This window comes from Physella acuta, unplaced genomic scaffold, assembly GCF_028476545.2.
Source record: "Physella acuta isolate Inbredline_101_S28 unplaced genomic scaffold, ASM2847654v3 ptg000176l, whole genome shotgun sequence".
NCBI classification, from domain to species: Eukaryota; Metazoa; Mollusca; class Gastropoda; family Physidae; genus Physella; species Physella acuta.
In genome coordinates this window covers 295,001-418,182 of record NW_026731695.1, presented here as the reverse complement: position 1 = coordinate 418,182, position 123,182 = coordinate 295,001, and the positions used below count along the sequence as shown (strand labels likewise).

Sequence of the window (123,182 nt, the reverse complement as noted above, 5' to 3'; positions counted from 1 at the left end):
CAAACTTTCGATTTGACCCCTCCCCCCCCCCCCCACCTTAAACTTACGATTTCCACCCCCCACCCCCCGCAAAATTTTTTCAAACCCACTTTGGTGCCCCCTAAGGGTCGGCACCCGGGGACATATGCTCCCCTCGCTACGCCTCTCCTATAAAACCCCCAGCTTGTCCGCAAACCGAAAGATAGAATAATAATAAATAATATACAATAAATAATAGGCAGTAATTTAAAAATATCCGTGTTTTACCTACCATAAAGATTCTATCACTTTATCAATTCACGTATTTTTTTCCCCAGTACTTAAAATTTTAAAAATTAATACTAATAGTTTCGCTGTCTGTCTATGTATCTATCTATGTATCTATGTATCTATGTATCTATCCATCCATCCATCCATCCATCCATCCACCCACCCACCCAGAATTTCTTCATCGATACTCTATAATAAAAATTACCGCCTAATTAATGTGTCTAATCTTAAAAGTGGTTTGCTTGCAGTTTCTTTCATGCAATTCTTCGGTAGTGGCTAAGCGCGACACAAGTGTTTCTTTCAGACTTTTTCCTCCCCAGAGGGGGGGAACTTTTTTCTAATCTAAAAAGTGTTTAGCGTGCACAGTTTTTAGCGCAATTTCCATTCTGGAGAATTGCGTTTTATTAACTCGTCATTTCTGGGAATGGATGGATGAATGAATGAATGTATGGATGTATGTGTGTCCGCAGCTTTAAGTCGTATCACTTTTTTTTCAAAAAACAAATAAAATTTGAAATAAAAATGATACTGCGGGTAACGGTCAATAACTGCTGCTAATAGGGCTGGTAAGTAGGTCACCAACCAGTTCTATGGCTCATGCAGGTTTTATTGAGCCGTAGAACTTGTTGAAAGACACACTATGATTATAAAAAAATGATATATCACTTTATATTATTTTAGTATATGTGATCAGCCCACTATACATTGGCAGAACTGACAAAGTAAGCCTAGCCTGATGTATGTATACTTAATGTATAAGCAAGATCAATCAGAAACACATTATTATTTTAGGCAGAGCTCACGTTAAATAAACGGTTGACATAAAGCGATGACAGCTAAAGTTTAAACTATATAACATGGGGGGTGATGTCCGACTAAGTGACATACGTATATTTCATGAGAGAAAAAAAACATCATTCTTTCGCATTTGTAAATTTAGAAGAAAATAGCTTATAAGAAAATCGAAAGGAGAATTATTTTTCGGGTGTCTCCTGTTCAACTCCATAATCTGCCATTGCTAATGAAGCTATTGCCTTACAACAACATTTTCTGTACTCTTGAGATAAACCTTGCCATATCCTTTGTAACTCCCACCTGCCGTCTAGTTTCTGTTTTAATTATAATTTAATCGGCAAATAAAGCAACAACCTACCTTTCACTTCAAATAACCAATATTCAAAACAGGTTACTTCCTGCCTTTTAAAAAAGTTTGGATTAAAGCGCCATTTGTAAGCTATTAGACGGATCACTCATAAAATCACATGTTCAAGTAAAGCATTTTCTAGTCTGTTAAGATTCAGTGTTTTTTACAAGCTTTCATTTAACTCACTTCCTCGTCTGTCGGTCTGTCTAGATCGAAACACCCGAGCAAAATTACAGGCACTTCTAACTGGCAGATACGGTTCGTAATTGGTACGTGGGTCAAGGCATGAAGACAATGCAATCTGACATTCAATTTGACTTAATTGGTCGCCTGATTAATTTTTTACGAATTAATTAAAATTTTGTCCAAATTAGTAGGCAGTCTTATCCAACTACTCCGCACTATTATACAAGCGTCATCACGTCTAAAAGGGTGTCATGACGTTCAATAGGTGCGCAATGGTTTTTAGTTGTAACATATTGGGATTTGTGAGGTCAGGGGAACTCACTCTTCTTGTATTAGTTATATTTATAATGTTGTTATTGAGTGATGTCCCTTGTATTTATCTATCATTGTTCCTCTTCCGTTTACCAAATAAAGATGGCTACATGCCGATGGCTTCTGTCTCCGTTGTGTATTCCTAACCTATTATATCTGGCGACGAGGATAAATAATCTACTAGAAAGAGCACCTACTTACGCAAAAAAGAGGTTTGCTAGAGCATATTGGCTAAGTATTTCAGGAATAATGGCGCTGTATGGCCAAATAAAAGAATTTGATTCGAATGATGAAATCATTCAAGATTACCTAGATAGGTTAAGCTTTTACCTTGAAGCAAACAACGTGACGATAGAAGCCAAAAAGAGAGCTGTTTTGTTAACAGTCATAGGGCCTCAACAATTTAGGCTACTAAAGGACTTATGCGCACCAGCTAGTCTAACTACCAAGAGCTTTAACGAGCTGAGCAAATTGCTAACAGACCACCATGCGCCTACCCCATCAAAGTTTCTATGTCGAGCCAGATTTGACGGTAGGACTCGTCAACCAAACGAGTCAATATCAGAATATGTTGCTGCTTTACGTCATTTAAGTAGATTCTGTGAATTCGGAGACACGCTGTCTGACAGACTATGTGAAAAGTTTGTGACAGGTGTAAACAGCCCTGATGTTCAAAGAAAGTTGCTGCTCGAGTCAGATCTAACATTAGAAAAAGCAATACAACTTGCAACTTCATTCCAGCAGTCATCCGATGCGGCGAGATCTCTAGCACCTTCAGAGATCCATGCAGTAAACAGCAGGTTAGTCAATAAACATCAACCCCATCAGAGCATTCCAACTTATGCTAAACAGCCTGCTCGTTTAAAGCCTAGATCTAAATCTAGTAATAATTATCAAAAATGTCATCGATGCAAAGGTCCCCATGCATCTCATCGGTGCAAGTTCAAGTCTGCAACTTGTTATAAGTGCAGTAAGCAAGGTCACATTGCCAAGGCCTGCTTTGCAAAGTCTTCGTCTGTTGCTAAATCTAGCCAGTCAAGACAGTACCGCAACCAAAAGCAGCACTATGTTAACTCTCACCAAGACTACCTAACCCAACCAATGAACCACTCTACCTGTGAAAATGCTCAAACTGATTCGCAGCCGGATTTCAACCTATTCTCTGTGAAATCAATAAGTCATGCTCCCATCAATGTACTAGTTAATATCAACGGTAAGAGCATCAGCTTCCAACTTGACACTGGAGCATCTCTAACAGTCATCACAAAGAAGGACTTTGACGCTGTCACAGGAGGATCAGTGCCTCTACAGCCATGTCACAAGTGTCTAACAACATACACTGGTGACAATGTTCCGGTAATAGGAGAGTGTATGGTTCATGTAAGTTATAATGGTCAAAGTGTTAAACTTCCTCTTCTTGTGGTTGAAGGAAATGGACCACCATTACTAGGTAGGAACTGGTTAAGTGATCTTAAGTTAAATTGGGAGAGTATATGTTCATTGAACAATACAAGAAAATCTAGTCTTACTTCAATAGATAAAGTAATATCTGAAAATAAAAGTGTTTTTGGCAATTCATGTTTACTAAATGATAGAACAGTGAAGATAAGCATTAAAGACACAAATCCAAGATACTGCAAAGCTAGAGTTCCACCTTATGCAATGAGGAATAAAATTGAACATGAGCTAAGTAGATTGGAATCTAATGGCATCATAAAGAAGGTAGACTATTCCGATTGGGCAACGCCCATTGTGCCAGTGTTAAAGAAGGATGGTTCTATAAGAATTTGTGGAGACTATAAAACTACACTGAATAAGCAAATAGAGCTAAATAGGTACCCTATTCCTAACATTGAGGAAATTTCTTTGAATTTGGCAGGAGGAGACAAATTCACTGAATTAGACTTTAGTCATGCTTACACTCAACTAGAACTGCATCCAGATTCAAAAGTCTATACGACAATAAACACTTATAAAGGACTCTACCAATATGAAAGACTATGTTTTGGCATATCATCTAGCCCTGGAATTTTCCAGGCTGTCATGGACAGAATTTTTAAGGATATTCCAAATGTTTGTGTTTACTTTGACAATGTGTACATAACTGGTAAGAATGACACTGAACATCTTAAAACACTTGATAAAGTATTGAAAATAATTGGTGAAAAAGGTTTAAAGATAAACAAAGATAAATGTCAATTCATGCTGACAGAAATTAGTTTTCTTGGTTATATATTAAGCAAGCAAGGTCTCAGACCTCAACCTGAGAAAACAAAAGCCATTAAAGAAGCACCCAAACCTGAAAATACCCAACAACTAAGAGCTTTTTTGGGCTTGATAAATTACTATGCAAAGTTCATAGGGAATCTGTCTGGTAAACTATCATTACTGTACAAGCTGCTACAGAAAAATGCAACTTGGCACTGGGGTAAACAACAAGATACTGCTTTTAATACAGCAAAAGAGGCTATGTCTTCTGACACCTTGCTAACTCACTATGACCCAGGGAAAAGACTTATATTAACATGTGATGCTTCACCAGATGGTGTAGGAGCAGTCTTGTCCCACATGGATGAGAAGGGTGACAGACCCATTGCTTTTGCCAGTAGATCTTTGAACCAGGCTGAGAAAAATTATTCTCAGTTAGATAGGGAAGGCTTAGGCATCATTTTTGGTGTTAAGAAATTTCATAAGTTTCTGTTTGGTAGGAAGTTCACCATCTTTACAGATCATAAACCATTGCTAGGTTTATTTGGAGAAAACAAAACCCTACCTGAGCATGCCTCACCAAGAATTCAAAGATGGGCTATCACACTAACTGCATACAATTATGAATTGAAATACAAACCTGGATCTGAGAATAGTGCAGATAGTCTTAGTAGATTACCTTTAAAAAACCAAAGCCTTAGCTATGTACCAGAAGATGTATTTGTTCTCTTCACGATCATGGATAACTCCAATATAGATGTGAATGATATTAAAAGAGAAACACAAAAAGATGAGTGCTTAATAAAAGTATATGAGTACTGTAAGAATGGTTGGCCTGAAGAGTCTGTGAATGATGACTTAAGGCCATATAAATAAGAAATAAAAACCTTTGTGAAGATAATATAAAAGATGGAGAAGATGCAGTCCATTACCAGTCAGAGTTGCCTAAACAAAGTATTTGTAACTTAATAAATGATTATGGTGATATGGCAATTTCAAATGCTTTTAAAGAGAATACATTAGTAAGAAGGAATGTGATCAATCAAAGAAATCTATGTCAGTCAAGGATCTGAATAACAGCATAATACTTTCAGATGCCAATTCAAAAATAGTTCCATTAAATCATGACAAAACATTCATTGAAAGAGAATTTGGTGTTAATGAGAATGTGTATCTAAGAAATTATAGGAGAAAGGAAAAATGGATACCAGGTCAAATTGTTCAATGTACAGGACCTGTGTCTTATAAAGTAAAAACAAATGATGGACTTATTGTCCGTAGACATGCAGACCAGTTAAAAATAACTTGTGCAGATAATAAGTGTGAATCTGTCAATCCCACCAAATCTGAACAGTTCACACCAACTCAGTTTGTTCCACAACCAAGTTCTGTTGATATGAGTGAACCAAGTTGTCTAGAGTCAGAAAATGTAAATTCTGGAGTTAATGATTTAAATCCTAGACCTCCTGAGATAGAGAATCCAAATGGTCAGAATATTGAGTCACCAAATCAAAAGCCACTGAGAAGGTCAAACAGGACAATCAAAGTCCCAAATAAGTTAGACCTATGATTTTAAAGGTCAAAAGGACTTTGACATCATTGTGTTGTATCTTAATTATGTTGTAACATATTGTGCATTGTTTGTAAGGATGTAATCGACCATAATGTTCATGTTGCAATATAATTGGTGATTTTAGGATACTGTAAATTGTTCTATTGAGAGATGTGTTGTGTTTACTAAGTGTAAAGGGATGTAACATATTGGGATTTGTGAGGTCAGGGGAACTCACTCTTCTTGTATTAGTTATATTTATAATGTTGTTATTGAGTGATGTCCCTTGTATTTATCTATCATTGTTCCTCTTCCGTTTACCAAATAAAGATGGCTACATGCTGATGGCTTCTGTCTCCGTTGTGTATTCCTAATCTATTATATTAGTCATGCATCTCTAGTGTAAATAAAACATGTAAAGTACTGAAAAAATTCATAAAAAACGTTTTAATAACAAGCTTTTATGTAATAATGCACTGAAGAGTAGAAAATAAATTATAGACTACTATTTAAGTAACTATAATGAAAAGCGTGGTTCTCTTCCTAAACATTAGTAAAGGTATCCAATAGATTTAAAGTTGCCCACGCTTTTCTTTATAGTAGTGTATAATTTATTTTCTACTCTTTAGTGCATTATTACATAAAAGCTTGTTATTAAAACGTTTTTTATGAATTTTTTTATTTCCTAAAATTAGTTAATCAACCAAATTGTGTGCCAGAAAAAAATGTATAGGCCCTAATATGCTAGGGAGCATCGCTTTATGTAAACATTTTGCGAGCAGAAAGCGACGACAGCTGATGACGGGCGGGGCATTTTGAAGTTTTTTTTTTCATGGGGAACAACTCATTTTTGTGGCCTTTGTTTGGTAAATAAAATTCCTTGTAATTTTAACACAATATAAAGAAAGTTTGGCGCCGGGAAGGGTAGCTACGCCTCTGTCCTAGACCAGTTTTGTAGGTGAATGGACTCGAGCGAGAAAGTATTCGAAAGGCCCATTAAATTATTTAAAAATCATGCACGTTGTGTTCAGTCAATTTGTATTCTTTGTGTCAAATGCACTTTTATATCAATTTAGTTTCCTTACTTTAAACTTTCATTATGGCTTTATTCTAGATCTATAATTAAATAAAACAGAAAGACACAATCAAGTATTAGATACTATACTTTATACTATACAGAGGCGTAGCGACCCCTCACGGCGCCCGGGGACAAACTTACGATTTGCGCCCCCCCACCACCCCCCCTCGAACTTTTCATTTGCACCCTCCCCCCTAAAACTTTCAATTTGCACCCCCCGTCATATAGGCTCCCGACAAATAGGCTCCTGTCATTTAGGCTACCGACAAATAGGCTCCCGTTATATAGGCTCCCGACAAAAGGGCTCCAGTCAATAAGGCTCCTGACAAATAGGCTCCCGTCATTTTGGCTCCCGACATATAGGCTCCCGTCATTTAGTTTTTTCCACAAAACGGCCCCCGTCATTACGACTCCCGACAAATAGGCTCCCGCCATTTTGGCTCACGACAAAAAGGCTCCTGTCAATTTGGCTCCAGACAAAAGGACCTCTAACAATACCGTTTCTGTAGAGTCCAAGTCTCCTGGCAAAGCGGTCTCATTGAATATGACACCTGCCAGTAGGACCCCTTTATCAATATTCTTTAGAGTTAGCTTATCCAACACTCTTATGTAATACAACGTATGCATCTCTTGTTCGGCAGGCCTTATTTTTATATTAGTTTATCTATTATAAAATATAGTATGTTTTAATTTAAGGGTCATCTATCTATGACATTCATAATTGAGTCGGTTATAGGCTGTTCCAACTCAGTGTGTGGGGAGAAGGGTCCACGCTGTACCTTCCTACCTGCAGTATGCTTGTAGGTTATCAAAACAAAATGCTGTTATCATGAAAACATCATGTATATCATACATTTACACTTTTGTGCTCGCTTTTAAGCAACAGATCTTTTCTGTTGTAAATTAAACATTATCAAAACTTAAGAATTGGTGGAATTTAGCTGTTAAGGGCTCGATTTGTTTTTGAATTAATGTTTGTTCATGAAAAACGATTTCATTCGGGCATTTAAAACAGTTTATAGTGGTATTGGAGGTAGGACAAAATGGTTACTTTTATGCCAATAGTGGTCATGCCATTCATTGGTCTGGAGCCAATATGTCGGGAGTCATTTTGTCAAAAGCCAATATGTCGGGAGCCCAATTACCGGGAGCCCATTTGTCGATAGCCAAAAATCGGTAACGTAAAATCGTCCGCGGCTAGTATTGTACGAAAACGTTACCTTATTGTCAAGGCTTTAATAGAAGTATATTGTGATATATTTGTGTCAAATATTATAGATACATGAATAATAAACCTAAATCAATGGCTAAATATATCAATATAGGCAAGAAATTAACTTTAAACAGCAGTGTTTGCGAGCAGGATTTGCTATATAAAAAGCGGCCATCTGTAAGTTAGAGTGGCTTCTCCTGAATCTTGCGTTATAAACAAGATGGCTGCTATAGTAAATGAGCATGGTTGCATCTTTTGGAAACATAGCTAGTCTTCATTTATCACTGAAAAGTTTTAATTCAGTTGTTTAAAAACAGGTATATAAATGAAACAAGGAAATATTTTTGTATTTTTCAAAACATAAATCCTCCTCAAAATGTGAAATAATTATTAAAATTATTAAAATTTAAGGAGTCACCTGATTTTCACATTGCTAGTCGCGGGCGATTTTACGTACCTGAAACGATAGATTACCATATATATATATATATATATATATATATATATATATATATATATATATATATATATATATATATATATATACAACCCCCCTAACCCCCCCCCCCCCCGCTGCCTACGCCACTGAGGTAGATGAAATTTCATATATAAATACTAGCTGCATCCCGTGCTCCGCCACGGTAAATCTTTTTTAAATGTACCAACTTGGGAAAAGAACAAAACTAAAAACAACACAAACGAACGAAAAAAAAACACAAACGAAAAAACAAACACAACACTCATAACATAAACACATCTTAAATTAAATGCAATCATAAAGGCATATTGCTCACAGTCTAGCCCGTAGCGCCCTTTCCGAGCGCCGGCGGACGCGCCTGACTCAGTGAATGACTATAAAACAGAGGCGTAGCGACCTTTCCCGACGCACGGGGACAAACTTTCGATTTGCATCCCTCCCCCCCCCCCCCCCACAAACTTTCGATTTGCACCCCTCCCCCCCCCCCCCGCAAATTTTCAATTTGTTTTTCCAACCCATTTTGGCGCCCCCTAAGGTCGGTACCCGGGGACATATGCTCCCCTCCCCTCGCTACGCCTCTCCTATAAAACCCCCAGCTTCTCCGCAAACCGAAAGATAGAATAATAATTAGTAAACAATACGTATAGTGTATAAAATAAATTAAAGGCAGTATTTAGAATATCCGTGTTTTACCGACCATATAGATTCTATCACTTATCAATTAACGCATTTTTTTCCCCCCAATACTTAAAATTTTGAAAATTTACATTAGAGTTTCACAACTAAAACCATTGCGCACCCAATGAACGTGATGACGCGTCTATAATAGTGCGGAATAGTTGATTAAAAATAATAAGTAGTAAACAGTACATTCAGTGAATAAAATAAAATAAACCGGGAGTGATCTCCCCTAAACTTTCTCGAATATTCTAATATAACACTACAGGGGATGGCAACTCGGGATATAGACTTCTAGACATGATTTTTAATCCATTTTAAATACTCACATTTCTTAAAATAGAATATAATCTCGTAGAAAAAAGAAATGCACACCAAGTGAACGCCATATAAAAAAGCGCATAATAGTGCGCAATATTATCAGTACTTTATAAATTTACATGCGTTTTTTGAGAAATCGGAAATAGCGTAAATAAGTACTTCCGGTCAACGGAAATTACTCAAAATTTGACAGAAGGTAGAGAATTAGCTGTTTTACTTACATATCAAATTTCATTATCTATCTGAAATAGTACTCAAGTTATAGGCTTTTGAAAAATTCAAAGTAGAAAAAGTACCACTTCCGGTTATCGGAATTCGCTCAAAAGTTGATACGGATCTACGATTTTGGTAAAATACTTATATATGAAATTTCTTCAACCTAGCTGTAACGGTACTCAAGTAATCGTGTTTACACACGGACACACAGACACACAGACACACACACACACAGACATACGGACAAGATTGCAAAATTATGTTTTTCCGTATCAGTGAGGTGTAAAACGTCGAGATTTGTAAAAATCTCGATTTTTTTTTGCACGATTACAATACTTTCTCTATACTACGTATATACGAGAAAGTAAAAAAGATTGCCTTTTATCAATCCATGCTAATTATATAATTTTCTAACAATAATTTTCTCTAACACCTCCGCATAATTTGCATTCACATTTTACTAATTATATTATTGCAACACTAATTCCTTCTAAGACGTCCGTAGATTTGCATTCACATTTTTTTTATTAGCGTGAGTTTAATTTATTTTTAAATTACCTCCTTTGTTAAAATTAGAAAAAATTCATAAAAAACGTTTTAATAACAAGCTTTTATGTAATGATGCACTAAAAAGTAGAAAATAAATTATACACTACTATTTAAATTACTATAAAGAAAATCGTGGGTCACTTTAGTACTTTAGTACCTATAGGATACCTTTACTAATATTTGAGAAGAGACCCACGCTTTACTTTATAGTTATTTAAATATTAGTCTATAATTTATTTTCTACTTTTTAGTGCATTAGTACAGAAAAGCTTGTTATTAAAACGTTTTTTTATGAATTTTTTTCAGTACTTTACATGTTTTATTTACAACGAGCCGACCCGCTGCGTATCATACGCCGCTATTTAGTTGTTTTTTTTCTACTTTTCAGTAATTTATAATTTGTGAATTCGACAGTACCAATGCTGCCACTGAAAATATTTGCTTAAAAACACTAAATCCCCCCTCCCCCCCCCCCCCACGTGAAAGCAGCCTCCTCTTAGTTACCTCCTGTAAGTTTAAAATCGTTTCAAACTAAATTATCTGCCCCCTAATAGCCGTCACCAAACCCGTCTCTATGATTGTAAAATGTAAACATCGTGACCACAGCTCACCAGACAATGTGGGGGTGGGGTGGGGGTGGTAGTGATAGTGATAGAAAGAAAGAGAGGGGACTGCAAGGAGGCGCTTGCAGCTTGTTTTCTAACGGCTCCCAGAAGAGAATTATATATATAGATATTGTTACATGACTAAAAGCCATTGCGCGTCTATTGAACGTGATGGCATAGCTATTCAACCTGATGGCGCAGCTATGGAACGTGATGACGCGTGTGGTGTGGTTGGATAGACATGCCTACTAATTCGGTCCAAATTTTAATTAATTCATAAAAAAATAATTAGGCATCCAATTAAGTCAAATTTAGTTTCAGATTGCATTGTCTTCATGTCTTGACCCACGTGCCAAATGTGAATCGTATCTGTCAAGTAGAAGTTTCCGAATTTTCACTCCTGCGTTTCGATCTAGACTGACGACAGACAGAGGAAGTGAGTTAAATAACAGCTTGTAATAAATTATAGACTACTATTTAAATAACTATAAAGAAAAGCGTGGGTCACTTCAGTATCTATTGGATACCTTTACTAATGTTAAGGAAGACCCCTTCGCTTTTCTATATAGTAATTTAAATAGTAGTCTATAATTATTTTTTTTCTACTTTTTAGTGCATTATTACATAAAAGCTTGTTATTAAAACGTTTTTTATGAATTTTTTTCCAGTACTTTACATGTTTTATTTACTATAGAGTTACATGACTAAAAACAATTGCGCGCCTACTGAACGTGATGGCGCAGCTATTGAACGTACCGTGATGGCGCAGCTATTGAACATGATGACGCGTGTGGTGTGGTTGGTTAGACATGCCTAATAATTCGGTCCAAATTTTAATTAATTCATAAAAATTAATTAGGCATCCAATTAAATCAAATTTAGTTTCAGATTGCATTGTCTTCATGTCTTGACCCACGTGCCAACTTTGAATCGTATCGGTCAAGTAGAACTGTCCGAATTTTCACTCCTGCGTTTCGGTCTAGACAGACTGACGATAGACAGAGGAAGTGAGTTAAATAAAAGCTTGTAAAAAGAGTTAAATTAATTTGATTTTTCTACCCTACTGTTATTATGTTATTAAAATGTATCCACTTTTTCTGAGAATCTAAACGAAAATGATATTTGACATAAATCTTTTTAATATGTTTTAGCAGTGTGCGTGTATTTAATATTTTCTTGACGTTATGCGAAAGAGTAATAATAATCATTAAAAAAGTTTTAAAAACCCCACGTTTTCTGAATGAACTAAAAAGTAGAAAATAAATGCTATACATCACAATAATGCAAGCGATCACTCTACTATAAGCGATAAAAAACGTGGGGCGCCGAAGTAAAAGTTACATTACTATTGATTAGATAATACTATTGACTTTTATTATGGGGGCTTGTAGAGAGTCAACAGTATTAGAAACTGTAAGAAAATCACGGCGCCCCACGTTTTTGATCGCTTATAGTAGAGTGATCGCTTGCATTATTGTCATGTATAGCATTTATTTTCTACTTTTTAGTTCAATCAGAAAACGTGGGTTTTTTAAAACTTTTTTAATTATTATTATTTTCTACTTTTTAGTCTTTGTCTGTTTGTTTGCATTAAAATCTTGCTATCGATTTTATCTTTTCACTTTTTTTTGGGTAAACGAAGACAACTCGTAAAAAGACAACTCGTAAAAAACACGTTGTGTGAATACGTTACTGACTAGAACACATAAATTTGAACCCGTGTCGAGTGGGATAGCAATCGTGTGCCCAACCACTCGACCATATCGTCTCCCCCATACTGGCCACCAGTTGTACACAAATTACAGTTACTGGGTTATGTCCCTTTTTCCCCACGTTTTTACTACAACGAGCCGACCCGCGGCGTATCATACGCCGCTATTTAGTTGATTTATTTTCTACTTTCAGTAATTCATAATTTGTGAATTCGACAGTACCAATGCTGCCACTGAAAATATTTGCTTTAAAACACTAACCCCCCTCCTTTCCCCTAACCCCGACCATACACCCCCCCCCCCCCCCGTGAAAGCAGCCTTCTCTTAGTTACCTCATGTAAGTTTAAAGTCGGTTCAAACTTAATTATCTGCCCCTAATAGCCGTCACTAAACCTGGCTGTACGGTTTGTAAACATTAACGTGACCACAGCTCAGCAGACCATGTGGGGTGGGGTAGGGTGGTAGTGATAGAGAGAAAGAGAGGGGACTGTAAGGAGGCGCTTGCAGCTTGTTTTCTAACGGCTCGCAGAGGAGAATTATATATATAGATTATATAGCGGTCTAAAATGCTCAATAAAATGTTTCCATGGATCAATTTAGTAATAATAACAATTGTCATCCAAAACAAAGCTTCCCTGAAAATTTCAGCGCGCTAGCTAACTGGGAAGTGCCAGAAATTTCGATCGCAAGATTTGATTGGAAAGACAGAGACGAAAGCAAGTTAAAGAAAACGTGGGAAAAAAGTCTAAAACATCCAATTCTCTGCCTTCTTTCAAATTTTGAGCACTTTTATTTGACCGGAAGTACTACTTAACGCCATTTCCGATTTCTCGAGAAACGCATATCCTAACCATGTGCGCACTTCTCTCTCTCTCTCTCTCTCTCTCTCTCTCTCCAGCCGATCAAACACTATTTTCTATGAAAGACTCAATGAAATTATCAATGACAGAGTCAATGATAACTACCGCTCTCCTGTATTTTTCTCTTAAGAAACTCAATGATAAAGCGTTAGTAGTTATAAAGAGAGAGAGAGTTTTTCAAAACGGAAATAATTCAACTCGTTTAATTAATAAAGCGTTAAACGTAATTATTAATTCTTAATTTCTCAGCGATTGATACAATTGTTTAGGGACAGTTAAACTATTTTTTTTAAAAATATAGATCCTCGATCTTCATTTATAATTTATTAATTAAAATAAGATTTTTAAAAAATAAATAAAACAGGTCTTTGTACTATATTATTAAAAAAAAACAACTAATGAATATAATAAATAATTTTGACTATTTCTCATTCTAAACCTATCGAATATATATTTTTTTTAAATGCAAGGTAATCTTTTATAGAACCTACATGATTAACTTTTCTTCTAATAATAAAAAAAAACTCTAAATAAAAACTATTATTCCTACAAATATTAGAGTAGTCTCCCTTGACAGTTTCTATTCGAATGTATTTTGTGTTAATTTTCGTTATGAAATACAGTTGACTTTTTAAATAAATTATATAAGAAAACAATCTATCTCTGTGTATATTTATTTTAAAAAAAAATATTATTACAATAATTAGAATAGGTGTTACTGGTTAAGGGGGCAGGTACACCCAGAATCATAGAAAAATCGTTTTTTTTCAAATATTGTTGTATGGTGAATGTTATTTTATTCAGAATCCATTTCTCTATCCGTCTGTATGCATTAATTTGACCTGAGTGAAGTAGTTTTTTAGTTATTAGCTTCCAAAGTGGGTAGGGGTAGTCCGTCAGAATGTAAAAAAATGGGGAAAATGTCGGACGGCAAGCCTTTTACAACACTCGGAAACGAACGATATAATAATAAATATAAACAATAAACACTCCCTTTACTATTAGAATAATTAGCTACTCCCTGTTTCAAAATAGATCTACTTCCTATTTAATATTTTTATTATTTTATACTTGGAATAATGACACATTTCACGGTTGAGGTATTAAAATTTACTAAAACTAAACTAATATAGAAAGTGAGTTTTCTAAGTATAAAAGATTGTTATATGCAATCTACAGCTAGTGAAACTAGAAAAAGACATAGATTATGTTTATTTAAAATAAAACAGACTACCTTGCTGAGTAATAAAAATACATAAATAAAAATAAAAGTTTGTTTACATTTGGTAACCAGGTGGACACACCCACAAAGTCAAAACAAAAAAAATAATATACATTGATGCAGACTCAAGATTCTACTAAATAGAATGATACATAGGAAAAGTACTTCTCAATGGTGATTCTGAATAAAACAAAGCTAAATATTAAAGTCAACCATCTGGAAAATTATGTTGATAATGTGATAATAAATTAGTATAGACAGCAATTCTCTGAGAAACTATTTCATCACACTTGTGTGTCTTTGATGTAACTGTTTCTTAGAAATGAAAGAAAGGGGCTAGCCAGTTCATGCATATTTAATTGTAATAATACAAAATGAAACAGATAATCTGGTTGTTTCTAAGCTTATCCTCTCAGCTGTTGGTATTTTTTTTTTAAATATTGTGAACAGATGAACTGCATTTGTGATGCAAAGCTGAGGCGCGGAAAGGTCAGATTAGTTTTTTGCCTTAAAATGGACTTGCATAAAGTAAAAACACCAATGCCAATGGTCATACCATATAGAACACATTATTACCTCCTTACAGAAGTCATTGAAGCTATAAGACCAGTCTGCAGAAGTCCTTGCTAAGACATAGGAGGTAACAAAGTGACTCAATAGCTACACCCAAACCCAGAATGAGTCACTCAGCAAACATGATAGGGAAGTAATTCCAAAAGAAAAGGAATCATTCTGTAATAATAGGAGACTTCTATAGCAATGGCAGAAGCTATATTTAGTTATGGAACACTATTCTGATGGTTTGCTGAGGGTGATAGACAAACATCCAGGATAACTCTGTTGGAATTCTGCAAAACCGCAGATGTGTCATATGTTACAAAAAAACAAAAAAACAGGCATTTTGGGCTTTCAAGACTCTTTGTCAGGTCAGAAAGCACTAGGAATTATGTGCTGAGGAGAAAGAATCTGAAAAACAGTGCCATCCTTACTAAGCTGGAGTGTATTGGCTGTTTTCATGGAAGAAAATCAACTTTTTTTAGTATACGAAAAGTTTGCGAAAAACGACATGTTTGCAAATTGTCTTCCAGTTATTTTCCACAATTATTGTTCGATTGTGATAAAACTTTGCACACACATTCCCTGATGTAGTGGCTATGGTATGAACCAAAATCTTTTACCTAGGTGTTATACTTTTTTAGATATGTAGGGCTATGTTCTGCTGTTTTCTCAAAATTTTAGCACATTTTTCAAATTTGTGTCCTGGACAAACCATAATGGTTAGTAACATGAGACTGGTTCATACCATAGCCATACATGTCTTTTAGATGCATGGAAAGTGTTACAGCTGTGTACTTGATACTTTGGTTTAAATTAGTTCTACAGTTGGGGTCATTTTTTTTATATCGCGGATGACTTACATTTTAAAATTATTAAAAAAAAAATCTTTACTTCATACATAAACTTATTTCCTTACATTTGCCATATAATAGATTATGTAAGCTATACTGGTACCAAATTTGGCAACTGTAAGTCTAATAGTTTTTTTTTGGTAAATTTTTTAGTAAGGTAACCATGTTCTGGGTGTATCTGCCCCCTTAAATAGCAATTATTCTCATTCTAAATCTTTGGCTATCGAGTTTCATGGGTTTTTAAATTTAAGATTATGAACACATTGGCTTGACGAAAATGATTATATACACTTAAATACATACTAAAATTTACTTTTGTTAATAACCCTACACTATTTTATGCACACATACAAAAAAGAATATTTTAGCGGCAGTTACAACGTCAAAAAAAAAAAGGAAACTCCTTTATACTGAATAGTTCTACGTAACAACAAAAATGTAAAAATACATAGTCCTAGAGCACACTAACACATACATACGAAGATATGTGTGTGTGTAAGTAGGGTGTGAGGTGTGTAGACAGGCGGGGAAGGAAAGCAGTTTGGCAGGAATAACGGTAGGTAGGAAAGTAGGTAGGCAGGCAGCAGCGCAGGCAGGTTAGTAGATAGGTAGGTACATAGGCAGGGAGTTAGGTATGTAGGTAGGTGGGCGTAGGTAGGAAGGCGCCTCACTCGGTATAGTGAGCGATTATAGTAGCCCATCATATTCATAGCGTTTCGCAATTATTAAAACGAACAAAGGTACCATAGTACTCACGGAAAAAACCCGGGGAGCTAAATGGAACCCTGCCAGGGCGCCACCAAATCGAATTTTTTTTCGTAGAAACCACCACAGGGGTATTAGCATTAACTTCTCAAATTTGAATGACAAACGAATGAAATCTTTGATAATGCTTAAACAAACAAACCCACATATTCGTTTTTGGGGCGCGGGTTTGACCACACTGCCGCCTAGACGCACCAAGGCTCACTGTATGAAAGCCTTGAGTGTACGTTAATCAACCTCTGTAATAGTGAGGTAGAACACACATTGGCGACCGCCCATGTGTTAGAGACGCGTCCCTTGGCGCTCCAGGGAGCCACTGGTTATATTTCCGCAGGGGCGCCCCTAATTCGGTTTAATTATAAAATGTCGTGTGCCACCGTGTCCCTATTGTAGGGTGCTCTTTAAGGAGGCACTCTCTGTAGAGCCCGGGGCGCTAGCTGTCGCCATCTGCCAGGGCGCCGGCGGGCGCTCATTATTCTACTTAGTGAACATTTATAGTAGCCCATCTAAACCGTAGTGTCGCCCGAGGTGGGTCTTGGCCGCTCTGGGCCACTCAACCGCCGGGGAGCTGGCGGATGAACCTGGTGTAGTTTTATCACTGAATCTCAGAGGCGTAGCACCATTCCTGGCGCCTGGGGACAAATTTTCAATTTGGCGCCCCCCCCCTCCCACCGGAGACAAACTTTCAATTTGGCGCCCCCCCCCCCCCGTATTTTTTAAATATTTATAATGCAAAACTATTGCTAAAATGAGCTTTTAATTTTTTTCAACCATTTTGGCGCCCCTAGGGTTGGCGCCCGGGGACATATGTACCCCCCGCCCCCCTCGCTGTGCCTCTGCTGAATCTAGTATTACCTATGACCGCAATTGATGAGATAGCCCCTCTGGATTCCCCTCTAGATTCTGAGCTCATAATCGTATAATTAGAAAAATCGAACCCTCCCAGGGTGCCACACTTAAGAATTTTTTTCTTTCTCGAAACCCTTTTCACCAACTACCCAAAATTTTATGACTCTCGTACGAACAGTGTCAAATTGCATCTGGCTTTTATTTTTATGGAGAAAAATTGCATTGCTTCCTGTCAGAGACCCCAGATCGAATGGGGCGCCAAAAGGGGTAGACAATTTTTTAAAAAATCCTCATTCTTCAGTAAAATTTAAGAAAACAGATTTATACATGGCTGATATCCTCAATTATTTTATATAGGGGAGTGTATGTAGGGATGGGCGCCTTTTTGCCAGCGTTTGGATAGGGTTGGCACATAATTGATAGTTCGCCCCGGGCGCCGGAATAGGTTTCTACGCTTCTGCTTCCTGCTAGGGTGCCGCCCTGGCGAAATCTTTCCGGGGGGGGGGGGCGTGCGAACACTGTTAAAAGTATTTTTTTCTATATAAATTCCGTTTCGTTCGGGGGTGGGGGGGGGGTCGATAGACTTTCTTCGGGGGGTGGGGGGGCTCTGCGTCCCCCCCCCCCCCCCCCTCCGAATAGATTCCTGGAAAAAACTCTGTTCACAAAGTTTTATGGCGATCCGATGAAAAAGATGTAGTAATTCATATAGGACAAACAGATAAACATACTTTCATTTCTATACATATAAATAGATATATAGGGCCTACTTTAACTAGTGTCCGCATACTCGCACCCGGAAACTTAGTCACAATTTTCTTTGTTACATTTGAACCCTTTAGGTTAATCAATATTAACAAAATTGAACAAGATGCAACAAATACAATTAACCAAGAAATTGAACAAATAAAATTCACGTTATCTTTTTATTGTTTTTAGATATAGAGTAGTAACAGACTACCTACAGGTCCTAACTCGCGACGAGGTACACATTTGTATTAAAACACACATCTAAGACATTTTCCATTTAGGTGGGTTTTGCAGTACAGTGGTTTCTTAAGTCGTGGACAAGTGATTGCGCTTATCTCTGTTGAGTAGCTATGTATTCTGTCCTATATTAGACACTTTTGTAAATATCTGTCACAATATGGGCAAAGAGATGATATAACGATAGCTTATCTTTGCGGACGACGCTAAACTTTGGCATCGACACCACGGCCTACAAGTTCAAATTCGGTCCTTCAGAAATGTTTGAAGTCTCTAGATTAAAACTACTTTTCTCTTTTATGTGCCTACGGACCACATCACATGCATTTGTTCTGAAAGTCTAAAAACAGAGGCACAAATATATCGTCTAGACTTGTGAGGTCTACAGATTAGGTATTTTGGCAGTTATCTAAGCCCTTGCCTGTTCTGACTCAAAGCCCTATTCTTTCTCTATCGACGCCTTGCGTAACATGGGATTGGGTTTTTAAGGCGGCATAAAGCTTTATGTTGTTCCTTTTTGAGTACACTAGATTAAAAACTAACGTTTTCAGATGCCTAAAGATGTTTAACCACTAATTAATCAGAATAATGGGTCAAGATTTCAATTCTTGGTTTTGGGACACGTTAGTTGCCGGGGTTGAGCTAATGTCGATAGCATAAGGACTGTACCTTGATGCGGGCGTTTTATTTGTTGCCCATCGTAATAATTGAATGGTTGATGGGGCTTCTTCAAGGGTATGATTTGCCGTAATGTTAATGATATCATGCATGTGCGGCTTTTCTAAGAAGAAAATGCGTTTAAACACTTTTTAGTTATGCTTTTTTTAAATAGGCCTATATTTTACGACATCATAATCGTAATGAACAATAAAATGAATTTAAACAACTTTAGAATACGCCTGTTTCGGCTAACATGAATGTTATTCTTCAAACTAGTAATGTTAAACGTGTCTTTTTCGCATTTTCGACTTATAAGCAATACAGTAAATTCCGATAACGTCCATATGCATACAAGCAATGGCGTAGGCGAGGAGGGGTTTAATAGTGATTTAATAATGATACTTTCTTAACCCTCTACTGGACATCATGTTTGGTACCTTGCCCCCGGCAACTGGGTGGATTTGGATTACACCCAAGTTTTACTTCATAGTAAATGGCTTCAGTTTTAATTATTGGAGTTGGTAGCAACATTGACACAGTTGAAGGTATTCAGAACAAGGTGGCCAGGAGAAATCACATTAATTAGTATATAATTTACCATTACTAACAATAGGCCCTACTTAATTGTTTAATGTTGCTGGATATTAAGCCTGGTAGGTATTTATGTTTATTAATTTGTACAGAAACAAAAAAAGGATTCCCAAACAAAGTTTTATTTTTCAGAAATAAAGAAAATGATACAAATCAATAAAGAACAGTTTTCAAAAGAATTTGTATAAAAGTAATTATTATAAAATAAGAATATAGCATTGCATAGATAAAAATAAAATACTTGACACAAACAATATGAGGAATATTTTTTATCAGAGAAGAGAAAAATATATGATGTAGTTTGAAAATAATAATGTACAGAATGTAGCTTTTGCAGATTTAAATGAAAATTCTCATGCCTATATAATTTATTGAGTAAATGAAGCAAGGCCCAAAACCATAGGCTAAATAATATGCATGGGACAGGAATTGAAAACTACAAATTGCATATAGTGAAGGTTACCCTATTTATTGGCTATATCCACAGTAAAGATTTATGGCTTTACTACCTGCTTGTAAAATTGTTAAGGAAAAAGTAAAGTATTGTTAACTTTTTATGGCAGACCAACTACGGGCTGTGTTCTGGGAACATGTCATCTGTAAGGGGCATTGTTCTCGGCACATGTTGTCATTTTTTGTGTTCTCGGCACATGTTGCCATTTTGTGTGTTCTGGGAACATGTTGCCATTTTGTGTGTTCTGTGCACATAATGACATTTTGTGTGTTCTGGGAACATGTTGCCATTTTGTGAGTTCATGGAAGATGTTGACATTATTTGGCTGTGTTCTGGGAACATGTTGCCATTTTGTGAGTTCATGGAACATGTTGACATTATTTGGCTGTGTTCTGGGAACATGTTGCCATTTTGTGTGTTCTGGGAACATGTTGCCATTTTGTGTGTTCTGGGAACATGTTGACATTATGTGGCTGTGTTCTGGGAACATGTTTGTTTCATTTTTAAATATTATAATAAAACATTTTTAGAAATTCTATATTAGGAATTGTGTATATATATAAATTTATATATTTAATAAGACAATTTGATGAATTATAATAAAGAGCAAAAATGATTCAAATAAGTTTAGAAGTATTTGGCTTGCTGTCCTAACAGTGAACTGTATTGCGAGCTTGTTTCCCTAGTGATAACCCATGTTTTTTGTGCAACCCTTCCAATCAAGTATCCAGCTTTTTCTTGGCCTGTATCAAAATGCTGGTCAGACTTGCTTGACTTGTGTATCACAATATGATTTTGAATGTTTTTCTGTAAATGAAATAAAGGCAAAATATTTTGATACTTTCTTTTGTGGAACTTGCAAGAAAAATAAATTACAAATTTATATTACTATCTCTAATATTTCTTTACTATAACTAATTACTTTGAAAAGATAAAGCACTGAACATGATGAATAACAAGAAACAAACATTATCAGCAAAGATTATAGATTTAAAATTGTGTTCATTCATATTGAAGATTAATGAAGTAGACTATCAATATTTACCCTCTTGATGGCTGATACTTTGATTTGATGTCTTTACTTTAAGCTTACACATCAGTCTCTGTGTGGTAAAATATGAAATAATATGCTTCAATAAAACTGTTTCACTATATTAATTATATTAGATAAGTACATAGTTTTGAGCTCTATAACAATATGTGTTTCAATTATCATTCAAATATAATACCCTCTATGTTGTACAACTCACTGATTTATTAGAATTTAAAAAAAAGACAATAATTAATAAAATATTTTGGATTAAAATCCATTATATTTATTATAACATACAATGCTATCTCTTGCTATAATAATTACTTTAAAAAATGGGTTATGCCTATAGTACAGTTACCTGAGGATGAAACTAGGCACAGTGTATAGTCCACGGAGACTGATTAATATCCCTTGTAATTGAACATCAGTTGTAGTTATGAAATCAGGATGGCCAAACACACACTCATAGTCCTGAAAAGCAATTTACACATAGATTAGCAAGAATATTTCACAAATTATTAAATTAAAGCTAACCCCTATTTAGTGCAATCCATCAAAGTAGTAGCATTTTTGTTAAGTTGTAGACACAATACAAAGTAATGTTTGGTCTGTGATTTACATACTTTTATAAAATAGCAATCAAATTATATATATATATATATATATATATATATATATATATATATATATATATATATATATATATATATATTATATATATGTATATATATATTCATTGTAAATTTTAGCTATGTCTTGCTATTAAATTTATTTACTCGACTGATCTAAACTCACTTTATTTAAACATAATATAGTGGATAAGTATAGTGATTTTATTATTCAGCAATAAATAGCAGGCCTAAAAAAATTTAAATAGTAACGTTTGCGAATGAACACATTAAATTCTATGTATTTCCATTTCTATGTCTTTCCCAACTTGATGCATATTACTAACCAAGCATTAAACTATAGTCCTAAACCTGACTCTAATTACCATTTATTGGACAACCTGAACCTTTGCGATACCATGTTATAATATATTATTTTAAAAAAGAGCTTACCACTAATTAGTAAAATCAATTGTTTTTAGTATTAACTGAGCCGCATACTATCTGCTGCTATTGTCATCACCAGAAATCCAGTATGTTGGCAAAGATTAGTCTCTAAGTTCCCTGCAACCTCTTTCCTCTCGAGTGCGGAAAACACTGAAATCATTAATCATTATTTCATTATGCCTAATAGTTTAAAGGTACTATTAAAGTAGTACTAAATAGTACGAGTCTTAGTTACTATAGGTCTAATGATAATTATCATTGTGTATGCTTACATGCTTTAAGTTTTATGCACAATATTGGTATATAATATATAGTCTATAGTATATAGCCTAAGCTATAGAGTATTAAGGTCTATAAGCCTAAATATAACAGCAGCTTGAATAATGCTCATTATCATGCATTCACTATAAACTATAAAGATACTCAAATATTTCAATTTAATTAAATTATAACTAATAGGCCTAATAGTAAATAGGCTTTTTTCTTGTGGCAACAAATTTAAAGTATAGGGCAGTACAGTTATAGTATAGGCCTACTAGATTCTATATTTAAGTATGTGGGCTTTTCATTCCAATGCACCACAATAGATACCCCACATGATCAAGCTGGACCTCTGATCTAAAGATTTAATAATTGGGCCTAACAAACAGTGAAACTACAATAAAAATCATGTAAATTACTAATTTAACCTTCTTACCTCCGCTTCTCTAGAACTAGATTCCTATTCTATTTCCTTCAAACTTTCTTTTTATGCAGCCGTATGATTAGATTCTAGACTATAATCTAATAAACATGAAATAACTACTAACCAGAACACTAGATCTAAATTTCTATATTCTATGCAATATGTATTAAACCTATAGGCCTAATATTTATTTTAAATTCCTATGCGATGTGTCGTGAACTGTAGGTTTCATGTTACTTTTTTTAATGGCGGAAATCAGGTTAAAATTTCGTTTCCTTCCTTTTGTTATTCTATTTATAGATTCAAACTGCTTAGAGACGGAGCAATTATCATTGAGTTAGTTGGCTGATCCATACAGGAAGTGCGGGTATATCTATTTGTTACTCAGTGATCCGATCATTGACAGATACAGAGATAGCCATTCGCATGGGGTGCTCTCTCTCTCTCTCTCTCTCTCTCTCTCTCTCTCTCTCTCTCTCTCTCCGCAACCACCCCATGCGAATGGCTATCTCTGATTCTGTCATTGATCGGATCACTGAGTGACTCATTGATATAATAGCACTTCCTGTGTAGATCACATGACTAATTCAATGATCATAAGCCTATATAATTCGACTCCGACTCGGGGTATTTTAAATCTATAATCAGGAGCAACGAACGAAATTTCATCCTAATTTCCGCCATTTTGAAAAAAACAATTTAGCCTACATCTCACTACAAATCGCACAGGAATTAAAAACTTTTCTTTGATTTAACACAGATCCACTAGGCTACTCTGTGTAGTAATTACCGCATTTACATTAGTAGTAGCCTGTCTAATAAAATATAGCCTAATCCAAATAATGCCGCCTAAAAGAATGTTTGAAAAATATAGGGCATAGGGCCCTACAGAAGAGGAGGTAGGACATTTTAATTAATTAGAATATTTAGGCCCTTAAGAATACTATTGCAATTTAATTGATTAGTTACTAGAGAGTAGAGGAAAGTTTACTTGCTTTATATTTGCAAAGTGACTACTTGGAAGAAGATTTTTACTCCCCCCCACCGCTATCTCGCCAGCAGAATGATGCAAAATGCAATTAGTCTACCTAAATTTGGCTAAATAGTTGGGCTATGGACTTGATTTATTCTATTGTAGCAGCACCATGGGATCAAAATACGCTTTTAGCCTTATTACTCTGACAAAACTATCTGTACAGTCTGGTCGAGCAGTTGCACTTTAGAAGCGTAGTTAAAGTATAGTAGGCCTATACTATAACTGCCCTATAGGCCCTACTTTAAATTTGTTACCGCAAGAAAAAGGCCTATTTTACTATTTACTTAATTTACTATTACTAGTTAGAATTAAATTGAATTGAAATATTTGTTTATCTTTAAAGTTTATAGTGAATGCATGATAATGAGCATTATTCAAGCTGCTGTTATATTTAGGCTTATAGACCTTAATAGTATACTCTATACTCTATAGCTTAGACTATATACTATAGACTATATATTATATACCAATATTGTGGATAAAACTTAAAGCATGTAAGCATACACAATAATAATATTCATTAGACCTATAGTAACTAAGACTCGTACTATTTAGTACTACTTTAATACTACCTTTAAACTATTAGGCATAATGAAATAATGATTAGGCCTAATAATTTCAGTGTTTTCCGCACTCAAGAGGAAAGAGGCTGTAGGGAACTTAGAGACTAAACCTTACCAACATACTGGATTTCTGGTGATGATAATAGCAACAGATAGTATGCTGCTCAGTTAATACTAAAAACAATTGATTTTAATAATTAGTGGTAACCTCTTTTTTTAAATAATATATTATAACATGGTATCGCAAAGGTTCAGGTTTTCCAATAAATGGTAATTAGAGTCAGGGTTAGAAAGACATAGAAATTGAAATAAATAGAATTTAATGTGTTCATTCCCAAAGTTACTATTTAAAATTTTTTAGTCCTGCTTTTTACAGCTGAATAATAAAATCACTATACTTATCCACTATATTATGTTTAAATAAAGTGAGTTTAGATCAGTCGAGTAAATAAAATAAATTTAATAACAAGACATAGGCCTAACTAAAATTTACAATGAATATATATATATATATATATTTATATATATATATATATATATATATATATATATATATATATATATATATATATATATTTATTTATTTATTTATTTATTTATTTATTTATTTATTTAATTTGATTGCTATTTTATTAAAGTATATAAATCACAGAACAAACATTACTTTGTGTTGTGTCTACAACTTAACAAAAATACTACTACTTTGATGGATTGCACTAAATAGGGGTTAGCTTTAATAATTGGTGAGATATTCTTGCTAATCTATGTGTAAATTGCTTTTCAGGACTATGAGTGTGTGTTTGGCCATCCAGATTTCATAACTACAACTGATGTTCAATTACAATGGATATTAATCAGTCTCTGTGGACTATACACTGTGCCTAGCTTCATCCCCAGGTAACTGTACTGTAGGCATAATCCATTTTTAAAACGTTTTTCTTAACTCAGCTTCGCGTTTGTTTGTTTGTTTGGATGTTTGTTGTTAAAATTGACATCGAAAATTAGCCCACTTCTGATTGCTCTAGAGACCTGAAATTTGGCATGCATGCTACTTTCGCCTAACAATTTCAGATGCAATCATAAAAACTAGCAATTAGTGACCGTAATTAGCTTAATTTAATTACGCCCCAAGGACCATAAAATCGAGGACATGATTTCTAAAGATACCGACAAGACTGCAGTCCTATTGACACAGTTACTTTGGCCCCAATCGATGTGAGCGCGCTGGCCGTGATCGTATAGTGGTTAGTACTTCGCGTTGTGGCCGCGACAACCTAGGTTCGAATCCTGGTCGCTCAAGATTTTTAGTCCGTGTATTTATAAACACTTTTTTAAAAACCACGTTTTTCATGTGTAGCAACGGACTAAAAAGGAGAAAATAAAATACTTAAAAAAAAACTTTTTTAAAAACCACGTTTTTCTTGTGGACTAAAAAGTAGAAAATAACTATTTACATACATTTGATGACAAAAAACGTGGGTCGGGCAGATGGGTCGGGAAATTTGATGGTGAACGTACCCACGTTTTTTGTCACAAGAAAAACGTGGTTTTTTAAAAAGTTTTTTTTTAAGTATTTTATTTAAAGTAATTATTATAGCAAGAGATAACATTATATTTTTGTAATAAATATAATGGATTTTAAACCAAAATATTGTATTAATTATTGTCTTTTCTTAAATTCTAATAAATCAGTGAGTTGTACAACATAGCGGGTATTATATTTAAATGATAATTGAAACACATATTGTTGTAGACCTCAAAACTATGTACTTATCTAATGTAATTAATATACTTAAACAGTTTTATTGAAGCATATTATTTCATATTTTACCACACAGAGACTGATGTGTAAGCTTAAAGTAAAGACATCAAATCAAAGTATCAGCAATCAAGAGGGTAAATATTGATAGTCTACTTCATTAATCTTTTAATATGAATGAACAAAATTTTAAATCTATAATTATCTTTGCTGATCAATTTTGTTTCTTGTTATTCATCATGTTCAGTGCTTTATCTTTTGAAAGTAATTAGTTATAGTAAAGAAATAGTAGAGATAGTAATATTAATTTGTAATTTATTTCTCTTGTTAGTTCCACAAAAGAATGTATCATAATATTTTGCCTTTATTTCATTTACAGAAAAACATTCAAAATCATATTGTGATACACAAGTCAAGGAAGTCTATGACACAGGCTTATGATACAGGCCAAGAAAAAGCTGGATACTTGATTGGAAGGGTGGCACAAAAAAGATGGGTTATCACTAGGGAAACAAGCTCGGAATACAGTTCACTGTTGGGACATCAAGCCAAATACTTCTAAACTTATTTGAATCATTTTTGCTGTTTATTATAATTCATCCAATTGTCTTATAAAATATATAAATTTATATATATACACAATTCCTAATATAGAATTTCTAAAAATGTTTTATTATAATATTTAAAAATGAAACAAACATGTTCCCAGAACACAGCCACATAATGGCAACATGTTCCCAGAACACAGCCAAAATAATGTCAACATGTTCCCAGAACACACAAAATGTCATTATGTGCCCAGAAAACACAAAATGGCAACATGTTCCCAGAACACACAAAATGGCAACATGTGACGAGAAAACAAGAAATGACAACATGTGCCGAGAACAATTATCTTTACTGTGGTGGATATAGCCAATAAAATAGGGTAACCTTCATTATATGCAATTTGTAGTTTTCAATGCCTGTCCCATGCATATTATTTAGCCTAGTGTTTTGGGCCTTGCTTCATTTACTCAATAAATTATATAGGCATGAGAATTTTCATTTTAATCTGCAAAAGCTACATTCTGTACATTATTATTTTCAAACTACATCATGTATTTTTCTCTTCTCTGATAAAAAATATTCCTCATATTGTTTGTGTCAAGTATTTTATTTTTATCTATGCAATGCTATATTCTTATTTTATAATAATTACTTTTATACAAATTCTTTTGAAAACTGTTCTTTATTGATTTGTATTATTTTCTTTATTTCTGAAAAATAAAACTTTGTTTGGGAATCCTTTTTTTGTTTCTGTACAAATTAATAAACATAAATACCTACCAGGCTTAATATCCAGCAACATTAAACAGAGGCGTAGCGACCCTTCCCGGCGCCCGGTTACATACTTTCAATTTGGCGCCCCCTTGGGAGCAAATTTTCGATTTGCACCCCCCCTCGAACTTTTCATTAGCACCCCCCCCTCGAACTTTTCATTTGCACCCCCCTCAAACTTTCGATTTGCACCCCCCCTCGAACTTTTCATTTGCACCCCCCCCCCCCTCGAACTTTTCATTTGCACCCCCCCCCCCCCTCAAACTTTCGATTTGCACCCCCCCTCGAACTTTTCATTTGCACCCCCCCCCTCAAACTTTCAATTTTCCGTCTCCCCCCTAAGGTCGGCGCCCGGGGACATATGTCCCCCCCCCCCTCGCTACGCTACTGACATTAAACAATTAAGTAGGGCCTATTGTTAGTAATGGTAAATTTTATACTAATTAATGTGATTTCTATTGGCCACCTTGTTTTGAATACCTTCAACTGTGTCAATGTTGCTACCAACTCCAATTATTAAAACTGAAGCCATTTACTATGAAGTAAAACTTGGGTGTAATCCAAATCCACCCAGTTGTCGGGGGCAAGGTACCAAACATGATGTCCAGTAGAGGGTTAAGAAAGTATCATTATTAAATCACTATTAAACCCCTCCTCGCCTACGCCATTGCTTGTATGCATATGGACGTTATCGGAATTTACTGTATTGCTTATATTAAGTCGAACATGCGAAAAAGACACGTTTAACATTACTAGTTTGAAGAATAACATTCATGTTAGCCGAAACAGGTGTATTCTAAAGTTGTTTAAATTCTTTTTATAGTTCATTACGATTATGTTGTCGTAAAATATAGGCCTATTTTAAAAAAGCATAACTAAAAAGTGTTTTAACGCATTTTCTTCTTAGAAAAGCCTCACATGCATGATATCATTAACATTACGGCAAATCAAACCCTTGAAGAAGCCCCATCAACCATTCAATTATTTCGATGGGCAACAAATAAAACGCCCGCATCAAGGTACAGTCCTTATGCTATCGACATTAGCTCAACCCCGGCAACTAACGTGTCCCAAAACCAAGAAGTGAAATCTTGACCCATTATTCTGATTAAGTAGTGGTTAAACATCTGAAAACGTTAGTTTTTAATCTAGTGTACTCAAAAAGGAACAACATAAAGCTTTATGCCGCCTTAAAAACCCAATCCCATGTTACGCAAGGCGTCGATAGAGAAAGAATAAGGCTTTGAGTCAGAACAGGCAAAGGCTTAGATAACTGTGAAAATACATAATCTGTAGACCTCACAAGTCTAGACGATATATTTGTGCCTCTGTTTTTAGACTTTCAGAACAAATACATGTGATGTGGTCAGTAGGCACGTAAAAGAGAAAAGTAGTTTTAATCTAGAGACTTCACACATTTCTGAAGGACCGAATTTGAACTTGTAGGCCGTGGTGTCGATGCCAAAGTTTAGCGTCGTCCGCAAAGATAAGCTATCGTTACATCATCTCTATGCCCATATTGTGACAGATATTTACAAATGTGTCTAATATAGGACAGAATACATAGCTACTCAACAGCGATAAGCGCAATCACTTGTCCACGACTTAAGAAACCACTGTACTGCAAAACCCACCTAAATGGAAAATGTCTTAGATGTGTGTTTTAATACAAATGTGTACCTCGTCGCGAGTTAGGACCTGTAGGTAGTCTGTTACTACTCTATATCTAAAAACAATAAAAAGATAACGTGAATTTTACTTGTTCAATTTCTTGGTTAACTTTATTTGTTGCATCTTGTTCAATTTTGTTAATATTGATTAACCTAAAGGGTTCAAATGTAACAAAGAAAATTGTGACTAAGTTTCCGGGTGCGGGTATGCGGACACTAGTTAAAGTAGGCCCTATATATCTATTTATATTTATAGAAATGAAAGTGTTTATCTGTTTGTCCTATATGAATTACTACATCTTTTTCATCGGATCGCCATAAAACTTTGTGAACAGAGTTTTTTCCAGGAATCTATTCGGAGGGGGGGGGGGGGGGGGGGGGGAAGCAGAGCCCCCCACCCCCCGAAGAAAGTCTATTGACCCCCCACCCCCGAACGAAACGGAATTTATATAGAAAAAAAATATACTTTTTACAGTGTCCGCACGCTCCCCCCCCCCCGGAAAGATTTCGCCAGGGCGGATCCCTAGCAGGAAGCAGAGACGTAGCAACCTATTCCGGCGCCCGGGGCGAACTATCAATTATGTGCCAACCCTATACAAACGCTGGCAAAAAGGCGCCCCTCCCTACATACACTCCCCTATATAAAATAATTGAGGATATCAGTCATGTATAAATCTGTTTTCTTAAATTTTACTGATGAATGAGGATTTAAAAAAAATTGTCTAGACTACCCCTTTTGGCGCCCCAATCGATCTGGGGTCTCTGACAGGAAGCAATGCAATTTTTCTCCATAAAAATAAAAGCCAGATGCAATTTGACACTGTTCGTACGAGAGTCATAAAATATTGGGGAGTTGTTGAAAAGGGTTTCGAGAAAAAAAAAATTCTTAAGTGTGGCACCCTGGGAGGGTTCGATTTTTCTCATTATACGATTATGAGCTCAGAATCCAGAGGGGAATCCAGAGGGGCTATCTCATCAATTGCGGTCATAGGTAATACTAGATTCAGCAGAGGCGCAGCGAGGGGGGCGGGGGTACATATATCCCCGGGCGCCAACCCTAGGGGCGCCAAAATGGTTGGAAAAATGTAAAAGCTCATTTTAGCTATAGTTTTGCATTATAAATATTTAAAAAATACGGGGAGGGGGCGCCAAATTGAAAGTTTGTCTCCGGCGGGAGGGGGGGGGGCGCCAAATTGAAAATTTGTCCCCAGGCGCCAGGAATGGTGCTACGCCTCTGAGATTCAGTGATAAAACTACACCAGGTTCATCCGCCAGCTCCCCGGCGGTTGAGTGGCCCAGAGCGGCCAAGACCCATCTCGGGCGACACTACGGTTTAGATGGGCTACTATAAATGTTCACTAAGTAGAATAATGAGCGCCCGCCGGCGCCCTGGCAGTTGGTGACAGCGAGCGCCCCGGGCTCTACAGAGAGTGCCTCCTTAAAGAGCACCCTACAATAGGGACACGGTGGCACACGACATTTTATAATTAAACCGAATTAGGGGCGCCCCTGCGGAAATATAACCAGTGGCTCCCTGAAGCGCCAAGGGACGCGTCTCTAACACATGGGCGGTCGCCAATGTGTGTTCTACCTCACTATTACAGAGGTTGATTAACGTACACTCAAGGCTTTCATACAGTGAGCCTTGGTGCGTCTAGGCGGCAGTGTGGACAAACCCGCGCCCCAAAAACGAATATGTGGGTTTGTTTGTTTAAGCATTATCAAAGATTTCATTCGTTTGTCATTCAAATTTGAGAAGTTAATGCTAATACCCCTGTGGTGGTTTCTACGAAAAAAAATTCGATTTGGTGGCGCCCTGGCAGGGTTCCATTTAGCTCCCCGGGTTTTCCCGTGAGTACTATGGTACCTTTGTTCGTTTTAATAATTGCGAAACGCTATGAATATGATGGGCTACTATAATCGCTCACTATACCGAGTGAGGCGCCTTCCTACCTACGCCCACCTACCTACATACCTAACTCCCTGCCTACGTACCTACCTATCTACTAACCTGCCTGCGCTGCTGCCTGCCTACCTACTTTCCTACCTACCGTTATTCCTGCCAAACTGCTTTCCTTCTACCCCGCCTGTCTACACACCTCACATCCTACTTACACACACATATCTTCGTATGTATATATGTGTGTGTTAGTGTGCTCTAGGACTATGTATTTTTACATTTTTGTTGTTACGTAGAACTATTCAATATAAAGGAGTTTCCTTTTTTTTTAACGTTGTAACTGCCGCTAAAATATTCTTTTTTGTATGTGTGCATAAAATAGTGTAGGTTTATTAACAAAAGTAAATTTTAGTATGTATTTAAGTGTATATAATCATTTTCGTCAAGCCAATGTGTTCATAATCTTAAATTTAAAAACCCATGAAACTCGATAGCCAAAGATTTAGAATGAGAATAATTGCTATTTAACCAGTAACACCTATTCTAATTATTGTAATAATATTTTTTTTAAATAAATATACACAAAGATAGATTGTTTTCTTATATAATTTATGTAAAAAGTCAACTGTATTTCATAACGAAAATTAACACAAAATACATTCGAATAGAAACTGTCAAGGGAGACTACTCTAATATTTGTAGGGATAATAGTTTTTATTTAGAGTTTTTTTTATTATTAGAAGAAAAGTTAATCATGTAGGTTCTATAAAAGATTACCTTGCATTTAAAAAAAGATATTCGATAGGTTTAGAATGAAAAATAGTCAAAATTATTTATTATATTCATTAGTTGTTGTTTTTTAATAATATAGTACAAAGACCTGTTTTAATTATTTTTTAAAAATCTTATTTTAATTAATAAATTATAAATGAAGATCGAGGATCTATATTTAAAAAAAAATAGTTTAACTGTCCCTAAACAATTGTATCAATCGCTGAGAAATTAAGAATTAATAATTACGTTTAACGCTTTATTAATTAAACGAGTTGAATTATTTCCGTTTTGATAAACTCTCTCTCTCTTTATAACTACTAACGCTTTATCATTGAGTTTCTTAAGAGAAAAATACAGGAGAGCGGTAGTTATCATTGACTCTGTCATTGATAATTTCATTGAGTCTTTCATAGAAAATAGTGTTTGATCGGCTGCCGCAACATATCGATTGGATCAGAATGTTCAGCGATATACGGAGAACTAATTATAATTAAAGATACGGACTATTGTAGAAAATAATATGCTTGATGTTTTAAATCTGTAAACTAAATTTTATGTAAAGAAGGAGAATAAGAATAAAGGTTAGTGTTAACAATAGTTTAGCTATTCTGTCTGACTGTCCGTCGGGAACGCTCTAGAGAAAACACAAGTAAGATAAACTTCCCACGACCGTGACCAGTGTTTCTTCCAGACTTTTTTCTCCGGGGGGGGGGGGGAGGGAGGGAGAACGACACACACTGTTAAAAGTATATATTTTCTATATAAATTATATAAATTTCATTTCGTTCGGGTAGATCAGGGGTCTCCAAACTTTTCAGCCCGAGGCCGCATTAACTATAAAAAAAATCAGCTCAAGGGCCAGAGTTTTTTCAGTCATCTCTTCGGGGTGGTAGAGCGCCCCCCCCCCCCCCCCTCGAAGAATATCTACTCCCCCCCCCCCACGAAATATATAAATATATAAAATATAGAAATATATACAAATATAGAAATATATACAAATATATAATACAAAGTGTCGCCGTCAACTCCCGCACTCGGAGGAAAAAAATCTGAAAGAAACACTCTCGGGGGCCGACAACACACTCCAGGTCCAAGTTTGTTCTCAAATTGTTCTTCACGTATTTATTCTTGAAAATGTACGTTCACACAGGTATGTTGTCCCGAAATTTGAAGGTACTTTGATGCAAAAGTTTTAGGAAAGTCCTCCTGGGCCAAAAACGCATATAAAGCCGCCCGTCCTTCTTTGAGCTAGTCTCTACGGAGGTCGTTTGCTTGCAATGCAATGACCTCCACCTGCAGTTCATCTGGCCAACTGGCCACATTTGCTTCAAATGGGTTTTGAAACAGTCTCACTTCTTCTGCCTTTGAATCCAAGTCAGAAAACCGCTACTGGAACGGCAGCTGGGTTTTTTTTGATGATCTTGCATGCAAATGACTTGGGGGGGGGGGGGGGAGCTGTAGCTTCAGCCATGAAGACCTTGCAGTGCTGCAAGTGCGTCAAGTTGTTGGCATGTACTTGTTCCAAAAACTTGACAAGTTTGGATCTGAAGGCCTTTAGGTGGGTGTATAGATCAGAAACTAAATTTACCTCTCTTGTTTTTTTAGGTTCAGAAAATTTATATGTCGTGTTATGTCTGCAGCATAGGCCAATTTCTATACTTTTCTTCAGACATTAATGGCAGTGGCTTGCTTTCTTTTCTAGAAAGTCACCTATTTCCTTTCTTAACTTAAATACTCTGCTCAGAACAGAGGCGTATCCAGGTTTTCGTTGTAGGGGGAGCGAAAAGAGCAAAAAAAGCGCCGAATTTTTAACACGTTCTATATACGTGTATTTTATATATATATATATATATATATATATATATATATATATATATATATATATATATATATATATATATATATATATATATATATATATATTAGCTGTATGTTGTTGCTTCGCTATGATGTAAAATAAATTGAAAGTAGCACTCTGAAGAAATTTAAAAAACATACACATTGTAGGCCGAGAAAACAAAAAAATGTAGGCTGGCAAAACAAAAAAAATCACTCTAAACAAAAGACAAATATACACACACTACAACCAAAAACAATGAACGCAACATAATCTGTTTTGTAATCCTTGTAAAACAAATTACATAATAATTCTTGGGACATCAAGACTAGCGAAAAGGGGAAATAATCACTCTTTTAATATAAATATGTATATGTCTACACATTTAATTATAAATATCAAAACAACTCAATAATTACTTAATAATCTAATAAAGTAGCTTAACGCTATTCGGTTTTACAAAAATATTTTGTCTACAATCAGAATTAAATATATTGTTATTATAAATGCTAAAGTATTACAGCATAATGAAAGTTTTTTTTTAATAAGAGTTGGTATAAAACCCAGCTTTTCAGATTACAAGTAAAAAATCCTGATAAATAGCCTACAGATAACCAATATATAGGACTTGCATTTCAGATCATACATGTAAAGTAATCAATCGATTTTTTGTGTTCTTTAAAGATCATTTTTTTAACATAATGATAAGTGGTTCAATGGAGATGGACGGCGAACCGTCAAGGCATAAAACACCATTGGCGTTGGACAAACAGACCGCACTTTGTAACACTGTTATCTGACCGGTAGGGTGATCAATAGCTACTCACACGGTCAAGCGGTCAGTTAAATGATGGAGGGTGAACTTGGTGTCGAGAAAGGGGTAGGGGGGGGGATAAAAAAAAGTCACGCGACACTAAACATACTTTTATGGGTACAAAAGTGGTACTACAATAGAGGTTTTTTAAACATTGCAATGCATCTTAATGGTTATTTTTAGAATGGCAAACTGATGCAGCTGTTAATACGTGTTGTAAACGTAGACACTACTAGACTAGTACAATAATGCTTTATTGCTGCATGAAAAGAAATCTTGTGATTTACATAGATGTGCCGACCAAAAATATTTTTTAAACAAATATCATTGTTTAAAACTTTGAGTTTCCAAAAAGGCGCCACTTTGCTGACAATGGCCAGAGGGGGAGCGGCCGCTCCCCCTGCTCCCCCCCTGCGTACGCTACTGGCTCAGAACTTTCTAACAACTTAGCCATCTTACTGGTAAATCTTGCGATTCTGTGTTTGTATCTTTCAACATGTCTCTGAAATATATATGGTTGAGTCCATATGAATATGTGACCTTTATAATTCACCATCTCCAACACATGATTCAGTACACTGTTTTTGTCCGCATATTAAGCACACAAAGCTTGCTTGTGAATAAATAATACAGTGCAGGTACATTGATTGTAGAATGTTTTTCTCATTACACATCTACTTCGCTTGTCCAGCCAAGCCTTTCTTTATGCCCTTCTTGTTTTTACCTCCACCAACATTAAGGTAACAGGTTAGTCCGGACTAAGTTATAATCAGTGCTTCTTTTTCAACTCATTGAATATATCATCTCCGGTAACAGTGTCATACATGCTATTTAAGGAAGCCAGCTCTTTTGTTATGTTCTTGTCTTCATCCACACCCCTAATAAACACAAGAAGTTGAGAAGTGGAACAGCTGTCCAGCGACTCATCCATTGCAATTGAAAAATTGCAAAACTTGCTTGCATTTTTCGCTATTTAAGCCACAACGTTTTCACCAATGTCTGTAACACGGTGGGCAACGGTAGTTGCACCCAAAGCTATATTTTCAAATTGTTTTGAATTTTCTGGGCAAAGTTCCTCAGCCACCTCTAATAAACATTTTTTTTCCGTGGATAAAAATATCTCCGCGGGCCGGATGAGAGGACCTCGCGGGCCGCATACGGCCCGCAGTTTGGAGACCCCTGGGGTAGATGCATGGAAGAAACTCTGACCGTGACGTAACATGGTACTTATCGGAAATATTCTCAAGCCGCAAAAGTACACACAATAAAATGACGTCATTGATTCTGAAGTAAATAGAATTAAAAAGCCCATGCTGAAAAAATACACAATAATGACGTCACCGATACACTAAAATTACGGTAAACGGAAAAAAAGTCACAGGAAAAAACACACAGAAAAAAGTCAGTTTTTGCTAGGAAAAAAAGTCACAGAAAAATAGTCACAGTGGAAAAATTTTATCGGAAAAAAAGTCACAGAAATAAAGTCACAGAAAAAAAGTCACAAAAATCTTTTTAGAAATATTTTTATTAATTTGTTAAGAATTTTAAAATTTTGTATGTTTATTGTTGTGGGTTGTATTTTTTGATAGCATAAATTATTTATAGACGTTAAAAGCATAATGATTTATAACAATTGTAAGTAAAAATACTCTAAGATAATTTACACAACAATCTCAACTTGTTACGTATTTATTTAAATACGCGGTAGAAAAGTTAATTATAAAAGAAATTTAGGCAAATTTTGCCGTAGGCTATTCTCTGGTCGGCCTCTCCTCAGTAGGCATTGTCCGAACATATTTTGTGTTGTTGACGTTACGCGTCAATGACAGCCTTTGAACCTTGTCGGCTTTCTGTTTTGATCCTAAGTTTTGTTATGTAATGAGCGTGATAAATGTGGGCAGTAAAGGTGGTTGAACTAAACATAACTATTGTTGCCATGAGTTGAGGGCAGAAAGTCAGATGAACTTACCATTTCACGGTAATTTAATATTGGTATTTAAAAAAAAAACACGATGAAAACCGTGGACTTTGGAGCATTCTATTAAATGCTACTAATCTTAAGTTTAAAATAATTACAATCTACATACTTCATAATAAATATTTTAAGATGGATTATAAAAATTCCTATGCGTATACAGCCTACACACATTACATTACATTAATCCTAAGTTAATTTGCACTCTCTAAATATTTAATACATAAAAGTATTAACAAATATCATGCAAATATATATTTGTGACTTTTTTTCCTGTGACTTTTTTTCTGTGTTTTTTTTTCTTGTGTTTTTTTTTCCTGTGACTTTTTTTCCTACAATCAAAATTACAACACACATCTTAGAAACGTTTTATTTCCCAAAATTAAACTTTTTACCCCCCCCCCCCTAAAAAACAACATTGATTTGAATAAAAACATTATCTGACATTCACATGTCAAAGTTCCAGGCTATCCAGACTGCATACGGACTTTGTAGCCTACTTAGTATAAAATTAAAAAACAAACATCTATCAAGACATGTAAATCTACATCTGTTTATTCATATCTAAATTATGCTTCATAGCACTAATTTCACATTTAAAGTGTGCTCTTGTGCTCAGCAATATTATAAACACATTTTAACTAAGGCATTTCAAATTTACACAATACAAGTAAATACAAATATTTCTGGAACCATTATGAGGCGTGCTCATACATATGTGGGCACCTATTAAAATTTTCACAAACATAGGAAACAACATTTTTTTAAAAGTTTAAAACAAACTAAAACTACAAAATTAACTAAAACCAAGTTTAAAACTATATTTGGTGTTAAAATAGATAATAGCATTAGTGAAAAAGTATACAACTGTAAAACATATATACATATCTATTCATCTCTGCATATCAAAGAATACACTCCTTGGTGAATCCTTTTTATATGAAATAGAAACGTATTATAGTTATAGGCTAACTATTGCAGTTATAAAAAAAAAACTAATCAGTAATCTGGATCTTTTCTATCTCTCTTCTTGTTTGTGCAAAGTCACATGGGGCAGTTCTGTTTCAATGACCTAGGAATACAATTTACAAGTGTGTTCATAGCAATGCCCAGCCACCTTAGTTTCCCTAAAAAGAGTAAGATACCCTTTATAGCTGAGTGTATTTAGAGATGTCATATAGACTTCAGCATAAGATTCAAAATCAAGACTTAGCAATAGTGAGACTCACAATCCAACCTCTATTTTCTATTTTTCCTCCATTTATTTTTATACGTGTAGGCGCCTATGTAGAATATACATACAAGTATAGTAACAAAATTTAAAGTGATTTGTTCAAAATTTTATTGACACAGTAATTATAAAGTGAAAAATATTTTATCAATGCAAATATACTTTTATAATTTTCTTAACTTTGTGATGATATATATATATATATATATATATATATATATATATATATATATATATATATATATATATATCGTTAGAAATATTCACATAATTGCATTGTACATTTCACAAACTACTGGTAAGGGGTCGTCCATAAATGACATCACTCGTATTGGGGAGGGGTCCATAATTTTGTGACGGTGTGTGATGAGGGGTTCAGATGGTGCGACGTCAAACTTTTGCATTATAAAAAAGCAATGTTAGAAATCGAATTTGGACGTTATTTCGCATTTCAGAAAACTGTGTTAATAAATTGTATAAATGAGTTCAGACAAGATTCTGGAAAAATATCGCTGTTTAAAAAGATATTCAACTGCAAATTTGAGGGGGGTTGTAGGCTGAGGTGTGACGTCATTTTAGGGGGGGAGGGGGTTGTCTGGCTTTTTGTGACAGAATGGAGGGGGAGGTAAAAATCTTCAACAAAAGCGTGACGTCATTTATGGATGACCCCTATTTAACAACTTAAATAGTTGGTAAAGTAAAATGAATACTATGATAATAACATTTAAAAAATTATATAATTTAAACATGAGAAAAACATCTACTTAGAATTTTGCTTTAATAAAATAAATTTATAATTCAAACACGTTTGTAAAGTTGTATAATTATTAAATTGGGCTCTCTTTTCCTTTACATAAATATATATTTATAATATATATATATATATAGTAACTAAAATAGTATTAAGTTACTTATGGAGTGTAAAGAAAAATATAAATTTAGTATAAAAAAAGTATATCAAGTATAAAAACATTTTATTGACAAATGTATTAATGAATTCTAAATGTTAATTATATTAATGAATTCTGAATGTTACACATTTATCAACCTGTAACAAAATACAATTTTACCCAGTTAATAGACAGTAAAAATTAAAAATTGTGTTTTAGAGAAAGTGTTTAAGAGTGCAGGGCAGTTAAATAACTTTTCTTTAGATTTCTTTTTCTTAGAACACTAAGCTTATCATACATACAAATAATCAATTCATGCAGATATGTTAAATTTGAGATACAATGGAGGTATAGACACAGATATTTAATTAAATTATGACTTGCTTGATCGCCTAAGCCATGTAACAATGGGAAAAATGTAAGTATATTTGCAGTAAGCGTAGCCCAATATAAAGATAAGCTGCTACACCTGTAATAGCTTAAATATCAGTGGCAGACAGAGGTCAAATTAAAATAGCTGTTAAGCTTGATCAAAGTAATAAGTCCTAACTACAATACACAAAATGCAAGGAGTTACAATAAGTATCTTACACAAAGGTCTTTCTAAAATGGTTTTTAATGCACAATAACAAACAATATACTAAAGAGTAAGAGAATCTTTATGGTTTGTTATTTTTTTTTTTCAAACTTTTTTTTGTACAATTTTGATTTGCAATATATAAATACCTGTGCATTAATTTTTAATAAGAATGAAAAGGGTACAAAAACTGGCCTGTATGTATTAAGTTCTAGCATTGCGATTTACTTTGTCATAAATTTCTGGAAAAGCCTTCTCACAAGCGAGCATTTTTCTCATCTTATCATAAAGACTGTGATCAAACATGCTACGAAACTGATCTCGACTGAGATATGAGTCTGCATACAACATCTGAAATCTGTGGATATTTTTATTATTTTTACAAAAACTGCAGTAAAATTATTAATTACCCATATACTAAAACTGTTATCATCATTAAAATTTTTTTTAGCCCGTACCCTAATTCAGTCAACTTTAATCACATGATGTTAGCTTTTAGACATTAAGAATTGAAATACCACTGTATATTTTTAAAAAGTAATCAATCAGCATAGTTACCCATTAATTTTACCAACAAAGTCTTCCAGTCTTTTAGTTGATGGTATAGTTGAAAAACCTTTAGCTTTAGGTGTACCATAAGCTCCGATATCTATATACATTTCATCTTGATGATGTTTGGGATGAACTAAGCCAGGTTGGTCCAACAATTTAAATGGACAAATCCATAAAGGGTAAAGCTTAAATAATAATTTTTAAAAAACTTGAAAGTTAGGTTCTCTAAAAATCAATTTTGAAAAGCTTAAAATTAATTAATGCAATTTAAACATTTCTAAATTCTTTATTGATTTTAAAAATGTTTTATTCTTATCAAGTGGAATCAAGAGAAATATACAGCCTATACTTACATCTAGCTCCTTATCAAAGAAATCTAAGCTCTTTCCAAGATCTTTCAATGGGACCAGCATGTCTTGTATTACTTGATATTTTTCATACATGTTTTTTATTGTCTCACCTTGAGTAAGTTTGAGAAGAGATACTTTAGGTGGTACCATCCAGCCAAAACTTGCTCTGAATATTGGATTATTTCCAAATGGAATAATATCCTACAAGAATATATAAATATATACATATATAATGGGTATATATACATATACATACATATATACATTTATGTATACACATATATATACATACATATATACACATATGATATATTCACACACATATATATATCAGATCTCTCAGATATAAATCAGTTACCATTTTGCCATTTTGTTTTTACGAGAATCTTTTTTGACATTTTAATATGCTATTCACTAAACTCTATACTGAAACATAAAAAGTCCACTGTCTTTAAAACTAATTACTATGGCACTTGAAATTATTTTTTTTTTTTAAAAACTGATTTTGACTTGATGCTTTATAGCCATTGCCACAAGATAATAATATAAAAAAACTTGTCTGCATATGCAACAATATTTTATTCAGGCACTGTGACTTTTTTTTAAAAAACAAATACAGCAGCCATTTGTAAAAAAAATTTTTAATTAAATGCACTTTAAAAATTGTAGTGGTGAAATAACATGTAAACTATAAAAAGAAATTAATGATAAACAACATTAAAAGTAAATAAAAGTCAAGTAGAGAAAAAGAACTAGGAGAATGAGAAACAATGTGATTAGTAAACTTGGTGAGTTGATCAATTTTTTAAGTTAATTAATTTGAATCTTTTTCAAATATATTGATTTATATATATATATATTTTTACATAGCTTCTACATCTTATCTCCAAATCTGAATTAAGCTTTAAAAAAAATATACACAACAATGAGCTTTTAGTGCACTGAAAAAAGAAAATAAACCTGCTTTCTTTACTAAAAGCATTGGTCATTCAAATAAGTAAAGGATTTAATGAGCAACAAATGTTTCTTGAAAGTTTGAACGAAAATGCTACATCTACACTACATTAGAATATTTAGAAGTGGGTTTAAAAATTAGATTTCCTGCAAAACCACAAACAGACTGTAATTAAACATGAATAAAAGCTTATAACAAGAGCTAATAATTAATACTAGCATATTTGTTTCATAAATGCTTGCTTCTTACCTCCAGCATCCAAAAGATGCTTTTTGTATGTCGATGGTAATAGTGTCTTAAAGGAATATATTCAATACAGGTTCCAGTTTTAAGAAATGTCTCTACATGTTTGTAAAACCATGGTTTCCAAAAGTTTCCAATGGGATTAATCTACAATATTCAATATTAAAAAAAAATTATGATACAATAATGGTTGTTTGAAATCATGAGTTCTAATGATCAATATTGGATATTATTAAGTACAATAAACTGAGTGAACTAAACATTTATGTACTTAAGATTTATACAATACTTTAAGTGCTTTAATGCTATTTTAACCTATTTTCTGGGGAGGGGTGGATACTGGTAAAAATATTAATCTTCTATATAAATGCTATTTCGTTGAAGGGGGCCGGAAGACATAAGACATACTTCGGGGTGGGTGGAGGCAACCCCCCCTCCTACTTATAGTCTAAATGTGACTTTTGTCAAGTTTGGGCTTATGTGCAAGGTTTAGGGTTATGACTTCGACTATATTAAGTATTAATTTGCAGTAACAACATGCAGGTTAAGATTTAATCTGATTAAAATGCCAATTCTGGATAAAAATAAGTTTTCTATAATATTTTTCTCTTTCTGGTTAAATTTAAAGTTGAGACAGTGATTTTGGCATTGGTTTGGAGACAAAAAGAACACTATCAACCTAGCTCCTGTTGTATTTCTCCCTCAACCGCCATTTATCTCATACATGGATGTACTTAAATAAAGACAGCATAATCGGTTTAAAAACATCTCAATTTTTTCTGTCTGTTGCATACACAATTAATACTTAAAGTTAAGATTTAGTTTCATTCATTTATAAGTATATTTTACCATATCAGGCTCAGCATCATCAGTCATATTTCCAACCATAAAAACAGATTTTTCACTGGAATAGACTAATGCTTCAACAAACTGATTGTTGGAACAAGTGTTTTCCATGAATAGATGAACTAGCTCCTGCTGGCTGTGCACTGGGTGATACTCCATTTTGACATACTTTTTAGCAGGAACAATTTTTATTTCAGCAGAAACTAAAAATCCCAATGTTCCATGAGACCAAGGTACAGCATAAAATAGATCTGCATTCTCATCCTAGAAAAAAATAAAAATATCAGCCAATTTGTTTTTACAGGAATCTCTTTTGACATTTTAATATGCAATTCTCTATAGTGAAATATAAAAAGTCCATTGTCTTTAAAACTAATATTTGCACTAGTGGCAAATAAATTCGAATACTTTTATGGGTCCTATGGAAGAAAAATACCATGCTATTTCTTTACAAACAGCAATTCAGTCTTAAAATAGGGCTTTTTTTAAAGTAGCTATCTCAAGAACTCATGATTCTAAGATGGTGGGTACTTAATTTGTTCATATATCTCAAGTAGTAAAAAACTTATGTTTTTAAAGTTTGTTTTTAACTTTTTTTTTCAACACCCTAAAAGGTGCCATGTTTGAGAGTTTATATCTGTCAAAGTATATGACTAAAAGTCAATCTTTTGAACTCAACAAAAAAACTCAGAGAAAAGACTCAAACCTAAAAAAATAAGTACATCATTTAAATTAATTGCAATGAAATTGGCTTTTCTCACTTTTTGATAACATTAAAAAGGGAAGTAAAACAAGTTAATAAAAAGTCTAGTGACAATTTAAGCGCAATTTCCTTATGTTATCCATAACAATTTTTAATTTTTTGTAACAGAGCGCTAAAAACCTACACGATGCTCAGTTTAAATTAAAAATATCATCCTAGACCTACACGATGCTCAGTTTAAAAATTCTTAATTAATTTTTTGTGACCAAACGAAAGGATATTTTTGAAAACTTTCTTCGGCAATATTGTTCTAAATTATGGCAGGAATTGGTTGGTAAATGTTTCAAGTCGCTAAGTGGTCTGGTTGAAGAGATATGGGCCAAAAACTGCATTTTTTCGAGGTTTTTTGGCTTTTCCGGGAAATCCAGGAAGGAATTCCGGGAATTTTTTTGGCCCACAATCATCCTCGGAACTTGCTTAACATATTTGCTTTTGGAACTAGTCCTAGATATTGCTTCGTTGAGGAGGAGATACGACTTAAAGCTGCGGACACACATCCATTCATTCATCCATCCAGAAATGACGAGTTAATAATTGCAATTGTCCAGTATGGAAATTGCGCTAAAAACACACAATTTGTACATTTAAAAAAAATCCCATTAAAAAATGTCTGATGAAAGAGCATACTTGTTAAGTATATCAAAATGTAGGGGAACAAAGCCTTTGAATCTAAGTAACCTGTATGATACGACTATAACATGCAGGTTTGAAACACATTAAATCAGACAGGTGCAGGGGTTCATCACAATCTGTCAAAAATGCTTCTTTTTTAAAAAAATGACACATAGTAATCTGGCTATATCAAAATACAGAATTACCATAGCTCTTCACAGGTAAGCAGTCTGTAACTTATTTATATGCAATTCAATGGTCCCATAAAGAAAATATTTCGTGTCAAAATAATTAATGGCGCTAGAACCAGTAATGTATTTATTTTAAAAGTAAAAACATTTATTTAATATGCCTCAGTCAGTGTACCTATCTATCCTTATACATAAAAGCCCATGTGCGCACTTCTCTCTCACTATCCGCAACATTTTTAGGCTATGTGATTATCCACAACATTTTTAGGCTATGTGATTAGTAAGTTCAACAATATATGGAGAATATATGGAGATACAAACTTTTGTTGAAATTAATATGGGGAATGTATAAACTAAATTTTATCTACAGAAGCAAAATGAAAGCATATTCGAATGTAGGAACACAATTTTAATCATGCAACCGGAAAAGTTTCTGATTGTGCCAAGAACGCATAAAACAATGACGTCACATGTTTAACAATGCAGTTAACTATTATGTTATTTGGCTAATAATGTATTAAATTTGGTTTTTCTAATAGATATTGGTAGACTATGTTATTTTAAATGAGTCGGAATTTTAGCTATTTAGTTATTTCTTTGCTTTGTCACTAAAATCGTACAGAAGCACATTGCATTTTGACAAATATCAATAACTGCGTTATAAAATATTTTTCTCAAACGTGTATAACATTTTAAAAATATATAGGCCTATGATTCATGTGTAATGGGTACTGACGGCTAGTCTTCTATCTATCTATCTATCTATCTATCTATCTATCTATCTATCTATCTATCTATCTATCTATCTATCTATCTATCTATCTATCTATCTATCTATCTATCTATCTATCTATCTATCTAATCTTATCTTATCTTATATTATCTTATCCTATCTATCTATAAAAAGCAATGTATGTTTGTGTGTGTGTCTGTCTTTTATGCATTATTACACCTCTCATCACATCGCCGTGAAACTTTGGGAAGTTGTGGATATTCCTGGGGAGGTTTCTGCGGAATTTTTTTTTCCAAATTCCCAAGGGTGGCGCCCCGGTAGGGCGCAATTTGTTTTTTCTCTATATACGGTATATAAAAATAAAAGTCGATTTCAGTTTGACACCATTTACCCGATCGCCATCAAACTTTGGTGAGTTCATTAGAACACTCTGGGAAAGGGTTCTGTAAAATATCATTTTTAATTTCGCAAGGGCGACGCAACGGGAGGGTGCGATTTTTCTCTATATATGGTATATAAAAATAGTAAAAGTGAATTACAGTGACACCGTTCACACGATCGCCATGAAACTTTGGGAAGATGTTGAGAATATTCCTAGGGAGGTTTCTGCGCTAAAAACATTTTCAAATTTGCAGGGGTTGCAACCTGGCAGGGCGTGATTTGTTTTCTCTCTATATAGAGTATATAAAAATAAAAGTCGATTGCGGTCTCACAACGTTTATCCGATAGCCATCAAAATTCAGGGACTTGATTAGAGTTCTGTAAAAAGTCATCATTATTTTCGCAAAGGCAGCGCCACAGGAGGGTGCGAGTTTATCTATATACGGTGTATTAAAAATAAACGTCGATTGCGGTTTCACAGCGTTCATCCGATTGCCATCAAACTTTGGGGAGTTCATTAGTTAGAACACTCTGGGGAAGGGTTCTGTAAAAAAATAATCTTTAATTTCGCAAGGGCGGCGCCACGGGAGGGTGCGATTTTTCTCTATGTACGGTATATAAAAATAGAAGTCAATTTTGGTTTGACACCGTTCATCCGATAGCCATGAGACTTTGGGGAGTTGATTAGAACACTACCTGGAAGGTTTCTGCAAAAAAAAAATTTTTTTTAATTTCGCAAGGGCCGCGCCGCGGGAGTTCGATTTTTCTATATGTACGGTTGATACAAATAAAAGACGATTGCAGTTCGACAGTTTATCTGGGTGCCATAAAACTTTAGGGAGTTGATGATTACTCCCGATAAGGTTTTGGGGGGGGGGGGGGGGGGGGGGGGGAGAGGGGGCGGGGGTGGGGGGATTTAATTTTGTATGGGAGGCCCCCCGGCAGGATGCCATTTGGCGCCCTGTTCTTTACCGTGAGCGCTATGGCGACTACGTTGGGTCTAAACAGCATGATGGACAATGGATAGGATGTGGCGTTACAGACACTCACTAAATTGAATCAGGCGTGTCCGCCGGCGCCCTGGTAGGGTGAGATTTGGCTGCAAACAAAACTTTCAGTATCTGCCCCCAAAGGCTCACATGGACCGCTGAGGGCCATGTAATACGTTGTTTTATTTTAATAAGAAAAACTAACCAAGGTTAGATTATTAACTGGGGTGCTATTTGACACGATGGCGCCTGTTAGTTTTAAGGAGCCAGGGGCAGTACGTGTCGTTTTTGCTGTAGTTTAATCGAGCGGGGGTGGGGGGAGGTGTGATGGGATGCTCCTGAGCGCCCCTTTACGTCCATGACACATGGGTGGTCACTGAAGTGTAATCTACCTGATTATTTCAGTGAGTGATTAATGTACACATAAGGTTTTCATGCGGTAGTGTAGGTAAACCCGCGTCCCAGTATTTATGATCCAAGCGCAGGCATTGTTTACATTTAAATAACTCACTTTTAGAAAACAAGGTTACGCGTCTAAGAATATAGGATTGGTAACGTATGGATGAAACTCTTCTTCAATCCCCGCGGCAACGGGTACGCTAGTGTATATATATATATATATATATATATATATATATATATATATATATATATAAAGCATTGTATGTGTGTGTGTCTGTCTTTTATGCATTACTACACCTTTCATCTGATCACAATGAAACTTAGGGAAATTGTTGAGAATACACCAGGAGAGGTTTCTGTGTGAAAAATATTTCAAATTTGCAGGGATGGCGCGATTTGTTTTTTCTTTATATGCAGTGTATAAAAAATAAGTCGATTGCAAATTGACATCGTACATACGATCCGCATTAAACCTTGGGAAATTTATTAGAACACTCCAGGGAAGGTTTCATCAAAAAAAGTTCTTTGATTTCTCAAGGGTGGCGCCCCTGGAGGTTGGCATTTCTTAATGTATATACGGTATATAAAAAAATAAAAGTCCGATTCTGCTTGAAACCGTTTATCCGAGTGCCATGAAACTTTGGGGAGTTGATGAGAGATGAGAATACTCCCAAGAAGGTTTCTAGGTGGAAAAAAAATTCAACTTCACACAAGCGGCCCCCGGCTGGGTGCGATTTAGCGCCCTGGTCTTTCCTGTAAGCGCTGTGGCACATGTTTGTTTTAAACAGCATGTAAAGAGAAAGTGATTTTCAAAGCCAGGGGTAGACAAAGATACAGAATATTGTCCAAGTAGAGACAGAACAGTTTAAGCCCAATGGGATTCGAACCTACTAATTCAAGCGCACCAAATTGCCTCGCCCTCTATGCATCAAGTCAGACGTGCAAACACTTCTGCCAATCAGCTCAACAAAAAAAAAAAAAAAAATAGAGCTTTCATGGACACAGGCTGGCTTGAACTCTAACCTTGAAGGGTCTGACTGCTCATCTCATAAACACAACAAGGACAATTATTTGACCAGACAAGTACAGGCACAATAATAGAGAAATAGTAGCTTCCTTTTAAATGGGTATAGAGTGAAAGTGTAGAGGGGATGGAAGAAAGCCTTGTTACTGAAATAGCAATGTTAACAGAAAGAGATATTTCAACGCCAAGGATGGATAAAATGGGGCCTTCTAGTTGTTCAATTAATTTAATCAGCTGAGTTCCCCGGCACCTTGGCAGGGTGCGATTTGGCACCCTGGGTATTTTCAGCGGTAGTATAGGTAAACCTGGCCCCTATAAATATGATCCAAGTGCAGGCATTGTTTACATGTAAATAACTCAGTTTTAGAAAACAAGGTCAACGTCTAAGAATATAATTTATAGGATTGGTAAAGCATTTATGAAACCCTCTTAATATATTTAGTCAGATTTTATTTGTCTTTTATGCATTGCCACACCTTTCATCTGATCGCCATGAAACTTTGGGAAGTTGTGAGAACACTTCTGGGGAGGTTTTGCAAAAAAAAAATAATAATTTTTATTTCGCATGGGTGGTGCCCCGGGTTATCCCGTGAGCGCTATGGTGCCTACGTTTAATTTAAACAGTGCAATAGACTATAAGATTAAGATGGAGCGTTTAGTTGTTCAGATCACTAAATTGAATCAGGCGCGTTCGCTGGTGCCCGATGGTGCAATTTGGCACCCGGAGCTATCCCATTAGCAATATGACGCATACGTTCGTTTTAAAGATTGTGATAGAATATGGATAAGTAGTATTTTAGGGGTTCACTTAACATAATCAGGCGATTCCGACCGAGCCCTGGCATGGTGCAATTTGTTCTAGCATTAATAATAAATATATACTGAAGAAATGAACTATAAAAACTAGACTGACAAAATTGTTTATTAAGTAGTTACATGTTTTTCTTTTTTAAATGAACCAAAGCTTGCTAAAATCAATTTAGAAAAGCTTGGTGGTGCAATGTTAATGAAGAAAATGACCTTTATTTTTGACCGGGCCTAAAGCAATTTAGTGATCACTATAATGACTTATGTTGAACTCAGCCTCTTTGACCATACTCAGAAATGACAACAATTTAATTAAGTGTTTTAACACAAAAAAGGACCACCTTTTTAAAACTGCTAATAAAAAAATGTATAAGATGCCAGAATCATATACTTATTTTTGAACTGCTAATTTTTTTTTTAGGTTAGGTTAGGTTTTCCTGTCGTCCCTCCTGGGACATAGGCTGCTGACAAGAGTTTTCAGGCACCTCTGTCCTGGGCTAGTCTCTCCAAATGTCCCTAGGTGTATCCAATCTTGGTGTCTTCTTTCAGGTCACGTCTCCAGGTCTTTCTCGGTATGCCTCTCCTCCTCCTGCCCCATGGATTCCAGGAGAGGGCCTGCCTTGTTATGCTGGATACAGGCTTCCTGAGTGTGTGGCCAATCCATTTCCACTGGAGGATCTCTACTTCAGCTGGCAGTTTAGTTTTTTTAACATTTAAAATATATTGTCTATTATGCATTTCTTTTAGCGTGCCACTAAAGGCTATTCAATTCTGCAATTTTACAGGAATTGGTAAAGATATACGTTGAATGGTCAAAAGAGGCCTACGAGTTGAATGGGAGGGGGTTAAAATCTGTTACTTAACTGCAGTTGAAAAGTCATCTTGGCAATAGTTTTCAATCAGTAAATGAGATATATTTTGTAAAATCAACGACTATAAAAATTACACAGATTAAGATGGCTTAAAATTTAGGTCTGACGACAATCTGATCAGGAGAATCTGTTATCTATTCTGGGAGATCTGATGATCAACACCAGGAAGGAGTTTGTATTATCATGAATAAAAAAAATCAAGAAAAAGTCTAAAAGGGTAGGAAGCAATCAAATCTTACATTCTCAGAGCCAGATGCTACTAAAAACACTAAAGATTACCATAATACAGTGCTATGTCCCGACGGAACAAGCAAAAGACTAAGACAAGTTCTACTACACTCTACAACAGGGGTCTCATCCGGCACGTGGCGATCTTTTTGTCCACGGAAAAAACGTTTGTTGGTGATGGCTGAGGAACTTTGCTCAGAAAAATCAAAGACTTGTTTGTAACTAACTGGCCCCCGAACTGAAATTTGATAGTTAATGCGGCCCTCGGACTGAAAAGTTTGGAGACCCCTGCTCTACAAGACCACATTGACAGGATCTCACAACATGACATTCTATTAGTCATGGGAGACATTAATGCGAAGATAGGGTCTAACAAACTGCATGGGTAGAGAGGACTAGGAGAGGCAAATAACAATGGTCAAAGATTTAAAGAGATTTGTTCAGAAAATGGTCTAGTTATAGAAGGCAGCTTATTCCAGCACAAAGAAATCCACAAATGTACTTGGATATCCCCTGATAAACAAACCAGCAAACAAAGCAATCACACTGTCAGTGGCATTGCGAAGTTGGGTTCACCTGGTGCGGCACTTAATGTGGTGTCACCCCCAGAGGTGTAGCGACCCTTCACTGGGACAAACTTTCAATTTTTGATTTGCACCCCTCCCCCTCAAATTTTTTTTCTATTTTTTGCCGTGGTGTCCTCCCCCTAAATGGTGTCACCTGGTGCGGTCCGCACCCCCGTGCTAAGCCTCTGCACATTGCTATTAATAAAAAGTGGAGAAGATCCATGAGGGATGTAAAGGCAATAAGAGGAGCTGATGCAGATAGTGACCATAAGTCTTGTGCAAGCTACAACTCAAGCTTAGGAGAGTTGACAGGAAAGTTAACCTCCACCAATGTTTCTGATTTTTGTACTTCGTGCTACTGCTGTTGTACTCAAATGCTACTGCTATGGATTACCAATGACAGTGCTGTAGCTACATATTGCCACTGTTAAGGGTACTCGGTGTTGAAACAGTGGGTACTGAGTGTTGAAGCCTTATGTACTGAGTGATAAAGCTGTGGGTACTCAGCTTTAGCAGTGACTACTCACTACTGTGCTGAAGATGTGGGTACTAAATGTCTGTACTAAATGTCAGTGTAATGAAGACCTATCTTTGGGGGCATCCAGGATGGTGGTCCACCACTCAACTTTTTCAAAGCTAAATTGTTATATTATACCCAGCAGCATGTTCCAGTATCACTCTCCATATGCCAAAGTCAATGAAACAGGTGAACTCTATTTCACCTGGCACATGGATCGCATATATAGGCGAAGACAATATTATATTGTAAATCTTTTACTTATTTAATTTATTATCATACTTGAAGAAATGACGGTTTTTCGAGGCATCTTAGTTCGCTATACCCGATTGGCACCTGAGTACAGTTTTATGTCTTGTTGCTGGATGTCGGGAAAATGCAACAAAACTTCATTAATTTTTCTCATGTGATTTATACTGTTTATATACATAAAAGAGGGAATAATAAAGCTGTTAGTATTTTTTATACTAAAAACTGACCACCTATTTAGTAATGATAATCAATAAAGACATAGCTAAGCATCTAGATTTTTGTTAATCAAGCAATATTTAAAGGTGGTGATAACAGGAGACGAGTGATTGAAGCTATATCAATTACCTTTGAGCATTTGACCAAGCTACCATCTGCTGTCACCAACTCATAACTAACACAGCAATGCTGAAATAATCCATAAAGATGAGATGATGTCTCAATACCAACACCCATGATTAATCCACCTGCAATATTAAAGATAATGAATAAAAAAAAGCAAAAGAAATACAAGACAAAATAAGCACATAAGGCCTAAGTAAAGTAATTTGATTATACACACATCAACTATCAAGTACATTTAGGTTTTCCAAATGATATTTAAAAATTTAATGGTTTTTCTAGGGAGGCTACTAAAGAATGTCAAAAAATAAATAATTAGGAAGTTCTGCATGTGGTGCAAGTAATATTTGCTCTTTTGCTATTTATTATTGTGGTCAAGTTCTCCAAAATGTCTGATTTTCAAACTCCCTCCTTACAAGGTGATGGGGGTAACAGTTCATGATTGGCAACTTTAAAGGAGTGGGGAAGGCACTAAAAAAAGTGAGACTGGTTAAAAAAAATAGTGATATAATGGTATTAATTAAAGAGTGTGTGCTCACATTAAAAATTGTGTAATATACATTAACAGTAATCCCTCACTACTTCGCAGTTCATTTGTTGCAATTTCAGTACATAGCAGATTGCTAAAAAATATTCATTGAAAATTCTAAATTGATTTTATGCCGTATGTACGTATGTTAAAATGAGAGGTTAACACTACATTGTGGTTTTTCACATATCAAATATCAAGGGAAGTTCATGTCTAACCAATAACTGAGGGATTACTGTATATTACATAAGCATAAACAGGTTAAATGTATAAATAAAAACAGAAAATCAATGTGCCCACCAACAGTAAGATCATCCAATTCAGGCAAAACTGGTAGAGTCCAACCAAGAGGATTTAGACAAGCAGTGACCTGACCCATAGTTACAAGTGGTTCAACTTTGACAATCTATGTAATTGTAAAATAAGGTCATTGATATAGACCAATCAACTTGTGTTGCGCAATTAAGATAACTTAAATAAACATCACAAAGAAAAAGTAATTCTAGATAGGATAAAATAGATACAAAATGAGCTTAATAATAGTTCTATAAGCTTCAGACATGCCTATCCCTGTCAGCCAAAAGTAGGAACAGTCATACCTTAAAAGAGGAATTTGAAGCCAAAAAAAAAAGGAACATGTGTGGACACTACTAAGTCAAAAACAAAAATAATGAAAAATCAGTCTAAAAAAAGAAAACCAGTAACCTGAGACATCCCCCCTCCCCCAAATCAAAACCATAGCTTTGACTTAACATTATTGATTTGATTATTATGCCTTGCTATGTTCTAGGCTATTTGTAGTATTTGAATAACAAATGCTGAAGGCTTCGTGTGTAATATAAAATATAAGTTAAGACCTAGATCTACCTAGTTCTTCATAATAGTGGTTACTAGATCTAGATCTAGTTACAACTTACAAGATCAGTATTCACGATTCAGTTCAGTATCTAATACTAGAAGATCTACTAGATCTATCTAATCTAAATCTAGAAATTAGTGTGTTAGTCATGATTTTTATTGTATTTTTCTCCCTACATTTTAGTTGAGGCATAATTTAAATCTACAAATGTATAATTAGCATCTTAATGATACATACAAAAAGATCCACAATTACATAGGGCATAAACTATTTAATAAAATTAGACCGATCCCCACTGTAGTGTAAAGTCTTTGCCACTGTTTCTTGTATTTTGAAACATGTTTTCTAGTGTAGAAAATAATACGTAGTTACTGCGTGTGAATAAGTTAAGCTTATGTATAACAAGCCCTTAAGGTGTGCATTTCTAATGATCTGTATAGGTTTTTTTAAATATAGCACCATATACAGAAGTAACTGGTAAACACTAATTCATCTGCCCAATGGACCACCTTATATAAGGTTAGGCTGTTGTTTGACCAACTTTTTTGCCGTCATCATGTCAGTCAAAAGTGAAAATACAGGGTTTCCTTTTTTTACTTTCTCGCATATATATGAAGTATAGAGAAAGTCTTGTAATCGTGCAAAAAATAAAAAATAAAAAAAAATTTAAATCTCGACGTTTTAAGGCTCCATGAGTCGGAAAAACATAGTTTTGAAATCTTGTCCATATGTCTGTGTGTGTGTTTATGTGTAAACACGATAACTTGAGTACCGTTACAGCTAGGTTGATGAAATTTCATATATAAGTATTTATTATATAAAAATCGTAGATCCTTATCAACTTTAGTGCGATTTCCGATAACCAGAAGTGTAACTTTTTCTACTTTTAATTTTTCAAAAGCCTATAATTTGAGTGCTATTTCAGATAGACAAATAAAATTTCACATGTAAGTAAAAGTTCTAATTCTCTGCCTTCTATTAAATTTTAAGTAACTTCCGTTGACCGGAAGTAGTAATTTATGCCATTTCCGATTTCTAAAAAAAAAAAAATGCATGTGAATTTATAAAGTACTAATAATATCCCACACTATTATGCACATTTTATTGGGAGTTCACTTGGTGTGCAATTTTTTTTACGAGATTCTATTCTATTATAAAAAGTTTAAGTAATCAATCGGGAGTGATCTCCCCTAAACTTTCTCAAATATTCTTATATAAAACAACAGGGGATGGGAACTTGGGCTAGATATCATTTTTAATCCATTTTAAATACTTAAAAGTTTTTATTAGAGAAAGTTAAAGGGAGATCACTCCCGGTTTATTTAAACTATGTTTTGTGGTAATTTCAACAACACATACTTATAATAATAATTTTTGTGTTTTATTAAACAGACCAACCTAGTTTTAATAATCCCTAAATGGTCAATAATTTTTTTATGTACCCCCCCCCCCTTTAAAAAACCCAACAGTTGGCCTTAAATAACTAACCCATGTATCAGTCATAGCATCGTAACCATTTAAAAACAATGCGTTTTTTTTTATATTTTCTAGGCTACCGATTAATTTCAATGCTTAAACTTGATATCGAATTAAAGGTAAATAAATGTTTTTAATTGTTTAAGTCATTTGACCTAAAACAAAGTAGTCCTTTTTCTGTTTTAATGGACTCTTGAGGTAATAAACTATGAACAACAAATTTCTTATACAACTGAGTGAATTACCCAAGGTCATGCTAAAACATAATCCATTACATAAATAATGACATTTATAATGATAATTATTTATTTTTCTGGCATCCATGGGCTTTGGTGTACAATCTGATCAGGTGTGAAACCAACCATACCTGACCAACAGTTCACAACCATCAGCCAGGTATCTTATAAAACGATCTATTAATGTGTTAATACCCCTTGTTATTGAATTTAGCAGTCCTTTAAATATTTTTAAAAATTTAATACCTACTTATATATTTTTGGATTGTTTTTGGAGACACATTTATTAATATCTATTTAGGTTAAAAACTATGATTAAGAAGCCATTACTTTTTTAATGATGTCCACCTCAAGAATGTCTAGAAGATTTATTTGAATGTTATGCAGACTGTTTTTATATAATCCTCTCCTGAAACTCATTGTTGCCCATCCTGGCCGTGCAGTGCACATAAGACTTTTTCTTCCACCAGAATTCCATTCTCTAACCTACATATCAAAAAAGAAATGTGTAAAAGTGCATAAAAAATATATTGTTTTTGAAAATTAGGTGCTATATATACTTTACCATGAAGGCAAATCCCTATTTATATGGTTACTCCTTAACTTAGACTAATGCAATTTAAGAAAAAATGTATTTTAAATATTAAGGATACATTGTTTTCAGTTTTAAGGTAGATTAGGAAAATCACTATTGAAAGAAATGTGAAAGAAAGGCAACTCATTACATTTTAGTAATTATTTCACATTTTTGGAGGATTTATGTTTTAAAATTACAAAAATTTTGCATGTACCTGTTTTTAAACAATTTTATTCGAAATTTTCCATGATTTATAAAGATGCAACAGAGCTCGTTATTTTAACAGCAATCTTGTTAAAGTCAGTTTGAGTTTATTTTTTGTTAACAATATTGCTAGAAATTCGGGGGAAACCACTCTTAAGAACATTTATTCCTGTTAACTACAAAGAGATTAGAAGTTTTATGGTTGGTTAGAAACAGTTGGGGGCTGAGTCGGTTGTATTGCCCCTTAGGGGTAATAAGTATGTGTACCTTTTTAAAAATTACCTGGCTTACATCAGATGGCTGAATTTTTACTTTTTAGCAGGTTAGAATTGTATTTCTATCATTTAGACACAAGTCTGTTTAACAATTAATGCATTTTGTGTTAACTATTCCTATACCAGTGTCATATTCAGTGGTCTAATAAATGAGAAACTTGCACATAGGGTATCAAAAGCCACATAACAGTATCTGTTATAACTTTTCTGAACAGGCAAGCTAGTGGACAAAATTAATGTGTTTATGTAGATTTAGTTATTATCTAACAAATAAAACCATTATGGTAATGATCAGTCTGATAATGATAAAAACTTTATAGCATGGTAAAATGGGACAAATGTCGGCCATTTTGTTTTGGCACCAATAATCACTGTGCAAAAAAAATTCACCAAAATAAAACTATTCTAGCCATAGCTATAAAAATAGTGTTAAAATGTACAACAACCAATGCTCTAATACAGGAACAAAGAATGGGCTTGAAAAACTCATTTGGTTTATTACAAAGTGAAGTTTCCCAAGTTATGTCTATTTGGAAAAAAGTTCACAAAATGGTTTTATGGAGATGAGAAATTTTAGGGAAAGAGCAGTGGGATTAAATCCTCTCCCTATTGGACCAAATGGGTGGTCATAAATTACATAAAATGAATCTTCTGCTTCTCTGTTATCAAAGAACAACAGTTGTTGTTACCTAAGAAGTAGATTAGCAGTGTTATTGGGGGTTTTGTGGGGTTGATTGGGGCTTAATAATACTTAATACCACACGGCTCCTAACGCCCTCCTTTACCCTAATTATAGTAGGCCTAATTAAAACTAATATAGTCAATCTCCTTACCAAAACCGGAGGTCAGAACCTGACCCTGAAACATCATGCTCTTTTTGTTTTCTCATTTTAAGTGTTTTTGGGGGGGTCCTATATACAAAAAATGAAAAACTGCTAATCTAGCAATATCTCATCATTATTTTAATGCGAAATGCTAAGGAAATGGATACTATGGCTTAAATGCCAGAAAAATTTTGCGAGATATGTAGTTATTAATACAAGCATTGTTTGTAGAGCACTCTCAGGAGAAACTGAACTGCAACGAAAAACGACCGACCACCGGGCAACAGCGCTCGACAGATCCTAGATAAATATATATTTGAGATATTTACCATGATTAATTACAATGATGCTGCTTCCCTTCTTCCAAAATCCAATTCCCCATAGAAATACCATGCCTCTGCTATTTTTAGTAACGTTACGTCATTGTTACGCTAGTTGTCAGATAGAAACAGCTAATTTTTGTTTTTTGCGGAATGCACTGTTAAGTCTAGTATTTTAATTATAATTCAGTTGTAGTTGTAGCATGTGCAGAAATTGTGGACAATATTATTGTATTAAAGTATTAGTAATTTTGTAAGTATATTGATTTTTTTCTTCACTGCAAGCCAAGTAGGCCGACTGCACTGTTAGTTTCATTGAACATAATTCGTGACCGGTCGTTAACCTTGTAAATACTAAATACTTCGTGCCTACCCGACTGCATAATTCATATGAAATTATATGTAGTTTTTAATTAGGCCTTAGTATTGTATTTTAAATAATGCTCATTCCGAGCCTATTTTGTGCTAGATCTAATTAGGCCTACTGGCAATTTTTTTTATTTTTAGAGTTGGTCAACCTCGTTAATGCTGTTGGGTTAGTTAAACATAGGAACTGTGTGTAAAATTTACGCAGTTACTCAGTTACTATGTAGAACGATATCAATAAATGAAGTAATATTTATTTCCTTTTAGTTTTAGCAATCTTTTGAAACAAAATGTCTAATATTTTATTTTCCAATACATCGTGGTGTGTGGCAGAGTAAACAGAACGGTGCGGTAGGTGACCTAGAATCTCAGAGTTCGAATCCGAAGTGAATCAGCTGTGCTTTATTTTATTGTTTCACATAGGAAATGCCACAAGCGGTTTTATTTTCATCTTTTTTAAAAATATTTTTTTGATCGAAATAATATTTTATAAAATAATTATTCAAGATTTTCCAAACATCGTCGCTCGCATCGCTCGCGAGATCGACTGCTTACATTTTCTTGTCTGCGGGAGAAAAATGTTCACCGTGAGTTCAGCAGGCCTACCATAGCATACGTCACAGCATTAACGATTGCTGTTAGAGATCGTCTGTGGGCAATCCCACCCCTCCCCTCATAAATCAAGCAAATTGTAAAACGACTAAGGGTCATTTTAAGTTCACGCAAGCTTACAGGACTGTAGATATACTACGAATAGCTGGTAAAAAAAAAAAAAGAACTTCGCCTAACCTAATGCTGCTATTACAGAAGAGAATATTAATTACAGAGTATTTAATCTTAAAGTTTAAAAAAAAAGTTGATTTATCATCTTACCTAATACTGTATTGTCTTTACCGTTAGAAGGACTAGATCTAGATTTCTGTTAAATCTATTTTTAGTTTTGGATATTAATTTTATTATCATCTTCATGGGTATTGATTGTTCAATTCATCATTGTACATTGTACATAGTGTAGGCCGGTTCGTCACTTAGATGGCTGGATAGAGTCCTTTCATATGACGTCACGTCCGTTCGTGATACCTACGCCCGCCGCCACAGTGGTGTACACAAGACGTAAACACAATCAGCTGTTCGCCAGCGCTGGACGTGTTCACCAGCGCTGGACGCGTTCACTGTATGTAAAGAACCGCACCCGCGGAAAAGGAAAAATACGTTAAAAAACTTGAACTCTTAGGAATTGAAGATCCTTATACTGTTATTGACAGTTTCGTATAAATAAATATGTGGACAAAATTTCTAAATAAAAATACTGTTAGTAATACTGTTTGCGTTTAGAGTTAAAGTAGCCGAATCTGATCAAATGCAGTTCTCGATACTTTGTTTCAGGTAAGGACAGTAAAATAATAAACTTCATTTTAATTATAAAAGATAACTATTAATAATTAATAAAACAAATATGCTCGACCTTCACAAATACTAATATATAGTAAAAGACAAAGTCAAAAGTAATAGGCTAATAAGAATAATAAGATCTAATAGTAGGCCTAATACCTGGCTCCGCTGGGTAGACATAGAATCTAGAATCTACTTCTTTACTTAAATTTAATTACTTTAGATCTACATTCGATTCAAAATACACCCATAATAAATCAAAAGTAGTCATAATAGGCCTAATAAAGCATTTAATTGTCTCTAAGATCTAAAATCTCGCTCTATTAGTATTATCTAATCATTTTTTTAGCAAACGAAATTTTCTGAAATTGAAATAGATTATATGACTAGACTTAGATCTAGAATCTGCTACTTAAATTAAATTGTAAAAACTTTATACAAGCATGTAGTTGATATTATTGTAGTAGAAGGCTTTAATAAATTACTAAGGCCTACCTACTTTGTTGTCTTTTTACAGCAATATGTATCTGATACTGGACTGAGTTTAATTAAATTCAAATTCATATCTAGTAATTGGTCTACTAAGTTTTTGTAGCCTAGTAGTACAATCTAGATCATACCAGCCAACAACAAATAACCACATTATTATTATTTGGTTAATGATTAGGCTAATTTTTTTTTAAATCCACTGTTTATAAAAGAAACAAATCAAGCTAGAAACATTATAAGTGAGATGGTTTAGAATAATAACAATGGACCCAGTCTACAATTGATACAATTGCAGGTCTACATAGGGCCTACAGTCTAGTAGTTTACAGTAGGCACCTAGTGTGTAGCTAGTATACTAGTGTGTAGCTGTCCAGAGTTAAGATTCTTAATGCCTTAATGCTTTCCCCTGATAAGCCGTGTGTGCTATAAATGACATAACATGACACCGAGGTGAGAAGTGTTGAGGGGAGAGCAGTGGGACTTTCCCCTTTGTTCTCCCTGCTGGGCCCTGAGGGTCAAAATTATATAAGAAATACTATCTCTGTGGGGCTGGGTATCACGGAGGTGAGACATTTTCAGGGGAGGGCAGGGCAGACTCCTCTTTGGTTTTATTGTGGGCTAGAAACAGGTGGGGGCAGCCATCGTGAGGGTTGAACATCAGTATTAATGTGTCTGATCACTTCCCTGCTGGATTATAAGGGTCTTAAATTGTATAACATGCTACCCAGATTGGTTATTCCATGGATTATATTAGCCGTTGTAGTGTGGGTTTTGTAGGAGTTAAGTGGTCTTACGTTTGCTACAGTAGATAACCTCTAATATATTACTGCATTTGATCAGATTCGTCTACTTAAACTCTAAACGCAAACGGTATTACTAACAGTATTTTTATTTAGAAATTTCGGCCACATATTTATATTATCCATGAAACTGTCAATAACTGTATAAGGATCTTCAATTCCTAAGAGTTCAAGTTTTTTAACGTATTTTTCCTTTTCCGCGGTCGCGATTCTTTACATACGGTGAACACGTCCAGCGCTGGTGAACACGTCCAGCGCTGGCGAACAGCTGATTGTGTTTACGTCTGATGTACACCACTGTGGCGGCGGGCGTAGGTATCACGTGATTTAGGTCACGTGTTTGCAAGGACTCTATTGACCTCTGACCCTGAAACGTCACGCGTCGTTTTCTGACGGTTTCTACGTTTATTTTAGGGGTCCTATCCACGACAAATTAAAGAACTGTTTATCTCGCCAATTCTCATCATTATTTCAACACAAAATGCTAATAAAATGGATAATATGCCTTAGAATGCCAGAAAAAATCGCGAGAATTGTGTTTGTAAATAATGAGAGGATTTCTAGTGGAGCACTCTCCGTAAAAACTGAACCGCGGCCAAAAACGACCCAATAATGGGAAAAACGGCTCTGATAACACTAAATTAATATATAATTGAGATAATTACCATGTATACTTACAGTATTATCGATTCTACTTTCCAAAATCTAATTCCAAAATGAGGTACCCACGCTGACATTTCTATCCGCTATTTTTAGTATCATGACGTCATTGCTACGCTAGTTGCCAGACTGAAACAACTAGTTTTTGTTTTTTACGGAATGAACTGTTAAGTCTAGTATTTTAATTATTATTAAATATTATTCAATTGTAGCATGTGCGGAAAAAGTAAAATTATGGACATTATTATTGTATTAGTAATTTTATTAGTATATTGATTTTTTCTTCACTGTGGGCCGACCGTTGCTGCATTCGTGAACGGTGGTTAACCTAGTCAACGCCGCGCGGCCTATTCGTTTATATAATCAGTGATGCTCGTTCAGTGGCCTTTTTCAGCGCTAGGCCTAATTACGGGCGATTTTTAGACTTAATTGAGTGGCCGTTAGCCTTTTTCATTGCTGCGTATTTTAAAAAATGCTCGTTCAGCGGCCCTTTTTTTTTTTGGCGCTAAATAATCTGTTTACTGCATTTTAAGCGTTTATTTATTTATTTTTTTAAGCTAGACGTAGATCTAGTTAAAAAAAATATTTTTTTATACAGGTGGCTGATATTAGGTAGCCCAAACTGAAATTAACTATTGATTGCAGACTTCTGGAGTGAGTATGTCATGAAAGAACTTTTAATTGTAAGGTCTATGCCACAAATTTTATAAAAATATCTCAATAAATAAAAAAGTTATGCGATTTTTAAAAAAGCAAAATTTGGTAAAAAACTGATTTTCAAAAAGTGCCATTTTTGAGAACCCATATTTTTTAAACTAAATAACATAGAAGTGTGGAAATTGGTAAAGTTGCTGCAAAGTTTGTAATATATATGCCCAATTTTTTTCAGTCATCTAAAATGAGTCTTTCTAAGGTAAAAAAATAATTGAAAATGACAAAAATGCGTTTTGGTCACTTTTATTTTCATAAAAAAAAAAAATTCAATTTTTTTTTTTTTTGCTTTGGAATAACTCTAAAATTATTGTGTTGGTAACATCGACGTGGAAAAATGTGTTAATTATTTTCAAAAATCACATGAGTTAAAATATTATTTTAAAAAATACCACAGTTATCTAGTGCAGGAGAAACAGAATCAAAATTTAGTAGAGTAAATGTAATGTAGTTTAATAAAGACGTGATGCCTACAAGTGATGCAGCAGTTGATGCCACATGCTTTGGTTTCTTTTCAAACCTGATAACTGCTTTGGGGGAACAGTTTTGGGGGAACATCTTTGTACGTCTTGTTTCCCTCAACCTTGATCTTGTGGAGCATCAAGAGTAAGTAATATGTTTTGGGAATTGTAGGGGGGAGGGGAGAGTGGGGTCTTGGCCTTCTTCCCTTCCCTTGTAAGAAAAGTTCTGGATAGGCCACCGTAAATGTCTCCAGCTATGGAACGAACAATTGATTTAGTGATTAATAAAATATAATTAAATTTACTACTAGCCTATTGTGTAGGCCTACTATTTGTCCTATGACTATAACTGGAAACATATGAAAAAGCCTGAAAACACCTTTTTGTTAAAAGTAATTTATATTTTATATATATTTTTAAGAGTATTTCTACTGAATGAAATTTGAAATAATCGTTGCTTGTCCCACAATGGTTGAGATATCCAATGATGAAGATGCCATACTGTGGTTCTCAACATCCTATAGGACAACTTAACTGTCCTTCATGGTTACTATTATATGCATATAAAATAAATAAATAATGAGAAATACTACTAGTACTACTTACACTTACAACTAATATAACATTTAAAACTAAGTCACAACATGTAGAATCTTAATAAATTGCACCACCATCTAAAAATTGATCTGGTATATTTTATTACGGAGACTGGCGCAGACCATTTCACATTATTTAGCAGGGGAATCAGAATCATAGTGCATAACAGAAAATAAAAAAATTAATCACATTAGTCCTTAAAATTTAGTGTCTTTTGTTTTAAATAAATCAATAAAAATGTGTAGTTATTTTAATTATACATTTCTTTTGTGTTTCATTAATATTTTATAAGTATTTAACCTTCGTTCCCTGTAAATAATTGAGTTTGTCCACATAGTTACCAGGATTGTCTGGTGGCCATTTTGAATTTGTCGATTCATAATTTTGACGTGATAGTCCAAATAAACTGTAGTAATACGACCCTATCATTAATCCCGTTCGATAGATTTTAAAGAATTAGTAAACACTAGCATCTAATAGTTAAGTGCATCCATATTTTAAGTCCCTAGAATGTCCTGAATTAAATAGCTTCACGTCTAAACACACCCTGTGTACAAGCGTAGTTCACACGCAAGAAACCGTGGACTAGTAGAGTTCAAATTTACATTAATAACGTGTACTAATTAAACCAAACTGACATTCAAACTTAAAATTCATTTATTAAAATGGAAATGAAACTTTAAAAATGGTACTTACAACTTGTTTGAAGGCTCTAGCAAGGGTAAAATCCCTTTAGCATCATCGGTCGTCAACCTTTAAAACCGTTCGGCGAGCAACTTACTCGGGGCTGAAAGTCGACTCGAGGGTTATATGTTTATTGGGGGTATGGCTTCGCGACCGTAAATCAGAAATACTTGAATTTACAACACAAAGTAGTTATAAAACTGAACTTTACATCGGTGTAAAAATTGAAACAGAATTAGTTTGTTTCCGTGTATATATCGTCATTTAAAGTTTAAAATCTGTATTTTTTAAATGAAATAAACAAGTTATTTTTTCAATTTATACATCAAACGATAGCCTAGAATTCGATCTTTAAAATGACATTAAGATTATGCTTCTACGATGCTTCGTCGCGAAGCCACGACCAAATAAAACAGTGTGGGGTCGATCGGTACACGCAAAACGGTGAAATTTGTTGACGTAACTGATACTTTTCAAACAAATATAAAACACATTCCAACATGTGTTACAGATGTAAAAATACCAGATTACGACAGATAAAGACTTAAACTTTGTTGACATATAATTTGTATTCTTATAGGACAACTAGAAGTAGTGAAATTTTTTTTTGAAAACCGCAAAAACTGACCCTAAAACGCACTTTTTCGCCAGTTTGGACTACCTACTGATATGCGAACTTTAAAAAAAAATGACCGAGCTTTAAAAAAAAATGAACAGAAGGGAAATAGGTCTGTTATTCAATTAGCTTGAAGAAGGGTGGGGGGGGGGGGGGGGAAAGAGAGAGAGAAGTGAAGACACCGACCATCTCGTGTACGCGTGTTCATTCTATGACATGTACTATAGGCCTGCTGAAGTCACGGTGACCCCGCGACCGTGGTGGGAATTTTCATCCACAGGATAGTAAACATAAGCAAGCAATCAAGCGAGTGACGATGTTTGGAGATTTTATTTAAAAAAAAAAATCACATACGTCATGTTTTCAAGATAAAAAAAAAATGTAATGTAAAAAAAAAAAGACACTAATACTCATGTATGAACCTCAGCTGCCACACTGTTGACTCAATATAATGTGATTGAGTGTAAAATGTATTTGTATTTATAAACTTAACTCTTAACTATTACTATCATATTATTTTATGCATATTTATTATTTAAAATTAGAATTTGAAATAAAAATATTTATTATGGTCATTTGATTTATGCAGGTGTTCATTACTTCATAAAATGGTATGAATAACATGTAGAGTAGAATTTAATAAATAATAAAATAACTAGATCTAGTTTTATTATCAACCAGTTGCTTTTTGTTATTTTCCGGTGAGTAAATAACCTAAGCTGACGCAATTACCATGGCGGGAATTAAAAGCTCGGGCACACAAGTCCACGACGTCATGTTATGCCGGTCGAGGAGCAAAAACGATGTTCTTACTTTCATTTTCCATTCTCGGAAAAATTTTAAATTCTCTCTTTTCTCGTCAACCGTTTAAGCTAGATATTTAAATGTGGTGTCAAATGTTCTCTTAAGGGGTAAGGAACTTAATGGTGTATTTGAAATAACAGAATATTTTATTTTAAAAAATCCATAATTAAACCTACTAATTAATAGGTTGAATTATGGATTTTTTTAAATAAAATATTATGTTATTTCAAATACACCATTAAGTTCCTTACCCCTTAAGAGAACATTTGACACCACATTTGAATATCTAGCTTACTCGGTTGACGAGAAAAGAGAGAATTTGAAATTTTTCCGATATTGGAAAATGAAAGACAAAACCGCGTTTTAGCCCCTCGACCGGCATAACATTACGTCGTGGACGTGTGTACACGAGCTATTAATTCCCGCCATGGTAATTGCGTCAGCTTAGGTTATTTACTCACCGGAAAATAACAAAAAGCAACTGAACAAAAAGCAACTGGTTGATAATAAAACTAGATCTAGTTATTTTATTATTTATTAAATTCTACTCTACATTTTATTCATACCATTTTATGAAATAATGAGCACCTGCATAAATCAAATGACCATAATAAATATTTTTATTTCAAATCCTAATTTTAAATAATATATGCATAAAATAATATGATAGTGTAATAGTTAAGATAGTTTATAAATAAAAATACATTTTACACTCAATCACTTTATATTGAGTCAACAGTGTGGCAGCTGAGGTTCATACATGGTATTAGTGTCTTTTTTTTTTTTTTTTACATTACATTTTTTTTCATCTTGAAAACATGACGTATGTGATTTTTTTTTAAAATAAAATCTCCAAACATCGTCACTCGCGTGATTGCTTGCTTACGTTTACTATCCTGTGGATGAAAAATCCCACCACGGTCGCGGGTCACCGTGAGTTCAGCAGGCCTATAGTACACATCATAGAATGAACACGCGTACACGAGATGGTCGGTGTCTTCACTTCTCTCTCTCTTCCCTCCCCCCCCCCCCTTCTTCAAGCAAATTGAAAAACAGACCTACTTCCCTACTTCTGGACATTTTTTTAAAAGTTCGGTCATTTTTTTAAAAGTTCACATATCATTATCAGGCATGCTAGACAGCCAGCTGTATAAAAATTATTTTTTTTTAAAACTAGATCTACGTCTAGCTTAAAAAAAATAAATAAACGTTTAAAATGCCCGTAAACAGATTATTTAGCGCAAAAAAAAAGGCCGCTGAACGAGCATTTTTTAAAATACGCAGCAATGAAAAAGGCTAACGGCCGATCAATTAAGTCTAAAAATCGCCCGTAATTAGGCCTAGCTTTGAAAAAGGCCACTGAACGAGCATCACTGATTATATAAACGAATAGGCCACGCAGCGTTGACGAGGTTAACCACAGGTCACGAATGCAGCAACTGTCGGCCCACAGTGAAGAAAAAAAATTAATATACTAATAAAATTACTAATACAATAATAATGTCCATAATTTTACTTTTTCCGCACATGCTACAATTGAATTATAATTAAAATACTAGATTTAACAGTTCATTCCGCAAAAAACAAAAACTAGTTGTTTCTGTGAGGTAACTAGCGTAACAATGACGTCATGATACTAAAAATAGCGGATAGAAATGTCAGTGGGGGTACCTCATCCTCGAGTGAGATTTTGGAAAAAGTAATCAAAAATACTGTAAATATACATGATAAATATATCAATTATATATTAATGTACAGTTAGTCGAGCCGTTTTCCCCGTTAGTCGGTCGTTTTTGGCGGCGGTTCAGTTTTTACGGAGAGTGCTCGACTGGACATGCTCTCATTATTTACAACCACGAATCTTGCGATTTTTTCTGGCATTCTAAGGCATATTATCCATTTTATTAGCAATTTGCATTAAAATAATGATGAGAATTTGCGATATAAACAGTTTTTTCATTTGTCGTGGATGGGACCCCTAAAATAAACGTAAAACCCGTCAGAAAACGACGCATGACGTTTCAGGGTCAGAGGTCAATCCTACCATCTAAGCAATGCGCCAGACTACTAATTAAACCTAATATTAGGCATTAGGGTCTATCCATAGACCTGTTAATATTATTTTTAACCAATTTGGCCCTTTGCCTTTTTAAAAAATTTCATTTAAATTACCTGTTGTTGAACATATTTTACACGTTTATCGTGTTGTTTAGGAGCTGAATTGAACGCAAATACCAGTTTTAATCGAAGATACATCAGTGCGTCATACAACACCGACAGTGGTAATAAAAACAGGCAAACAAAAATCCAGCGATAGTGAATAAGAATATATTCCATGCCCTTGTATCGCATCCATGACACAGACAAAACTGTGGGAATGATAATATACACCAATAGGTTTAATGGAACATCCATATTGAATGGAAGCAACTGAACGTCAAAACAAGTATTTTGCAGCTCGATGCCGGCTCGTTGAAGATAAAATGGCTAACATGGCAGATCAAAAATAAATTTTAGATGCCAAAACTTTTTAGACTTTTAAAATTTTTACTGAATATGTTGTTTATTTTGCTAATAAAATAAAAATGTATAGATCTAAGTTCTATTGTAATTTCTCAATTTTTTATTTAATAAACAGTGATTTTTATCAAATGTTAATAAATCCTTATTTAATTTTAAATAGTTAATAATTAGGCCTACTATTTTACTAAATTATAGGCCTATTTTTAAGCGTTTTGAGGCCTAAACAAAGTTGCTAGTGCCTAATGGCCTTCAGTTTGTGGAAACAATTTGTGGTAGCTTAAATAGAAATACTTGGCGTAGCCTAGATTTAAAAGATCTGATTTTTATCTAGATTCTAGAATCTAGATCTCTAGATCTAAAAACCGTGTCAAAATGGCCACTGGAGCTAATAGAGAGCACAAATCTGCCTCGGTGTTTACACCTCTTTCACCAGCACAAACGCAATCAGATAACGTAATAAATAAGATCAATTAATTTAATTAATATTTAATAATTACTCTACTGACTCTACTCTAGATCTAGATAATAAAAATATCTCATTATTTATAATTTACGCCTACTAATATATAAATATAATAATTTAATTTTTATTATAAATTATAGGCTAGATCTAGAGAATAATAATAATTAGTAATTAGGTAATCTATCGTTTTAATTTTAGCGTAATCAATTCGACTGCAGTAGTAGTAGTAGTAGTAATGTGCGGGAGAGGTAACTGATGAATATATATTATATTTGTTTCAATAAGTTTATTTAAGTCAAATTTTACAAAATATAACAGATAATTGATTTAAAATAACAATCAGTGACCAAAACAATTTAAAATAATATGAAACTAACTTTAAACTAGGTGTTTGAGATAAATATTAGTAGATAAAAACAGCGGCCATCTTTCCAAATAAAATTTAGAGTAGTTTCCCTTGATACAAATGTCTATTCGTAGGATATTGTGTTGACTTTGTTGTTTATTATACCTAGCTGTCTTGTTTAATGTAAGTAGTACATATCGCCGTCTTCTCATCTTTAATTTCAATTGAAATGAAGGTTATTTATGTATGGGATCCTCCCCCCCCCCTCGTCGCCCTCCTCCTTTTGGGAGGTCCAACATTTATTAAACCCTTTTGTACTGATGAACTTATCAATTATTAGGTCGTCCATATTCTTCATAAATGACGTTGGACTCAAAATATGGGACAGGGTAAAATATTATTTTTTTTTAATGATGAACAATATATTCGTTTTTGTTAGAAATTGTGATTACGCGTTCGGGTATAGTAGAACTGCGATATGATATTAAATCATCATATTGCTTTTAGTGACGATTGGGGAAAAGGGAATTCATTGGGAAAAGTATGATGTCATTTATGGACAGGGCTGGCGCTACCTATAATGCGAACTAGACTGTCGCCTAGGGCGATGTCCGTATGGGGGGGGGGGGCCAAAATGGGTTGGAAAAACAAATTGAAAGTTTGAGGGGGGTGCAAATCGTAAGCTTGTCCCCGGGCGCCTGGAAGGGTAGCTACGCCTCTGATAATACGGGGAGCATGAAAAAAATTGTGGGGGGGGGGGGGGTGCTTTTAATAAGTTTTGCCTAGGGCGCTAAATAACCTGGCGCCTGCACTGTTTATGGGTGATCCATTTAAGCCTAGTTGTTTATTTTATCTGTAGACATTATTCTTAAGTTAAGCCTACACTTTTTCTGAATTAAGATTATTGTGTTTATAAAAAATAGTTTTAAATTTTAATTAGTTACATTTGAATACCACATGGTTTTTTTTCTTTGCCTTCTGCTGTCATCAGTTTTTGATTTGTTCAATAGTCGATGTTTAGCCCTCCCCACCATCCATTACTACAAAAACAAAAAACGCCCACTATATAGTGATATCTCCCTCTAGAAGAAAAAAAACTAGATCAACCTATAGTTCGTAGGAGAATTAGAATCTATCACTTATTCGTCTGTTAAAAAAAAGAAATACGTCATTTTTCTCAACCCCGCTGTTTCATCCCCCACTTAGCACAACGTCACCAAGCTCCCGGCGCGCTTGACGTCATTTGTCATTAGGTTATTGTTAAAGAAAGAAATACAGCGTAATTAAAAAAAAACCAAAACACGCACTATGGAGTTGAGACTTCAGCGACTTTTAACCTGTAGAATAGATCTAAATGACTTTAGTTCGGTAAATTATATTTGTGTTTAATTTATTACAGTGGCATGCGGTGCTCCCTATACTATACAAATTCACATGCTTTTAATTTCTGCAACCTGCTGCCCTGAGATGTTCGGCTGTAAAATGCCCGTGACACAGCGGCTACCGTATATGCATTTAGGCTCCCAGTCCCACCTATACACTTCGTCTGCCCATTAAGCTCCATGCAAAACTTGTGATTGATATGTGGACATAAGCGGCGATAGTGCTGGTGTCAAAAGGGACCCCCCCCTCCCCAAGCTCAGCTCTTAAAGGTGCTCCGCACTTCATAAAAGACAAACTTGATGTTCAGACATCGTCAGACTCGGGCGTTTAGCCGACTGCCGTATTCCTAATGTACTGTCCACTGCTAACACTATTTCTATATTAAACTCAAGCTTATACTGAGCTCTGGCTTTTTACATTAGCTGCTGTCGTATTAAGGGTTGATCTTTTGTTAAGCCCCATGTCACGAAACTTGCTGTTTTGTCCAATTTTACCTGCAAGCCAATAATTGTCTTGGATTCTTGTCGAATACCGTTGCCAGGAGCTAGTTGGTTTGAGTCTTATTGTCAGAAGTTATTTCATTTGGAGTCAATGTAGTGCAGCCTATTTTCGTCGGTAGGCATTTAGTGGCAGGCCCTTTTTGGCGGGGATGGTGTGCTGAGGTTGTTTAACACAGCTTAGGACAACAGGCTTGCAATAGTTATGATCATTCGTTATGAGTAAAGGTATGCATGAAAACGAACGCTTTATGTTCCTCATTTTCATTGAGCACAGCTTTATAGAAGTCTCCCATAATTGACGTCACTCATCCCCCCCCCCCCGATCACCCCTTCATTATAGGTCCTAAATTGCAGTCCTGCGTAACTTGACGTCACACTAACAGGCAGGGCAAAAAGGTAATTTTCGACATTACGACCATTTCGTGACGGCGAAAATGGGGGGAGGGGGGGGGGGGTAAGGTGAAGATAGGTAAAAAAAAACGTGACGTTATTTATGATTAAATCACTACATTAAAGGGGAAAAGCATGAAAATATGAAATGAAAATAGCAAACAAACAATAACACAAGCAATAACAATTAACTCAAAATAATATTTAAATAAACATTATATATGTAGAGGCACTAGAGGTAGCTCTATAAAAATAGGGAGTTTCTTAATGCATAAAAATTGCATCTCATAATAATAATTCTAGAACTGATGTTTATTGTCAGGCAATTAAATTGTTTAAAGGGCAGAATTTAAAAAAACAAAAACGCATGCTTTGTATTTAAACACAAGACAAACCTATTTAATAGCAAACATCAATACATTTCCATACAAATAGAAATGAAAGGGAAATGACTCAAAATAATATTCTTCTTAAGATGGCCGCTGTTTTTAATAGCAAATTAATTTAGTATCTGGACCATCGTTGTTAAACCTTAATTTCATGACATTTTTATTTATTTAACCCTTAAATTTGATTCAATATTCAATTATGTTTAGTATTTTAGTAGAATATGCAAAAATATATTCATATTTAAGCTATGAGTTACCTTATCCCTACATTACTAGTGACGACCGAATTGATTGCGCTAAAACGATAGATTACCTAATAATTCATATAATAATAGGCTACATAATGTGAAATAGTATTTCACATTTGTATTTTAATAATTTTTACTTTTACCATTAATCCTAATTACTAATTACTTAGTAATTATAAATAATAATTAATTTAGGCTAATACAACAATGGGTGAAACCTTAGTTTAGCGTCGTAAATTCGGCCAAAACTAGTAATGTGGGAGAGAGTAGTATATGTCTTTAAATATCAATAAATATTAAATATGAGTTTATTTTCGTATATTTTAATAAAATACTATATATAATTGAATAATAGATCATCATTGATGGTTAAATCAATTTAAATACCCTGAAATTAATTTTTATCAACCCTGTTCCCGATAGTAAATTTGCTATTAAAAACAGCAACCATCTTAAGAAAATGTTGTTTAGAGTAGCTTCCCTTTCATTTCTATTCGTATGAAAATGTATTTAAATATGATTGTCTTGTTGTATAGTTCGTCCTACACATTTATTTTTTAAAATTCTGCCCTTTAAAAACTGAATTTCCTAACAAACAACTTTATTAGTTCTAGAAGTATTGTGAGATGCAACTTGTATTTGTATCCATGTATAAAATTACGTTTTTTATACTAATGTTTATTTGATCATTACTATTATAGTTTGAAAATTGAATGTTTACTATTTTCATTTCAGGTTTTTCTTTTTATCAATTAGTGATTATATCATAACTTATGACATTTTTTTTACTTCTCTTTACCTTAATTAAACCCCAATCTCAAACATATTTTTGTTGTCAATGGCACAACAAGTCATAATGTAAAAAAATTACGCTTTGCTCTGCCTTATCTAAGATCTCTAGCCATAATTTTGACAAAAAAAAATATGTTTGTCATCATTTATATATTCAGAGAGACAAAATGTATTATCCACCAGCTTCCCTCGTAAAACATCATCTAAAACAATCAGCCACTCCACCCCTCAAATGCGTATTGTCATGATTACAAGTCTCCACTTTTCAGATACATTTTGGTTATCCTTTGTTGTCAAAATGTCAATATCAAATGCCAAAATGAATGATATGGGGTTGTCCATAAATGTAGTCACATATGATTTGTTACGGGAGTGAGTGAAGATTTTTTACGTCAACTCACGCGGCTCCGCAAATTATGACGTGTCGGTCTTATGAAAGGTGAACGGGGAAAAATACTTAGGTGATTGATGGAGAACCTCTATGATGCTATGTTCAATCAAAATAACGATAAATAAGTAGGCCTATACGTGTACCTTGCTCAAAACGAATCATCATAAATGTTGCAAGCCTGCTAGTTTGAGACATTTGGAAAAACAGCCTCAACACATATCCCCGTCAAAAACGCTTGCCACCAAATGCTTGCCGACGAATATGCCGCGTCTAAGTCGGGGCGTTAGGAACACGGCCTTCAGTGGGCTTCAGCATGGGGCCAGGGTCCGACGAACCAAACGGGGACGCGTTAGAGCACCCGTAGGCTATCGCGCTTTGTAAGATGCCGTAAATACTTTAATTCAATTTCGCGAAACTGCGCGAAAATTTAGTAATGTTCCATCGTTTCAGGAAATTTATTTTCTTGGACTTAAATTGAAATATCATGTTGACTGTCTGGCTCTTAATTTCCGAATATCACTTTTAATATATCTAGATTCAGAACTATAATTTACTTTAATGTAAGTGTCATCTTATCGTTTATTGTGCTTTTTATAAAGCGCAGAGCAGCTTCAAAATCGGACGGCCATCCCGTTTTCATTTCTTTTGGAGCTCAATATTGGTAGTCTTGTTCTATGCGGTGGGTGCTTAATACTTTTTTTAAAGGGCCTAAAGTCTCAAGACAGCAAGCTTGCAGAAATAACCACCTGTTTAAATGGACGAGGGATAGATGTGTGAGGGGCTGTTTAATTGAACACCAACATAAGTAATCAAATTAAGCGCCGCATAAGTGTCAAAATGGCAGTGCTTGTTTTTTTTTCTTTTCTATAAAATTAGCCAAACGGTCGCGGTACGGTACATGACGTCACGCGCGAGCGTTAACTCGGTGACGATGTGCAAAGTGGGGGAATGAAAAGGTGGGGTTCAAGAAATGCGACTCAGCATGCTTTTTACATTTCTTCTAAATAGTTCTATCGTCCCCACTGAGAAAATGGATCACCAATGAATGACGCGTCATACTTCTACAGCTGGTCTTTCTCCTACAACCATTCCGTTAGGCATAATGGTATAAATTATTAAAATACAAATGTGAAATACTATTTCATATTTGTATTTTAATAATTTTTACCATTAGGCCTAATCTAGTACTATGTACTATTCTAGGGTATCTAGGCCCAATTTTATGCATTTTTTTCAGTACTTTAACATTTGTTCAGCTGACTAATTTTAGAAAACTTTTAATTAATTCATAAAAAATTAATTAGGCCTAGTCATCCAAATAAGTCAAATTTGATGTCAGACTGCATTATTGTCTTTGGGTCTTGACCCAAGTGCCAACTTTGAAACGAATCAGTCTGTTAGAATGCCCCTGTGGCATGGCCCCAGAGAATGCAGAGCACGTCCTTTAGGACTGCTCCTTATACAGCCAGTTGCGATCCAAGCACTGGCCCCTATACACCCCACTCAAGGAAAAACTATATGGGGCACCTGCAGATCTGGAGACAGAGGCGTAGCGACCCTTCCCGGGGACAAACTTTCGAGATTTGCACCCCCCTCGAGCTTTTCATTTGCACCCCCCTCCTCGAACTTTTCATTTGCACCCCCCCCCCCCCTAAGGTCGGCGCCCAGGAACATATGACTTCCCCTCTCCCCCCCCCCCTCCCCCCCTCCCCGCCCCGCTATGCCTCTGTCTGGAGACCATGATTATATAACTGTTGGGGGCAGACAACACACTCGCGTTCCAAGTTTGTTCTCAACTTGTTCTTCATGTAGGCCTACTTCATTCTTGAAAATGTTTGTATGTTGTTCTAAAATTTGTAAGGTACTTCGATGCAAAAGTCTAAATATTTCCTTGGTCAAATACTTATAAAGCCCACCCACCCTTTTTAAAAATTGTCTTTAAGGAGGTCATTTGCTGGGCAACTGGACCCATCTGCTTCAATGATATTTGCACCTTATTCTATATTTTCAGTTTGTTTTGAATTTTTCCTTAACCACCCCCAACAAACATTTTTTTCTGTGGACGAAAAGATCTCTGAGGGCCGGATGAGAGGACTTCGCAGGACAAATCCGGCCCTCGGGCCATAGTTTGGAGACCCCTGATACCCGCCAATAGTTACAATGTTCTTTTTAAATGGTTTATTACATTTTATTTGTATGTTTAAGCTTTGTATCTTGAACAAAGGATGTCATTATTAAGTTTTCGTTTACAGTAATTTCTCTTAGTTGTTAATGCAGAAATTTACTAATATTTTTTTTTACATTTTGCAGACAATTTTAGAATGCAGAGTATGCAATGAAGTTTTTCGATTTCACGGGGATAAAGTGCCAAGACTTTTAATCTGTGGCCACACCTGCTGTCATCTGTGTCTAACAAGGTTACAATTGCATGGTAGATCTCTTCTTTGTCCTTTCGACAGACAACCTACAGAGATTGGAGATTCTGGAGTTTGGGGTCTAAAGAAAAATTTTGCATTATTAGAACTTCTAGAAAAGCTGCAATATACACCTGTCAGTCCTTCTAAATCAATCCCTGACATAATTTTGGCCAGGGAACAAAGTGTAAGTGTTAATTAGGAAACAAATTATCTTCATCCAAGTCTACTTGAAAATTTTATTTAGATGAAAAGTACAAAGTACAAAATAGTTACACATTTTACTAATATATATATATATATATATTTATATATATTTATATATATATATATATATATTAGATCTATATAACGCACATTAAAAAGAAATGGAAAAAGCCTTGCCTAGCTTGTATCATGTTGTCTTATTACAGATCTATTATTTACTGCCTTAATTTATTTGGTTATTGAAAAAGTTTGTCTGCTTGCGTATTTGATAAAAGATCATTAAGAATATATTGCATAAGTTCACATTAAAAAGTTTGAAACTATTTAATGTCAAAGTTGTTGGGTAAACAAAAGTGGTAAATATTAACAATGGTAGAGTAAATACAATTAATTATTTATTTATGATAGTGAAGGTAATTTAAAGGGCACTGTACTATTAACTTAGCTATGTACGTTTGTATTTAGTTTCCATTTTTTTTCTTTTTGTGCTAAGGGCCATGGTTTATGTAGATTAAAGTTTTAGTACTATGTTTATTATTTTCCTATGATCAGAAGCGAGATCCCAACTCCAGACCTTCTGCCCCTGGCAAGCAGCTGAACACTTAAACATTTGATCACGCTATCACTAATATAATAAATTCATACAATTAAAGTTTACAGATTAAAGGGTCTTACAGTGTGGTAACATTAGAGTGCAACATTGTGTAAAAAATATATATATATTACAGTCAAAGCCCGAAGTCAGCCAAAGCGCACATTGGCCAATATAGCCTCCCATTGACCGGTCAAAGTCCGAAACTTAACTTGATTTCGGCCTTTGGACGGCCAATCCGCGGACTGGCCATGGTGGACCGGCCAAAGTCCGAATTAGAAGATCATGAGCAGATTTAGGTTTTTTTTATACTGTAAGGATCACAAAATTAAGTTTTTATTGATTATTGATTAAAGTAAATGACAGAAACATTCAAATTATTTTATGGTACTATTTGGCATACTGCCTAGCTTCGCTTAGGTTTTCAAAAAAATTGTGGAATTGAATGATTAATTAAAAGGTGATTGGCTGCTATGTTAAATGCGTAGGGCCTACAGTTGAGTAATTTCATGTTGTACAAATATTGATGGAATATTCGCAAACTTATTACTTGCACGGTTATTAGAACTGCAAGGGGTTTCTTAATAGTATCAATCAAATATTATAATAAATTACTTTCGCAATTAATTTTTACAATTTCAGTACAATGCAAAACTTAATTTATAACAAAATATTTAATTAAAACAATGCTATACTTTATGATTTTTGTTTTTTTCTTAAAAAACGTATACAAAATATTTAAAAATTATTACATTATAAAGTTACCTCCCCTGTTCTTAGACCAAATGACCAAATCTCATATCAGGAGAATTTATTTCGCGGTCATTTTTAGCCCTCTTAGAGGGCTTTAAGTCTGACCAACAGTTTTTCCATAAGGCGTAGTCATCTATAGAGGTGTATACAAAAAATTAGCCAGATGTAAAGAGGGTAAGTACCCTGAAATCTTTGTTGAAATTACCCTCTGTTTTTCCCATAAAATACAAAGATTATATAGGGAAATACAACTGGTCAGTTTTGACCCATTTACCGAATTTTCCCGGACATGGCGAGTTTTTTGTGACACCAAAGGTGTTCTCCTACCACCTCACAAAATTTCAAAGGGGGTCGTCGGAGGAAATTTTTTTTCGTAATAAAGCTCATATAAAGATAATTTATCTCGCGGTCCCTTTTTAGCCCTCTTCGAGGGCTTTGAGTGAAACCGACAGTTTTCCCTAAAGGTCAAGCCATTTATCTAAGAGCATACAAAAAATTAGCCAGATGTAAAGACTGTAAGTGCCCTAAAATCCATTTTGAAATCACCCTCTGTTTTTCCCATAAAATACAAAGATTATATAGGGAAATACGACTGGTCAGTTTTGACCCATTTACCGAATTTTCCCGGACATGGCGAGTTTTTTGTAACACCCCAAGGCGTTCTCCTACCACCTCACAAAATTTCAAGGGGGGTCGTCGGAGGAAATTTTTTTTCGAAATAGAGCTCATATAAAGAGAATTTCACTCGCAGTCACTGTTTAGCCCTCGTCGAGGGCTTTGAATGAAACCGACAGGTCTGCCCTACGGCCAAGCCATTTACCTATAGGCATGCCAAAAATTAGCCAGATGTAAAGAGGGTAAGTGCCCTAAAATCCGTTTTCAAATTACCCTCTGTTTTTCCCATAAAATACAAAGATTATATAGGGAAATACGACTAGTCAGTTTTAACCCATTTACCGAATTTTCCCGGACATGGCAAGTTTTTTGTGACACCCCAAGGCGTTCTCCTAACTCCTCACAAAATTTCAAGGGGGGTCGTAGGAGGAAATTTTTTCGTAATAGAGCTCATATAAAGAGAATTTCACTCGCAGTCACTTTTTAGCCCTCGTCGAGGGCTTTGAGTGAAACCGACAGTTTTCCCTAAAGGTCAAGCCATTTACCTAAGAGCATGCAAAAAATTAGCCAGATGTAAAGACGGTAAGTGCCCTAAAATCCATTTTGAAATCACCCTCTGTTTTTCCCATAAAATACAAAGATTATATAGGGAAATACAACTGGTCAGTTTTGACCCATTTACCAAATTTTCCCGAACATGGCGAGTTTTTTGTGACACCCCGAGGCGTTCTCCTACCACCTCACAAAATTTCAAGGGGGGTCGTCGGAGGAATTTTTTTTTCGTAATAGAGCTTATATAAAGAGAATTTCACTCGCGGTCACTTTTTAGCCCTCGTCGAGGGCTTTGAGTGAAACCGACAGTTTTTCCTAAAGGTCAAGCCATTTATCTAAGAGCGTGCAAAAAATTAGCCAGATGTAAAGACGTTAAGTGCCCTAAAATCCGTTTTGAAATCACCCTCTGTTTTTCCCATAAAATACAAAGATTATATAGGGAAATACGACTGGTCAGTTTTGACCCATTTACCAAATTTTCTCGAACATTGCGAGTTTTTTGTGACACCCCAAGGCGTTCTCCTACCACCTCACAAAATTTCAAGGGGGGTCGTCGGAGGAAATTTTTTTTCGTAATATAGCCCATATAAGGCGCCGGTCAGTCGTGGTCAGTTTTGACCCCCTCTCCGTAGACTTTTCGGCCAATAGTCACTGGCTCTAGTGTTCTATCAGCCCAAGGCACCATCGTGCCAAATTTGACGCGCCTGCGGCACCGGGAAGCGCCCTATCGTGCACCTGACCACTTTGCTTTATATATATAGATAGTCTCAATCAAAATTATCACTTGTTGCAACAAGTTCAACTTTTATGGCATTTAGAACTACATATTAGCTTGTTATTTTTATATTAGCAACGATTTGTTGTGCATTTGGTTGTGCGCAGCAAATATAGCCTCCGGTCAGTGGTTGTAAAGATGCGATGGTTTGTAGTGATTTTTCCCTCAGTTTCAACGGACGGCAATGAGAGCCGTTTTTTTTTTGTGAAGAATTTAAAACTCACTTCTAGCATATAGTTGTTTTAGAACACCATGTTCCGTTCCTAGCTTGTAGAAAGCGCCCTTGACGCTCATGACAACTGCAATGTCACTACGGGGATCACTGCGACCTCTGTCAACATTGGGTATACGGATGCGAACATTATCTCCCACTTCATCTTGTTTAAAATTTGTATCTGATTTTTTTTAGCGTCTTGGCACCTTGAGTTTGCAAGCTAGTATGAGATGTTGACCTGTTGTCCATGATTTCTTGTTTATTGTGACATAATCTGCAAGTAATGTTCCCTCCGTAACTTTCGTCTGCTTCATTGGCTATTCTGCATATTGCATGGACATCGTTGCCACAGGATCCACAAGAATGGGCATCACTACAATATTTTTCACAAACTACACATAATCTATTGGCCATATTATTGTCACACAACTGGTCTGGACGTTCTGCCACAGCAGCATGTGTATTAGCTGAGGATGTTGTTGCATTTATGGCAACCTCCATTTCTTGTTCAATGTTCTCAAGAGCTTCCTCAGTAACTAAATTATCGAGAGCCTCTCTTGGTAGATTTGATATGTTAAGTCCTACTTTTGTTTTGCATCCAAACAAGGCTTTGTATGCAGATTGTTGAATTCCTTTTTTTTTAACATATTGGTTGGCACGTTCTACTGAACCTTGGCTTTGGCTATGACTTGGATTGCCGTGAAGTAGTTTAAGTTCAGGCCACATGTTCTTTAGTTCAGAAATAACTTGATTCACAAATTCTCTTCCAATCGGATTTGGATTATTTATTTTGGCAGCCATCTGGTATGTCTGTCACTTGGTCTGACGGTCCTTTTGGTCCATGTCGCATTGCATATAGATTGCTATACAAACAATCCGTTACAATGAAACCGCACCCAGAATTATGAAAATGCGATCACAACTTAGTCTAGATAGGACATCCCCGCCAGTTTTTGCGCATTGGCTGGCCGATGTATGAAATACTTTGTCATTTTTAAACTTATTCGGACTTTGGCCATCACGTCCTGGCCAGTGCACGCATTGGCTGGCCAATGTACGAAATACACTCTCAGTGCTAAGCTCTTTGGGCTTTGGCCAAGAGAGCCGGCCAATGCGTGCTTTGACCGTAACATATATATATATATATGCCTATGTATATGTGTGTGTGCAGAGGCGTAGACATGATTTTTTGTAGTAGATATAGAACTATGCTGTACGTGTAGAGTGTTCTATTGCACTTTCTTTTATTTTTTTTGTTGTTTCTTTTTGTTTACGTTAATGTTATACTTTGAAATTGGTTAGAATATTTGTGTAAGAAAAAAAAATATTGAGAAATGGCAGGTGACTTAAAGGTTAATTTTAACCTAGTAGTGGGAGGGGGGTCTGTAATTTTTTTTTTTTGACAGCGTGACGATGCGGAGGGGGTATAAAAAAATGTGATGTCACACTTTTGCATTAGCATGCTAGAAAATGAATTTTAGTATTTTTTACACATTTTAGATAACTGTTTAAAATGTCACAATTCCTGCTACATTTAAAAAATCTATGCTCTTTCATATCAAAGTTAATCATGGTTTGTGTGGGTGGGAGGGGTGCAATGGCAAACAGTTTTGTAGTGGTTTTGTAACCTAATGAGATGTTAATAACGTTACACAATAGGATAGATGTTTAAAACAGGAACTTGACATCAGACCCCTCCAATTAAATACCACCACGCCCCTCCCTTCTCTACAATTTCAACAAGGTCATTACCCTCCAGTTCAATTAGCCCTTTCAGGATCTTACCCCAACCTAAAAACTACAATAGGACATTACCTACCAATTGAAAATTACCTATGTAATGTAAATGGTAATATTTAGGATAGTATTTAATAAAGAATGGTTACCAGAAAGAGGCGCACAAAAAAGCACAAAGAGAAAAATGCACAACCAGAAAAAAGCTCAAACAGTAATTTGTGCACACAGAAAAATGGGCAAACAGAATAAGAGTTCAAAGGAAGAGTTTGTTAACTTTATGCGTCAATCTGGCACAGTTCCTAGGTCAAAATCACAAAGAACAACGTTTACACGTGTGATTCTGAAATTACATAAGCAGTGCAAGTATTTAAGTTAGGACTAAAGGAAATGACATTTACATGTATGAATTCTGAGTTGTGTAAGTGTAGGTTGGCTATTCACACTTATGTATGTGTTTTCTATGAATTAATGTCAGTAACCACGGCGAATAATTCTGCATTGAAATGTAAGTTTGATTATTTTTGTCTTTTTGACTTGTATTAGAAATTCAGGTGATGTTTTCTTGAATATGAAAGACTGGCCAGGTCTTACTTGTATTTTTTCTTTTGCTTTTAACATATAAACCTTTGTGACGTCAAATGAAGATAAATAAATGTATTAGCTCTGTGTTACTATCCGTTGGTAGGCGACAGGTGTTGGTGTAACTGTAGGTATATATGTAGGTGCAGGTGTAAGCTTAGTTATGCAAATCACCAATGGTCAAATAATCTATGATCAACACCCACGGTGAACAAACTGCCTGTGGACAACCCTTGGCTGTGGTCAAACAACATGTAGGCTTATCACCTTTGGTCTAAAAGCATCTATAATCGAAAAATCTTAGGAATTTATGATTCTATTTATTTTAGAAAATTATTCAGCATATATTATTAAATGAAAATATGCAGACATATATTTCTGTCTATTTATGCACATAGGCACGTGCAAACTCAAACATGCAGGCACACAACACGCACATTGCCATGATCTTCATTGGTGGGCGATCTGTTTAGTTTTCTGAGTGCTTAAAATTTTATTTGGGTGTTTTCTGTGTGCATACATTCCTCTTTGCACATGACAGTGTAGAAAGCTATATAGTTATAAATGTTTGTTTATTTATAAAGGGGCACAGTCTTTTCTGGTTCCATTTAGTATCAAAACCTTCTAATAAAAATATGGGTTGAAAATGTTAAAATTTAGAGGTGGCTTCCAAAGGTACTGTTTCCCCCAAAATTTGTGACTAATCTTTTTTCACAAATTCTAAATTTTTATTTTGCAGTTTTAAACAAAGTAAAATGTTTGCTTCAATACAGTTACAGTTGTATTAAATACATGCATAGCTGTTAAGTAAAACAGCATCACAATATAATGTTACAGCTCTTAATAGTCATTCAATACTCTTTTTGAGGTTATGCTGATGATATTTAACAATCTGCAAACAAATCAACTTCAAAAGTACAAACAACAAGCTAATTCTAAATGTCATAAAAGTTCATCTTATTGTAACAAATGACAGTATAGATGGAAGATATAGTGCAGAAAAATAATTTAATGTTTATGTCATTTAATTTTACTATTAATCAATAATAAAAACCTAATTTCATAATAGTACACAAACCACAGCATCTGCTCATGATCTTCTAATTCAAACTCTGGCTGTTCCCGCTAGCCATTCCACAGACTGACTGGCCAATCTAATAAAAAACTGTTTTGAGACAATCAAGAAGAATTTTGGACATTTGTCCGAAAAAGGGAGGTGCACACATCAACTTACTTTGTCCGTAACATACATACAAACACATTTATATTTATGTGTGAATAGATAGATATGTACAATATGTATTAAATTAATCTCCTTAACTTCATTTTTTATAGCTTTCAATCTGCTGTGATGAAAATGAGATACATACTGCTATTTTGTATTGCACTGTATGTAGCACACACTTGTGTGTCGAATGCTCAGAAACTACTCATTCAACTAGAACTTTAAGAAGACACAAAAGAGTACCACTATCAGAAAAGCCCAGAGAAAATCCCAAATGTGTTTATCATCCAATGCATCTTGTGGAATTCGCATGCATGGAGGAAGAATGCAAGTCATGCCCCCTTATGTGCTATATTTGCAAAGATTACGGACGACATATGAAACATAAGGTACCAAAGGAGCTGTGCTCATATAATGTATGTTGCAAACAGGGTTAGAGAGTGTTTTATTATACATACTACACAACAATAATACACACAACATTACACAATGTAAAGCAGTATATTGGATGCAATCATTGCTGTCATAGTCTATTAGAATGCAAACTTAAATGCTACCTTCATTTTTCTTCCCCTTTCTATTTTTACATTCCCCCACCCCCACTATTTCTATCCCAAATTCTACTTACTCTACCAACACATACACTGGCATCTTCAATCAGCCGCACTGCCTGATATTTCCTGAGGCAAATAGTGACTTATTCACACAACAAATTATAATATGTTATTATAATTATACTGGTCAGCGGTAATAGTTGCTAAACAAAAATAAGTGACTGTTTAAATGGGGTTTGTGAGGGATAGCGTAAAAATGTTAGTGGAATGTGCTGACCAATACTTGTGGTGTATGACATGTGCACTTACTTTTCATATTATATTGAAAACAGAAAATCAAGCCTTAACTTTATTGCAGTGTTTCTGTTTAATTAACAATTACACTAAAATTAGGACATACATTAATAATCTTAGGATAATAAATTACCACAAAATACATGCTATAAATTTAGTAACAATATTTTGAAGTTGGTGTAAAGATATTATCCACATCTGATGTAATTATGAGGCTTTACAAAATATAGATATTGGAAAGCAAAATATATTATATAGTGATAATAATTTAGATTAACTTCTGATTGTGACTTCATTGTCTTTTATATTACTTATCAGGTTATTTTATGTATGCTCATGGACAACAAAAATGATAATAAACAATATGATACAATAATGCAATGCTTAATCTCCAGCACACACGTCCATTCCACATCCTCTCATTGTCAAACCAACTGCATTACACTAACTTTTACACTTCAACTGTCAATCTCCACATGAGCACCTGTCATCCCATAAACACAACACACACAACCAATGGCTACAGCTATGTACAACAAAAGGTACCTGTCTTTTGATTACACAACACAATCAGTGGAGGCTATAAGTGAAGGACTCAACACTAGGAGTACAGGCACAGGTTATTAATTTATAAACTGGTACCTAGATCTGAATACTAACAGCAATCTTTCACTCTCAAACATATGTTAAACTTTTATCTTATGTTGTAAACCTACCATTTCACACACATCCACCTGCTGTGACTGTTTTAGCCATTATTGCATACGTCAGTTGTGTACTACCCTGGTTCACAGCATTAAAATATTATTTTTAATTGATTTTTTGAATAGAAAATGTATGAAAATTGTGTTGCTTGAATAGATTTTTTAAAATTGCAGCATGGATTATTAGAAACAGAAGCAGAAAATGTTCGCTCATCTATTAAAAGTGCAGTTCAGCATATTAAATCATTTGCTGAAGAAGTATCAGATTCAGTCAGAAAGCTTGGAGTTGTTGTTCAACAAATAGAGGGAAGTATGCAGATGGTACCCACTGATGGAGACTCTTCAACCCAGCTGGTAAATTTATATTATTATTGACAACTGATTTCTGGTAAGTTTAGATTTCTTTCAATTGAAATGTCAAATCAGCCATATTTACAGTTATCTTTTTTAAAAAGAAGTTTCAACACTTGTGTTATTTACTTTGTTCATAAGGTTCTAGGTACAGCAGAACAAGCAAGAATTAAGATTAAATCTTATTTTACTGAACTAAGAGAAAATCTAAGCAGGCAAGAAATGACTGCACTTGGTGCTGTAGACACACATATTAGAGAAAAGCTATGTTCTCTTAGGCAGCAGCAAGAAGATTTAGCAGTTTTGATGTCCCAAATATCGTCTGTATGCCATCAGTGTGAGACAACTTTACAACAGGTTGGTTTGTATAGACTTTTTTTCTTTCACATTATGAAATCATTGTATTTATTTTATAAAATTACTCTTTGCAGTAGCCTAAGCATACGATTAAGGGGAAACAGTGGGGATCCAATGTGAATTTATATTCCTACTAGCAGAATTACAGTGGTACCTTGAGTTATGAGTTTAATTCATTCCGTAACATTGCTCCTCAAATTGCTTGTATCTCAAAGCAGTTTTCTCAGTTGAAATTAATTTAAATGCCATTAATCCGTTCCAGTCCCTAACATGCCACTCCAATTGTTTATGTTGGATTTTTTTTTTATTAGTAAAGTATATTTATACATGACAAGTAGTGTTTAATAGCATAAGAAGGCACAGGTTCCAAAACTTTTTCAAGTGGCTACCCCTTTTTATAAAAGACGAGCGTACCCGACCCCTGCGCGTTACTGCGGGGATAGAAGAAAGTTTGACGAAATATATTAGGATTTCACCAACGCGTTATCAATTATAATTATTTGTTCTTAGACGCGTGACCTTCTTTTCTAAAAATGAGTTATTTAAATGTAAACAATGCCTGTTCTTGGATCATAAATATCAGGACACGGGTTTACCTACACTACCGCCTGAAAACATTGAGTGTACATTAATCACTCACCGAAATAATATGGTAGAACACACTTCGGTGACCGCCTCTGTGTCAGAGACGTAGAGGGGCGCTCTCAGAGCCCCCACCCCCGATTACACTACCGCATAATTGCGGCGTACGACCCCTGGCTCCTTAAAACTAACAGGTGCCATCGGCCTAATAGCATCCTGTTAATAATGATGCAGATTTCGTTATTCGCTAAAGTGACGAACAGGATTTTTTTCTTTAACACGTAAAAAAATTATTTGACGTGTTTTAAATATCAGTGTGACTGATGCAATATGCTAACGTTACTAATGGTCTATTATTAGATGCTCGATCTCAATTTCTGACTGGATTGTCTAATAATAGATGCTTATTGCATCATTCGCAAAGTGACGAAACTCTACAGTAGGCCAGTAGGATCCTCATATTCAAAAAGTTATTTTTTCATCTTTCGCAAGGTGACGAAACTGTACAGTACTGAATATAGTAGTACCCCTTACTCGCTATGCAGGAAGCTCGATTAACGGATGCCAAGTGCCAACTTAGTCGCTCTAAAACTCTGGGCGCCAAACCGTGTATTGACGAAAGTTGTACCCTATATGGCGCCGCTCGCAAGAAACTTTAGTTTTCTTTTTCGCAGAAATATTCTCTGGATTATTCTCATCTACTCCCTAAAGTTTCATGGCACTCGGATGAAACGCATCCGAGTTTTATTTTTTATATACCGTGTATAGAGAAAAAAAATCGCTTCCCCCGGGGGGCACCGCCCTTGAAATATTGAACAATATTTTTTTGCAGAACCCTACCATTGAGTGATCTAATCATCTCCCCAAAGTTTCATGGTACACGGATGAACGGTGTGAAACCGAAATTTTATAAACCGTATATAGAGAAAAATCGCAGCCGCCCGTGGCGCCGCCCTTGCGAAATAAAAATTTTTTTTTACAGAACCCTTCCCTGAATTGTTCTAATCAACTCCCCCAAAGTCTCATGGCTATCGGATAACGGTGTCACACCAAAATCAACTTATTTTTATAAACCGTATGTAGAGAAAAATCGCACCCTCCCGTGGCCCCGCCCTTGCGAAATTAAAATTTTTTTTTACAGAACCCTTCCCTAGAGTTTTATAATGAACTCCCCAAAGTTTCATGCCTATCGGATAAACGGTGTCACTGCAATTCACTTTTATTATTTTTATATACTGTAAATAGAGAAAAATCGGACCCTCCCTTGGCGCTGCCCTTGCGAAATTAAAAATTATTTTTTTACAGAACCCTTCCCTAGAGTGTTCTAATCAACTCCCCAAAGTTTCATGCCTATCGGATGAACAGTGTGAAATCAAAATAGACTTTTATTTTTATATGCCGTATATAGAGAAAAAACAAATCGCGCCCTGCCGGGGCGTTTGAAATTTTTTTTTTCGCAGAAACCTCCCCAGGAATATTCTCAACAACTTCCCAAAGTTTCACGGCGATGTGATAAGAGGTGTGGTAATGCATAAAAGACACACAGACACACACACACACACACATACATTGCATTTTATATATATAGATTAGTGACCCGCAACCCCCATAGAATTAAAAAGTCGAAATTAGTAAGGAAATTAATAAACACCAGAATAAGATTTTTCTAGTATACTTTTAATTGAAATTATTTTTGATAACCGTTTTAGTGTGCTGGGTGTAAGTGCATACTATTAACTAGCCTAAAAAATCGCAGATAAGTTTTTGATAACGCCAACCAGTCTCAACATTTAATTTATTTCTTTCTTTGTTTTTAATTGGAGAAGTGATGAAAATCCACTCTCGCAGAGATATGTAGACACAAAAAGAACTAAAACTTGAAAGGCAATCAATGTCACGTTTTGTATAATTGGTGCATACTACACCAAAATTGCGTGAGCAGGTTTTCATTAAACACACAACGTGTTGTGATTCATTGGGAATGCTGGCAACATCAAGGGAAGTAGAGACTGGGTTATGTATCAATTGAGTTTCTTCTTCTTTCAGCTCAGGGAAATAACGCAGCTCTAAAAATAAGATCAACATAAATTTTTGTTACTTCATTAAAAAATAATGTAGCTAAAATGTAATGAGGAGGGTTCTACAGCAACCAATGCTTAATGAGTAAATTCTTATTAAACATTTTAAAAGCCTGCTTGTTTTATTTATGCTGATTTAACTCCAGCTTTAAATACAATAATTATCTTTTATTTTTTTTTATTTAAAAATAGGCATAACACTTAATGTTGATTTTATCATACTTTTTATTTACAGGATGACACTAGAATACTGCTGGCTAAACCTGAAGTAAGCAATTTGCTGGATACCTTACAAAAGCAACAGCAGCAATTTATGGATCTTCCAGACCATATTAATCTAGAACCAACAATACCAATTACATTTACTAAGGTATTGAAAAGATCCATTATAGTCAGACTTTCTTTCAGGCATCTCCCCGAACATAATAGAATTTATATAGAACATGTATATGTGTGTATATATATATATATATATATATGGTGACAGGACAAATGATCTCAGGACAAATGATCTCAGACAAAATATCTCAGACAAAATATCTCACGGACAAATGATCTCAGGACAAATGATCTCAGGACAAATGATCTCAAGGACAAATGATCTCAAGGACAAATGATCTCACGGACAAAAGATACCAGGACAAAATATATCAGGTCAAATGATACCACGGACAATTGATCTCAGACAAAATATCTCAGACAAAATATCTTACACCTAAATTTTAATAGTGTATGGGGTGACTTTAGTTGATCTGAACATTTTTTATTAACTGTCGTATGGTTTTGTTTAATATGTTTAATATTGTTTATAATTGTAAGAAATGTTTGCCGTATAAATTTATCATATTGCACTTTTAAAATTGTATATTGCATTTTAAAATTAGGATTATTACTATAGAAGATTGAAGAAATTGTTCTATAGACAGCGTAGGCGGGCTTGCCAAACATGAGATGGTAGAGACATGCCTTAAGGGAAAGACATCCGCCCTCCATGAACAATACAACTAATAGCTAAATTCAATAGTTATGCGTCTGTCATACCTTAGTGATCAGGTGACCAATGCTTATTTAAGACAAACAGCGGTCATCGCGGAGTTAGAACATGTCGAGCAAGAGTTCACACAATACATGATCACATAGTATTGGAGAGGTGTGATCATAACGATGTACTGTCAGCAAGAAACGTGAACGTTATGTTTGTATTGATCATGCAATAAAAACAATAATTTTACGTTATGAACCTAGAGACCCATTAACATTTTTGAAAGATATTTCGCATGTTTAAACATTATTGTTGTATAGCTACCGTTACTTTGTTTTATACATTATCATTTATCATACCTTTCAGGCTAAAGGAGAAAGTTTGTTTTAATTTTTATTTTTTCAAATCAAAGGCCATTACAAAGATAAAGTTAAATAAATCTTTTGATGGTTTGTTAAGTTTAACAAATTCATTTTATTCACAATTATGATGCTTAAAGAAAGTAAACAAAACCATATTGACAGTCAATTTAAAAAAAAGTTCAAATGAACTAAAATCATTGTAGATACTATCAACATTTTGCTGTGAGATATTTTGTCTAAGATATTTTGTCTGAGATCATTTGTCCTGATATATTTTGTCCTGGTATCTTTTGTCATTGAGATCATTTGTCCTTGAGATCATTTGTCCTGAGATCATTTGTCCTGAGATCATTTGTCCTGAGATCATTTGTCCGTGAGATATTTTGTCTGAGATCATTTGTCCTGAGATCATTTGTCCTGAGATCATTTGTCCGTGAGATATTTTGTCTGAGATCATTTGTCCTGAGATCATTTGTCATGGAACCATATATATATATATACATATATATATATATATACATATATATATATATATATACATATATATATATATACATATATATATATATATACATATATATATATATATATACATATATATATATATACATATATATATATATATATACATATATATATATATATACATATATATATATATATACATATATATATACATATATACATATATATATACATATATACATATATATATACATATATATATATATACATATATATATATACACATATATATATATACACATATATATATATATACACATATATATATATATATACATATATATATATACATATATATACACATATATGTACACACATATACGTACACACATATACGTACACACACACATACGTACACACACACATACGTGCACACACACATACGTGCTCACACACATACGTGCACACACACATACGTGCACACACACATACGTGCACACACACATACGTGCACACACACATACGTGCACACACACATACGTGCACACACACATACGTGCACACACACATACGTGCACACACACATACGTGCACACACACATACGTGCACACACACATACGTGCACACATACATACGTGCACACATACATACGTGCACACATACATACGTGCACACATACATACGTGCACACATACATACGTGCACATATATATATACGTGCACATATATATATACGTGCACATATATATATACGTGCACATATATGTACGTGCACATATATGTACGTGCACATATATGTACGTGCACATATATACGTGCACATATATACGTGCATATATATATACGTGCATGCATATATATATACGTGCATATATATATATATATGCGTGCATATATATATATATATATATATGTACATATATATATACGTACATATATATATACACACATATATATATATACACACACACACTTTTACCAGTATCCTCTCCCCTCAAAATTTTTGTTTTGTCATGTCGTCGTCCCCTGAAATTTTCATTCTTGAGAATTTGCTGAATGCCAGGCAAAAAAGATGTTGCTTCTTATCACAAGGCAGCCCACTTTAACATCTTTACATCTTAATACCTGATGGTTGTTGGTTGTCAACCACAAATCTCCATTGTCCTTGGCATTCTTGACAGCTTAACTATAACCTTCACTAAAGGCGGCAGCTTCAAGTTGCCATGTGTTTTATTGAGGTCAATTATCTGCTATTACCTTTTTAATTGTAATGTGCCTCATAGAAATATTTCGTGTTATGTCCTTTCTAACTAGAAGTTGCAGGTCAACTTATTAGAGCAGTGCTGTACCTTTAAGTCTGTGCTCTAAATAATAACATAAACAACAAAGTGGAAGCCTTCTTGCCTAGTAGCTTATGAACAACGACCAGTCTTTTACTAAGATTGACATCATGATGCTAATGGAGGAGCTCTGGATCACACAATCACAATGGCGCCTGAGTTTGAACATTAATTCAAGTAGTATCCTTTACCCCCTGTGCATGATACCAAATCAGCAGATCCCAGGAGCTACAAATACTACCTACAGAATACTACCTCCAGGGCGTCACCCCTGTGATGTTTAAACATTTGTGCAAGAAGCTTTAGCATAGGAATGCATGGGTGAGATTGTGTGGGAAGTAGACAGAGAGATATAAATAACAGCAGTTTTTAATAAACTATTTGTTTCTCTTTAGGATAATCGTGTTCATATTGGACCAAAAATTGAGATGAGAGTTGTCACATTGGGACTTGATGGGGCAGGAAAAACAAGTATCCTATTTAAATTAAAACAGAATGAATTTATTCCCACCATACCAACAATAGGTATTTATGTCATTAAAAATTCATTCTCTAGTTATTCATGTGGAGAATTTTAGTATGGCATTTATTAGGATTGCAGCGGAACAAGCACAAAGAAAAATTGTTTGCTCTTTTCAAAAAGAAATCTTAGGGGTTATTGAATTTGGAGGAAATTATAATAGAATCTGGTAATAACCAGTTGAAAATAAATGATTTTCTTGAAATATATAATAAAGCACTACTTAAACAACTATAAAGAAAACAGTAGGTTGCTCTTAAATCTTAGTAAATGTATTCGATAGTTAATAAAAAAGTAAAGTAAAGTTTCCTTTTCAAACCTGACGGTCTATGGGGGGAGTGAAGTAGAGTTCACTTGTTTCTTTGACCTCGGCATATGAAGATATAGTGTGGTCAGCACTATGCCCAGCCACCTTTACTTTCCCTAACGTGAGTTAGGTACCCATCAGAGTTGGGTTGACTTAGCGACGGTCAACTGACTTAAACCCGGATTCAAACTTGAGACTTACGGGTTAGCAGTCCAGCTCTCTACCACTAGACCACTCTGTCCCATACGATAGTTAATAAAGTGACCTACATTTTTCTTTATTCTTATTTAAATGATGCATTATATATTGAAAGAAAATCATTTATTTTCTACTTTTTAGTGTATCTATGTCTATAAAATTAAAGTAGGGTTTGTTTATTCCTAACACCTGAATTAAATAAGTAATATGTAGGTAAGTTACAGGGAAATTGTTCCTGATACAGTTTGCTGTTCACTCTCATTTCAACAGGAAAATTAGAGCCATCTCAATAATTGATTTTAAAGTGACAGAAAACTGACCTAGGCTGACAGTGGTTTTTATAAACTATACATCTTTTTAAGTGCTAGAATTAGACCAACCACTTGCAGAAATGACTAAAACTTGATATTTGGTAAGGAGATAACTCTCTGCTGTAGGCTTTTGGAAAAATACCAGATTCCCTGAAATATCATATTACAGGTTTGAAAAAATTGACCTTAAACCACTTAATTTTACCTATTAAAGAGATAGGCTGCAACAAGCATTTAAACTTTTTATTTCTTTGACACAAATGCAAACGAAGAAAACATTTGTGTAAAACAAAAATTTTAAATTTACAGTAAATTGTTTTCAAATAGTTGTGAAAACTAATTAATAATGACTAATAATTATTTTTTTGTATTGATAGCTGATGTAAACAAATCAAATACATCACAGATAAACAATGAAGTTTATTCATGTGTTTAATGCACATTTCCCAAGGCACAATAGTATTTACTTCCCATTAGGGCATTGCAATTTTATTTTAAACACTGCTATATGAAAAAGAAATGCAAATAATTTTGACCTAAGGTCTTCAAAGTCAAATTTATTTGTATAATTAATTCACTAAACTTGTTCAATCTAAAATATTAATAATACTGCTGCTATAATAACTTATTGTTATTGTAAAATAGATAAAGTTTTAAAAATGTAACATCAGTTTTTGAAATAATAACGTGGTTCCCTTAAAAAAGAAAATTAAAATCCATATTTTGTTGTATTAAATTTAATCATAAAATTTGGTCATGATTTGTGCGGGTAAAATGTGATGTGCAAAGCCAAAACGTTACATAGAGATGTCATGGCCAAAGCCGATATTACATAACATTACAGTGGTAAGAGTTGTTTAAAAATGGGATCTTGACACTACTCCCCTCCCATTAATTACTCCCAGTCATTTACCAATGTCATTACCCCCTGTTAATTACCCCAACTCCGAAGACATTGCCCCGACCCAAAAACTGCAGTACGACAGCAGTAGCGGCAGTAGCAGTAAATGTATTAGTAGCAATAATGATAGGATATAATAAAGAATATAGATAGAATGTAGATTAAGGATAAGCAAATGGTTTTGGTTAGCAACAGCATATTGTGTAGTGGGGTAATTACATAGAGCGAAGATGAGGTGGCATTTATGTTTAAGTAGATATGCTTTATACTATGTTATCATATCGCATATATTATATATATATATATATATATATATATATATATATATATATATGTAAATTATTTTCATCTATATATATAATTCTCTTCTGGGAGACGCTAGAAAACAAGCAGTAAACGCGCTCCCTACCATCCCCACCCCTAAATGGTCTTAGTGAGCTGTGGTTCACGCTATGTTTACCTTCGTGGAGTCGGGTTTAGTGATGGCTATTAGGGGCAGATAATTTAGTTTGAAACGATTTTTAACGTTTGGGGGGGGGGGGGGGGGGGGGGTTATGGTCCTTAATGAGCTACTTATAGTGTTTGAAAGAAATATTTTCAGTGTCAGCGTTGGTACTGTCGAATTCACAAATTATGAATTACTGAAAAGTAGAAAAACAAAACTAAATAGCGGCGCATGTTATGCCGCGGGCCGGCTCGTTGGTTTTTATTACGTTAATGTTGCACTTTTGCAATTGTTTGCTTTTAGGGTGTAAAAAGCTAAATAGTATTACTTGATACTATTCTGATATTTTATTTTTGTATGGTTTAATTGTATCGTATGGGGTAGTTGATCACCAGGAGAGGGAATGTAAGTAACAAGCAGTTTTCTGTTTAAGCTTATTGTATTTGTGTTGCAAACCTTGATCTTGAGGAATGGCAAGTGATGTGAAGGTTAATTTTTAGAATCATGTGCTGTATTTGAGTGTAGCATTATGTATCGCTCTTTAATTTTTCTTGAAAATATTTTGTAAACAAACATACACATGCATGTTTTAAATTAGGACATTGTTATAAATGGCTGGTGCAAAGCTTAGCCAATAACAGCCAGTATTTATATAAAAACATGTTATTACGTTTTTTATTAATTTTTTTCAATACTTTCAATTTTTTTAAATACATTAGAATTGTATGAGTAAAAAAAACTATGCATATAACTAACACAAACAGTGTGTATAATACTGCAAGAAAATAGTAATTAATATAGGAAAATGTAATTGATTGGATGCTTAATTGATTTTTATGTCAAATTAGATGTCACAATTCTTCGCATTGGTCCATTAGAAGTAGTCAAAATTTCGCTTGTCCGTTTTGACCCTTGACGAAGATACAAGTCAAAAGCACCACATAGATAGCAAGTAAAATAAAATCTTGTAAAAATTAGCTTAATCAAATGAAAATATTTAATATTGAATCATTCTCAGCATTACTAAGGTTGATTTCAAATCTAAAATTATTTTCATTAAAATTTTAATTTTTAAAATCCTATTTATTAAATCTTTAAAAACAATCTTCTTTTTTAGCCAAGTAGACCTATTTAAAAAGATGATGCTACAAAAGTGTAGCTTAGCAAAAAGATATTGTATTTAATTCTAAAAGTAGTTGCAAAACAAGCTCTGTGCTTCAAAATCCCAATGTACAAATACTTGTTAAGGTATAAGCTAGTTTAATTTAGTTTCGTGGTCCTTTGTTTGTGTAACAGATAGAGTTGTGTATGTATATATCTTGTCTATTTCCTGGAAATGTGAAGGTGTATTAATAATTTTTGTCCAGCCTGTTGAGGTAGAAATTTTGTTCTAGGACTAATTTCATTTGTTGCAAATCATGACCTACTAGACCTAGTTATAATGTAAATTGATTGTATAGACCAATTGACTGAAACATCTGCTTCTTAGTATGCATACAAAGATCCTTCAGAACTCTAATTATATATTATAAATAGATCATTATCAACATCAGCTGTAATTTTGTGGTTTTATTGCTTATGACTATTAGTGATAAATTAGTATACGAATAGCTTACTTAATAGCCAAAATTATTTATTCTTGAATTCAATAATGCAAATACAAACTAGAAGATGGTTTCTCATTTTTACTTAGATGTAATAAAATGCAATATTTTCATTGAAGTCAGCTATTTTAAGTAACATTGCTAGATCAACAGTGTTTATATGATGTTTCAGGGTGAGAAAATATAAGAAATAGAATAGTTATTGTGTATTTATTGCCAACAGCAGTGATTACTGATAAGGCCAATTTTTAATTGTTGTAATAGCTAGTCAAAGTGACAGATCAAATTCCAAGAAAATATCAAACCTTCCTGTACTTTCTGAGTCCTTATTATAATGCCATTTTCTAAAAAGCATATATATATATATATATATATATATATATATATATATATATTTAGATATAGATATATATATATTTAGATATAGATATATATATATTTAGATATATATAGATATATAGATATATATAGATATATATAGATATATAGATATATATAGATATATAGATATATAGATATATAGATAGATAGATATATAGATAGATATATAGATAGATATATAGATAGATAGATAGATAGATAGATAGATAGATAGATAGATAGATAGATAGATAGATAGATAGATAGATAGATAGATAGATAGATAGATAGATAGATAGATAGATAGATAGATAGATAGATAGATAGATAGATAGATAGATAGATAGATAGATAGATAGATAGATATATAGATAGATATATAGATAGATATATAGATAGATATATAGATAGATATATAGATAGATATATAGATAGATATATAGATAGATATATAGATAGATATATAGATAGATATATAGATATATATATAGATAGATATATAGATATATATATAGATATATATATATAGATATAGATATAGATATAGATATAGATATAGATATAGATATAGATATAGATATAGATAGATATAGATATAGATATAGATATAGATATATAGATAGATAGATATAGATAGATATAGATAGATATAGATAGATATAGATAGATATAGATAGATATAGATAGATATAGATAGATATAGATAGATATAGATAGATATAGATAGATATAGATAGATATAGATAGATATAGATAGATATAGATAGATATAGATAGATATAGATAGATATAGATAGATATAGATAGATATAGATAGATATAGATAGATAGAGAGATATAGAGATATATATATATATATATAGATATATATATATATATATATATATATATATATATATATATATATATATATATATATATATATATATATATATATATATAGTGGACTGGATAGAAGCAACTGCTGTACAAATATAATTTAAAATGCAACCTTAACAAAAGTTAAAAACATTGTCTTAGATTTCATTTACTGAATTATAATTCTCTACCATTTAAAATCAAAATTTGCACTAGACCGACTATTCAAGACTATTGTTTGTGGATAATTGCATATGTATGTGATATATTGTTGATTTGTTTTTAATACCTGAAATGATAAAAATGTAAGATGTTTTCAGGTTTCAATGTAGAAACTGTGGAGTATAAAAACTTCAAATTTACTATCTGGGATGTTGGTGGACAGCACAAAATTAGACCATTATGGAAACACTACTATTTTAATACTCAAGGTAGGTTTGTGATTTGCTTGTACAATTTAAAAATTGGTACTTACACATAGGGACATGCTTGAGTAGGATAATCAGATGTCATAGCACAAAACTTGGGGGCTCATTGAATTTAATTTACATACTAGTGTGCAAAACTATCTTGCAAATTGCTTGTATAATGATTCCTTAACCCTTTGAACCCTTAACTCATGACCCCAAAATTTCCATTCTCCTGAGCTAATTGCAAACCCTACAGACTCTCGATAAAAAATGTAAGACTACAAATATAACACAAAAATTAATTTTATTATTTTAATAATTAACATTGCGTCAAATAGGGGTTAATGACACAAGGCTGACACAACAAAAGACTGACATGGAGATAAAGTAGACAATTGGGCCAAAAGGTAGACACCCAAAAGGACAACAAGCAAAAAAATCCTAATATTGCAGTTGTGACCTACTGAGGTCTTTTTTCTTTATTTATATTATTTAGTCTCCTGAGTTTTGTGATTGACCTTGGGAGAGTTGTTAGCTCTTCGGTTCTCATCGGTCAACTGAACTCCGTCACGTCATGTGAATGGATTGTTTAATCCCTAGCAGACCCTCGACCAATGATCTTGCGACCGTGAGGATCCTTAACAGATCCTCAACCAATAGTCGTAGGACTTTTGAGTGATCTCCCCTAATACTGAGCTGTATTTAATCTCGTGCAGTTCAAGTCTAAAGGCAGCTAGATTGACCTTTGGACTAGGAGAGAGATGTGCCGTATGTTTTGTGCGCCATTTTCAGTTGTGTAGTTTGTGGCATATTTTATCACCTTATATAAGGTATTGTGTGACCATTTTTAGTGTTACTGATATTTTGTTCTGGTGTATAATTGCACCCTTTGTCACATCGGTGATAGGTTGACCTTTTTTTGGGTTTCTATTGTTGTAGAGGCAATATGTCTCTTATTAATATTTGTGGTATTTATAATGCCATTCAGTTGTGTCAAGTAATGTTCTTTAATGGTGTTTAATATACTAAGCCACAGCTGTGATATATAGTGATTTTCTTTAACTGTAAGTTGGAGTTTTGAGTTTATTGTACTCTTAAAGTCTGTACATTTTGTACAAACCCAGTGTCGTAGTTTCTTGTACACTTATTAAAAGGGTATTGACAGTTTTAAGTCGTGTTGAGTCTCTTCAATTTGTCGTGTTTTACCCCTAGACATCAATAATAAGCTCACGTCAAGTTGTTGGGGTTTCATTAGTAGTGACTTCTGTCAGTGCCATCCCAAACGAACCCGGGGTGTCCGCTCCCTCCGCGGCTGTCGGAGAGCGGCCATTACACAGTGTATAAGGGATAAATAGGTAGTTGGCAATATCACCATATTTAGAGGAGCAATTAAAGAAACTAAATGAGATGCACCTGGAGGCACCATTTTTTAAATCAATCAAATTTTTGGAGCAGATTAAGCTTCGTGCACTTGGATTTGTAAATATTTTCTTTCATAATTTTTTATTGAAAACTTTTTGGCCTTATAGTATGTGGGCCTTTTGAGTGACTGCCTTTTAGATTTTGGCCTTATTCTCTCTGTATAAAATAAGTCCATTCGGTCATTTTAATGGCTCTTTTTTAGATGTTGACCTTTTATCTTGTCAGCCGTTTGACCTTTCCAGTCTTGTCCAAGTCAGCTTTTTGTCTGTGTTGGTCTTTTGTCATTATCTGCCTTTTTTCTGGATCCCATTGAATAGCACAAGTTATGTACTTTTTAAATATTGCATTTTTATGTCCAAACTGTCAATCTGATGTTAGGTATCTAATACCACTTTATCTGTGTCTTGGGGCATGGAGATTTAAGTACCAAAAAAGTGCTATCTTGGGTTCAAAGGGTTAACGTAAATTTTTAGAGGAAATTTCAGACTTTAAAATGAAATCAAATGCTATTTTTTTATATTACACAGAACACTTTATCAATACCAGTATCCAGTGTTTCTTTCACTTTTTTCTCAGGGGGGGGGGGGGGGGTGGGGGGCAAGAAACTCTGCCAGTATCAGCAATGTGTTTTTTGGGTGACTTTTAAACCCAGAAAAATCATCTCAAAAGTCTGAGGTTGTTTTTTATTTTTTAAATTTAATTCTACACCAGAGACAGATTGTTCTAGCCAATTATATATTAAGACTAGTGTTTATGGTTTACTTATATATATATATATATATATATATATATATATATATATATATATATATATATATATATATATATATATATATATGCTTACCTTTAGTTTAAGTTTAAGCATTAACTTTTAAAATATTCCATTATTATTGTCAGCTTTTATTTTAAATTACATTTTCTTCTCTCTTTTCTTTTAATTCCCAGTAGAACTTATGCCATTTAGAATAAATGTCCATGCTTTTATTAAATGTTTATCAAAACTGTTTGTACTTGCAGCATTTATAAGTACACCCACTGTATGTCTTGACCATAGGGGCTTTGACCATAGGTGGTTTACCCACATGTAGTTTTTATAATATAATAATAACAATAATAAACTGTTCTCACTTAACTAATATCCATTAATGATGCCATTAATACAATTTTATATTCAAAGTTTCCTTTAAGTTTCCATTAGCAGAAACTACCCTTTTTTAAAGAGTAAATTATATCTATAACAAGTAATTTGACATGTAAAAAGTTTCACAAATACATAATGTACATCTACTTGAAAATAAAAAGCACATATAAATGATAAAAAGCAAGCCTATAATATAGTTAAAGAAATAAGGCAAATGATTGTTCTCAAAATGGTTAAAGAAAAAAATGTAATTTAAATATTTACATCTAGATTAGATTTTTATGGACTTGTGCAACTTTTGACTTGAGTGGTCTAGATGACTTATATTTATACATAATGAATAATCATGTAACCCTCACTCAATGGGAATGCTTTTACCCACTGAGGTGTTGTGGTTAAGACGGGCTGACCCTGAGATTTAAGACACACTGACACCGACAGTTGTTGTCAAGTACTGGCTTTATTCAAAAACCAAAAAGAAAACAGAAGAAAAAACTGTAGCCCTAAAACAAATGTAAAGAAAGTTACATTCATGATAACACTATGTGTAGGCTACAAACATACACGGGTACAATAAAATATGTTGCGGCCAGTACACAGTACTGCCAACAAGTACCAATAAGTAGTACAACAAAAAATACTTAAATAAATACTCAACTTAACTAGTGTGCACATGCAGCACTAGCAGAAATACACAAATAAGTATTCTAACAATAACCATAATTTATATACCCACACTACCTTCATTAGGTCTACATCTTGGTACCGTCACCGTGTCCACAGACAGCAGCCTTGCGTGCTGACACGGCTAGGCACGAAACTACCCATGTCACATGACATGGGACACAGGTAAAATCGCTCACAAGAGCACGCAACACAACTACATCAACAGGGCTACGGCCCCACAGGGGCCGCAACTCAATGAATTAAAACTTTATTTGTTATCCCCCTTGGCTGGTAACCATACGTGTTACAATCATATTATTAAATCATACAGCACCTTAAGATATAATTACACTTTTTATCCCTTAATTAATTAATCTTTACCTGTATGGGCAAAGTACCTGTGATCAAAGAACCTCTGTGGACGAAGAATCTCTGTGGACGAAGCACTAATGGTCAAAGCACCACTGTGGTCAAACTACTTATCGTCAAGGCCCCTGTGGTCAAAGGTCAGCTTAGCCACTGATCATTAGTAACAGAAAGCTATTTTACCTAAAAAATTACATAATTCACCAAAGAGTTAACAGAACCATGTTCCAATAAATGGAATTATTTATTACGCTGCTTGTTAATTTAAAATGTAAATGCTCTTAACTTAAACACATTTTTCTATTTTTATATTTTAAGCTGTAATATTTGTGGTAGACAGTAGCAATAAAGAAAGGTTAGATGAAGTACAAGGAGAACTTGTAAAATTAGTACAAGAAAAAGAACTGAAGGAAGCTTCACTTCTAATTTTTGCTAACAAGCAGGTAACTGGTTATGTTTCTAAACTTATCCGCATGCAAAATAATTGAGTAATAAAATAAATAATTTAAAAACCTATATAATATTAAGTATGAAAAATAACAAAACAGGCTTCTTTTTTTAATAAATTAATTGATTGCTAAAATAAAGAGTTTTCACTTGCAAGGAATGCTTTTTTATTAAAGAAAATATTTAAAAAAAAATATTTTCAGAGCATTTTAAAGCTTATTATTACTGGTCCTATTTCCATCTATATTCTCATATAACCCCAGGATGTTGCAGAGTGTATAAGTATTGAGGCAGTCACAGAACAATTTGGTCTTCTCAAACTATGCTGCAATCGAAGTTGGCATCTCCAAGCCTGCGATGCAAAAACTGGGCAAGGTCTTGCGGATGGATTAGAATGGTTATCACGTCAAATGGTTGCATCTGGTGCACCAGAACTAGCTTAAAAGAAAAACTTTATGACGTAGTCTACCTGTTTTATTACTACCTTTATTAAGGGGGCCATCCATTTAAGACGTCCACAAAAAACTCGTATTTTAGACCCCACCTCCCATCCATCCACACGCGTTGACATCCACAAAATTTAATATACCCCTCAAAACTTATGAACAATTTACTTCTTTGATAACACGTAATGTGTACCGATATTCTATTTACTTTAATATTTTAATGTTTATTTTTAGGCCTAAATATTAAAAGTAGATGTAGCCTATGCAGAGAAAAATTAGTAGATTTTAAATGTGAAAGTATAAATTTTTTTTAAATTTCAAAGATTTTTCCCATTACCAACCATTGGGGGGGGGGGGGGGGGGGGGGGGGAGAGCACTAACACGGTATAATTCTCTGTACTCGTTGATGTATTTTAATGGTTAATATCAGCATTTATAAGATTAAAAAGTCACGAGCAGAGTTTCTTCCAGGCATCTCTTCGGAGGGAGGGGAATTTTTAACCCCCCCCCCCCCCCCCGAACGAAATGAAATTTATATAATTTATATAGAAAATATATACTTTTAACAGTGTGTTTCCCCCCCCCCCCCCCCCCGGAGAAAAAAGTCTGGAAGAAACACTGGTCGCGAGGCGGGTTCATCTATTTCTGTTTATTTCATCGCTCGCTTTTCAAAAGAGGTGCTATTTCTATTAGGGTTCGTCCATGAATGTCACATTCCGTAGAGGCTGGAGTATGGTTTCATAAAGTGTGACGACACACTTTGCAATAATTTTTGAAAGTTATGTTTACTTTTTTTTTACATGTAAGCTACCAGTTTTGTTTGTTTTAAATTGTTTAATTCAATATTAGGATGTCCACATGGACCCTATTTCTTTCTTCCCCCCCCCCCCTCCAGTTCACACGCGTCCACAAAAGTCGTTTTTTTTTTAATCATCCAGTTTCAAAAAAGGTATTTATTTTCTCCATGCTATCTTCACAAAAGAGCAACTCTTCTTTGCTATCATCCGCATGAATATAGACACAGACCAGCAACTGCGAACACGAACTCACGTCTGTTGATTTATCAACTTGAAAAGCAAACAATGGTGAAAGCTTAATTTCAATAAAAATGTGTTATTTAACAATTACGTACATGCAGCGTTTGATGAGATTTTCTCCTATTGTTGTTTTTTTTTTTTTTTTTTTTTTTGCTTGGCATTTTCTACCGCGACTTCATTTGATGCTAGCGCTAATGCTGGTTAAAACTTCCTGTTTGATCAAGTTTCTGGCGTTTGCAACTAGAATCTAGCTTCTTACCGACGAAAGAACTCCATATATTTTTTGGTGTGTTCCGAATGACTCGTCTCAAATGACGTTTTAGTTTTGAAGATTTCATTGATTCGTGACTGAGAACAACTTTGTACAGTGCTTTTTGTTTCTTCTCAATTACATTTTCAGTGATGTTAATGAAGCCGAATTTAGAAAATTCTTCTAAATATTTATGTTTTGTTTCAAATTACTAAGGTTTAGTATACCCGTTGGCGACCCCCTAGAAAGACCTTCGCGACCCCCAGGTTGGGAACCCGTGATTTAGAACTAAAGAGAAGTCACAACTCAGCTTCCATCAATATATTTCTATATTTTTCGAACTTTATTTGAATAATAAATGAATGGATTGTTAAAAATAACGTCAAACTAAACCAATAATTCTGAATTAGAACCAATCGCGTGTGTTGTGGTTTCCCACTGTGCATTAGAAAAACCAAAATAAAAATGCCATGATGTGTCTCTAATCCGTACCACCCGCATGGTAACTATTACGCTTCATCTCAGCCAGATGGGCACTCACGATTTGTTGCAAATTGAGTTGGTTACTTTCAGTGTTTCTTCCAGACTTTATTGTCCGGGGGGGGGGGGGGGGGCGCCAGACACTGTTAAAAGTATATATTTTCTATATAAATTCCATTCTGTTCGGGGGTAGGGGTTGGAAACTTCAGTTACGCGAATAGGCCCTATTATTTCAAATTAAATAAATCACAAATTAGCCAATTCCATTGCTAAACAAAGATTTATACAAAATAATAGACCTAGAATCAACGGCTGGCTTGTGGCTTAAGTATCGTTTTTCCGTAGCTCTATTTAAATTCCTTGTATTCTCGAATTAGATGATCAAATTAGAACTGTCCAGCGTATCCTAATCAAAATTGATAATAGTGTTAAAACCAAATTTTAAAAAGCAAGCAGATGCATCGTTAAAGCTATAGGGCTGGTAAGTAGGTCACCAACCAGTTCTATGGCTCATGCAGGTTTTATTGAGCCGTATAACTGGTTGGTGACCTACTTACCTGCCCTATAGCAGACAGAAAATTTAGCTTTATAATGCGGTAAACTTTTGAAGGGCAAGATGGTCTTCCGTGGAAGCTCTCATGTAACCAAACAGACAAAAAATGAAAGAAATATACACATTTTTAAACAAACTCAAGTTTTAATAGTATACTAGACTACCCGTCATCCTTTGGATAACTGGGTTTCGGGGGTCATTCATAAATAACATCACATCTGTCACTTATCGAAACAAAAACAGACCCCACATTCAAAAAGAGGTCACACCTCAGACGTTTTTGTCTTTTAAAGGGGTAGGCTCCGGGAAAAAAAACGGGAAAACTTTTTTTTTTATTAATAAGCCTTTTTGTGTGTATATATATATATATATAAGTTAGGGTACTTAAGGGAAAACCGCTAAAAATATTTTTTTCAAATTTTCAAAGAATTTTTAAGGTGAAATACCATTAAATTTAGCATTAATTTCAATGAAATTTCGCCATACCAAATTTGAAAATTCAAATTTAAAAATTACAACAACTAGTCAGCTGACTCCATTAGGGTTAGTACAAGAAGGATCAATTGTCATATTGCCGATATATATATTTATGAAATTTTAGAGCTCCACAAAAGGTTTTTTTTCTAGATAGCCACCGTTGCCATGGCAACCATATTTCCAAAAAAGTCCCCCCGATGCTTGCAAATATTTTCCTTTAAGTACCCTAACAATATACATAACCAAATAAATCAATAAAACGTTTTAATTAAGAAATTGGTTTTTTCTGGAGCCTACCACCTTAAAAACACCTATTTCGGCTGAGCATGGGTCTGACCTCACTATCCTTTCATATGCTGAGATCACAAAAACAGGTTAACTCTACTTCACGTGCCCAGTATCCCGCCAACCCAGACATGTTTTTGTCTTTTAAAACACCGATTTCGGCTGAGCTTGGGTCTGACCACATTATCCCTTCATACGCTGAGGACACAGAAACAGATGAACTCTACTTCACCTGCCCTGCGTCCCGCCAAGTCCTGATAGACAACTTATCATTCACACCTTTAATAGAAAAAATAGAAAGAAAAAAAAATAAGACGAGATGTGTCTCGAATCCGTACAGCCGATATGGTAACTATTGTTTTGTACTATCGACTTAGCTATGTGGGCACTTACGATTGAGTGCAGAATTAAGTCTATATATACTGCAAAGTAAGAAACTTAAGTTACGCGAATAGACCCTATTATTATTTCAAATTAAATTATATCCCAAATTAGCCAATTCCATAGCTAAACAAATAAAGATTTATATAAAATAATTAAGGCCTGAAATAGTTAAGTATATAGATTCTAGATCTAGATAGAGCTAGATTCTAGATGTAGAATTTACGTTAAGGCTAGATCGATAAATCCCATATATTCTCGAATTAGATGACCATTGAAGCTAAAAGGCAAAGATTTATATCAAATATATTATACAATAATTTATTGTGTTTTTATATAATTGATTTTATTGTTATAACAGTTAAATGTATATGAATGTATGTTGCGAGTGTGTGTCTTAAAAAGGCGAGATAAGTATAAAATATAGTGTGGGTGTGCGCATGCGCGAAAGGAAAGGAAGCGAGAGGTAGCTAGCGCGCGCGAAGAACATGGTAATGTCTGGAAGTGAAGGCGAAGCTCTTATGAACCAATGAAATTACAGGAACAAGGGTTGATTTTGTTTTTGAGTGTGTGCCATGAAATAGGTAGGAGAAAAGGCCTGTGACATTTTGGTGTCAGAAGTGAGCGGTGCTCCGCACCGTAAAGGAAAGAATTAAATCTAGATTTAGTATTGTTGACATTTTAGTAACTGAATAACTTTTCTTGGACCATTAAGATGGAGGACTATGCCAAATTCATTGAGTTGGCTGATTCGTTAGGATACACTGGGGCAGAAAAGGCTAAATGGGTTGAAAAGAAGATAGCTGATGCAATTGAAAGGAAAGACAGGGCTTTAGAGAGGGAATTAGCTAAAGCTAAAATAGAGGCTGATAAGGAACTAGATCTAGCTAAAATAGAGGCTGAGAAGGAAAAAGTTAAAATGGAGGCTGAGAAGAAAAAAGTTAAAATGGAGGCTGAGAAGGAAAAAGTTAAAATGGAGGCTGATAGGGAACTAGATCTAGCTAAGGCTAAAATAGAGGCCGAAGACAAAGAAAAACAGAGACAATTAGAAGACCGAGAAAAACAGACAATTAGAAGATAGAGAAAAACAGAGGCGACATGAGTAAGAATTAGCCAAAATTAAAAGTAACCAATCGCAAGACAGCAATGTTAACAAAACGGACAATTGGAAGCCTAAATTCAGAGCATTTAAACCACAGGAAGAAAGTGTGGAAACTTACTTAATACACTTTGAGCAAACATGTAAGAGTTTTGATTATTCATCTGCTGGGAAGGCACAGGCTTTATTGACTAATTTGACAGGAGAGACTATTGCCATAATAGCAAGTATGTCTGAGGCTGAAAAAGAAGACTATGACCTAGTAAAAGAAAGATTGTTGAAACATTTTGGAAAGACAGAAGACTATTACAGGAAGACTATTCGAGATGCTAGAATTAACAACACTGGTGACATAAACCAGATCATTTTTTTATATTCGCAAACACATGAATAAAAGGCTAGAATTGGCAGAAATAGATTTAAAGAATCTTGAGGCAATTATTGAACTTTACCTGATAGATCATGTTTTAAATAATGCAACAGATAATTTATTCACTTTTTTGAGTGAAAGAAAAGTTAAGACACAGAAACAATTAATAGAGCACCTTAATATTTATAAGGATGCACATCCAGGGGCTATTTTAGACAAAAGAGAGCAGGGAGAGATTTCAGCAGCAGTCTACAGTAGAGACTCTGGCAGGGTTCAAAGAAGGCATGGCAACAACAATAGAGATAGAAGTAATAGTGCACCTACCAGATGGAACCCAGACAGATATAAATATAGCAGAAGCACAGAGTGTTACCACTGTGGGAAAACAGGCCATGTAAAGTCTGAGCATTTCAGCTTACAAAATAGAGATACATATCTCAGCAATAATGACAGAGGTTATGCACCTAATAATAATTAATGAAATCAAAGTAATTATTACAGACAAGGACAGTATAGTGGACAAAGTAGAAATGAATCCCACAATCAAAGTAGACGGCCAAGAATGGGACCAGACAACAGGGGAGAAAATAGAAATAGTAGAAATAACAATCAAGAGACATCAGCAGGGGTAGAACTAGAAGGGTCAGAGACAGTGGCATCTGTTACACAAAGCAATACAACACTGAAGATGTTCCCAGCTACAGTAAACAACACCAGAGTAATGTGTCTGAGAGATTCAGGTTGCACATGCATTATTGTTAAGAAAAGTCTTGTGAGACCAGAACAGTACATTCCTGGCATAATGAAGATGACATATGCCAACAAGAAATTTAAGGATGAGTGTGAGATAGCAGTAGTTGATATAGATTCTGCTTGGCTGAAAGGTAAATATAAAGTGGCGGTCATGGAAGAACCAATAGCAGACATGATTATTGGGAATGTAAAGGAGGGGAAAGAAAGTAATGAGGAAGATATAGATAGATGGGAAAGTCAAATTGGAGCAGTGGTTGAGACTAGGACACATATAAACACTAAAAGAACTACTAGAAAGAATAAGGACAGAAACTGCATGTGGGAGTACATACAGTAGAATTCTTAGGATTTAAGGTTGGAAATAAAGAAATTAGACCTACTGAAGGAAATAGGGACAAAATATTAAATATCAGAACTCCTAGTACAAAGAAAGAAGTGAAATCATTGTTGGGACTATGCAAATTTTATATGAGTTGACAGATGTGGTAAGTTACATATGTTATGATGAGGAGTTGACCTCAGCCATTGAAGTAGCGAAATCAAGGATTTGATTTACCCAGGGTAGCTTTTACATAGCTATGATTTTGTTCTACTAAGAAGAGATGTTCCTTAGTTAGATTCATGTTATTACTAAACTAAGAAGGTTTATCTTAGTTACAATTTTCTTTAAGGGCTATACTTATAAGATAAGTGAATCATTGTTTTAATTTGGTAAGTGTACAAATAAAATAATGTAGGATGTTCATTAGCAAATTTCAACATGATTTTCATTTAACTGTTACAATTACATGTATAATGAAGATTTTATAGTGAATGTGATGTATATATTAGAAAAATTTAATACATTAATTTTTTTAACCGGGAGAAAGGGCGTATAACAGTTAAATGTATATGAATGTATGTTGCGAGTGTGTGTCTTAAAAAGGCGAGATAAATATAAAATTAGTGTGGGTGTGCGCATACGCGAAAGGAAAGGAAGCAAGAGGTAGCTAGCGCGCGAAGAACATGGTGATGTCTGGAAGTGAAGGCGAAGCTCTTATGAACCAATAAAATTATGGAAATTACAGGAACAAGGGTTGATTTTTGTTTTGAGTGTGTGTCATGAAATAGGTAGGAGAAAAGGCCTGTGACAATTGTTAACTAATTAATTTTGGTTTGACCTAGATTTTAGATCTAGGATTGACTTTCCCTTCGTCCGACAGCTATCTGTAGATCTTGAGAAATTTATTTGTATACTCAAATTAGAAGAACTGCTGAAAATTGATAATAGTGTACCTAATAGGAACCTAATAAAAATAGCTTACGGACGTATCGTTAAAGCTATAGCCGACAGAAAATTAGCTTTATAACGCGTTAAACTTTTGAATGGGCAAAAAAAAGCTGCGATGGAAGCCGCCATTATTTTTACAAAAAGTAAATTAATCATGTGACGTCACTATAAGTAAAGTTATTGTTCTGAACTTTTATAATTAAAGATGTCCTTCTACCAATGAATATGTCAATAAATTAATTAACGTCTTTAAATAATTAGTGATTAACAGTTTGGTCAAAAAGAACATAATTCTCTACCTAAATAAATATTTCACAGCTCTAAACTTAGTGCAGATTCTCTCCTGTAACCAAACAAACAAAAAAAACACAAAAATATACAAACATTTAAACAAACTTGATGTTAAGTTGTAGGCTATATAGATAGATTAATAAAAAGAAAGGCAGAGTTACTGAGGCAATTATTTTACAAAACGGTAGACCTACTTATTACCTGCACAGAGGGCCAAATAGTATAACTGGCGATGCAAAAAAGGTACCAAAGGATATAAAGATAATTTGTTTAACACTAATGTGTTAATTTTATACAGTCAGCCATTGGTCGTTGTTATAACCTTGTTGTCGAGCCTGTGATATTCAAAATTACGTTAATATCTCTTGACGAGGTAAGTTCCTAAGTCTGCACCCACGAAGAAAATGTTGGTTATTATTTGTAATTTACAACAAAAAGATGGTTTGAAATTTCAACAATCGTCATTCTACCAAGATTTGTCTGAAAGAAGTGTCTACATAAGAACTGGCATACCAAGAAGAAATTTTTTAAAATGTCAATTAAAATTAATCTCGTTTTTGTATTCGTAGTCTTCATTTTTAATTGGGAGTCTGATTTGTGTACATTTAGGGCAGGGGTCGGCAACCTGCGGCTCTCGAGTTCCATGCTCAAATATTATGAAAAAATATTCTGCAACACTCGGCAATGAACGATATAATAATAAATATAAACATACGCTATTCAATTAGAATATTTAGCTATACAACGTAATTGTGGATATCAAGAAACTAATCGAGCTAAATGTAATACTGCAAGGAAAGGAAAACCCAGCCTATGCCTTACTGAAACAAGTGGATTGTTTTAAAAAACTGTCTGTTGAAGACACGGAGAGCGGTAAATTACCTAATTTCCAAAAATCTTAAAATAATATCGCGTTGAAACCATTGCTACTATTAACATGAATCACTTCAGCGTTACTATAAACAAAATGAAGGATGGATTCTTGAGAGATTGTAGCAATTCAAAACAAACGCAAGTACTATGACGTTCATGGTAGATTCTCTAATTCTCGGCAATGAACGATATAATAATAAATATAAACATACGCTATTCAATTAGAATATTTAGTTATACAACGTAATTGTGGATATCAAGAAACTAATCGAGCTAAATGTAATACTGCAAGGAAAGGAAAACCCAGCCTATGCCTTGCTGAAACAAGTGGATTGTTTTAAAAAACTGTCTGTTGAAGACACGGAGAGCGGTAAATTACCTAATTTCCAAAAATCTTAAAATAATATCGCGTTGAAACCATTGCTGCTATTAACATGAATCACTTCAGCGTTACTATAAACAAAATGAAGGATGGATTCTTGAGAGATTGTAGCAATTCAAAACAAACGCAAGTACTATGACGTTCATGGTAGATTCTCTAATTCTCTCAACACATCAACAAATGAGATCAACATTGAACCATTTGGAATTGATGCTAGTTCGCTTGAAATGGAATTGCTGGATTTGAAAACCAAACATTTGTGGAGTGGTAAATTCACAGAACTCAAGAGCAAGTTGCAAGAGTTGGAGGTTAAGAAAAGCATACACGTTACACTTTACAAGTACACAGCTGAAGTAACTAATATTCAATGATTATAGTTTTACTAGTTGATTATTATTAGTTTATTATTTTAGCAGAGGTAGCTAAAATACTTTATTATGTTTTGTGCAAAATTTGTATTTTTTTTTCAATGAATAAATATTAATTCATACTTAAAACATTTTTTTAAAATTTTTAATATATATATATATATATATATATATATATATATATATATATATATATATATATATATATATATATATATATATATAGCATTGGCCGACTTCGGGCTTTGACCGTAACATATACATATATACCTAATACTAATCAAATACTAAGTATTGAAATAAAAATGTAAGTGGCTCTTTAAAAATTGTGAATTTTGTAACTTTTGGCTCTCCAGTCTCAAAAGGTTGACGACCCCTGGCGCATGGAAATGGGGATTTAGTTAAAAGAATTGACCAATCTTTGACAAAAATTACTGTTTTATTATGAGTGTCAAACTGATTTTTTTTTTATAAAACGGTCCCACGATTCTAAGACAGTAGTAAAAAAGTTTTAAAATTGTTTTTTTTGCAACACCCTAAATCACGGGTTCCCTTAGGGGCTTTCTGGGGGGTCGCCAACTAATATACTAAACCTTAGCAATGAGAAAAAAACAAATATTTTGAAGAATATCTAATATTCGGCTTTACTAACATCATTGGAAATGGAATAGAGAAGAAGCCATGCGTACTGTACAAAGTCATGAGTCTATGAGATCTTCAAAACTAAAACGTCATTTGAGACGAGTCATTCGGAACACACCAAAAAAGAGAAACTCTGTGAGATAATTAAAATTTTGAAAATAAGCGATTTCTGAGCATTGAAAACGAACTGCGGCGCTATTTCACTGAGCTGAAAGAAAAATCTGCATTGACGCATTACCCATTCTCTACTTCCTTTGATGTTGCCAGCATTCACGATGAATTACAAGATGAATTCTTTTATTTGCAGAATGATTCCGCGTAAGATGAAAAACTGCAGGCACAATTTTACCCAAACGTAAAATTGATTGACTTTTCTAAAATAGATTTTCAACACTATTCTCCGATTAAAAACAAAATTAAGAAATAAACTGAATGTTGAAAATGACATAGGTTGGCGTTAACAAATACTTAACAGCGAATGTTTAGTAAATAGCATGCAATTTTACTCATCGTATTAAAACAGTTATCAAGTAGTTCATATTGAAAGTCTCCTAGAAAATCTTATTTTAGTGCTTATTAATTTCCATATTAATATCGGCTTTTTAATTCTATGCGGGTCGCGGGTCACTTACTTTTTATAAAAGGGGGTCGTCACTCAAAAAAGTTTGGGGACCGAACATAGAACTATGGAGGAAAGCTAGGCAGGAGCCTATGGGTGTGCAAATAGGAAGGAGGAAGTGGCGCTGGGTGGGTCACACAAATGTTACACGCCAAGCGCTTGAGTGGAACCCCCAGGGAAAGCGGAAGAGAAGGCGCCCAAGACAGACCTGGAGGCGGAGTCTTCTTGAAGGGAGATAAAAAAAAATTAATAGCCGGGGATCGGAAGAAATGGAAGGAAATAGTGGAGACCCTATGTTCCATAAGGAGCAAAGAGGACTAAGTCAAGTAAGTCAAATCATGGGCAAAGTGCGGCCCATCACAGTTTTTTGTGTGGCCCGCCAGACATGAAGAAAACCCCGCCTTGAACTGACATCTGCTTAATGTCCGCTTCCAAAAGTTCGACTCGTGTAGTAAATCCAGATGCTCTTTAATAGAAATAAACTTGCAGGGATTTTTTTTTTAATTATAAAAAAGTGTGAATTGGTGCACTTTTCTCACTAAACTAATTCTATAATTAAATGTTCGAGCAGCTAGAGATCTAGATGATATGGCACAATAAATACATTTAATAAAACTACCACTTTTGTTTTATTAATTTATTTTTATACCATTTATAAATTTTCTGAAATATGTATTATTAACTAAAGAATATAATAATTTTAAATAGTGCGCCCCTCCGCAAATATCCGCGAGAGGTTTATCTTTTTATTAATGGGGAAGGAGTGAGTGAAAAGTCACAGCGGCGAAAAGTCAAGCAAGTTTTTGCATCAAGAAAATTTACCCTGATTGTGAAGTTCACTTTGTGTTTTAACTCTCTGAACGGAACTGAGCTTGTTTTCATTGACAAAGAGGGAAATTTAATCAACGGAATCCTGTAAGTTTGCTTGCATCTTTCATTATTTTTGTGTTTTCGTGCAATGTTTGTTTTCTCAAGCCATAATAACGTCAGTCTGGATTGATTGTTTTTACTTCTGAGAAATTAATTTAAAATTGTGGATCATTTTGTATGACAACCCCCCCCCCCCTGCTGTGGTGAAATGTCACAATTTTTCTTTGGTGTGACTTTTCACCCCGGTAATTAAAAAAGACTATTTGGGACAAAACATGCAAAATATTTCTTTTTTTTTTTCTTTCTTAAATTTCCAAATGATTAATGCCGTTATATTCCCCTATTATGTATGCAGTGAATAAGAAAATAATAGGCAAATAGTAGTAGTAGTAATAAATATATAATTTTACTCAGTAATAATAACCTTTATAGTCCAATCATTACATATGAATTTAGTCTAAGGCTAAATCATCAAAGAACAAAATCAAAGACACCACGTGCAACAAAACGTTCATTGTAAGTTGAACAATAGTGTCCAAGCGACTTGAGATGGCGTGGGCGTCAGAAACCATATTTCCCCAACAAAGGGGAATACCAAATGAAGAAATGGAGGTTGCCATAAATGCAACGACATCCTCAGCTAACGCATCTGCTGCCATCCAGACCAGTTGCGTGACAATGTGGCCAACAGATTCTCTGTTGTTTGTGAAAAACATTGTAGTGCAGCTCATTCTTGTGGATTCTGTGACAACGATTCTGTGGCAACGATGTCCATGCTATGTGTGGAATACCCAATGAAGCAGACCAAGGGTACGGAGGAAATATTATGTCACAACAAACAACACATCATGGAACACAGGTCAGCAGCTCATACTAGCTTACAAACTCGGTGCTAAGATGCTTAAAACATCAAATACAAAATTTAAAAATGCTGAAGTGGGTGACAATGTACGCATCCGTGTTCCAGATGTTGACAGAGGTCTAAAACAAAGGTGCTAGAAGTGAGTTTTCAATTCTTTACGAAAAACTGCTCTTATTGTCAGTTGGAAAAATCACTACGAACCATCGCATCTTCACAATCATATATATATATATATATAAATATCATATATATATATATATATATATATATATATATATATATATATATATATATATATATATATATATATATATATATATATATATATATATATATATATATATATATATATATATATATATATATATATATATATATATATATATATATATATATATATATATATATATATATATATATATATATATATATATATATATATATATATATATATATATATATATATATATATATATATATATATATATATATATATATATATATATAGAAGAAACTCTCTACCGACCATACTGTAGCGTTTTAAAATGAGTTTTATTAATATTTACAAAATTATAGCAGGTTTAAACGACAGTCGGTTTTGTTCGGTCTAAAACTCTTATCTGTGCGCGCGCAGACTTGGCCGTTTTGAAACGAGAATTTCGGTCTCAGCCGCGTTCGTTTGTTTTGTCCAATGAAAGTGATTTAGTTATGTTTATGTTTTTAAGTTATAATTAACGCTTCATAATATTTAAATTATAGTTTTGGGCTCATATTTTAGTTATTTGACTATTCTACTTTATGGGGTCAGTTTAATTTTAGTAGAGATGTTTTAGTATGGCTTTATCGATTGCGACTGTTTATTCCACGGGTTCCCAAACGGGGTCGCGACCCCCCCCCCTGGGGGTCGAGGACGGCTTTCTGGTGGGTCGCCAACTGGTAGACAAAACCTTGAAACAAAAAAACATAATTATTTATAAGAATATCTGAAATTCGACCTTTTAATCACGGGAAATGGAATAGAAAAAAAAAACAATGCATACCTTGCAAAGTTGTTCTCATCGAGTCTATGAAACCTTTAAAACTAAAACGTCATTTTGAGACGAGTTATTCGGAACACACCAAAAAGATTGGTTCTTTCGTCGGAATGAAGTTAGTTGCAAACGTTAGATACTTGATTGAACAGGAAGTTTTTACACAGCATTTTATAAAGTCGCCTTAAAAAAAGCCAATAAAAAAACCTCTAACACAATAGGAGAAAATCTCATCAAACCCTCAATGTTGAAGATTGTGAAATTAATTTTTGGGGATTTCAGTGCAGTAAAAATGCAACAGATATTTTTGTCTAGTAATTCAGTCGCTTATAGCAGACATGTCTGTAGATGTTAATGGATACATTTTAAATGAAATCAAGCTTTCACCATTGTTTGCTTTTCGAGTTGATGAATTCGTGTTCATAGTTGCTTCTCTTGTAAAATATATTCATTCAGAAGATAGCAAAGAAGAGAAAGAAGAATTGCTATTATGTGAAGATATGATGGAGAAAATAAATACGTTTTTTTAAACTGGATGATTAATAAAAAAAAACGTTTTAATAACAAGCTTTTATGTAATAATGCACTGTATGATTGTGAGGTAAATACAAATTTAAAAGAGCAGATTTCTGAGCATCTTGAATCTCTTGGCATCGAACTGTGACGTTATCCCTATTCTCTGCTTCCTTGATGTTTGCTAGCATTCCCAATGAATTACTAGATGGATTCTTAAATGTGCGGAATCATTTCGCCTCAGATGAAAAACTGCAACTAATTCAAGGATAATAAGCTTTTCTTTGCGCCGAATCGAAGCATTTTGAATAACAAAAGGAAGAAAACGAAATTTTAAACTGATTTCCGCCATTAAAAAAATAACATGAAACCCACAGTTCACGACACATCGCATAGCAATTTAAAATAAATATTAGGCCTATAGGTTTAATACATACTGCATAGAATCTAGAAATTTAGATCTAGTATTCTGGTTAGTAGTTATTGCATGTTTATTAGAATAGTCTAGAATCTAATCATACGGCTGCATAAAAAGAAAGTGTGAAGTATAGGAAGAATAGGAATCTACAGAAGCGGAGGTAAGAAGGTTAAATTAGTAATTTACATGATTTTTATTGCAGTTTCACTGTTTGTTAGGCCCAATTATTAAATCTTTAGATCAGAGGTCAAGCTTGATCATGTGTGGTATCTATTGTGGTGAATTAAAATGAAAAGCCCACATACTTAAATATAGAATCTAGTATAGGCCTATATTATACTGCCCAATACTTTAAGTTTGTTACCACAAGCAAAAGGCCTAATTACTATTATTAGTTAGAATTAAAATTAATTGAAATATTTATCTTTATAGTTTATAGCTTATATACTATAGATCAGTGGTTACCAAACTTTTTCGATTGGCGACCCCCCTTTTATAAAATAGAATAAAAAGCTGATATTAGTATGGAAATTAATAAGCACTATACGATTTTCTATGCGACTTTCAATATGAACTACTCTTGATTAACTGATGAGTAAAATTGCATGCTATTTATTAAACATTCGCTGTTAAGTTTTTGTTAACGCCAACCTACTGTCATTATTAACATTCAATTAATTTCTTAATTTTGTTTTTAATCGGAGAATGGTTTTGAAAATCTATTCTAGAAAAGTCAATCAATTTTATATTTGGGTATGAATGGTGAATGCTACACCAAAATTGTGCCCGTGGTTTTTCATCTTACGCTAAATCATTCTGCAAATAAAAGAATTCATCTTGTTATTCATAGGGTTAGCCGGCAACATCAAGGGAATAAGAGAATAGGTAATGTGTCAATACTTCTTTCAGAAATAGCGCCGCAGTTTATTTTCGAGATTCAAGATGCCCAGAAATCGCTTCTTTCAAAATTTTAATTATCTCACAATTAGATTCATCTATCACACTGCAGAGTTTCTCAAATTTTCAATATTTCCAAGATTTATTTTCTTCGCCAATTTTGCAGCTTTGATAAAAATGCCCCAAGATTATCATGGAAAGTGATAATAATTCTCTCATTTTCCCCGAAGCTTCAGGTTAAGCTTATGTTGATGTTCGAATATATGCTAGGTATGATTCTCCAACTACTCTATATCGTTTTGTTTCCTTTGCACTTCCAAGAACAATTTGATTTCAGATTTCAATTCAAAAACACGATTCACAACATTTCGTTTGATAGCCAACGTACTCTAGTGGATAAAAGCAGAACCTTGTGATCTATATTAATGTCGTTGCTCAGTTTTTGAAGGCTCCAGATTTAATATATTTTACGACTTTTACTAGCAATGGTCGGAAACGTCTTGATGGCGAGGGCATACTGGTATGCAGTGTTTAGGGAGCTAAATATTTTCTCTTTTGTGAAAGCCCGTTTTCTACCTAAACCATCCGTACAAACCCCCACAGTTTGAATAGTTTTATTAGGCTGAGATATTTTTTGCATCTATACTGCACTGGAATCCCCAAAATTTACCTTACTATCTTCAACATGCAGGGTTCTATGAGATTTACTCCTATTGTGTGAGAATTTTTTTGCTTGGCAATTTCTAATGCGACTTCATATGATGCCTTCACTAATGCTGTGTTTCCTTGGTGAAAACTTCCTGTTCAATTAAGTCTCTGACGTTTGCAACGCTTCACGCGGACGAAAGAACTCATTATCTTTTTTGGTGTGTTTCGAAAGACTCGTCTCAAATGACGTTTTACTTTTGATGACCTCATAAACTCGTGACTGACAACAACTTTGTACAGTACGCATTGTTCCTTCTTTATTCCATTTCTAGTGATGTTAGTAAAGCCGAATTACAGATTCATCTAAATATTAATGTTTTGTTTCCCATTGCTAAGGTTTAGTATACCAGTTGGTGGCCCCCCAGAACCCTTCGCGGCCCCCAGGTTGGGAACCCGTGCTATAGACTATATATTATATACCAATATTGTGTATTAAACTTAATAAGGGCAGGTTAAACCCCCCCCCCCCACCCCAAATACATATTTAAGTCAGAAATGTTGATTTTTGAAAATACATTCAATTCTGAACATTTTTGTATATTTTGCAAAATTTCGAATTGCTAGTATTTTTTATATTTTTTTTATTAATGAGATTAATGACGTAATTCATCTATATTAAGCAACATTTAGCAACATAAAAATTAAAAACTAACTAAAAAACCACTTGAGATATTTAGCTGAAATTTTTCTCACATGTTTACTAAACACTGCTTGTAAAGTTGAACTAAAAGAATTTCTATATCTTTGAAACTTCTCATTTTATAAAATAAAAAGCTACTCCCTACTTTTTGGAAATTTTTTAGGTCTCAAATTTTAAAAATTTGGCTAAAATCCAATTTTATTATTTTCTAATTGTTTTAGTTCATCTTTTTTTGTATTACACTATGTTAAAGATTTGTTTTATTCTGACCAACAGGTGTGTTATTGTGATTTCAATGAGAGCTAATTTTGAGCTATTTTACCCTAAAAATGACATTTTTTAGAAAATATTTTCTCAAAACCATAATTTTTTTGTGATTTTTTTTTTGCATTTTTTCATATACTATGCTACTTACAACTTCCTTATAACTCAAAAAGTCCTAACACCTAAATTTCAATTTGGGGGTTTAACCTGCCCTTAAAGCATGTAAACATAAAAATAATAATAATATTCATTAGACCTATAGTAACTAAGACTCGTACTATTTAGTATTACTTTAATACTACCATTAAACTATTAGGTATAATAAAATAATGATTAATGATTTCAGTGTTTTCGGCACTCGAGAGGAAAGAGGTTATATGGAACTAAACCTTGCCAACATACTGGGTTTCTGGTGATGAACAATACCAGCAGATAGTATACTGCTCAGTTAATACTAAAAACAATTGATTTTAGTAGTTAGTGGTAAGCTCATTTTTAAAATAATATATTATAATATATTATAACATGGTATCGCAAAGATTCAGGTTGTCCAATTTAGGACTATAGTTTAGTGCTTGGTTAGTAATATGCATCAAGTTGGGAAAGACATAATAGAATTTAATGTGTTCATCCAGAAACGTCACTATTTAAATTTTTTTAGGCCTGCTTTTATTGCTGAATAATAAAATCACTATACTTATCCACTATATTATGTTTAAATTAAGTGAGTTTTGATCAGTCGAGTAAATAAATTCTAGCTTTAATTTAATAATTCTTGCTAATCTATGTGTAAAGTGCTTTTCAGGGCTATGAGTGTGTGTTCTTCCAGATTTCATAACTACAACTGATGTTCAATTACAATGGATATTAAATCAGTCTCCTTGGACTATACATAATATATATAAAACAAGAATTTTCATTTTTATCTACAAAAGCTACATTCTGTAAATTATTATTTTTAAACCACATCATATATTTTTCTCTTCTCTGATAAAAAATATTCCTCATATTTTTTGTGTTAAGTTTTTTTTTTTATCTTTGCAACACTATATTCCTATTTTATAATAATTACTTTTATACAAATTCTTTTGAAAACTATTCTTTATTGATTTGTATCATTTTCTTTATTTCTGAAAAATAAACTTTGTTTGGGAATCCATTTTATTGTTTCTTTACAAATTAATAAACATAAATACCTTAATATCCAGCAACATTAAACAATTAAGTAGGGCCTATTGTTAGTAATGTTACATTTTTTTATATATAAAATACTAATTAATGCTATTTCTCCTGGCCACCTTGTTCTGAATACCTTTAACTGTGTCAATGTTGCTACCAACTCCAATAATTAAAACTGAAGCCATGTACTATGAAGTAAACAATTGGTGTAATCCAAATCCACCCAGTTACCGGGGACAAGGTACCAAACATGATGTAGGGTAAGCCGGGGTAATTCCACACACTATATACTAGATACTCTCTATTTTTAATGGGAGTAAAGTTTAATTAAAAGTTACTATTCCCTGTTTCTAAGAGGTCATTTCTTGTACTTTCTGATACTGTTAGAGAAGCGTTCATCTACAATCAGAGCAAGAATTTTAATTTTATCTGCATCTAGCTTCAAACATCCTTAGGTAAGTAGGCCTACAGTAGAGGGTTAAGAAAGTATCATTCGTATTAAGATACTCCAGCATTTTAAAGGGCTATTAAACCCCTCCTTGCCTTCGCCACTGCTTGTATGCATATGGACAATATCGGAATTTACTCTATTGCTTATAAGCCGAAAATGTGAAAAAGACATTTAACATTACTAGTTTGAAAAATAACATTCATGTTCGCCGAAACAGGTTTATTCTAAAGTTGTTTAAATTCATTTTATTGCTAATTACGATGATGTTATCGTAAAATATAGGCCTATTTAAAAAAAAAACAACTAGAAAGTGTTTTTAACGCATTTTCTTCTTACAAAATCCTCACAGGCATGATATCAGTATTACGGCATATCAAACAACTGAAGCCCCATCAACCAACAGTTGCGTAGTTTAATGATTACGATGGGCAACAAAAAAAAATACGCCCGCGGTACAGTCCTTATGCTATCGACATTAGCTTAACCCAAGCAACTAACGTGTCCCAAAACCTAGAATTGAATTTGAGGTCCACAAAGATAAGCTATTGTTAAATTATTTCTATGCCCATATTGTGACAGATATTTACAAATGTGTCTAATATAGGACAGAATACATAGCTACTCAACAGAGAAAACTGCGATCACTAGTTCACGCTGTACCGCAAAACCTGCTCAGATGAAAAATGTCTAAGATCTGTGTTTTAATAAAAATATGTACCTCGTCGCGAGTTGGGACCTGTCGGTAGTCTGTTAGTACTCTATATCTAAAAATATATAAAGATAACGTTCATTTTACTTGTTCACTTTCTTGGTTAAATGTATTAGTTGCATCGTTCAATTTTGTAAAATTCATTAACCTAAAGGATTCAAATGTAACCAACAAAGAAAATTGTGACTAAATTTCCGTGTGCGGGTATGCGGACACTAGTTAAAGTATATATCTATTTATATTTATAGAAATGAAAGTATGTTTGTCAATTTGTCCTATCTACTACATCTTTCATCGGATCGCCATTAAACTTTGTGAACAGTTTTTTTCCAGGAATTTATATTGAAATAAAAAAAAAATACTTTTAACATTGTCCGCACGCACCCCCCCCCCCCCCCAGAAAATTTCGAGTGCCCCCCCCCCCCCCCCCCCCCGGAAAAAAGTCGGGAAAAACACGGTAAAGATTTTGAGTATACTCCTGTGGAGATTCCTGCTGTTATTTTTTTTTTATTTCGCAAGGGCGGCGCCGTAGCAGGAAGCAGAGGCGTAGCAACCTATTCCGGCGAACGGGGCGAACTATCAATGTTGTGCCGACCCTATTCAAACACCGGCAAAAAAGGCGCCCACCCATACATAACTCTCATACATACAACAATTCAGGAAACCAGTCATGTATAAATCTATTTGCTTAAATTTGACTGAAGCATGAGGATTTAAAAAAAAAAAATTCTACACCTTTTGGCGCCCTCCTTCGGTCGGTCTTTGGCATAAAATTTTGGGTTGGTGAAAAGGGTTTCGAGAAAAAAAATTTCTTAAGAGTGGCACCCTGGGAGGTTTCGATTTTTCTCATTATACGATTTTTTATTTTTTACTTTTTTTATATAATTTTTTTTTAATTTCAAAGGGCGGCACTACGGGAGGATGCGATTTTTCCTCAACATACGGTATATAAAAATAAAAGACGATTGCTGTTCGACACAGTTTATTTGACGGGGTGCCATAAAACTGGGGAGTTGATAAATACTCCCGAGAAGGTTTCAGGGGTGGGTGGTGGTGGGAGGGGGCATTTAATTTTGCATGGTCGCCCCCCACCCCCGGCAGGATGCGTTTTTGCGCCCTGTCTTTCACGTGAGCGCTATAGTGAATACGTTCGGTCTAATCTAATAACATATTTCATCAGTCGTGTTGATATTTAAATCACATCAAATATATTTTTTTACATGTTAAAAAAAAATCCTGTTCATTTGTGTCCCTTTAGAGAAAGACGCGGCGACTATGCGATAGTGTAATCGGGGGAGGAGAGAGGGGCTCTTTAGAGCGCCCGTCTACGTCCTGACACATGGGCGGTCACCGAAGTGTGTTCTACCTCATTGTTTCGGTGAGTGATTAACGTACACTCAAAGTTTTCATGCGGTAGTGTAGGTAAACCCGTGTCACGATATTTATGATCGAAGCGCAGCCATTGTTTACATTTAAATAACTCACTTAAATAACTCACTACATTGAGTAAAAAACAATTGTAGTAACTATATTGGTGTCATACTAAGACCTGATTTGAATAGTAAATATATACCATTACCAACATGTACACATTTGCATGCAGGGGACTGGCGCGGCGGTCTACCTTGAAAATTGCACATTCATAGAAAAAAATAAATGTTAATAGACACTCAATCAAATCGAAGTAAACGTGTATTTCAAGGAAGTCATTTTTATTGCGCTAAGAGGTAGTTACATGCTCCATTTTCTTAATTTGCCAAAAAGATGTTTCTTTATTTCTCAAGGATAACAGGATTTGGGGGAGGGGGGGATATTTCAGGTTAAAATATATGCTTAGATATTATTAATCTAAGCCAACAAGCAATATATAGATTTTAATTTAGGAGCGGTCTAAACAGCTTGGAAACCGTTGTGCTAAGAAAAAGCTTTATCTTGAACAGTCACGATATTGTCATTACTACTAAGTCTGTAGTCCTTGTTCGTGTTCAAGATAAGAATCTCTTGTATACACTCTTAGCTTTAAATGCTTTCTAGAGTAAGCTTTGACCCACAATGTTTTTTTGTTTTTTGATTTCCGTATGTATAGGCTACGCTTCTTCCTTCTTACTGGATGGAATCACAGGTATTACTTCAAACCATGTAGCCTATTGTAAAATACCAATCGATTTGTAATAAAAACAATAATATAAGGAGCTAGGAAGTTTCATTCCGCCCTTCCTTCCTTTCGTTCGTATTCGGTATATTAACTTTGTATTTAATGGTCCGTTTTTCTGCTGATCATACTTAGTAGACACCATGTTAAATTAAAAATTTTACGAAAGAACAAAAAGTTTTTTTTTTTTAAGCAGTCAGTATGTTGAAACTATTTTTGGGCAAATAAATACAAAAACATTATTTTAAAAGATCAATTAATTTTTATTTTATAAAGTTGATTGTCCCAATCCTGCTGAAAATTGTCTACAAGAAACCTTTAACAGAGTATTTGAGGATCTTGGATGTTTGGGATGTCAAACTGGTTGCCAGGCTGATTATATTTTAACAGCGAATAGGAACTATTATATCACAAGCGGTAATTTAAGTGGCACATACGATTACATGGGGATTCAGGTGGCCAAGTCTAAAAACGTGTAAGTAGACCGTTGCTAAATTACATACAAGATTTTACAAATTAAATAAAGAATACTGTTCAATGTTTCCAAGGAGATCGCTGGCACAAGACGTATTACTATTAGGTTTAATCTGTGTTTTTATAAAGATACAGCATAATTTTTCCGAATGTAAAAATAATTATTTTATTTTTCCGCTGTCCCATAAATGTTTTTTTTTTAAAACACTGTAGGTGTATTATTAAAAACTATTGCACACCAAATGAACACGATAAAGCAAATAATATTCCGTGATAGGTTTCCCTACTAATTTCAGCAAAATTTAATTAATAAAAAAATTAATTAGTCAAATTGTATGTTAGTTTGCATTGTCTGCAAGTGTATTTGGAAATAAACATTGTTTTCATTTTTATCGCTGTGTTTTCCGTTTTAAATTTATTGTACAATTTTGTGGAATAATAAACTCTAAATTGGTCTCTAGATCTAGACAAAATTCTAGAATTGAGATAGCATTGTGATAACCTAGTAAAAATGTAAACAAAGCAGTTTGGTTCTCGATAGTTTACTGAAAATAGGTCATATTAAACAAATACTTTGCTTATTATTCTTTAAAATGATTTAATAAAATGGTATATCCTTTAAAAAATGTTTTGACTGCTTGTCGTTCAAAACTGTGTGATTGCAGCGTATGACTTGCCTACTGACAGAAAAGGCGTGATTCGTTTTTCATTTCTCCAGATTTTTTTATATTTTCAGGCATTATGTTGAATCATGGTGGCTACACCATCGATATTTCAGTAACGTCCAACATAATTTTTAAAATATTTAATGTCTTTTGAATAATTTCGAGACTATTCCCGGATGTGACCATTAATCCTAAAAGCATGATTTACTTATCGTCGAGGATTGAGCTACAATATTTTTAGGCTGACTTATTTGTCTGTGAAATTACATTTTAAAAAATACACAAAACGAAACGATCTAACTGTTTACATTAGTTCCAAGTCGGCTAAACATTTTATAACCTACTATCTAAAACATTTCTTAATACAAAGATATCTTAAATCTAAATCCTCTTTGCTCCTTATAGAACATAGGGCCTACACCATTTCCTTCCGATTCTTCCGATCTAAAGTTGGCAATAATGTTTTTTTAAAAATTGATCTCTAGATTTAGAGATTGCAAAGCATTTTGTTAATGCAATATAATGAAATAAAACAGTTTGTTTCATGAACTGGAATAAGCTATCTAAACCAAACATTTCGTTTAAAAATAACAGTGTTTGACAACACAAATATCCTTAACTGAGTAGGGTAACCCGGGGTAATTCCATACACTACTTTTCTAAAAAATTTGTAAACAAAATCTAAAATTAACACTACCACAATATAATATTGAGGGTATAACTGTTCCTGTTCTAAATTAAAGGCTGAATCTAGCATCATTAACTGTTACTATTAACAAAATTGATTAAGCTTTCATAAAATCAATAAATAATTGACAACAATTAAAAATAAGACAAAAATTTTTTTTTAAAAAAGTGCAGGGATTGTACTTACCTAAAGATGTTTGAAGATAGATGGAGATAAAATTAAAATTCTTGCTCTTATTGTAGGTGAACGCTTCTCTAACAGTATCAAAAAGTACAAGCAATGACCTCTTAGAAACAGGGAATAGTAACTTTTAATTAAACTTTACTCCCATTAAAAATAGAGAGTATCCAGTATATAGTGTGTGGAATTACCCCGTGTGTGGAATTACCCCGGCTTACCCTACTTTGATTGCTGTCTTGTAAAATTGTGTGATTGCAATGTGCGACTGCGTTGCTGACCATAAATATAATAAATATCGTTTTACGCAAGGATTTAGTGCTAAAAAAAGGATGTGTTCAAATTGCCAAATATGTTTTGACAGGCAATTCGGGGAATTAATCTGAAAACAAAAAAAAAGTAATTTCATAGAGTTAAAGAACACTGATGTCTATGTCTATGTCTATGTCTATGTCTATGTCTATGTCTATGTCTATGTCTATGTCTATGTCTATGTCTATGTCTATGTCTATGTCTATGTCTATGTCTATGTCTATGTCTATGTCTATGTCTATGTCTATGTCTATGTCTATGTCTATGTCTATGTCTATGTCTATGTCTATGTCTATGTCTATGTCTATGTCTATGTCTATGTCTATGTCTATGTCTATGTCTATGTCTATGTCTATGTCTATGTCTATGTCTATGTCTATGTCTATGTCTATGTCTATGTCTATGTCTATGTCTATGTCTATGTCTATGTCTATGTCTATGTCTATGTCTATGTCTATGTCTATGTCTATGTCTATGTCTATGTCTATGTCTATGTCTATGTCTATGTCTATGTCTATGTCTATGTCTATGTCTATGTCTATGTCTATGTCTATGTCTATGTCTAT

General features: G+C 34.2%; 3 protein-coding genes and 3 long non-coding RNA genes across 16 annotated transcripts in view; 4 read left to right on the top strand and 2 right to left on the bottom strand.

The window, feature by feature from the left end:
• Positions 1-20,908: 20,908 nt before the first annotated feature.
• Positions 20,909-23,540, bottom strand: LOC131936366 (uncharacterized). 4 transcript variants are annotated; one of them, XR_009386055.1, is made up of 6 exons: positions 23,306-23,540; positions 23,081-23,166; positions 22,390-22,533; positions 21,687-21,799; positions 21,341-21,398; positions 20,909-21,102 (listed from the first exon to the last, which is right to left on the bottom strand). It is a non-coding gene; the product is annotated as an uncharacterized LOC131936366 (long non-coding RNA). The 4 variants fall into 4 exon arrangements; XR_009386056.1 differs by having other exon boundaries at positions 23,081-23,159; positions 23,306-23,538; XR_009386054.1 differs by having other exon boundaries at positions 23,081-23,529.
• Positions 23,541-23,709: 169 nt separating this feature from the next.
• On the top strand, positions 23,710-27,710 carry LOC131936367 (uncharacterized). 3 transcript variants are annotated; one of them, XR_009386058.1, is made up of 5 exons: positions 23,710-23,967; positions 24,727-24,870; positions 25,452-25,564; positions 26,506-26,563; positions 26,806-27,710. It is a non-coding gene; the product is annotated as an uncharacterized LOC131936367 (long non-coding RNA). The 3 variants fall into 3 exon arrangements; XR_009386059.1 differs by having other exon boundaries at positions 23,712-23,967; positions 24,727-24,822; XR_009386060.1 differs by having other exon boundaries at positions 23,714-23,967; positions 24,727-24,800.
• Positions 27,711-37,127: 9,417 nt separating this feature from the next.
• On the bottom strand, positions 37,128-66,404 carry LOC131936361 (delta(24)-sterol reductase). Of its 3 annotated transcripts, none has more exons than XM_059293306.1 (9): positions 56,346-56,447; positions 54,467-54,622; positions 51,866-51,971; positions 51,043-51,161; positions 42,364-42,624; positions 41,521-41,661; positions 40,320-40,517; positions 39,973-40,151; positions 37,128-39,772 (listed from the first exon to the last, which is right to left on the bottom strand). In XM_059293306.1, the coding sequence occupies exons 1-9, from the start codon at positions 56,346-56,348 to the stop codon at positions 39,619-39,621; spliced, it is 1,317 nt and encodes a 438-aa protein (XP_059149289.1). In that variant the 5' UTR covers positions 56,349-56,447; the 3' UTR covers positions 37,128-39,618. The 3 variants fall into 3 exon arrangements, with proteins under 3 accessions (XP_059149289.1, XP_059149290.1, XP_059149288.1); XM_059293307.1 differs by lacking the exon at positions 56,346-56,447 and adding an exon at positions 57,576-57,649 and having other exon boundaries at positions 37,129-39,772; XM_059293305.1 differs by lacking the exon at positions 56,346-56,447 and adding an exon at positions 66,089-66,404 and having other exon boundaries at positions 37,130-39,772.
• Positions 60,646-61,214, top strand: LOC131936364 (uncharacterized). Its single transcript, XR_009386053.1, has 2 exons — positions 60,646-60,697; positions 61,152-61,214. It is a non-coding gene; the product is annotated as an uncharacterized LOC131936364 (long non-coding RNA).
• Positions 66,405-66,662: 258 nt separating the features above from the next.
• LOC131936360 (E3 ubiquitin-protein ligase TRIM23) lies at positions 66,663-99,838 on the top strand. 3 transcript variants are annotated; one of them, XM_059293302.1, is made up of 11 exons: positions 66,663-66,892; positions 73,652-73,942; positions 81,115-81,393; positions 82,731-82,910; positions 83,049-83,264; positions 86,160-86,294; positions 89,470-89,599; positions 94,899-95,009; positions 98,613-98,723; positions 98,902-99,026; positions 99,294-99,838. In XM_059293302.1, the coding sequence occupies exons 1-11, from the start codon at positions 66,812-66,814 to the stop codon at positions 99,471-99,473; spliced, it is 1,839 nt and encodes a 612-aa protein (XP_059149285.1). In that variant the 5' UTR covers positions 66,663-66,811; the 3' UTR covers positions 99,474-99,838. The 3 variants fall into 3 exon arrangements, with proteins under 3 accessions (XP_059149285.1, XP_059149287.1, XP_059149286.1); XM_059293303.1 differs by lacking the exon at positions 66,663-66,892 and adding an exon at positions 69,942-70,654; XM_059293304.1 differs by lacking the exon at positions 98,613-98,723.
• Positions 99,839-120,118: 20,280 nt separating this feature from the next.
• The window catches only part of LOC131936365 (uncharacterized), a 17,872-nt gene continuing 14,808 nt past the window's right edge, over positions 120,119-123,182 (top strand). The window contains exons 1-2 of one of the 2 annotated variants that reach the window (XM_059293308.1): positions 120,119-120,270; positions 120,577-120,775. In XM_059293308.1, the coding sequence (XP_059149291.1) occupies positions 120,201-120,270; positions 120,577-120,775 (269 nt within the window). In that variant the 5' untranslated portion in view covers positions 120,119-120,200. The other variant, XM_059293309.1, reaches the window with a different exon arrangement.

Coding starts and splice junctions, on each gene's coding strand:
- LOC131936361 (XM_059293305.1), bottom strand. CDS start 66,331: ATGGATGTTCCATTAAACCTATTGGTGTATATTATCATTCCCACAGTT. Junction 40,518..41,520: donor GCATCTTTTGGATGCTGGAG/GTAAGAAGCAAG, acceptor ATATTCTTGTAG/GATATTATTCCATTTGGAAA. Junction 40,152..40,319: donor TCTTTGATAAGGAGCTAGAT/GTAAGTATAGGC, acceptor TTATTATTTAAG/CTTTACCCTTTATGGATTTG.
- LOC131936360 (XM_059293302.1), top strand. CDS start 66,812: ATGGCCACTGGAGCTAATAGAGAGCACAAATCTGCCTCGGTGTTTACA. Junction 81,394..82,730: donor GACGACATATGAAACATAAG/GTACCAAAGGAG, acceptor TTAAAATTGCAG/CATGGATTATTAGAAACAGA. Junction 99,027..99,293: donor TAATTTTTGCTAACAAGCAG/GTAACTGGTTAT, acceptor ATATAACCCCAG/GATGTTGCAGAGTGTATAAG.